The sequence below is a fragment of the Solanum pennellii genome, chromosome 9 (assembly GCF_001406875.1).
Source record: "Solanum pennellii chromosome 9, SPENNV200".
Lineage (NCBI taxonomy): Eukaryota > Viridiplantae > Streptophyta > Magnoliopsida > Solanales > Solanaceae > Solanum > Solanum pennellii.
The window spans coordinates 82,894,730-83,036,008 of NC_028645.1; the positions used below are offsets into that span (position 1 = coordinate 82,894,730).

The 141,279-nt window shown below is 33.1% G+C and overlaps 16 protein-coding genes and 1 long non-coding RNA gene across 24 annotated transcripts in view; 10 read left to right on the forward strand and 7 right to left on the reverse strand.

Moving 5' to 3' along the window:
• Positions 1 to 44, reverse strand: part of LOC107029131 (probable calcium-binding protein CML22) — a 2,383-nt gene extending 2,339 nt beyond the window's left edge. For both annotated transcript variants that reach the window (XM_027911778.1, XM_015230453.2), the window contains exon 1: positions 1 to 44. This exon is cut by the window's left edge and continues 49 nt beyond it. The gene's annotated coding sequence lies outside the window, so the exon portion shown is untranslated.
• A 10,189-nt stretch (positions 45 to 10,233) lies between these two features.
• On the reverse strand, positions 10,234 to 17,087 carry LOC107029205 (UV radiation resistance-associated gene protein). 3 transcript variants are annotated; one of them, XM_015230568.2, is made up of 6 exons: positions 16,512 to 17,087; positions 15,716 to 15,944; positions 14,161 to 14,341; positions 12,950 to 13,092; positions 12,169 to 12,396; positions 10,234 to 10,478 (listed from the first exon to the last, which is right to left on the reverse strand). In XM_015230568.2, exons 1-6 carry the CDS (start codon positions 16,565 to 16,567, stop codon positions 10,356 to 10,358), a joined length of 960 nt encoding a protein of 319 aa, XP_015086054.1. In that variant the 5' UTR covers positions 16,568 to 17,087; the 3' UTR covers positions 10,234 to 10,355. The 3 variants fall into 3 exon arrangements, with proteins under 3 accessions (XP_015086054.1, XP_015086052.1, XP_015086053.1); XM_015230566.2 differs by having other exon boundaries at positions 15,716 to 15,922; positions 16,512 to 17,086; XM_015230567.2 differs by having other exon boundaries at positions 15,716 to 15,956; positions 16,512 to 16,701.
• Positions 17,088 to 18,861: 1,774 nt separating this feature from the next.
• Positions 18,862 to 23,841, forward strand: LOC107030588 (UBX domain-containing protein 1-like). 2 transcript variants are annotated; one of them, XM_015231853.2, is made up of 6 exons: positions 18,862 to 19,062; positions 22,238 to 22,375; positions 22,719 to 22,805; positions 22,895 to 22,966; positions 23,059 to 23,178; positions 23,474 to 23,841. In XM_015231853.2, exons 1-6 carry the CDS (start codon positions 18,889 to 18,891, stop codon positions 23,633 to 23,635), a joined length of 753 nt encoding a protein of 250 aa, XP_015087339.1. In that variant the 5' UTR covers positions 18,862 to 18,888; the 3' UTR covers positions 23,636 to 23,841. The 2 variants fall into 2 exon arrangements, with proteins under 2 accessions (XP_015087339.1, XP_027775364.1); XM_027919563.1 differs by lacking the exon at positions 18,862 to 19,062 and adding an exon at positions 20,303 to 20,496.
• A 545-nt stretch (positions 23,842 to 24,386) lies between these two features.
• Positions 24,387 to 28,689, forward strand: LOC107029733 (pentatricopeptide repeat-containing protein At1g04840). Of its 2 annotated transcripts, none has more exons than XM_015231177.2 (5): positions 24,387 to 25,673; positions 25,766 to 26,602; positions 27,185 to 27,344; positions 27,570 to 27,643; positions 28,102 to 28,689. In XM_015231177.2, the coding sequence occupies exons 1-2, from the start codon at positions 24,425 to 24,427 to the stop codon at positions 26,596 to 26,598; spliced, it is 2,082 nt and encodes a 693-aa protein (XP_015086663.2). In that variant the 5' UTR covers positions 24,387 to 24,424; the 3' UTR covers positions 26,599 to 26,602; positions 27,185 to 27,344; positions 27,570 to 27,643; positions 28,102 to 28,689. The 2 variants fall into 2 exon arrangements, with proteins under 2 accessions (XP_015086663.2, XP_015086664.2); XM_015231178.2 differs by having other exon boundaries at positions 27,192 to 27,344.
• A 4,138-nt stretch (positions 28,690 to 32,827) lies between these two features.
• On the forward strand, positions 32,828 to 40,817 carry LOC107029176 (TBC1 domain family member 13). Its single transcript, XM_015230526.2, has 9 exons — positions 32,828 to 33,486; positions 34,028 to 34,120; positions 34,320 to 34,424; positions 35,284 to 35,436; positions 36,204 to 36,302; positions 36,380 to 36,508; positions 37,890 to 38,069; positions 39,292 to 39,408; positions 40,365 to 40,817. The coding sequence occupies exons 1-9, from the start codon at positions 33,043 to 33,045 to the stop codon at positions 40,524 to 40,526; spliced, it is 1,482 nt and encodes a 493-aa protein (XP_015086012.1). The 5' UTR covers positions 32,828 to 33,042; the 3' UTR covers positions 40,527 to 40,817.
• Positions 40,818 to 41,576: 759 nt separating this feature from the next.
• Positions 41,577 to 44,022, forward strand: LOC107029539 (NHP2-like protein 1). The gene is made up of 5 exons (XM_015230973.2): positions 41,577 to 41,705; positions 41,843 to 41,963; positions 42,244 to 42,347; positions 43,503 to 43,634; positions 43,724 to 44,022. Exons 1-5 carry the CDS (start codon positions 41,703 to 41,705, stop codon positions 43,748 to 43,750), a joined length of 387 nt encoding a protein of 128 aa, XP_015086459.1. The 5' UTR covers positions 41,577 to 41,702; the 3' UTR covers positions 43,751 to 44,022.
• Positions 44,023 to 45,759: 1,737 nt separating this feature from the next.
• On the forward strand, positions 45,760 to 49,133 carry LOC107029467 (50S ribosomal protein L13). The gene is made up of 6 exons (XM_015230885.2): positions 45,760 to 45,858; positions 46,109 to 46,176; positions 47,400 to 47,471; positions 47,989 to 48,155; positions 48,266 to 48,377; positions 48,550 to 49,133. Exons 2-6 carry the CDS (start codon positions 46,141 to 46,143, stop codon positions 48,775 to 48,777), a joined length of 615 nt encoding a protein of 204 aa, XP_015086371.1. The 5' UTR covers positions 45,760 to 45,858; positions 46,109 to 46,140; the 3' UTR covers positions 48,778 to 49,133.
• An 822-nt stretch (positions 49,134 to 49,955) lies between these two features.
• LOC107031540 lies at positions 49,956 to 70,151 on the forward strand. Its single transcript, XM_015232952.2, has 13 exons — positions 49,956 to 50,550; positions 51,132 to 51,469; positions 52,678 to 53,332; positions 55,446 to 55,544; positions 56,267 to 56,438; positions 57,148 to 58,892; positions 59,908 to 60,120; positions 62,123 to 64,369; positions 65,232 to 65,341; positions 65,982 to 66,381; positions 66,630 to 66,947; positions 67,997 to 68,254; positions 68,753 to 70,151. Exons 1-13 carry the CDS (start codon positions 50,002 to 50,004, stop codon positions 69,791 to 69,793), a joined length of 8,145 nt encoding a protein of 2,714 aa, XP_015088438.1. The 5' UTR covers positions 49,956 to 50,001; the 3' UTR covers positions 69,794 to 70,151.
• A 745-nt stretch (positions 70,152 to 70,896) lies between these two features.
• On the forward strand, positions 70,897 to 71,731 carry LOC107029611 (light-regulated protein, chloroplastic). Its single transcript, XM_015231042.2, has 3 exons — positions 70,897 to 71,129; positions 71,272 to 71,427; positions 71,546 to 71,731. The coding sequence occupies exons 1-3, from the start codon at positions 70,972 to 70,974 to the stop codon at positions 71,619 to 71,621; spliced, it is 390 nt and encodes a 129-aa protein (XP_015086528.1). The 5' UTR covers positions 70,897 to 70,971; the 3' UTR covers positions 71,622 to 71,731.
• Positions 71,732 to 73,252: 1,521 nt separating this feature from the next.
• Positions 73,253 to 78,253, reverse strand: LOC107031739 (alkaline ceramidase-like). 2 transcript variants are annotated; one of them, XM_015233200.2, is made up of 3 exons: positions 78,052 to 78,225; positions 75,520 to 75,775; positions 73,253 to 74,112 (listed from the first exon to the last, which is right to left on the reverse strand). In XM_015233200.2, the coding sequence occupies exons 2-3, from the start codon at positions 75,765 to 75,767 to the stop codon at positions 73,599 to 73,601; spliced, it is 762 nt and encodes a 253-aa protein (XP_015088686.1). In that variant the 5' UTR covers positions 75,768 to 75,775; positions 78,052 to 78,225; the 3' UTR covers positions 73,253 to 73,598. The 2 variants fall into 2 exon arrangements, with proteins under 2 accessions (XP_015088686.1, XP_015088687.1); XM_015233201.2 differs by having other exon boundaries at positions 73,599 to 74,112; positions 75,520 to 75,768; positions 78,052 to 78,253.
• A 1,101-nt stretch (positions 78,254 to 79,354) lies between these two features.
• On the reverse strand, positions 79,355 to 87,911 carry LOC107031272 (probable sucrose-phosphate synthase 2). Its single transcript, XM_015232578.2, has 12 exons — positions 87,348 to 87,911; positions 85,348 to 85,580; positions 85,053 to 85,116; positions 84,261 to 84,959; positions 83,209 to 83,340; positions 82,997 to 83,128; positions 82,734 to 82,910; positions 82,597 to 82,650; positions 82,437 to 82,499; positions 81,098 to 82,039; positions 80,874 to 81,001; positions 79,355 to 79,883 (listed from the first exon to the last, which is right to left on the reverse strand). The coding sequence occupies exons 1-12, from the start codon at positions 87,642 to 87,644 to the stop codon at positions 79,610 to 79,612; spliced, it is 3,195 nt and encodes a 1,064-aa protein (XP_015088064.1). The 5' UTR covers positions 87,645 to 87,911; the 3' UTR covers positions 79,355 to 79,609.
• A 15,677-nt stretch (positions 87,912 to 103,588) lies between these two features.
• LOC107031692 (methyltransferase-like protein 13) lies at positions 103,589 to 111,378 on the forward strand. Of its 2 annotated transcripts, XM_015233140.2 has the most exons (16): positions 103,589 to 104,117; positions 105,210 to 105,311; positions 105,454 to 105,520; positions 105,642 to 105,823; positions 105,920 to 106,180; positions 106,857 to 106,940; positions 107,020 to 107,067; positions 107,164 to 107,228; positions 107,791 to 107,839; positions 108,087 to 108,363; positions 108,559 to 108,680; positions 109,214 to 109,294; positions 109,376 to 109,450; positions 109,976 to 110,163; positions 110,271 to 110,421; positions 110,798 to 111,310. In XM_015233140.2, exons 1-16 carry the CDS (start codon positions 103,725 to 103,727, stop codon positions 110,993 to 110,995), a joined length of 2,343 nt encoding a protein of 780 aa, XP_015088626.1. In that variant the 5' UTR covers positions 103,589 to 103,724; the 3' UTR covers positions 110,996 to 111,310. The 2 variants fall into 2 exon arrangements, with proteins under 2 accessions (XP_015088626.1, XP_027767621.1); XM_027911820.1 differs by lacking the exon at positions 103,589 to 104,117 and having other exon boundaries at positions 105,396 to 105,520; positions 110,798 to 111,378.
• Positions 111,379 to 115,040: 3,662 nt separating this feature from the next.
• On the forward strand, positions 115,041 to 117,710 carry LOC107029844 (pentatricopeptide repeat-containing protein At2g20540-like). Its single transcript, XM_015231292.2, has 2 exons — positions 115,041 to 117,225; positions 117,345 to 117,710. Exon 1 carries the CDS (start codon positions 115,363 to 115,365, stop codon positions 116,971 to 116,973), a length of 1,611 nt encoding a protein of 536 aa, XP_015086778.1. The 5' UTR covers positions 115,041 to 115,362; the 3' UTR covers positions 116,974 to 117,225; positions 117,345 to 117,710.
• A 2,667-nt stretch (positions 117,711 to 120,377) lies between these two features.
• LOC114078602 lies at positions 120,378 to 121,502 on the forward strand. Its single transcript, XR_003580231.1, has 2 exons — positions 120,378 to 120,461; positions 121,192 to 121,502. It is a non-coding gene; the product is annotated as an uncharacterized LOC114078602 (long non-coding RNA).
• Positions 121,503 to 122,159: 657 nt separating this feature from the next.
• Positions 122,160 to 123,291, reverse strand: LOC107030852 (putative F-box protein At1g32420). Its single transcript, XM_015232084.2, has one exon. The coding sequence runs from the start codon at positions 123,261 to 123,263 to the stop codon at positions 122,181 to 122,183; it is 1,083 nt and encodes a 360-aa protein (XP_015087570.1). The 5' UTR covers positions 123,264 to 123,291; the 3' UTR covers positions 122,160 to 122,180.
• Positions 123,292 to 123,764: 473 nt separating this feature from the next.
• LOC107031447 (beta-galactosidase 9) lies at positions 123,765 to 138,775 on the reverse strand. Its single transcript, XM_015232833.2, has 19 exons — positions 138,553 to 138,775; positions 137,474 to 137,569; positions 137,166 to 137,278; positions 136,755 to 136,821; positions 135,883 to 135,975; positions 135,409 to 135,552; positions 134,557 to 134,645; positions 133,415 to 133,520; positions 132,721 to 132,808; positions 132,255 to 132,376; positions 130,865 to 131,062; positions 130,073 to 130,305; positions 128,883 to 128,998; positions 128,326 to 128,423; positions 127,779 to 127,889; positions 126,791 to 126,901; positions 125,451 to 125,659; positions 124,954 to 125,299; positions 123,765 to 124,238 (listed from the first exon to the last, which is right to left on the reverse strand). Exons 1-19 carry the CDS (start codon positions 138,748 to 138,750, stop codon positions 124,098 to 124,100), a joined length of 2,679 nt encoding a protein of 892 aa, XP_015088319.1. The 5' UTR covers positions 138,751 to 138,775; the 3' UTR covers positions 123,765 to 124,097.
• A 1,038-nt stretch (positions 138,776 to 139,813) lies between these two features.
• LOC107031450 (cell wall / vacuolar inhibitor of fructosidase 2-like) lies at positions 139,814 to 141,179 on the reverse strand. Its single transcript, XM_015232836.2, has 2 exons — positions 140,855 to 141,179; positions 139,814 to 140,108 (listed from the first exon to the last, which is right to left on the reverse strand). The coding sequence occupies exons 1-2, from the start codon at positions 141,175 to 141,177 to the stop codon at positions 139,862 to 139,864; spliced, it is 570 nt and encodes a 189-aa protein (XP_015088322.1). The 5' UTR covers positions 141,178 to 141,179; the 3' UTR covers positions 139,814 to 139,861.
• Positions 141,180 to 141,279: the final 100 nt, after the last annotated feature.

Consider the following 141,279-nt stretch of genomic DNA (forward strand, 5'->3'; position numbering starts at 1 on the left):
ATGATTTTATATATATAGGTAGAGTGTAAAAAGGGGTGAAGTAGAGAGGAGGGCAATGAGGAAAAAAATGATTCTTGAAAAATTCCATTTAAGACATTGTCTTCCACTACCAGAAAAATTCCATCATTGCCTTTGACTACAAGTCTCCATTGATGCATTTTTCCAGTGTAAAAACATAGTGCTATAATTATGTTTCAATTTCTCGTAGAGTAAACGATCATCGTCTGAAACGACTATTTTTAAAAAAAATATATGTTTATACATTAAGATGTACTCAACATCTATTTATATACTTCGATCAAGTAAACGAAGCTCATAAGAAAAAAAATAAATCTTTTACATAGACCAATCATAAGAAAGTATACATATAATGTTCATAATTTAGAAAATGGATACGTCTTTCGCAAAATACTTACCATACACAATAGTGGCATCAAGATTTTCACAAAAAAACTTAAAATATGAAGAAGTAAATATTCGAAAAAAATAATAGAAATTTAATATATTTTAATCATATATATATTATAATTTTCTGATTAAGAGGATTCAAATCTACATTCACATAACTCCGCCCCTAATAACACAATATAAAGTAATTTAATTCAGGTTTGCTTTCTTCTTTCTTTTTTAAGAAAAAAATATTTTATACTTTTTCCTATAAACTTTACTATTTTATAATAAAGCAAAAATGCAATTATACATCCAATATCAAAAATAATAAATTGAGGCCCCCAATAAAGAAAAGACATTATTATCACATAATTTAAGTTAAAATCACACAATCTTAACATAAGATTTTATTCAAGATATTAATAAAAGAATTATCAATATATTCATTACATCGATTAACTAAGATTTAAAAAAAGAAAATAACAGTTCAATGTATAAAATAACTTTTTTTTTTGTTAGTTAGTCAACATTTTTGAGCTAAACACATACATAACATATAATTGATTCATTTTAACTAGTTTAAAAATATATTTAATCATTTTTCTTTTTATAATTACATAAAAATAAAATCATGCATCCCCTAGTCAAAAAATTGATATTTAAAATAAAGAAAAGACGATTTTATTAACAATCTTAAATTCACATACAAAATTTAAGATTATGTTTGCTTGATCAACTTGGACACATGACATTCTTGTCTTTAGTAATAAAATAAAAGTACATAGCTTCGAAATTAAAATACTAAATAAAAAAAAAGTGCAACATATTCATGTGTGATATGTTGTTCTTTCTTTCGTATTTAGTTTGTGAATCCTCCTCCTAGAACATAGCATCGATCTTATCACCATCTTTTAATCCAAGCTTCGTAACAACAGAAACACAAAAACAAAATTAAAAAAATTATATAATTTTAAAATTAACGATAAATTCGATTAAGTTATATACAAATTAAGGTCTTACTTCATCAACAGACTTTGCTGGTGAAATACGTTTTCCATTCAAGACAAATCGAACTATTTTCCAGTCTATTAGTTTTTCCCTACAGTATATTAGGAACACCCTCTTCATAAGCATATCAGACGATACGCTTAAAATCGTAACTGATCCATCCTATATATATAAAAAAGATTAAGATTAGGAAAATTTAAAAAAAAATTAAAAAAATTATATTAGAAAGAGTGAAATATTGAACCTGAGATTGAACTTGGATATTAAAATTATTTCCTGACATTTTTTGTTATGTTTTATTGAAGAAAATGAGAAATATTATATCAGTTTATATAGGAGATGAAAAGGGAAAAAATAATAAATGAAATGATTTAAAATATTATAACAATTTATGGTTATGTTGTCCTCTTGTGCCAAAAAATATTTATGATATACTTCAATTTAATGAAGTGTTTGACTAATAGAGAATTTAAAAATGAAATGAATGTTTTTTTAATTAATGATGAAAAAAAAATGTCATTAAGAGTAAATAAAATGTTCAAACTAAATTGTTCTTCAAGATTATAAACACTTAAATTATGATAATGAACATAGACTAAATATTCAAAGAATAAATTATATTTTAAGATAGAAATAAGAGTGAAATGGTCAATTATATCTGTTAATTAATATTTTTTTAAAAGGACGCATAACTGAATATTAGAATTTAGAAATTTATGAAACTGTATTTTTACGATCTGAGATAAACCTTTACTAATTCAATCGAAAACATAAGTCATGTGGGACATGTCCTCGAGCTACATTGAAACCAAAGACAATATGAAGGAAAATCTCGTAACCTAAATTAATGGAGTCTCCAAATGAGAAGAACTCACAAACTGCTAACTGAAAATATTGAAACTTTACTAGCCACGAGTCTGAGTACGAATGCCAGAATCTACATCATAATAAAAATGAACCATATAGACTACGTGATTACTAAATAATTCTAGCAATAATAGTGAGAAGAGGAAAGGATGAAGCTAGCCCCTTCTCTCGTACATAAAAAGGGACAACAACAGTTACCTACTAACATTTTAACCTAATCCACGATCTCAAAAATTTTCTATTTAGGATCATGTCCGTATATTCCGAATAAGTATTCTTTAAAAGCTTTTCTTATACATTTAGTTTCATATTTTTCATCAAATTGTTTTCGACTTATATTATTTGAGCCAAGAATCAATATTTTTTTACTCAAAATAATAATTTCCTTCTTTATATTAATTAATTAACCTATACGAATTTGTTTTCCTTTAGAAGTACTAAGAACAGCCCTACACGATTCTTTTCCTTTTTTTTTTTTTTACATTAAAGTAAAACACATTTCATTATTTATAATTTACATTAAAAAAAAACAAAAACTAATACAACCCATTTTGTCCTTAATATAAATAGTTATCATGGAAGCTTATGATATCCTATTTTCCATCATCGTTAGGTTTTCAGTTAAATTTTTGTTATACGTTTAAGTTGTTTCTAAATCATAAAATACTATAATATTTGATAAGGAATTCAGAAAAATTTACATTGAAATCTAAATCGTCAATTCCCAAGTAGTTTTTACTGGTTCAAATGAATACTTCCGCGATTAATCGAGCTGAATTAAAAATGATGAAATTCTCTTTAAGGACATTTAGAAAGAGTGCTAAAATGTTTTTATCACTAGTACTAATCATTAATTAATTTAGTTTCATATTTTCCCTCAAATTGTTTTCCACTTATAATTAATTAATTTAAGCCATGAATCAGTATTTTTTGGAATTCAATATTTTTAGGGCAAATGATATAAATAACATACTTTTAGGGCTAAATGCCCATTTATTCCTTATAAGTTTTACTGGCCAAAATTTTTCAAAAATATACAAAAACACGGATACATAATAGGGCTGATACAATAAAAAGGTGGCGGATACATTATATATTTTTATCAAATTTTTGTATCCGTCTCATTTTTTGTCACATTTTTGTATCTGTCTCATTTTTACATTTTTGTATCTGCCTCATTTTTTGTCACATTTTTGTATCCGCCTTATTTTTTGTCACATTTTTGTATTTGCCTCATTTTTTATCACATTTTTGTATCCGCCTCATTTTTTATCCCATTTTTATATCCGCCTCATAAAACTTAAAAATAAAAAATTTTAAATATTTTTATAACTAATAAGGGATACGGCTAATAAGTGAACTTAATGAACGGATTTTTGTCATTTTTCTTTTAATAGAACATATGAATTAATTAGAAACTCGAAACTCAAATACACCATCTTTCCTTTGAACCAATAAGAACTATTTGAGACTCGATGTTTTGGACTGATCAATGTGATTCGTTTGAATTCTTTGTCGGCATTTTATGAATTAGAAACAGATTGAAATCGTAATAAATTTATTATAGTATTTTATAAATTAAAAATAAATTAAAATCGTAATAAAGATTTAACTGAAAGTCTAATAAAAATGAGAAAAAGAGTATCATAAGCTTCCATTGTGCTTTTTTTTTGTGAGAGAAAAAAAGGGTCTGTATTAGGTTTGTTTTTATGTAAATTATAAATAAAGAAACGTAATTTACTTTAATGTAAAAAAAAATATATCGTGTAGGTTACGTTAGTGCAATTCGTACTCCTAAAGGAATAAAATTCGTATAGGTTAATTAATATAAAAATGGAATTTATTATTGTGAGGAAAAAAAATATCAATAAAAGGGAAAATCACACCACAACGAAAATTAAAACTCTGTATTAGAATTTTTTTAGAAAAAGATACTTTTTTTTATTATTTTCCAAAATTTTATATCACAATAATAATTTCCTTTTTTGCATTAACTAATTTACCTTAGATTATTATTATTTTTTCCCTTTTGGAGCACTAAATACAAACCTACACAAAACCTTTTCCTTTTCTTTTTTACATTGAAATAAAACACGTATACGTTTCTTCATTTATAATTTACATAAAATCCAACCTAATACTAACCTTTTTTTTCCCTCACAAATAAAAAATGTCATGGAAGCCTATGATATCCTATTTTCCATTATCGTTAGGCTTTCAGTTAAATCTTTGTTACGCTTTCGATCTGTTTCCAAGTTATGGAATACTATAATATCCGACAAAGAATTCAGGAAAATTCACGTTGATCAATCAAAAGCATCGAGTACCACAAAGTTCTTATTGGTTCAAACGAATGATGGTTTATTCGAGTTTAGAGATTCGAAAAGTCCCCAAATTGTAATGGGAAAACAAAAGTTCCCTCTAAAGAGATTTCAAAACCCTAACATCATGGGCTCGTGTGATAGTTTGGTACTAATAAAGACATGTCTCGATGATAACGAATACGTTTTATGGAATTCTTATACGAATGAATATCGTATTTTTGTATGTCCATATTCAAAAGGGATGACTCTACATGGTTGTGGATTGTGTTACGATTCTGGTTACGATGAATATAAAGTTATATTGATTTATACGTCTTTTTACGTGGTGCATTATGTAGAGAGGAATAAATGGATAAAGAAAACAAATGTGGTTAGTAAAAGAATAGAAAAAGTTGTTAATGGAGTTACACTCTATCCAAGGTCATTGGAGTGTAGTCTTGGGATTAGTGTTATTTGTGGGGTGTTTTGGTCTTTTAGTAGTTCGGAAATTCTTCACCATTTTGTAAATATATATTCTAAGATTATATATTTTGACGTTAAAACAGACGAAGTGAAAGAGTTTGTAAAACCATACTTTATAAGTGCATATCAATTGTTTCGTTTGACTTCTCTGAACGGTTGTGTTAGTTTATATGGTGGTTTGTATGGTGACATCACATTTGGATTGGATATTTGGATAATGAAACAAGGTGGGTGGACTCTATTGATGAAAATTAATCGTAATAATTCGTATCGTTGTGATCGATCGATAAGCAATATTGTACTTTTGAGTTGCACTAGAAATGGTGAAATTCTCTTTCATATAAGGAGTCTTGGACGTCTTGTTATGTATGATTCTAGACGATGTGAATTCATTCAGACAGTTTGTATATCCAATGATTCAAAACATGATAGTATATCTGAAGATTCAAAACGTGACATAATTTCAATATGTTCGGAGAGTTTCTATTTTCCTATCGAAACCTAATATAAGAACCCTAAAAGGGTTTTACTGCTTTTGTTTAATAATGTATTAACTTCTAATGTAATAGTGTCATAAATTTTTTTTAAGTGTTTGTTACATTTGTCATTTCATTTAATTAACATGGTAATTGATATATGGTTGATTTTTATGTTGTTAAACATGGTTCAACGTCTTTGGTGGTGACTCAGATTGACATTACAACGATAAATATAGTTATTGGTAAGAAATATGCATATTAATAAATAGTTTTAAAGTTTTTATCAGCGTCGTTATTAAATTCGTATCGTAAATGTATACTTTGGGGGCAAGAACCATACAAAGGTATTCTAATAGGTCTTGGATTCTATTTTATCTCTAAAACCTTTTCGATATATTTTTAATCCTTTTTTGCCTTTACCACATTAAAAATTGTGTATATATTTTCTTCACCATAAAAGTGATATATATATATATATATATATATATATATATATATACCGTTGGTTAGAATATTCTTTATTAATACACTTTTTTTTGGTTGCCTCTAACAATATACAACAATGAAAGCCTATGATATCCTCTTTCCCATCACTATTAGGCTCCGAGTTAAATCTTTGTTACGTTTTCAATCTGTTTTTAAGTAATGAAATGTTATAATATCCGACAACAATATGATATGTTTGAGTTACTTATAACCATAAGAAAGATACATAACTTATAACCATAAGGGAAATATTACAAACTTTTGATTAAAAAAAAATGTATATCAATGTATATGTTTGAGTTATTTCTTCTTGTGCATTACATTACTAGGAAAATATAAGCTATCCAAACATGTTTGAGTTCCATAACGAAACACATACTTGGTATGATTCGATATATAAGTTGTTGTATCGAATCGTTGTGTTTTAGGATCGTAGATGGAAAACTCATTATAACTTGGTCCATCAAAGATAAATTTATCATTCCTCGTGCAGCACAATACCGTCAAACAATGGATATAATGACTTATCGACTTATTGATTCTCAATAACAATTTCCAATCATCTTGTTCCATGATCCATATGTTCAATTCATGATTAGCGCGCTTTCCACCATATAAACAAAGGCAATCGTTCAAACTAGACAAATGAAAAGACTCATCTTCTTGCACAAATAATGGTGTTGGAAGATCCTTCAGTTCATTTGACTTCGTATCAAAGTATATAATTGTAGAAGTTTTACGTACAAAAGGCTCGATTTTATTTTTCAAAGCCCAATATACACGTCCTTCAATGCAAACTCCCCCAACACACAAAAATAACCTTAAATTAGGTTGTAATACTAAACTAGAGAGATTTTGCACTAGTATAGGGAGATTTATTTTGATCCTTGACCAAGAACCTTTACTCGTAGAATAGACAACGTAAAACGCACTATAAATCAATATAATCTTATAATCATCGGTGTCAGAATCATAACACAACCCGCAAGCATAAGGAATGTTGTAGCTATAAAGTTTATTATATGGACACTCAATAATACGATGTTGTCTAGACGATGGATTCCATAAAACAAAATTCTTGTACGCCTTAGGTCTCTTTGATAGTACTAAACCATCACATGAGCACAAAATACGAGCACGTTGGAATTTCTTTATAGGAAAATTTATTTTTTCTACGATACGATTTTCCAAGTGTATAAATTCAAATTCACCCATTGCTCTTTGTAACATTATTTTTTGACGTCCCAACGCTTTGGATTGATCGCGTTGAGCTTTCGCGAACATATTGTTATCAGAGATTATAGCATTCCACGACTTAGAAACAGATTTAAAACGTAACAAGGATGGGACAGGTACCTTAATGAGGATGTCGAAAAGGATATCATGTGGAATAACACATGTATCGTTTTCATACATGGTCTTTCGTAATTTTGTCTTCGACATTGTTATTGTTTATTTCATATTTTATAATAATGTGATGAATTTAATTTAATTATATAGAGAAGTAACTTCCATAAATAAGGACAAATTAATAGGGTTTATAATCCTTTTTCGATTTGTATTAGGAAAGACAAATAAACATGATGAATCAATTTTACTACTGTACTGCAACTCATGTTGAAACGTTAATTGAAATCGTATTTATTAGAGGGAATGGTTTAAAATAAATAATCATGATCAGTAAATTTTATATTAATTTATTTAATGTTTGCCTTGTATATAATCTCTGTATAATTTAATACACCGATTTGTATATTATTTTATACCTAGTAGTCCACGTCTCAAATATTGGTCATCCTTGCTAAAAATTATATTATTAAGGAATAAATGTTATTTTAGAAGTTTAAGATGATATTAATTACTATATATTTTTTATTTATTTTATCTTTAGTAATAACTTTAGTAATAACTAGTGAATCAAATAAAGAATTGTGCAAAGATATAAAAATTGGCAAGACTCGAGATATAAATCGTAAAATTAGTCAATTTACTCTCTGTTCGACAACAATTTTATTTTATTTTTAAAAAAAGAGTTTTAGAATGAAACAAAAACTCATCCATTTTTTTAGTAAAATTCAAGACTAGATTTATTATAAGGTTTGTTGTAGAATTTATTCTTTAGGTGACGGTTCTAACATAATTTTTAAATTTAAATTTACATATTGTAGAATTTATTCTTTAGATGATGGTTCTAATATAATTTTTAAATTTAAATTCGCAGATTGTAGAATTTATTCTTTAGGTGATGATTCCAACATAATTTTTTCCATATCTAGATGCTTGATCAAGCGCTGACATGAACAAATTACGGATGATTAAATACTAGCAATAAAAATTTACAACTTAAAAACTATTAAATTAATAGGTAAATTTAGTAATTCGATTGGTTGGCTATTTAAACTTTCACGTTAATATTTACGAAAGAAAGAAAAAAGACTTATGAAAATGCGTGAAATCTCCAAAGTATTAGCCTTATATTAAACCAAAACAAACATATATTTAATTCAACAACATGAATCATATAATTAAGATTACAACATATATTTAATTCGAACAATATGAATCATATAATTAAGATTAAATCAAATAGAGCATATCATCATTAACCATTTAATTTACAGTTTTCTAATCCTTATGTCCAATTTTGTAACCAATTGAAAACGAAACAAAGATTTAACGATAGCTATATCATTAAAAAAAAAAGGACTTATCATCTAAAAAGGCAAGTAATAGACTCTCTTTCTCTTTCTCGTCTTCCCGATTTTGAGACTCGGAAAATATAAACTATCCAAACATGTTGAAATAACGCGAAGGTTCCTAATAGTTGATATTGGAGATTCCGTAAGCAATTGTTGTCTAGGATCATATATAAAGAGTCGTGAAGCTATATATTCTTGAAAGATAAATTCACCATTTTTCGTGCAACACAATAGGGTTGTATCGTTTATAAATGTTTTGCAAATAGTGGGCAAATTGCATACTTTCGTTAACAATTTCCATCCATCTTGTTCCATAATCCATATTTCCAATTCTAGACTATGGGCATTGCCACCATATAAACCAAGACAATCGTTCAAAATAGTCGTTAAACCAAAAAATTCATTATCCTTTACAAAATCTAGGCGTGAAAGCCCCTTTAGTTCATCTGACTTCCCGTCAAAATAGATAATCCCGGAATTACTTTCTCCAATATTGTTGGTGTATGTGTAGATCCAATATACACGACCTCCAATACTAATTCCCTCATTCAAGGAACAACCATTTAGTACATTGTAACTAATTGAACTTATTTTCTTCGTCCAACGATCATTCTTCAAAGAATACATACCATAACTCGACTTATAAATCAATATAATCCTGTAATCATCGACACTAGAATCATAAAAGATCCCACAAGCATTCGGAACTTTGTCTTTATAGTTAAAATAAGGACATGCAAGAGGTTTATATTCTCTAGTAGACGGATTCCACAAAATATAAGTTTTGTATGCCATAGGGTTTTTTAGAAGAAACAAACCATCACACGAACACAATACTTTAGCTTTTCGAAATTTTCTTGGAAGAAAAATTTCTTTTGCAATTATATCTAGTTGTGAAGTTTCTAACTCTCGAAACCCAAATTCATTAGTACTATGTTTGAGTAACAATAATTTCTCACGTCTCAATGCTTTGGATTCATCGTGATGAGTTCTCTTGAATTCATTATCAGAGATCATAACATTCCACGGCTTGCAAACAGATTTGAAACGTAACAAAGATTTAACGATAGGTACCTTGATAAGGATGAGATATAGGATATCTGTTGGAACAATGCAAGTAACTTCATCAAAGTCCAATTTATTTTTTGCCATTATAACGACTTTGTTAAGGTTTATGTCCAAAAAATAAATATGTTCCACCACGTATATACTAACAACTCAAATAAAGAATACTTCTATATTTTATATTTTTAAAGTAGAGTTTTAGAAGGAAACAGATTAACTTAATTTTCACTTTATTTGTTTTCGACAATGATTTAATTTAATATAATTATTTTAGTCATTCTACCCTTCCCTAAAAGAGAGAGAATTATTGAAATATTCTTATGGCTTCCTATCGAATCGTTAATTTGAGATATTTTAATTCTCTTGTATCGGAATTATATTATGATCGCGATCGATGCAATATAAATTAGGAACTTGGAAATTAGATACCAAATGTTATAACAAACAAAGCCATAAAAAAAAATAATTAAAGATTCAATGAAATAAATAGACAAAAGTGTATGTTAATGCAAGGTGCTTTAAGTGAAAATTTAGCACCTGTATAAAAATAACAATGATCTACATTTACATAAATCTCATAATGATGTGTCTATATACTCTGGAGAAAGTATTATTCTAAGAAGCTCTTTCAAATTAGCTAGTACATGTCTTGGCCCTATACTTCTGCCTCCAATATAATTAAGAAGTTGTTCTATATCCTGCACACAGAAGAAGAAGAAGAAGAAAAAGTTAGATTGTTTCGAACTTGGTTTCGATGGAAATGCCAAAACGAAAGAAAAATAACTCAGGGGAGGGGGAGGAGAGAAGAATTAAATCGATAATCAAATGCTAAACATAATCGATAATCATGGCTGAAAGGACAAAGATGTCAATGTCTTTAGTATGAGGGGGGTCAGTCAAGTGGTTCGGCTTTTCAACTTGGAGGGTGCACACCCTCCTTGATAGAAAATATAGACATTACGAGAAGTGTCAATTGGAAAGACACTTCTCGTAATGTCTACTTTGAGTTCTACCCCCCACTACTACAAGTATCACAGCCTATACACCCGTCGAGGGTAACTCAACTCCAACTTGGCAAAATGAGCAAATTCAGTTGGAGGGCATTGGAAGCAGGGTACGTCGTGAGTTGTAGGAAGAGGAAACACATACGTGAAAGCTGACAAGAACAAACTGTAGGAATGGTAGGCTAGTAGTCACTTTTGAAACAAGCAGAGGAAGAGGTGGACGAAAAAATAAACATGATGAGAACGAAGAAGTGTCAATTGAAAGCTAGTAAAAACCCTCAGATGGAGGTAACATTAACAATCAAGTTTTTTAAGTCGTAGCATGTAATGCTTGGTAATCACCTATACGTCAAGAACTATGAACTAAGGCTACATAGTCATATGATCTATCACCCTCTCTCATGGCTAAAGAGGACAAGAATGTTAAGGGGTCGTTTGGTTGGGAAAAAGTTATCCAAGATTAATTATCATGAGATTAACAATCCTGGGATAAGTTATCCTCGGTATAAATGGTGGGATAAGTTATCCCAAACTTGGCGACCAAATAAGACACTAAAATTCTATCCCTAGATTATCTTTTAATTCTGACCCCTTAATAACATAAGCAAATAAATGACGACATAACAATATTTACTATGAAGAAAGTGTACATGAGAGGTTAGTAGCATTTATCAAGAAGAAAGGAGGTATCAACAGTCGAGATTAACCTACAAGGGCATTAAGTATGAGTGGCTGAAAAATCTCATAGACAATTTCAAGCATCTACAAGAAACTTTTGTCCTGGGCAAGTGGATAAATGGATAAAACTAAAGGAAAGAACAGAGTAAATTTTGCAAAAGATTTTAAATATTAAAAGGTTACAATATGAAAACCAATGTACTGAGGAGTGCCCCCGGCTGTCTTTCTAAGTTTCTTTATAACTTGTTATTTCTCGCTATAACAGGAAAACAAAGCTAACTTGGAAGGATCACATAACTTAGTCTTTCCCTTGTGGTGGATAACATACTACAACCCAATGCTTCATTTGTATCATGGAATCACAAAAAAAAGGTCTCCTTGGCGGTGGATAACATACTATGCGTCAATGCTTCCCTACCTCTTCGAATCAAACTGGTCAGTAATAATTGGAAAGGAATAAACTATCTTCAAACCCACTTCTTAAACTTCAAGGCAATTTCCTCAAATGTACCAAGATTAATATTTAGATGGACATTCTAAAAACAGATATCTAGATTTTTAAAAATGCAAGTGGTATCAGAGATCCAATTCCATTGAACATGTTGTATCATAAAGTTGTCTGAATAGATTGTACATGGAGCATGTTTTCTCATAAACTCTTACAAGACCCTAGCTGGATATGCAGAGGTAAGATAAAGAAGCAGACCTTATTCAGCAAGAAAACAGCATACGCCGCTCTTGTTGAGTCTTGGCCTTCTAAAAATAGAGGAAATTCCACGGGCCGTGAATTTGTGGAAACTGCGGAACTAGATGTTAAATCAGATGATGATGGCTCTACTGAAGGAGCATAATCACGGATATATGATCGAGATCCTCCAAACCTCAAGGGATAACGAAGAGGAACTTGTAAATAAGATGCAATAAGTGTGACCACCTGCATGAAGGTAGATAAGCTAGATTAATATACACTAGCAGATTAATGATAGATTACAGCAAAAGATCAACAGAAGAATGACATAAAGGAAACAACACATCACTGGTAATTTCCCTTTTTTTATCAATACAATTATCATTGGTGTATTCCACAAAAAGTAATAGAATGACTTCAATGCAAATGAATACGCACACAGAGAAGACATATGCTGATGAACTACCACAGGATAAGTTCCTGGCTTATTAGCGAACTCTCAAGATTGGATGTCTGCCTTGACTTCCCAATTGTTTTAAGACAAAAACCGACTTTGACACTTCATGATAAAAAAATTAAAACTGAATTTGACACTTCATTAAGTTGTCTGTGGATATCTGTCTGCACATGTTTTCACAATCTTTTTTGTTATGTAGAAATTTGGAACTGCAAAAGTGGAGAACTTAAATTCTACAAGTCATCTAATAATAAGAAGTGAAATATTACATTGATTAAAAACAGCCAAAATGGGAAAAATACAATTTAAACAAAGAGTCTGAAGCAAAGAGAACGAACACACATGTGCAACATATCCCAGAGCAGTTGCAGACCTCTGAACCTCCTTCTTATCAGTAAAGAAACTCATCTTAGTGAACACGGTTAAATGTAGACCCGCAATGGTCAAGGATCCGTGATCTAAAGGTTTTGACCCAGCAGAGTCACCTGAAAAGGCAAAAAGAAAACTGAGATAGGCTTGTCTACTCTTTGTTTCTTCACATTTTTAACAGATGATTTCATGATCTAAACTACAAAAACTATTACTACCAAAATAATCGGTATATTAGGCAGGAAGGCAACAGAAGTTCCAGACTCTTAACCATCAGCTAATCGGTATCATCAGCTATAGAATCCTCAAACATAACCATACTAAGAAACCAAATGAAACAAAACTTCAGGTATTTATTTCAAAGACGACATAGTAAGAAAATTGACTGCTACATTCGATAGGACAAAGCAAGCTTTCTTTTAGGACGTGAAACTAGAATGAATGCCATCCAATGACACAAATTAAGGATTGTTTAAGGCCTATTATGCACCGCTACCCACATCTTTGAAGGATTGAATTCATAAATAGGCCTATTATAACAGTAGTCCACAGTTATAACAGGTATTTTTCATGTTTATACATAACACATTCACCAGAAAAGGTTTTCCTCTCAATTTCCTCCATTAGTTATTTTAATCCCTACTGTAACTTGACTCAAATTTCTATTTATAATAAATGCATGAATAAAAGCTAAGAAGAATGATCCGCACTAATAAGGAGATTCTCAGGAGAAACGACTAGATTCTTCTTGGAGCACTAGCGTGTGTCTTCAATTTTACTTGGCACAATGCATTAAATGCAAAAATCAAGGAGACTCTTGGTCCAACTAATATAGCAACAAAACCAAGTCTACCAGGTACCAGGCAAGAGGAAACCAGAGGACTTTGCCTAGCAATCCATACGTTAGGCATTCAAATTCGCTCTAGTAATGGCCATGTCAGAATGATCTTAAAGCTTGAGACTAAAAGAAGCAGACCAAGCTCTTACACCTTCATCTCCAAGAAGTGTTTCTCGATCACACCTGCAGTCCTATTTCTTACAAGTGAAAGGTGTGGCAATGTAGTATCAAATAGTAGCTAATTCTTTTGATAAACTCTGCATGAAATCAAACCTTTTTCAAAATTTCCATGCAAGACCACACGCGTGAAAATATTGACGAAACAAGTCATCATAAGATCCATTACCTGAGCTGGAACTATTGTTGAAAAATTCAAGTTCTTGCTCAGGTGCCTGTCCAATTGCAACCCTCACAGGATAAAGCATGTGAACTTGAGACACCATATACTGTTGTCTCGTTCTGAATACTCTCTGCAAGGTTCTGAGTTGCCCATAACCCCTTTCTCCAGCTAGGGACCTACTTTCATCCTGTATGGAGAAAATGAGATTTTTCATTATATGAAGTCTCAAAAACCAGATGGAAAACAGAGAACAGTGCAAAACTTTTAGCTTAACAAGAAACTTCGAAAGATAAAAGTATGTGCAATAAAGCATAACAAAACCGACAGTTGTCAGGACAGCGCCGTTCACAGGAGTAAAACATAGGCACAGGCAGAAACTTGCAGCAGTCCAGATGACCAACTGCCCCGTGAAGTACTCAAAGGAGGAGTGATACATCAGAAGAAAAATAATTGAGAAAACTCTATTAACGGCGAATAGAGCAACATCAGAGACGAGGCCAACTAATTACTTTCGACATTAGAGAAAATATAATTCATTTTTCACGGATAATCCTATTTCACCAACAATCACTGCTTACTTAGCTCACAAACAGCCTGGAAGCTGGCCTTGAAGATGATATGGAAAGTGAAAATCCCATTTAAGGTAGCATGCTTCACATGGTTGGTGGATAAACAGGCTACTCTGACTCAAGATAATCTAATGAAAACAGGGCTTCAGTTGTGCTCCAGATGCTTTTTTTGTGGAGTTGAGGCTGAGACAATTAATCATCTTTTCTCAACGCTGTAAAGTAAACTTTGGCAGATTCTCATCAATCCAAGGGGTATCAGGTGGACCATGCCAAGGAACATACATGAAGTCTTAGCTTGTTGGAACAGAGAGGGTAATCAGTCACGCATATGGTGGACTATTTGGAGGGAGAGGAACCAGAGCTATTTTCAAGATAAATCCTGTACTTTCCAGAAACTAAGGATGAACTGTTTAGCTCTTCTATTTTTGGTGGAAGCATGAATATCCTTTAGACGTTGAGGACATTACTTGTGTTCTAGAATGCTTATGACTATATAGGCAGTAGGGTTTGCAGTTTTGACTACTACTGGTAATTACTTGAATACACCTTTTGTGTAGTTCCCTGCTTATAATATATGTGTTACGGTGTTACCTTTCTCAAAACCAAAAAAAAAAAAAGTCATTTCACAAAACCAATAGAAGCATCCGGCTAAAAAGTGCTTAAAGAAGCACATTAGGAATTTGATAGACAACCAGTTGAGCAAAACATTTTAAGTATCTAGAATGCAAGCCACTCAGAAGACGGGCTTTATCAACTGACAAGAATAAATTGGTAGGTGCTCCTCATGCTAATTGCCTCAGTATGTTAAGATTTTATCAAACTTTAAACATATACCACTTTCATGCATCTAAAGTTTTCAATCTCATTATGGGTTGAAAATAACGCAGGCGGGTCTGTAAACAGTCCTTTGAGATGGAACACATGTATAGAAGGTGACATAGATATATGCATATATAGAGGGGGGAACAAACAGATTTTAAATGCTAAGATACCTGCAAGCGCTTGCTAGCTGCAGAAAGAGAAGTCCCTGCAACCAAAAGTGACCTGATGTCATTACTAAGTTGCTCCTCTTGCTTCTTGACTTTCTCTTTGACAACTTTAGAATGCATTGACATGTTTCCCATCACTAATTTTCTAGAATCCAGTTTTTCTTTCATCTCATCAAGCTCATTCAAACGACTTAGTGACTCTGCTTCTACCTGAGAACCATATCGCCACCCGCTAACAAGCGGGCTAATTCATTAAAGCCCAAATTAAAAGGAAAGGAGAGATACTATGAGAACATAGAAATCAAAAGCATTAAAAGAGCACCATATTACTTTGATTTCTCTGGATTTACTCGCACAAAATGGTTAGACAGAACGGGAGATGAGACTACGCCCTAAAAGTATGAGAATTTACTCATTCTTTTACTCTTCATTTCACTTAAGGAATTTACCAACCCAATATTGAGGCCATAGACAAAGAGAAACAAGTTGTACCACTTATTAAGATTAAACAAGAAGAACCACTAATGGCATAACTAAAGCACAGTAAATAACGAGTAACAAAGTGCTACTTTTTTTAATGACCCTGGTTATCGGGCCAGCTTCATGCACCTCGCTTAGTTCCACTGGATACCTATCACCTACCACCAGCAACAAGTACCACTTAACAAAACTCCTATTACTACTGGTTATAAACAGGGAAACAGATACAATGCACTTCAGAAGCAAACAAAACAACGTAAAACAAAAGTGAAATTCTACTAACCAAGACTATTAAAAAGAAGAAAGCTCAAAACTTTACCTGTATAAATGACTGCAGTTTCTGCTGAACCAATTCTTTCTTCTCCTTAGCTTCATTAAGAGCAGATGTAAGACTACACAAACGAACTAATTCCTGTTCATAATCTTCCCACTGTATGATCTTCAAGTTTTTCTCTTTTTTATTCTGAATTTCCCCAGATGAAGCTACTTTCTTCGATTCCATTCACAACTAAACCAGTCGATTTTGATTGAATCTTACAATAACTCAAAATGGGTAGTAGGAAATCATGGTTTTTCTCCCACCACCATATACTTCTCATCATGGTCCTCCTCCAAATCTTGAAAATTAAGGTTCCAAAAACACCATTTTTGAAACTCAATATGCAAAATTTAAGGAGAATTTATGAATTAGGGTTTGAGAATCAAGTAGATTTGAAAAGGGGAAGATGGGTTTTGGAGAAAAAACTATGAAATTGAAGAAATTTTTGGGATTTTTGTGTTTGATTTTCACTTTCTTTGATCAATTTTCTGTAAACGTGATGAGATTTTGCTTTGAACAAGAAAAATGGTAAAGGGTTGGGAATTTCCTTTTTGTGAAAATCTCTTTTTTGACTTTTTTTTTTCTTTCTTTTTTCTATTTTTCAGCTAAAATTATGAAAATATATTTTATTATTATTTACATGGTTAATCGACGAAAATATTCCGAGCCAATTAGAAATAGTTTAAATATGTCTGTCTTTCACTTGTTTAGATCAAATTTATCTTTTTTTATTTATTTATTTAGATAAGAGATCTAACCTCGGAGGCATTATATATTGTATGATTATAGGCATATTGTGCTTAGTGCGTGTGAACAAATCTTACTGAATTCATGATATGGTTATCTTTTTTAAATATACATTCGAGAGTGTAATGAGTTGTTGTTGCTGCGTTTTTCATATGAATGTCTTATAAAAAGAATGTCTCTAGTTGCTCCCAGACTATGGTAACAATGCAAGTAATTGAATAATTTTACATGTATATATACGTGACGTAACTTTATACTATCGATAAATAATTTTAAAGCTTTTCTTGACAATGTTAAGGTCATTACATGCTCTTCACAAGCCACAAGTTCATGTAGTACTAAAAACATGGATACATAATATAGATGTATACTCTTGTTTACATAGCCCAAAAACAAGTATTTGAATATTTTGTCTTGAATTTATCTTTTATTCTATATACGAGCTTAAATTTAAGATCTTATTGTAATATCAGAATAATGATGGACCCAGAATTTTCACGAATTGAAAAAAATAAAATTAAAATGTGGGGGTTAGGACTTGAACTCAAGCAAGCTAGGAAAATTAAGCCCTCTTCACCACTGGATCAAGGGTATTACTTGTATTAGTGGGGTCAAAGTTAATATATACATATAAAATTTTAAAAATTAATCAAATATACATATATATACAGTGTCATTTTTAACAAAGTGGATTCCTATGAACCCACTTGACCCTCTATGGGTCCGCCCCTGCATCAGAACATCTTGCACATTTAGGAATACTTGACCAAATTAGAATTTGATAACAATATATTTTGATTTTGATTAACTATGAAATATCCTTAAGTATTAAAGTTAAGTCTAAAATTGTTCGCATCTTAAGTCCTTACAAAAGTTGAATGTGGAATATTTATTTATTTTAATTTAAATATATATATATATAATGTGTGTTTGCGTGCATGTGAGTGTGCACGTGAGTGTATGCGTGTATGTGCACACGCTTACGCGTACGTGCGTGCGTGGTGTGTGTGAGTACGCCCGTGCGTGGTGCGTGTAAGTGCGCCTGCCCGTGCGAGTGTGTGTGAGAATAACTTAAGATTAACTATACCTTTTTAGTGTAATAATAAAAATTTAGAAACTTTCTTAGTTACCTAGCTTGAATATCAGAAATTTAGTAATTCATCACTTGGTATATTTATGTATGAAATATTTTCTAATCAATCTGCGTAACTATACATGATTATAATTTATAGGTATGTTATGCATAAATTATATGTTTATTTGTAATTTTTAATATTATAATATGAAACTATTAGATTAGATTGTTTTAGCATATAATATAAGAGTCTGTTAAAGCTTAATTTCTCTTTGAATAAAAATAATTTTGTAAAATAAAAATGTTGATCGGCGAATCAAATTAAAATAATTGATAAGCTAAATAAGTCAACAATATTTATTTGCTACGCTAAATAAGTCAACAATATTTAATGAGTTGACAATCCCGATGTACTTGAAGAAATTTGAATTTATTATTCGCACAAATTAATAAATAAAATGGTTAAATGGCTTCTGAAAAACCTACCTATAAAAACAGAAGCTTCATACAAATTTATAAAATAAACTCTTTACAGAAGTAAAAACGGCAAGTGAGATGGCGGCGACAAATATTTTATTGCAGTGTGGCGATTGCGGAACTCTGCTTGGATCTGCTGCAGAAGCTCAGCAACACGCACAGGAGTTTTGTCACACCAACTACTACGAGTCCCAAGAAGCCATTCGCTTTATTGTTTGCTACACTTGCGGTTACAAATGTTCCTGCGAAACCGTAAGTTCAAAATTATTTTCTAAGTTGTAATTAGAATTTTTTTATTTTTAGCCTTATAAACTGCATTGGGTAAGGTATATTTACTGATAATTTTTTCTCGTTTGCCCTAATTTTGATGAATTAAGTTAACTGATATATGTTGTTGGTAGAAGGGAATAGATATCCAATCAATTTAATTAAGATGCACATAAATTAATCTATACACCAACATTTTAAATCCAAAAAAAATAAAATAAAAGGTGTACTCACTGATAATTTTTTCTTATTTGCCCTAATAAAGTTCACTCGTATATATTGCTGGTAGAAAGGGTAGATATACTATCAATTTAATCAAAATGTACATAAATTGATCTATACACCAACATTTTCAATCTAAAAAATTAAAATAAAAAATATATTTACTGTTAATCTTTTCTTATTTGCCCTAATTTTGATAAATAAAGTTAACTGGTATATACTGCTGGTGGAAGGGGTAGATATCCTATCAATTTAATCAAGATGCACATATATTGATCTGTACACCAACATTTTCAATCCAATAAAATAAAATAAAAGTAGTATTTATATGAATTTCATCACGATTTTCTTGAACATAACATGATGCATCACTAAAATAAACAAAAAATTATATTAATCAAAATTAATCTGATCAGTAATCCTGTAATTAAATAACTCAACATTCATTCAAGTATATTACTTAACCCTTCTATATGTCAAAATAGATAATATTGTACCACTTTTAAAAAATGTCCTAAAAATTCAGTTTAAGCAAAAATATTAGAAAATAAATTATGCTTGACCATATACAAATGTCTGAAAAACTTCGAAGTTAGGATAAAAATATTACATCTATAATTATATATATTTATTTGGATATCTAACTTATTTTAAAATCGTTAATCTCAAATTAAGTTTATATATAAGAATAATAAGCTACTAAAAACATCTTACTTTTTAATAAATAATGAATTATAACTTTCTACAAGGTAATTTTTTTTTTAAAACATACTATACAATATTCGAAGCTTAATTTATATCGAGTGAAGTAATTATTCATAGTTAAATAAATCAATAGATTAATCAAAATAAAATAGTTGTCAAGCTAAATTAGTAAACAATATGTTATAAAAACTACTCTAAATTTCTTTTAATTGATTTCAAAACTAAATTTAGCTTTAATCCTAATTCAACTCCAATTATAAATAATAAAAAAAATTCAATTATATATACATAAATCGAAGGAAAAAAAAAGTGAACAACAATATGGTGGAAAAGTTATTATTGCAGTGCGGCGATTGCGGAACTCTGCTTAAATCGGCAGAAAAAGCTGAAGAGCATGCTAAAGAGAATTGGCATACTAATTTTCGTGAGTCTAATGAAGAGTTTGTGTACCTTCTTTGCAAAGTTTGTGGCAAACAATGCGTTTGTAAAACAGTAAGTTATAAATTTTTTTATTATTATTATGAGTTGATTTTTGTGAAATTAGTTGTGGTGCACGTATATGTTGGGTTAGTTGTGGGAGGTGATAGGTATCTCGTGGAATAGTAGTTTAGGTTTGTATACATGTTGTTGGAGGTGATAGGTATCGTGTGGAATAGTAGTTTAGGTTTGTATACATGTTGGTTGTGGTGAGAGGTGATTCGAGCCATAGTTATGGAGAAAATTCTGTTCGGAGCGACATCCAGGAATGGGCTCTGGTGAGTGCGATCCGGATTTAGGGCTCTGCAAACTGGGTGGGAAACAAAAAAAAGGTATCTTTTAGAATTAGTTGTGCTGTGTTGGTCCTGGGTGTGGAGAAAATCCTGTTGGGAGTGAAACCCAGGAATGGGCTCTGGTGAGCGCGATCCGGATTTAGGGCTCCGGAAACTGGGTGAAAAAAAAAAAGATATCTTGTGGAATTAGTTGTGCTGTGTTGGTCCTAGGTATGGGGAAAATTTTGTTGGGAGCGCCACTCTATTGGGAGCGCGATCCGGATTTAGTGGGCTTCGGACACTGTGTGGGAAACAAAAAAAAGTATCTTGTGGAAGTAGTTGTGGTGTGCTGGTGGTGGGATGTGATAGGTAGCATGTGGAATTAGGTATCTCGTGGAGTTAGTAGTGGTGTGCTGGGTGGTGGGAGGTGATAGGTATCCTGTGGAATTAGGTATCTCGTGGAATTAGTTATGTTGTGATGATGGTAGGAGGTGACAGGTATCTTGTCGAGGTAGTCGTGGTGTGCTGGTGTTGGGAGGTGACAGGTATCTTGTCGAGGTAGTCGTGGTGTGCTGGTGTTGGGAGGTGATAGGTATCCTGTGGAATTAGGTTAGTCATGGTGTACAGTGTGCATAACTGTTGTTGGTGGGCGGTGACAGGTATCTCATAGAATTAGTCTAGGTGCTCGTACATGTTGGTGTCAGTAGGAGGTGATAGGTATTTTGTGAAATTACTTGTGGTTTGTGTAACTATAGATGTTGGGAAGTGATATCTAGGTGTATACAAAACTGGCTCGGGCTTCACGATTATTTAACACAAAAAAGAAACATGGGTGTATTTTGTACAGATTTCATTGCGATTTTGTGTTGATGTAGTGTTGTTATTGCTGGAATTACTAGCCTTGATACGTCAAATTTGGTATTATAATTGTAATTGAACTCTACTAGATTGTAATTCAATGGGAGCTAAGCTATTCAACTGTTAATATTGCTTTAGGCGATGTAGTTTACAAGATTATTTTTGGTATTGACTTCTACATTAGTAATTTGTTCGAGGACACAAATTAGGGTAGGAGGTTAGTTAGATATTTTCTCGCTTATTCTCCTATACTATTAGCCGTATTATACGTCATAATATTACTCTTGTAGTTGCTTGTCAAGTTCGATTGTTACAAATGATTTTTTTTATACTTCGATTATGGTTTTATATATAATGAGTATTGCTGTTTAGGATAATTTGTTAGGTTATCTGTAATATTTTGTCGTGATCCTTTGATAGTAAAAATACAAATCCACTAAATAATCCACCGTTAATGGTGCAGTATAATCCGTGTATTGTAATATTTATAAATAGTTTGTCTGCTTATTGAACTAACCCTTAGTTTTGATGAGAGTTCCAATATTTAAATTATGGCATTATGTTCAATTGGTGGTATAGCGTTTTCATGCGGCTCATTGGAACTTTTGGATTTTGATTATTTGAAGGAGAGCGTTATACATTCGAGAAAGTCTGGGCATACTGAATTTTATGATAGGACAGCAGAGGTGGCGGAAGAGGCAGCAAGAAGAAACAGAGCTAACATTCGTCAGATGCTGAGAGTAGCTATTGATCGTTTGGACGAGGTAAGAAATCCTAACGTGTCCTAAAGAATTTGATTTTGCTAAGATTTTGAAGTGTGTGATTTCTTGCAACTACCTCAAGTTAGTATATTATAGTATCTGGTTCTGGAAAATGTTTAGATTTGGTACATCTACGACGATGTAAGGTCTAATGTGGCTCACGTTATCTGATTTTTTCTTGATTCGGATCAATGTATTGATGAACATTCATGCTTTTTATGATCAACTTGGCCAATGTGTTAACGATCACGTTGCACCTCATCCAAAGCAATCGAGTTTCATCTGATAAAGTATAATTCTCGTTTTGTCTTTTCTGAAGTAATAACAAAAACATTTTACTTCACAGGCTGATACTTCAGAGGCAGCAAGAAGGCAGCAGCAGCAGCAGCAGCAGCTTGGTTTGCCTTCGAGACCTGTTTTACAGGAAGGACAGGTAATTCCTGTTGAAATCTGTCGATATGGTTTTGCTCCAATTTGTACATGCTTGTCCGTACTCACGTTGTTTTTTAATTAATTTTGTAGAGTTCATTGCCTCTAGCTGCAAAGGTCGAGCAGATGGCTGAGTGCTTGCGGACTATCCAGCAGAATTCCATGGTAATATTTGAGTCGTTTTAGTTCCAGAATTAAGAAGAATTGTCCTTTCATTCTTTTTTGTTTTAAACTGAGTCTTTGTCAATTTTCACTAGGATGACGCGGCCAAAGTCATGCAAGCTTTCAACTCATTGCGTATGTTTGTTAGGAATATTGCTACGAATCCTGATGAGGAGAAATACCGCAAAATTAGAATCAGCAATACTGCATTCCAGGTGAGAATATGAATTACAAAACGATTGTCCCTTGTTTTTGTTGTTTATTCAATTCTATGTTGTGTTTCTTTCTAACCTTTAAAATTCAGTCGTGAGGAAAGATTATCCATTTTATACCTCGTTAGTACTCAAATTCGTCTGTAATTGGGGTTTACTTGGTTCAAGATGTTTTCACACATGTGTAGGGCAAGTTTTTACCATCCAATGCTTCAACTCGAACATTTTCTATAGATAAAGAGTTTGATATACATTTCAAAACGTGCTCGTTAATTCTGTTTTGACATTTTGATAACAGGCGAGGGTTGGCCACCTACGAGGAGGTATCGAGTTCCTTGAGGTCTGTGGATTCGAAAGAACTACAGGGGGTGAACACTTGTACATGCAGAGAGAAAATGTGGACTTTGATGTGCTTTATTCTGCTGCAAATGTGCTCAACAATGCCATTGGAAATGCATAATATAGAAGTTAAATGTGGTGTTGTTTGTTTAGCAAATCAAGGAGTTGGAAAACATATGCTCTTGTGGAAAACAATTATTTTGTGTTTTGACATTTTGTTATCAACATATAATCTTGTTTTACTTTTATGTGATGTAATTTGATCGTTGATACATGTATTGAAGAGTCTTAAACATGTTATGAGATTTATGAGTCGTACTTGTTAAATACCTGTTTTTAATTTATAGATTTTACTAGTCATGCCTGCCTATTGAGCACATAGTGTTTCTAATCAATAGACTTTTGCGAGTCGTGCTTATTGAACATATATTTTTACTCAATATATCTTTATGAGTCATGCTTATTTTCTTTTAGCTTCTCATGTTTTTTTCTTATTAGAAGAAAAAATTAGCAATAGTATGACATTAAGTAATCGCTCAATCACCTAGTATTTCCTGATTTTATCTTTCGATATTAGAGTTTTTAACCACTTAGTATCTTCTAATTTTATCTTTTGATATTAGATTTCGCCCGATACAAGCATACATGCATAGAAACATACATGTGTACTTGTTACGATTTTCTTTTGGACGGTCAAGCCATATGAATATCGATTAATATTTTAAGATATATATCTTCGTCATATTGCTACGAGAAAAATTATAATTTATAATATTTTTTATATTTATGTTTTTTTGAATATCTGAATTTTGATTTAAAAATATCGAATCAATGTCATCAAATTTAACTTTAAACTCTCGACAACACACAACTATTTTGGAACTGAGAAACTAACTGTAATAACTATTTTATGTGTTTGTTTCTTTCATTAGTAGTGAATCTTTTCAACTTTTTCTTTGCTACAAACCTAAACAATCTTGATTTGTTCAAAATGAAAGTGATTGACAAGCTCAAATTTCCAAAAGAATCTCTCAAAATCATCAATCGTACACCCCATTATGAGAATTTCAATGAATCCCATTTCATATCTCTAATTCATAGTTCCAGAAACATTCTTCAGCTTCAACAAATCCATGGCCAAATCATTCGAAAAAACTTTTCATCCAATAGTAGAATTGTTACTCAGTTGATATCTTCAGCTTCTTTACACAAATCCATTAACTATGGTTTGTCAATTTTTAGTTGTTGTCTTGATAAAAATGTGTTCTTGTTCAATGTTTTGATTAGAGGGTTAAAGGAGAATTCTTTATTTGAGAAGTCCATTTTGTATTTTAGGAAAATGGTTAAAATGGGTGTTAGACCTGATAAGCTTACGTATCCGTTTGTGTTGAAATCAGTGACGGCATTAGGTGAAAAGGGAGTTGGTGGGGGTGTTCATTGTGGGATTTTGAAGATGGGTTTGGAGTATGCTACGTTTGTGAGGGTTTGTTTGGTTGAAATGTATGTAAAAGTTGAGTTGGTGGATTTTGCATTGCAACTGTTTGATGAAAGTTCTGAGAGAAATAAAGTTGAGAGTGTGATTTTGTGGAATGTTGTGATTAATGGGTGTTGTAAGATCGGGCGGGTAAGTAAGGCGTTGGCGTTGTTTGAGGAAATGCCTGAGAGGAATGTGGGTTCTTGGAATACTTTGATTAGTGGGTTGTTGAGGAACGGGGAGGTGGATAAAGCAATGGAGCTTTTTGATGAGATGACGAATGAAAAGAATGTTGTTTCTTGGACATGTATGATTCATGGGTTAATGCTTAATGGATTGCACCAAAAGGCTCTGGATTTGTTTTTTAAGATGGTGGAAGAAGGTGTGAAGCCGAATGGTTTAACTGTTGTATCTGCTCTTTCTGCTTGTGCTAAAACTGGGGCACTAGAGGCAGGGAAAAAGATTCATGATAATATTGTGAACAATGGGCTCCATTTGAATGCAGCAGTTGGTAATGCTTTGCTTGATATGTATGCAAAATGCGGGTATATTGAGTCTGCAAGCCTGGTTTTTAATGGATTGAAGGAGAAGGATATCCGTACGTGGAGTATTATGATATGGGGTTGGGCAATTCATGGACATGTAGATAAAGCTCTTAGGTGTTTTGAACAGATGAGATTGACTGGTACTTTCGATATACTCTTTTTTCCATGGAGTTACTTGGATTCTATAGGAAATTGTTTGTCAAAGTAAAACATTTTTTTCTAATGGTTGCAGGAATCAAACCTGATGGAGTTTCTGTCCTTGCTGTTTTAACCGGATGTTCTCATGCTGGACGGGTGGATCAGGGCCTTCAAATCTTTGATAGCATGCAGCGTCAGTTCTCAATTGAGCCCACTATGAAACATTATGCTGCAGTAGTAGATCTACTTGGCAGGGCTGGCCGATTTGATGAGGCCTTGAAATTTATTGCAAGTATGCCCTTGGAGCCAGATTATGTTATTTGGGGTGCACTTTTTTCTGCTTGCAGAGCTCACAAGAACGTTGAGATGGCAAAAGTTGCATCCGAGAAGCTCCTACAGCTTGAGCCAAAGCATGCTGGGGGCTATGTGTTTCTGTCTAATGTTTATGCAGGAGCAGGGAGATGGGATGACGTAGAAAGAGTTAGAAGTTCAATGAAGAACAAAAATGTTGAAAAGGATCCTGGATGGAGCTCAATGGAGGTGGATGGTCAATTGCATACATTTGTTGCTGGTGATAGTGCTCATACACGTAAGCAGGAAATATACTTGAAATTGGAGGAAATTATTACCGGAGCTAAACAACAAGGTTACATGCCTGAAACTGAGTGGGTGCTTCATAACATTGATGAGGAAGAGAAGGAGGGAGCATTGGGAAGTCATAGTGAAAAGTTAGCACTTGCTTTTGGGCTCATTAGTACTGGTCCTGGTGTGATCATTATGATTGTGAAGAACCTTAGAGTGTGTGGGGACTGCCATTCTCTAATGAAGTATGTCAGCAGGATGAGTCAAAGGGTGATTGTGTTAAGAGATATAAAGAGATTCCACCATTTCAAAGATGGAGTTTGTTCCTGTAAAGATTACTGGTGAACTAGTAAGTGTTGCGCGTCTTACAATGTCTGAAAATTTGCTAGTTCAGCTTGTAACTGTTCATATATGTCATACTAGACTTCTAGCAATTTTTGGAACCGTTGTTTATGACTATTGCCAATTTATTTCGGTTTACTGCTTTCAGTTGAAACCTTTTTTGATAAATATTATTGGCATCTCGAAAAGAAAATTTATCTGTCTTTCTTTTTCTATTTGGTGCTGGATGTTTTTACCATGTGTCCTTTTATGTCCTCGTCTACACAGAGATTTTGAGTTTGGAAAGACTTGCCACTAGTACTACTCATAATTTGTCAGTACTAACATAATAATATCTGCTGGAAGTGGATAAACCTAGTGAAAAATGAGTGTAGTTAAAAGGCAAGCATAAATATTCTTCTCCAATTACAGTTCTAAATGCTTTATCTGCATGTATATGCAGATCCTGGATTTTCTTACTGTTTTGTTGGCATATATTTGAAGGTTTTGTTTCATTTATAGTTTCACTTAGTCTTCAAGATGCCCTGTTCTCTCTATTGACTATGGACTCTTCATTTTCTCTGAATCTTACAAATCCACCATCTTCTAGATAGCAGGAGTCAAGCATCCGATACATATCTTGTGTTCAGTGCCAACACTTATCAAAGATGGAATCTAAAAACAGATGAATTATAGATGAAGTGTCTATCGTGTAGTCCCCTCAGCTCCCATGTGCAAAGACATGATGTTACATCATACTGTTAGCGAAGGTAATTTTATGTCTACATCATTCAGTTAAGCCTTTCATGCTTTGTTAAGTCGGAATTTACAGATCTGGTAAGAAGTTCAGACTTCACCAAGTGATGAATTTTGTTACTCTTTATTATTTCTTATGAGGAAATAGCGTAATTTAACTACATGGTGCTTATCAAAACGAAGGACGGTTTGATTTAAATTACACGGTATTTAACTCTACGTGTTCAAACTGCTTACAGGGTTTGACAAGACTTTTCCTGTTCTCCTCATTGTCAGCATGCTTGCCTACTTCTGTTTACTGGAGAAGCTTTTGGTGAGTAAAGACTACACCTTAATGTCATCATATTCCAGAAAGAAAATCTTAAAGAATGCTTGTTACATGCTATTAGGAAAGGATCATGTCGAATGATTTGCAAGTTTGTCATAATTCTTTTGTTTCTTGTGTGGAAAACAACATGGAGAACTAGATTGTTATTGGCATTGGGTAATGTATTGGCATGTGTCTCTCGTTTGCTTTCTGTTTTGTTGTGAATTGGCTTATGCAATATCTGCTTCTTTCACAAGTATTAGAATGCAATTTAAAAGTGTCATTTCAGAAAACTATGTTGGCTAAGCTCACAGTCACAAAGCAGAGAAATTAAAATGGATTTTGTCAATGCTATTTATTTGGTCACATTTTAATAGGCATTTACATGGTTTATGCTAAATCATCACTCATTTTTCTTCGCTAGTATATGTGACTACTTTCTTGTGACTGGTACATGGTTTCAGTTAGAGGTCATCGCCTTTTCAGCATAGACAAAGCTCAGTTTTTGGCGATTGGGCTGAAGTTAAGAATGTCACTTGTTGCTCCAACTGCTGAAAATTCACATATCCAAGAGAGACAATAGTCGTAACGGATGTGGCATTTGGCATCATTAATGTGTATGGCAACTTGAATAACTACAGTAAGGAGTCTAGTCTTCTGTGCCCTTGTCAAGCAGGAACTGTGTCACCTGTTTAGTAGGACAGGTAACAACGCAAACCCCATACTTGCCCGGGACAATACCACAGTCCGATAATGTGAAGAAATGGACCTCAGCCCTAACTTAACCCCAATAACTAGCTAATGAAGCGAGGATAGTCCAAAACCACTGGCAAATAACCAGGTCTCACAACGACGAGCACACTCAAGGCTGGACAACTGGAGTGTGGACAATATAACAAGAGGATCCGACGTTGGATCAACCAAGATTTGGACATGAGGTAGTGATAATCATGTGCTTAGTGATTTGCAAGTTTGTTACATTTCTCTTGTTTCTTATGTGGAAAAATAGATTCTTATTGGCATTTGGTAAATGTATTGTCATGTCTGTGTCATTTGCTTTATGTTTTGTTGTGAATTGGCTTATGCAATAATATCTACTTCTTTCATAAAAATGAATGTGATTGGAAGTAAATCAATAGTTTCTCATCCTTCGATTTCCCGTACTATCGTATCTTATACTTCGTTTATCGCACTATTTTTCTTAAGGAAAAATGACAAATATATCCCCGAACTATCGTAAATGTTATGCAGATACCTTTCGTCATATTTTTGGGACATTGGTGCCCCTTTCGTCCAAAAACTAGAGCGTATATGCCCTTCAGTCTAACAAAAGATTAGATAGGGACACGTGGCGCAATCTTATCCATCAATTCAATGTCAGGTCGGTGAATAAGATTATCACACGTATCCATCAATTCAATGTCAGGTCGGTGAATAAGATTATCACACGTGTATGTCTGTTAATATAAAGGGTATATATGCTTTAGTTTTTGAACGACAGGGGTACTTATGTCCAAAAAGTATGACGGAGGATATCTGCATACCATTTACGATAGTTTAGTAGTATATTTGTCATTTTTCCCTTTTTCTTATCAATAAATATGATAACATAGAATGTGATAAATAGTAATTTGTTTTTAATTGTATAAAAAATATAATAATGAACAAAACAAAGTAAACAAAAGATCTGCAACTTTATTTATGGATCAGAAAAAAAAATTACAAAAAATTAACTAGTGCATGATTTTTGGAAAATATAAATTATCGAAACCTGTTGGGTATGGATATAAATACGAAAAACCTGTTTTAGAATTGAATTTAAATTCCTTAACAACAATTTTTCCTTGTTTAGGGTTATAAATGGAAATATGAGGACTCGTTGTTCCTCGAAAAATAATTTCATCATTCTCTAAGCAACACAAAATTTTAGTATATTTGTAAAATTTTGGTAATACCTGTGGAATTTTCATTAACAATTTCCATCCATCATCTTCCATGATCCACATGCTCAATTCCAACTCGGTCTTTTTTTTCAGTCTGTATAAGCTGAGACGACCTTTCGAAATAGTTAAATGGAACAAGTACTTCTTACGACTATCACGTATGAAACTCGGTGTTAGAAGCTCCTTGAATTCATCTGATTTCATGTCAAAATATATAACTGTAGAATTTTTATTATAGTCAATCACCTTATACCAATATACACAACCACCGATGGTAATTCCGTCGTATAAATGTGACGACCATGAATTAATACTTAATTGCGGGAGAATTGTTTTTTCCGTCCAGAAGTTTCTAGTAGAGTAGACGAGATAAAACAAATCATAAATCAATATAACCTTACAATCATCTGTCGTAGGATCATAACACAACCCATAACCTTGAGGGTTGGAAATATTCACATGTGGACATGGTTCAAGCTTTACGCATTGTCTAGTCGATGGATTCCATAAACCAAACGTCTTGTTAACGCTATCGTTTTGTAATAATATCAAACCATCATGTGAGCATAAGATATGAGCATAATCAAATCCCTTTAGAGGAAAATTGTTACCTTCTATCGCAATTACTAGATTATTTTTCAAATTAATAAATTTAAATTCATCACTCATATATTTTTGTAATAAAAAACTTACACGTCCCAACGTTTTGGATTGATCGATATAATCTTTCTTAAATTCTCGACTGAAGATTATATCATTCCATGATACTGATACACATCGAAAACGTAACAAAGATTTAACAGGTATTCTAACGAAGATAGAGGATAAAACATCACACGAAAGATTGTTTGGATTCTCCATTGACATTACGTTTGCTATTTAATTATATTTATATGATTTTTTATGTGTAGAAAATAGAATTTCAAGATTCCTTGTTATGAGCAAAAAGGATACTTTTAATAGAAAAAAATAGCAAATCATAGTGTATATATATTTATTTACCTAAAGTTATTATTTTAATTTAGTTCCATAAATATATTTCCATAAATTAATAAGAGTTGGTATATTGTATTATATAGTGAAAGAAAAAAACAAACATATAGTTTGTTTTATTTTTGGCATTTCGTAAAATTGTAAATTGGCTTATGCAATATCATAATACATAAAAATTATAGTTTCTTTGTCTTTTGATTTCTCTTCTTGAAACGATTTATCTTATCTCGTACTTTAATTATTGCATTATTTTATATATATATATTGTTCGTACTTTTACTTTTGTTATTTGATCATTTCGATATTTCCTTGAGCCGAGAGTTTATTAGAATTCGGAAGCAAGCTAGTACATATAATATCCAATCCTTCGCAGATCCTATTTATGAAATTACACTAAATATGTTATTAGTTTAAAAGATCAATGATACTGATTATAACTCTAAAGTAAGATTCAAACTCGAGGCTTCTTAGTTAAGAATACAGAAATCTCAATCATTATATCACAACTTATAAATCTTTTATTTAATGATATAACGTAATAAATATAATGGATAAAACATTGTAACAAAAAGATAAATTTTCAAGTACAACTTTATTTATGAATCAGGAAAAAAAATACAAAAATAAAGGAATTTAATTTGGTTGTTTATCCTAGTGCATGATTTTTGGACAATATTTTATGGATTCCATAAAATAAACGTCTTGTAATAATTATCTTTGTCGTTCTGTTATAGTTTTAAGCCATCATGTGAGCATACGATACGAGAGTATTCAAATCCTTTTAGAGGAACTTGTTGCTCTTCTATGAAAATTACTCGATTTCTATTTAAATTTATAAATTTGAATTCTTCATTAATATGACTCATTGATAAGAAATTTATACATCTCAACGCTTTGGATTGATTGATGTGAGCCTTTTTGAATTCTCTATCGGAAATAATATCACTCCACGAAATAGAAACTGATAAAAAACGTAATAAAGATTTAACGGACAATCTAACCAAAATGAAGAATAACATATCATATGAAACATTAACATCGGACTTATGTGAATTATTTGACATTATCTCTGGGAGAAAAGTGGCTTTCTTTTAGGCATTTTAAAAATTATTTATATGATTTATGTGTATAAAAAAAAATTTAATATTTGTTGTTGTGAACAAAAAGGATTCCTTTTCCTATTAAATAGAGGAAAATAGCTAATTATAGTGTATCTATTTTTTTTAATTTTTTTTATATAATATTATTTTCATTGAATTGCTTGTATTTTTAGGAGTAGAAAAAAATGATGTCAAATAAATATAATATATAGTTATTAGAAATCCAAATTTATATAGTTAAATTTATTAAAAGGAACCTATAGTTAAATTTATTTAAAGATTTAAAACAATAAACTAAAACAAATTATGAACTAAAATAAGCTCATCGAATATTTAAGATAAACAAAAAAGAAACAATCGTGTAAATTAAGACATAAGAGAAAAGTATCATACTACATTATTTATAATAATATACTTTGCATTATCACATAGACAAGGACGTTTATGGTTCGATTTGGATTGGTTATCGATTAAAACCAAAATCAATCTAATTAATTTTTTAATTTTTTAAAACAAACCAAACTAAATGGAAAAGATAATCGTTGGTTTGATTATTGTCGATTTTGTTCAATTTTCTGGCTTATTCAATTTGAAAGTGATCTTTTTTAAGACGTATATATCTCAATAGACACAAACACTTAGTGCATGAACAATCCAAAAAAAGCTATTGTCAATTTAATTAAGCAATACTAGAGTTAACATTACACGAACAACGTGATTTAATTAAGAAAAAATGGATCGATCTATTCTATGTGAAGTATGGTAGGTAAAAATGGAATTTTTTGGTGGTTCCGATGATGAGGGTTTTGGGCAAAAATGATGACGAATAGGTTAAATGATTAGGTGGGCGGATTGGGTTGATTAAAATTGGATAATATAAGTAAAATTGTGTTTGTTGATTTGAGATTTTCCATCTAATTGAACGATACATGTGAGAAGTTTGCAGATGACGAGGATAAGAATAACTTTATTTTAACGATAAGAATATATTGAACTAATAGATCAAAATTGAAAGGTACTCTTTTATATTTTTTTCCGAATTTAAATTAATCGGACTCTAATACGTATTCTTATTGAAATTTGAAACAATAATAGCAAAAGTTCATTTTTCCATGTGACTTTCACGTGACCACTACATATCTACCTGGCAACTTCTCCTTTTTCTTTCTCTCTCCTCTTTTTCTCTCTCTAAAACGCTGATCATCTACGATGTTCCCACGACTTCTCTTCCTCTTACTGCAATGACACCTCGCCGGAGTATCAACACCGCCGGCGGTTCAATCCTACCGTATCTGACGAATTCACTTATTCAGCCACCGTATGCTCCGCCGTTGTTTCAATTCTGTTTTTAAAAAATAAGCCCTACGATATGGTTAACAAACGCGTTCCCGATTGGCTCAACAGCTCACTTTGGTCGTCTCCTGGACCACAACCTTCAGTTCAATCTCCATCTTCATCGCCGACGCCGTTAAATGAGGATGACAACCGGTCTACACGTTCAGCTACTAAATCATCTACTGTTACTGTTAACGCCGTTAAAGCTGGTGCTTCGGCTAATGACGGAGAGTTAACGGTGGAACGGCCTGGTTCAATGACGGCAGCCCCGGCAGTGATTAGAGCGGAGACTAGGCACGTGCCTCCACGCGCTAAAACGGAAATTAGAGATCCTTTGAGTAGTAGTAGTAATTATCACAGTGATGATGAAAATGGAAGTTCCGCTAGTAGTACAACGACGTCTGCATCTGCTGCTGCTGCTGCAGCAGCTATTTCGTCAGCTGAGGATATTTCTCGTCAGGCTCAGCTTTGTCAAGAGGTTAATTCGATGTTTTGCTGTCTATTTGTTGGTTTAGACCTATCTATGGCATCTAAATTGCATGTGATTCTATGTAAATTCGTTTTAATACTGTCTGGAATTAAGATTATCTCGTTGCTTGACTGCTTAAAAAGTCCCCAAATTTATTGAACATTTGAGCAAGACAAGGTTAAGTGGAACAGAATAGATAGTGAGATATCATCTAGTTAATCCAAATTAGCTTGGGATTGAAGCATAGATGTTGTTATTGGTGAACTTGTTTTAGAAAAAAAGAAAAGCAATCGTTTTTGTTTGAAACATATGTGGATATTAGTTGGAAAGGTAATTCTGTCATATGATAACTGAACACTGATTATGATTAATGAAACTGATTTATTTGGAAGTAATGATTAAATTTGAGAAAGAAAAACAAACCAAACTGGCTATAATCCTAATATATGCAGCTCATTTCGGAATATTGAAGTTCCATTGTATGGCGGTTCTCCATTCTTGTTAAATAGAGTATTCATCAGCCTTTTCTCTTTTCATTTTTTGAATTTAGTTGTCAAGAAAGATTATAAACATGGGAGAAGTCAGGAGGCTAGCATCACAAGGGATACCAGATGGAGCTGGCATTCGTGCTACAGTGTGGAAGGTATAAGATTTGCTTGTCGAGACTTATTTTACGCTGACACATATTCCGGACTTAATACTCCTCTGCTCATTTCGGTGGAATGTGTCTGACCGTACAATTGGTGTAACTTCTTATCCAAACGTTTTGTTGATAGGAAAAGGTTTTACCTTGGATGAGTCTCAGTGTGTAGTTTCCTCCTAATTGCATGTACTTTGTGTAGCTGCTATTGGGATATTTGCCGACCGAGAAAGCACTATGGCCAACAGAGTTGGTTAAAAAGAGGTCTCAATACAAGCATTTTAAAGAGGAGCTTTTGGTGAATCCTGTAAGTTCAATATTTGTTGCTAATGCAATGATTACAGTCAAACACGTCAATGTTATTTTTACTAGTTCCTGAAATGTTGTTCTACCATTTGTCGGTATTAAAAAAGATGCTTTGCTAATTGGAACTGTTATAATTCTGTATATCTGAAACTATGGCTGCAAAGTTTATCCTTGGCATGATGTTATTGATGAAAGTCATGTTAATGATCCGTTGATGCTTGCACTTCTTGCAAGTTCTCAGAGTTTTTGGTTCTGTAACAATAAGGGCAAGTTATTTGACATTTTCTTCCATGTTGACACATCCTCTACTTGACTTTATAAATTTTAGATCCTGTGTGAGGAGAGAAAATATCCACATATACTAACTGAATAAAAATTAATGTTCCAGTTGAAACGACATCTTGTTGAATGATTTATTTTAGTGTTTTTGTTTTCTTTTTTTGGGTCTTTGAACCCTTGCAATAGACATGTTAAGACAGATAAGCTTAGCTAGAAAATGTTATGTATCATTTTCTTGTACAGATATCATACTGATCGTGTTAATTGCCCCCATGATATTGTTTGGTAGTCCATACTAGAAAAAACTCCGCCGTGAAATTGACTCAGCGAGTTGGGGTTAAATTGGAAAACATGATAGAAGCTCTCTCATGGATCAAAATCATGTATGCTATTGGGGTGTTAAAGCGTACATTGTATCTTCAGCACTTTCTTGGTTCTTTTGTGAAGGCTTACCTATATTAAAAAAGTGGTGTTATATATCTGGTGGATTTACTTATCAAAATATATGTGGCAAATTACATGAACTTGAGCATTGCTTGTTTTCAAATGTTCGGTGTCTGAATGTTAATATGGCTAGGCAGTCGGAGATTACGAGGAAGTTGGAGAAGTCGGTAATTCTTGATGATGAAGGAACAGTTATAGAGGACAAGGGTGCACTCCCAAGATCAGAGATACCTCAAGGAGAGCATCCTTTAAGTCTTGGGAAGAATAGCATATGGAATCAGTTCTTCCAGGTACAATATTTATTCTTGTTCTTTTCCATCTTTCACCGCAATGTTTACATGGAGTTCCTTTTAGATCATAACTGAGGGCTGTATGTTATCACCAGATGGTTGCGTTTGTGTAATCAAATTTATACATCCTTGTTTTATTTATTCCTGTAGACGTTCTTCCCTAGGTTTTTAACTCTCACTGATTATACAATTCATTATTAGTGTGGTTGTGATGGGCTCAAATGAGGGAAATGGATCAATTGCTTCTGAAAACATCCTTCTCTTTGTTCTATAGAGAATTAGAATTGCGAGTTGATAGTGGGATTGCCTTGGATGCAAAACTGGAACTAGTTGGATGGAGTAGATAAGTTCCTTGTTAAATTAAATAAACAAGTAAATACCCCTCCCTAAGCCGCAAGAGAGAAATCAAAAGTGCCAGATGGGGAACCCTACCCCCCGTCACATGTGGCCAAGAGGCAGACACAGAAACTCAAATAATATATTTGACATGATCTGAAGGAAAAGAGTCCCCCCCTCTCTTCCTTTTCCTTTCCTGCGCTAGGTAACTGTTTATTGAATATCCAAGGCAAGAATGTTCTGCTTTGTGGAGTCAACTCGTGTTCTGCTTTTTGTTTGTCTTGAAGCTGTTGTCAAGTACCGTTCGTACATTACACCGGATGACTGTTAGCATTTATGTATCTTCCAACATGAGGTGTCTACCTCCAATTATCTGACAGTTGTTTAGCATTGAAGTGAGTACTAAATTCTTCTACGTGATTTGCTTCTAGGACACGGAAATAATTGAACAGATAGATCGAGATGTCAAGCGCACACATCCAGACCTGCACTTTTTCTCTGGGGACACACCATTTGCAAAATCTAACCAGGTAAATTCTAGCCTTCTTGACTTGAGAGTTAGTACAAATCTCTGTTGATCACCTAATAGTATATCTTGTGTTATCAGGACTCTCTGAGGAATATACTCATTATTTTTGCCAAACTCAATCCTGGTATAAGATACGTGCAAGGGATGAATGAAGTATTGGCTCCACTATTCTATGTATTCAGGAACGATCCCAATGAGGAAAATGCAGTAAGTGATGCCTTGATGCTGGACTATATTTGCATTAGCTATGTTTTGCAGATCATAACTTTAGAGACATAACAGCTTTGTGACCAAAGATTTCCTGAATATGTTGAGAGCAATGCTCTGAATTCTGTTATGCTCCAGCTTTACCACTGTTGATGTCAACAATCCGTTCTAAGCACATGTCCTCCTTTCTTTTTGTGTGCTTGTCTTCTATTTTCTTCCTCATAAGGGCTTTACTGTAGCAATATTTTGGCTAGTAACACTATTTCCATTGTCAAAACGTATGTTTAGAGACTCATATTAACACATGTCGTTGGAGAGCACATGCCAAAACTACTTTGATATTGATCCATTTCCCTTTATTATGTTATTATTGCATTATTCCCTGATTAAAACCATCCCAATATGTCTTCCCTAACTTGATTAATCCCTAAGAAAATTTGATTGCAAAAGTTATAGCTTTCATCACCTAAATAGTTTCATACTTCAAGATGTGCCTCCCTCGCCACATCAAGAAAATGGAACTATGCATATTAGTGTCTCTTGGGGATGGTTGAGTAGTTGAGGCTAGTTGAGGCATAGAGTAACAATCTGGAGATCTTAGGTTACATCACTTAGTTGGTTTGGTTTGAAAAAATTGAATAGCTGTGTTTGAAACTCAGTTTTTCTATTTTTCGAAGAAGTGTTTGTTTTTTGCTTTTGAGTTTTGCCACAAAAAAAAAAAAGAAAAAAGAGGGAACGAATTATCAATCTTTCAAAAAGTCGAAACACCATCCTTGTGTAATAAACTAATCAAAGTCTTACTCATGTAAATGGTAAGCAAAACACTTTATTTACTCCTTACCTTCTCAGATAAGTTTCTAATGCTTTGTAGTTTGTATTGACTTCTAATTTGTTTATCAACATCTTCTTTTGTGTAAGTGGTGCAAACACACTTTTGCATCCTGCCCTATTTCCTAGGCTAATGCTACAAGATAGCAGTTATTCACTATTAGATCTTGTTTTGAAGCCTTTTTCCTTGATAATAGACCTTCCTACAGAGCCTTGTGCCTAAACTTTGTTGGTACCAACTAATCGTGTGTTTTTCAAACAGTAAAAGTGAATATAGTTTTTGACTGTTTTGAAAGATTTAGCTTAGATATCTTCACTGTACAACATCTTTACGAGCGAAATAAAAATATGAGTATCAAACTCAAGTCATACTTTTTCTGACAAATACTACCTTAATGTAAGCCTGTCTGCTCCCACCTTGTTGGGCGGGCAGATGTTGAGATAAATGATGATTACATCTGTACAAGTTATTCTTTCAACTTTTTTCTGGATTCAAGTGTCAATGTTTACAAGTTCAGCTCTGTTTATCATTTTCGATTTGCAAGCTATGCAGGCATCTGCAGAAGCAGACACTTTCTTCTGCTTCGTGGAGCTATTGAGTGGATTTCGTGATCATTTTTGTCAGCAACTTGACAATAGTGTTGTTGGAATTCGTTCTACAATTACAAAGTTATCACAATTTCTGAAAGAACATGATGAAGAGCTCTGGCGGCATCTTGAAATGACAACCAAAGTAAGATCTCTTTTATGAATGAAAATACTTTCCTTGATCAAAAAAGAAAAGTAAGATCTCTTTTATGCTTAACTTTAGCTAGCTGCATTTGTTACCATGGCTAAAAATGTCAGCGTTATTCCTCTCTGATTGGTAATTATGCAACCTGCAAGTTGACACAACCTAGTGACATATATATAATTTGATTGTTTAGAGGGATGAAATGTCATTCTAACTTATTGTTAGAAGCCTCAATGCCAACAATAAGTGTAATCTCCTTTGATTTGCATCTTCTCGATGCCTTTAGTGACGACTTCTTACTTAAAAAAAAAGGTCTTGCCTACAAAGTAATAATATCAGGTTATACATTCACATTTTAACATTTGAACTTTGATTTGTTAACTATTAAACGAAGATGCAGAAGTTAAGGACTTGTCGACCTAAAGATTACTTGTTTACGGCACCTTAGTTCAATTGAAGATGACTGCTTAAACCTAGGAGAACTCACATTTAAGCTCAATACTTCCATGAACACGTTAACCTTGTTCGCTATGAAATGTTTCCTTTAAAATTTAAATGAACAATTATTCTGCTTCATCGAAGTTTCTTGCACCTTTTAGATATTCTGGGAAACTAACCTGACATGAGAAGAATTGATTCAAATTTATCTTTGTTGTTTGTCTTGTTGATGCATCATGTATTCACTATTGAAGTAACTGGTAACCTTCCGCCTCTATAAATAGGATTTGCTGGCCTAAATGTTGCATGCATGTCTAATTTAAATCTATATATCCTGATAGGCAGGGGCAGAGCCAGTAGGCCCCCTTCGGCCAAAAATTACACTGTTTGTACATGGTTAAAATTATTTTTTATGTATATATTGTAGATGTTGAACTCCCTTCAGCTTTTTCTTGTGTTTACTTCTTCATATTTTGAACCCCTTAGTGAAAATTCTGGCTCTGCCATTGCTGATTGGGCTGTGCTTTTTAGGCAACTGTTTTATGCCCCATAGTTGTGTGCCTGTGCGTGTGACAAGACATCTTTGTTTTTGTGTAGTTCCTTTGGCAATTATTGCTTTTACGATTTTACTTGCATATGAGTGATGAAAAAACTGACTTCTTTATAATTACCAATTTCAAAAATAAATAAAAATAACTGACTTCTCTTGTTTCTGTCTTCACTTGATGATGTCATAGTTCTTTGTTATTAGTGATCTTTATGTGCCTGATGTTGCATGCAACAGGTGAATCCACAGTTCTACGCATTCAGATGGATAACACTTCTGCTAACACAAGAATTCAACTTCCCGGACAGTCTGCTTATATGGGACACACTACTAAGTGATCCTGAAGGACCTCTGGTAAGACATCCTGGAAGTAATGCACTTTTATACTATATAGCTTGGATAAGAACTTTTTTTGCATGAACTATTTGCTTCTTCAATTATCTTCCTTTCAATTAGTTGGGACTAAGATTGAGGCTTAGTCATGTTGCTACCCTTACCTTAGGTCTTCTTGCTGAGTTTGATTATTTTTGGTGTTTGAGACCCATATCTTCTTAAAAGACGAATTATTTAGTGTTGGAATGAAACTGGTCAAACCAAGCAGAGTTGGATATTGAGGATTCCTTCAGCCAGCCTTTATTTTATTCAAAAGAAGGATTCCTACTGCTGACTTCACCTAGTTTGGGATAGAGGGGGAGTTACTGTTGTCTGCTAGTATTTTTTTTGGTTTATTTCCCTTGTGATGTATAGACATGTTATCGGAGAAGAGAGGAATTTGAAAATCCCGGATTTGATGGTATGTCTCAGTTGTCAGACTCAAAACACAAAGAGATGGTCATGCAGCAGTGCGGTTGGGTCCCTATCCACATAGTACAATGCAGGGTGGGGATGTGAGAGTGTTTTTGGGGGCAGTTTAGGGGAATTTTAAATTTTCAACCAGAAGGCTTCAACTTGCACGGAATCTACCTGTCATTGCATTTGTAAAGCTGGCGATTCCACAATCATGGGGCTTTCATATCTGCTGTATGTCATTTGCCATCATGATTTGATCTAAAAGAACTTATGAGTGTCGGACAGAAGTACAAAACCAATACCTTATAGCATCTTGAACATTTACAAGGTTATGTTTCGTGGGTTCAGTGTGGTCAGGTCGACAGAGTGTTTTTGGGGTGGTTTGCGTTGAAATGAAGAGAGAATTGAATAGGGAGGAGGTTATGCAACCCTGAGGCTGCGAGTTTAGAACTGCACCACTAGGGATTTCTCAGTTATTAAAAAGAAAAGTCGGAATACTCAAATTTTTCTTTAACTTGCAGGAAACGCTGCTTCGAGTCTGCTGTGCTATGTTAATTATTGTTCGGAGGCGTCTACTTGCTGGAGATTTCACTTCTAATTTGAAGCTACTCCAAAATTATCCATCCACAAATATCAGTCACCTCCTCTACGTAGCCAACAAACTACGCGTTAAATCAGTCTAAATCTGTCAAGCAGAAAAGAGATTTTGGTTGGTCCAGTCTAATTCTTTGTATTTCTTGGTATTGTGATGTAAATGTCTCGTCAATTCAGAAGTAGGCATCTGCAAACTCCCTCCCCCTCTCTTCCCTTCTCTCCCAATCATTCGTCTTGCATTTTGTTCTCGTGTTTACGGTGATCAGTGAGTGTTAAAAGCTGCTGTTTTTTGGCTTTGGAAATATTTATTGTATTCTCACAAAGGCTTTTGCACAATTTCAACTCTGTTGGTGTTAATTTACACAATTTTCCTCATAGAAGAAGCATTTACTCAGCTGTTTCTTTTTACCAGAATGCTTAACTGGAGCACTAATTGTCCTTTTAATTTTTTTGCCAAATTGGTACACTTTCACTGGTGATCTTAACAAATGTCTAATTTTAACAAAAATCACAAAATGTACATGCAATTTTTTTCAACCAATAAAAGTTTTTTCTTTTTCACTAAACACGTGGTCATCAATAATTTCAACATCATAACTTTGCCACTAAAGAATAATAGTTATTTACGATTACTTGTTATTATCCATGAATGTCATTGCACAACAAAAAGTAATACAAATGCTAAATAAATAGTTCTTTGATACTAGATAAAAGATTATAAAGGAAGAACCTAATAAGTTTGATATTATTCCTTTTTTTTATCTGATGTCTGGTATGCACATTCAGAGGTGGAGCCAGAATTCTCGATGAGGGAATTTAAAATTTGAAGAATAGACATACGAAGTAACTGAAGGGGGTTCGACATTTATTATATATACATAAAAAGTAATTCTAACCATGTAAATATAATATAATTTTCCGCGAGAGGGAGTTCAGAAACCCCTAATGTTAAGGTGGCTTTGCCACTGCACACATTGGACGACTCTGTACTCAAGATGGCTCGAACCCGAGATGTCTTGATTAAAGAAGAAGAAATACTTATCACTTCACCACAGTCGTTTTTGATAAATTTTTCCCTAAACTTTCTTTTTTAAAAAAAAGACATTTGAAAAGAAAAACTATAAAAAAAGAAATATATGTGAACAAATAAAAAAATAGGGATATTTTCTAATTTATAGTCAATTTTTTTCCTCTAAACCCTAATATCTTCACCTAAACCCTAAACTCCTCTTTCTCCTCCACAGTTCTCTCAATCAGCAGCTGCCATGGTGATTTCTCTTTCTTTAATAATTTTGTTTCCGAAGTTGATACATTTGCTTAGTTATTGAAATTCTTCATCTTTTTGTTTGATTTTTCTGTTCTAATACACAGTTAATTCTGATAGTTTTGTTTTCTGTAATTGTAGGCAACAGAAACTGTGAACCCAAAAGCCTATCCTCTTGCTGATTCACAGCTTACAACGACCATAATGGATTTGGTTCAACAAGCTGCTAATTATAAGCAGCTTAAAAAGGGTGCTAATGAAGGTTATTCACTTTTTACACTTCATATTTAGTCTTTAGTTTTGTGGTGGTGGGTAATAAGCCAGAAAGATTGTTACTTGTATTGTTTTGGAGCTTTATTAAGTTACTTTTATGTTGAGTGTTTAACTAAAATGGACAAAATTGGTTTGGTTTCATTTCACCTACTAAAAAAAAATTAGGCATAAAGATTTGATTTTTCCTGCTTTATGAATTGGTAATGTGTTGCTCCTCATTGTACTGCTTAACTGAAAGAGAAAACTGTGTTGTTGTTCTTCTGTTTCAGCTACAAAGACTCTAAACAGAGGAATTTCGGAATTCGTTGTCATGGCTGCAGATACTGAGCCTCTTGAAATCCTTCTTCACCTTCCGCTCCTTGCCGAAGATAAGGTGATTTACATTTTGCCTTTTGCACTTTTCCTCGTAAAGTTTTCTTCTTTACCCTTTTTTGGTGTTGTGGCTCCAATAGAGGTAATGAATACTAAGGGACTCTGGTTATTGACATTTTCAAGGGTTGTGTTTTTTTACTCTTTTGTCTGTATTATGAGGTTATATTGTTCTGATTTCAGACTCTTATGGAAAATGGAATCATGTGTATATTATGCACATCACCCGTTATAAACTCGTCATTTTGAGGAGTTTGTATTAAACAAGAGTCCTGTAGCTGCTTCCTGCTTTATTTCTATGATTTGGCTTGTCATATTTCTGCTTCGCTTGAAAACACAACTAAACCAACAAGACCAAGCCTGACCAAGCATAGTCTTCCAATGTCTTGGCATTTTCTATCGATTCCGTTGCATGGTGTCAAATGCTACCAGTTTTCGATAGTCATGTTTCTTGGTTCTGACTCAAAGATTAGGTAGGTGCTGCAGTTTATCAGACTTTCGTTTTCTGCATATAAAATTCAAAGTTTTTAGGTGTTCTTTAAGGTAAGATCAACAGAAAGAGACTAGTTTTCATTATAATGAGGTAACTTATTGTGATTTGAACTTTGATGTTCGCCTAGCATAATGCATACAACCCATGTGAGTACTTTTTCGGCTGAACCAAATCCATGGGGGCAAGTTTTATGGCATTGTTACTCTGCGAATAAACAAAAGAAATGGATAACATATACAAGCTAATGTACTTTACTTGTGCGTGGGGAATGCTTTGGAAGCTAAAAAGGAAAAATACTTTCCTTTGGAACTTGTTGTCCGGTACCTGCACTGGAATCCCGATTAAAGGGGATAGTGCTACTCAAAGTTATTTATTTGTCGCTTTATGTCTTTTATTGTTTCTTAGTTATAGTTATACCTAGAATTGTCTTCCTTGAACAACGATATGAGAATTCATTCATGTCTTTCAACTTTTGGTACACTTTTCCATCACCAACATTGCCTCTGTTGTGGACTACTGTATCCTCTTTTGTTTGGTGGTGATTATATTAAGATTCTTGTTAAGTTAAATTGTTGCATTCGCACCATAAACCAAGAGATGGACTTCTTGAATTGACATAACAAGGGAGTTTTGATTCTAACTTCTTCATTTTATCAACACTTTCAGAATGTGCCGTATGTCTTTGTCCCTTCAAAACAAGCTCTTGGCCGAGCATGTGGTGTTACCCGTCCTGTGATAGCTTGTTCAGTGACGAGCAATGAGGGAAGCCAGTTGAAATCTCAAATACAGCAACTAAAGGTAACATTCCAAATCTTTTTCGTCTTTGTCATATCAACAACCACTTCCCCTTGCGTAAATACTCAATCGTTGTTTCTCTTCTTATTCAGGATGCCATTGAGAAGCTCCTCATCTAAATGTTGAGCCTTCTACAGCATGATGAGCCTTTTGAGGCTTGGACTGAAGTAGTTGTCGTCCTGTTAGCACCTTTTTTTAAATCCTTGTTTCATTTTTGTTCGTGAATCTTTACAATCACTGTTCTAAGAGTACCGATAAACACATGAAAATTTAATATCAGGTTTACGTTACAGTTAAACTTGAGTTTTATTATATCGTGTATATCTAGGGGTCGTAAATTGTAATGAAGGATCCTCTTTGCTTCATTAAATTTTGATATTCTTGGTCTCTATGCTTTTCTATTCATATGCATTATAAAAGTTAATGAATTCTGTATTATAAAGTTTATACTGAATTGACAAATGTTTTTTTTATAAATTATTTCTTGATAAAAAAAGGACATAAAACTAAAGATAAATTTATGAAGGATAATAAAACCAAATCAAGCTATTTGGACAACAATTAGCATTTGCACATTGGACTAAAGCTATTTCTTTTTTATTTATACATAAGGTGTTTCCCAATTGATGGGACATCTTAGCTAATCAAAGAATTTAAGTCTAAATTATGTATTTAATGTTGTGTAAAATTAAGAAAAAATATTATCTTTTTTCTTAATTCAATAACAAATCAAGATATTTTTTTTAATCGATTTTCGATTTTTGATTTACCCAGTAACAAATCATAATGAATTTCGTTCAACAAGCTGTTTATTATAAGCAACTTACAAAAGGTGCTAATGAAGGTGATTCACTTAATGAAAAATAGAAGATGCTGGAGATTCTTCGTCTTTACCTAATGAAATATCATCGATCCTGCATCCAATCTATGTCCAAAGGCATAGCAAAAGTAGTATCAGTGTAAATCACACGTACTAATAGACATTATTGGTCATTCCCCCGCCTTCTGCATAACACAAGAAATCAACTAGTAAGAATATGTCTTAAATCACTCGCTTCTCCATCTTTACCTCACTTGAATACCTTAGAAATTACATTAGTACCCCTTACTAATAACATCCTCTTCATTCAACCCACTCCTTAGGTTCTTGATCATAGCCTAACCATTTTACGCCTAGAAGAGTACACGAATACAACGACAAGCGTTCCAACTATTCCCCACGAATACCTTAAAAACTTATCTGAGTAATTATTCCACGCACCCTACCTCTACTTCATATCATATACCATTCTGGGGAAATAATAATTATTTGCTCAGTCAATGATAAGTATAAAATGATTTTTTTTTATCTTTTCTTGATACAATAAAAGTAATAAATGAAAAGAAATATATATAGTTTAAAAATAACCATAAAATAAAATTAAACAGAAGGGATAATAAAGTAATTTCAACAACAAATTCGTGGAGACGCAGTTTTACACATAAATCACATTCGACGGATGCATTTTATGCCTTTCATTCTCTGCTCACTCAATGATAAGTATAAAATGAAAAAATAATTATTTTTTCTTGATAGGATAAAAGTAATAAATAAAAAAATATATATAGTTAAAAATAGTCGACAAATAAAATTAGACGGAAGGGGTAATAAAGTAATTTCAACAACAAATAATAAGAGACTGAATTTTACACATAAATTGCATTCGACGATTGTGTTTATGCCTTTCATTTTCTGCTCAGTCAATTGATGAGTATAAAATGGTAAAAAATAATTATCTTTTGTTAATATGATAAAAAAATTAATAAATAAAAGAAATATATAGAGTTTAAAAATAGTTGACAAATAAAATTAAACGAAAGGGTTAATAAAGTATTTATTTTCAACAACAAATATGAAGAGACTGAATTTTACACATAAATCACACTCGGCTAATGCATTTTATGCATTTCATTCTCTGATAAGTCAATGATGAAGATAAAACGATAAAAATAATTTTCAAAACTCAATTACTTAAAAGTTCTAAATTTCGAAAGTTTTCATGTAAAAAAACAGTGGGCTTGTTGAAGCCCAAACATTCATTTTGGGCTCATAACTTAAAACCGGCCCATAAAAAAAGAAACAGAGGCCCAATCATTCTTCTTCTTCCTCTCTCATTGAAGCTCTTACTCCCCAAGTACTCCATAATCTTCTTTTCCAGTTAAACCCTAGCTAACCCTCAGCTCTAAGGTGAATTATTTTTTCCTCCATTTTCTTTGAATTGTTGTAAAAATTGTATTTTTCGGATCCATTTCTATGTTTTCAGTTTTTTTTTTTTTTTTTTGTGAAGAGTATGAATATTTGATCCTGATGAATACTAGATTGTTTTCATAGTATGTTATTTTTGTTTATTTTTTATAGTTGAAGAAATTTTGGATATGAGAAGTTGTGAAATGTGATTTTTTTTTTTTGACAATTGTGAGATTGGTTTGTTTTGTAGTGTGAAAAGAGGAACTGATTATTGGAGTGAAGATGGTGATGGGTCAGCCATTTAGTGGCAACATGAAGGCAAGCTCCTTTTTTAAAATGTATTGTTTGATAGAGCTTTGGTTATTATGTAGCAGGTTTCAGTATTGCAGTTGTTAATAGATTGTTTGTATTATTAAAGTTTTAGAGATATATGTGCATTTACGAAATGTATGGACTGTCGGAAACAGCCGTGTGCACTCTACCCTCGTTAGACCTCACTTGTGGGAGATTACGTTGGGTATGTTGTATGGACTGAGATCAAGCGAATATACTATTTTTATTTGCTAAATTTAGGTTAAGAAAATCGCATCTTTTACTTGTGGAGTGTATTCATGCTGTAGTACTTTGGTTGAAGCTGTTTCGGGACTGGCTTGATCAGAAATGAAGGAAAAGAAAAAAAAGGTTTTTGGGTTCTGTTGAGATTTACTCTTTTGCTATGCTCACACTCCATCCTGATAAGCTGTCCATTGTATTTTATTATTGAGTGATTATTTCTTACACATTAGACCAAAAAGTTCGGGTATGGCAGAAATGTAGTAGCTAAGTTTTCAAATTTACAGGAAGTTACTTAATGCTCTACCTTGGGCCTGTTTTTATACGATATGCATTTGTTATAGTTGAGGTGCAGCGGTGGGGGTAATTTTATTTCCTCAATACTAGGAAAAGAAGGCGCTCGTAAAATTTTAGAACATACCCCTAATTGAAACTGTCTAATTTCTGGATAACCAGAAACTAAACCGTATTATTTCAAATTTCAAATGATGAAATCGATGATGTGGAAGCCAGCTCAGTCTATACTCAAACCACATTTTGAGGTAAAGAAATAATTTCTGAGTTTGGTCAGTCAAGGAAACATATCTAGGATAACTTTGTTAACGCCAATGATCCCTCAGAGAGTTGCATTAATTGACTAGTTTGACATTACGGGAAGTGTTGTTATAAGATGCTTGAAAAGCTTACGTTTCTTTTGCCACCTTGCAAAAGAGGCTGAAGAGGAGGTGGGGAGGCGGGGCGGTAGTGATTGATGTTTGACATTTTATTCACTGTGCTTTCAAAACTTTTTGCAGCTCTTGTCAAGCTCCTAACATAATAGATGTAAGGCACATGTCTCACATGCTCTGTAACTTGTAGACCATTTAATTGTTAAAAAAGTTTCATTTCATCTCATGATTTATTTTCCTTTGGCCCGTTCAGCTATTTAAGATATTTGCTTGATTGCTTCTGTTACATGACTGTTACAATTTATTTTTTTGATGTTGCAGAAAGCTCTTGCTGGCATAAAACGTATCAATTTGGAAGGTCTGAGATGGAGAGTGTTTGATGCCAAAGGCCAGGTTGGAACGCCCTTGACTTTTGTAATTATCAAATTAAAAATAAAAGGAAAACGAATATCTTGGTGAAAAAAGTTAGTTAGACACTGATAAGGAATGGCATGCAAATGTCTATTTCCGTTTCCTTTCCTTTTGAGTTTTGGGTTACTCTATTCTGGGAAGTGAATGTGTTACTGCCTTATTGGGGATGTATATGGAGTTCAAGGATGAGTTTATATAAAATGTCATAAAGTTGAATAATCATAGTTCTTATAATCAAGTTCCATGCTTTGCACTTACCCTGAAAAAAATGAAATTCCAAGGTTTGACATACGGCTCTACATTACTATTCTAGTTGTCGATTGAGGATCTTTCTTTTTTCTTTTCGTTTCTTATCCATCTTCCTCCATTCAATATCTAACAATTAGATAATACTCTTCCTGTGGTCAATATCTTGCTCTAAGATTGTACATGCTATATTTCTTGAAGCATCAATGGAGATCTGTTTTCTATCTATAATAGCAAACTCCCTGATATATAGGTCCTGGGAAGGCTAGCATCACAGATATCAACCGTGATTCAAGGCAAAGATAAACCAACATACGCACCTAACCGCGAAGAAGGTGATATGTGCATTGTGCTCAATGCAAAGGACATTTGTGTCACTGGGAGAAAACTCACGGATAAGTTCTATCGATGGCACACTGGGTAAGTGTTGTTGATGATTATGGTAAAAGTAAAAGTAAATAGCTGAATAAAGACGTACAAGCATAATGTGCAGGACTCTTTGTAATTGTTTTTCTTGAACGACTTTATAGTTACATAGGCCACCTCAAGGAGAGGAGTCTGAAAGACCAGATGGCTAAAGATCCAACAGAAGTTATTCGCAAAGCTGTCCTGCGAATGCTGCCAAGAAATAAGTTGCGTGATGTAAGTGATTTGCTTAGAGAGATGAAATCAAAATACCCTCTCTCGTTTCTCCTTGTAGCAACCGTAATGTTAAAATCAAACAATGAAGTTTACAATTTTTTCTTGTTTAGCAATAAGTTAACTTCTGTCAATTGTTTCCGTCTATATACCAATACTTTTCTTTGTTATATAGGATAGAGATCGGAAATTGAGGATTTTTACCAATGATGAGCACCCTTTTGCTGACAGACCTCTAGAGCCGTATGTGATGCCTCCTAGACAAGTTCGTGAGCTGCGCCCTCGTACAAGACGAGCCATGATTCGAGCTGAAAAGAAAGCTGAACAACAGCAACAAGGTACAAACAATACAAGTAAAAGAAAAAAGAACAAGGATGTGGAAGAAGAAGCAGTGAGCACATGAAACATATGAAATTTCGAGTTTGGGCTCTATTTTCCAGCCATAACGCGATCTTGGCGTGGCTTCCGAGATGATTGAAAATTTTCTAGTACCATATTATGAGCTTGGAATTTTTTTTTCTGGTTAGTTTGTTTACATGTATTTGTCTTTCACTTCTGGCTGATGTTATATTTGCCTGGAAGATGAACCAGGATAGATGATACACTTGAGCATTGTTATTTCCATATGATGCACCAATAATCCCTTCTTTCTAAGCTCTAGTTAGTAGTTAGTTCATATATAACTACTATATAGTTAGTAGAGAATGTTTAAACTAATTATATGTATTCAATATTGACAATTCTTGTTTCCTTAGTCAAGCAAAGCCTTTCTTATTAACTTGCACAACATTAAGTATATTTTTCATCTGGTGTCTGGTACCTAATTGGGTTAGCTAATTCGGACTCACCGGAAAGTCCTACTTTTTTCATCCGGTGTTTGGTACCTAATGTGGGCTTAGCTGATTCGGACTTACTGGAATGTCCTACTTTGTGATTAAGCGCCGTATTGAAGACTATTATAGGTTGTTAATATTGTTTTATTTATATGAATAATTGGTCGTGTTGGATGATTGAAGCGAAAGCAAGAGACTTGCCTTCTGGGTCGAGCTCGCAAGCCTGGTGCGGGTTACCTCTCCTATGTGGTTTGCGAGTTATTGCATAGGAGCGGAGTTTTACCTTGTGCACTCCCAAAAGGGTAGCGGCGGTGAGTTTCCCTTGTCGTCAAAAAAAAAAAACTAATTATTTAGACGTTAGAAGTTTTACTATTCTATTTTGAGTGACATGTCCAATTGTGATTGATTATTGAAGACAATTGTTTATACTTTTTTGTTAAATATATTTCGACGTGTTAGGTACTAGCTTGATATAATTGAGATATTTATTGAAAAATTAAAGTCATAAGTTAAAAACGTATAGCAAAATATCGAATAACTTTTAACAAATCAAGTTATATCAAATCAATTTATTATGATAATTGCAATCATCTAAAGTTTTAAACCAAAATTAGGCAATCGAAATTTTCAATACCATACCTCTACTAATAATACAAAATTAGAAAAATAATAATAATCTTAAATTAAGAAAAACTGAAACCTTATTTATTTTTTTGGCGGGTATATATTAACAGTCGAAACCCTTAAACCCTCTGTTAAACCCTTAGATTGATAATTTTCTAACAACTCTAATAATGTACGGACAGCCACCGCGCAACGGCGGCGGAGGTGGCGGCTGGCGTATTCCTCCTCCACAGTCACAACCGCAGCAACAGATACCATATCTAGGGTTTCAAAATCCTAACTTTGTTCCTTACCCCTTCTTTCCCAATCCCAATTTTCCGATTCAAAACCCTAATTTCGTAAATTATCCCTTCCAACAATTTCAGCAGCCTCCTCCTCAACAGAGTTTTCAATTTCAGCAGCCTCCTCCTCAACAGAGTTTTCCAAGGGGTAATAACCAGGTTGATGGAGCTGCACTTAACTTTGGTGAACATGAAAATGTGCAACAAAATCCTATTTTTCAAGTTCAGCAGCAACCTTCCAATAAGGAGGGTATTGAGAGAATTGATAAAGCTGTAATTAAGGCTCGTAAAGACCTTGTAGAGGCAGGTAAAAATGTGTCAGCTTGGGAAGTTTCACAAGCTGCTTTGGTTATACTTAATGCTGATACTTGGGATTCTTTGGGTTTCAAAGTGCAAGAAGTTCCCTCCCTGCAAAGTCTCATTGTTACCGAAGGGAAGGTACGTTCTTTTGTATAACTATGTATAGTTTTGTAAATTGAGCTTTTCATTACCTAAGACACTTGAATTGTTTTTTGTTTTTGCACTATTGTAAGTAGTTTTTATGGAGATGGTTAAAATGCAGTCCTTTTGCTCAACTTGGTCATTCGCGTGTGTAGAACTTAAACTTAAAACGTATTTTGATTTGTTATCATCATTATTTTTGGTTTTGGAGGCGAGCCGCTAATCGCTATACATTGGGAGTTGTGTTCATTGGTTCCATCTCAACTTATAGATGCACTTGGTTAGCCTTTTGTATTTATTGATGTGCCATTTTCACCCATTGAGCAGCTTCCTATTTCCAACCCCCTTATTTTTAAACGGGGGTACATTATTTTCAAGCTGAAGTGAGGAGGTTACTAAATCCTTCCTCACAAAGTAATGTGAAATGGAGCTAAGATTTGGTGGTGATCAACTTTAATATCATTTTTTGTACTTTGTTGGATAGTTTTTTGTGAATATATATAGGTGTAAAGTTTTTGTTCCAAGCAAAGATATTTCGTGGAATGCTAATTGTTCATATCCCCATCTCTGTTTCTTAGATTAATGCTTTCATTCACTGCTTTGTGGGTGTTCAAAGTATTACCACATTGTGTGATTTGGAAGTAGCAATATGCAAGAATGAGAGGGTTGAGCTGTTTGAAGATCTGGAATTGGGTCCGCTGGTGAAACACCCTCTTATTATCCATTATTTTTCTATCAGTCTTGATGTTTCAGAAGTTTTCAAAATAACTAGCAAGGAGATAATGTTCTTCCTTTCTGAGTTCGTGGATGCTGATAAAAGTAGAAAAATAAGATTAGATGAATTTATGAACTTCATCACCGAGAAGAAATCTGCTGGAAGCAGAGAGAATCTTTGTGTGCGGATTCAGAACTTGAGGTATGTGGCATATTTTAATCATCTAAGATTTTTTTATGCTCAATTAAATATTGTAGAATTGCTTCAAGATGGAAACCTATTATTGTTATAATTTTTAGGTAACCTAATGTGAAGGTTAGTTTATACCATACATGGTGTCTAGCTATGTAAAAAATTCGCCGTGAACAAAAATTTAGAGCCACAATTGTTGTATTTTATGTGCAGCTTGCGTGGTGGGTAAATGGCACTACTTAAACTAGGGTGCATGACCATCAGTGTAGCCACACTATCTCTTGTGTAGGTTTTGTGGAGGGATAGGTAATTGTTAGCGTTTGAAGGAGTTGAGGATAATTATGATACTCTATATGCGAGGAGTAGCCTCTTGTATCTATTTCTTTTTGGTGCATCCATGAGGTCCTCTCTTGTATAAATGAGTGGGCGACTTGTTATAGAAAACTATATATTGGTGTAGGTTTCTCTACATTTCTGGTATACGTGAATTCCCCAACATTAATAAAAATATTTACCTTATTAAAAAAGGGGTCCATGACCATTACTTGATAGGTTGATGTTACCGAGCATACCATCTTGTCTCAGCTAATTTAAGTCATAGTTATTAACATACTTCATAACCAGTTCTTGTACATGGTTACTGAGCATACCATCTTGTATCTACATAGCACTCATAATTCTTAATACATTCTGAGTCATGACTAGCCACGGAGTTCATAGAGCAAGCTCTACAACAATATTGAAACTCTTAAAAGATGAGTAGAACTTGAAACTCTTGGCCTTGATGAGTAAGATTTGGGGCTTACCCTGGAATGTACCTCTGATGTTAATATCAATTGGTAGGAGCTTTGCATTGGAAAGAAAGATGGAAATGGTTGATCGACACAACAAGTGTTAATTATATCCATAATCTTTAGGGTCAATTCAGTTGATAGACATTTGTAAGTGCTGAAAATAATTTAATAAATAAGCATTTACATGCTTGAATAGAAGTGTTGAAACTGATAATAAGCACATTTTCTGTCAAAACCACTTAAATGACCTTAAAATTGAAAATAATTTGATAAATAAGCATTTGCATGAGAAATCATGCTTCTTCTACAGCTATTGCTTGCTGATTTTGGGAGATTTTATGAAATGACTCACATTTTTGTTCTCTTTTCAGTTGAATCTGAAAAGATCATAGTTCCTCATGGGCTCTTCCTATTGCATTTCAGGATGTATGTTACTTTAATCCATGAAGCAAAGCAGTTCGAAATGAGCACTATTAACAAATATATCCATGTGGTGAAAAAAAAATCCAGTAAAAATACCAAGAATCGCCCTCTCCTATCTTCAGAGAAGAAGCAGTTAGATGAGCATTTCAATGCCATGTGTGAGCGTATCAAATCGTTTTCTTCAGCTAAGAAGGAGTTTTGTGGTACACACATAAGGTTTCTATCAAGTTCAGAAAGTGAGAGCAGTGATGATTATCAGGATGGAAGTGCTGCATGCAGCCCAGCTGGAAACATTATTTCGGACATACCCACCACCTGTCCGTACCCATCAGCATCTGAAGAAATGATGCGGCTGGGTTTGAAAGCCGAAGATGACTTTGGCCTACTGACCGCTAGTGGCAGTGATAGATACAGTAAGGATATTCGGCAATCCAAGAGTAAAAGAAAACATGATGATGTTCATAGTTCCATGGCTTTACCCAAAAAAGCATTCAAACGAGATGCAAGTACTCACAGTAATAAAAAGGGATCAAAACTTTCTCAGACGTGGAAAGATGAATCGGATGGTTCAAATGATTTTTCAAATGGTGACGATTCAATCAAAAGTTTCGTGAACACTTGGAAGGAAGCATGTCGTACAAACAACGTAGATGAGGTATCATTTATGCAATTGCTTCTTACGGAGCAGAGAATATTGTCATACATCTCTTTGAAATGATATTGTCTCCAAATAACTTGTCTACTTTTATTAATAACAAAAATAACTAACTGGTCTTCTTTTTATACTGGATTGCTTTTAAAATTTGTCCACTTCCTTGAAAAGATTTATTCAAAAAATTATTCAAAAATCAAAACTTACACGCATATGTATTACTAAAGTGGTGTTAGGGTGTTCACTTTTATACCTAAAAGAAAGTTAAGTTATTTGAAAAGGTAACTTTTTCTATGCATTTGGACCTACTTCCATTTAAGCACTAACAACTTCAACTCTATCTACTGATCTGGCACTTTCTTAGTGCTGTAGGGCTATTTATTGCGCAAAAATAGATCCTGTTGTTAACTTATGGGGATCGTTGACAACGATTTCTCATTCTACATCAATTATAATTACTTCTTTACACCAAAAAGTAAACGAAGTGTATAGCTGTACTTGATCTTCTATATGAAGTTGGCTTCGTCACTAAGTGCAAGAAGTGATTGTGTTCCGTTATTTTTGCTGCCCTTTGGTCATACCTTTCTTGTGGCAGCACCTGAGAAAATGAGAGAAATCTATTGACATTGCCCAATGAAGTGCCCACCATTTTGATAAACAGCCGCATTAGCATACAATGTGGATCAACAACCCACCATCTCCTATCAACTACCTTTTTCTTTTGATCAGGAAACCACTTTTTATTACAAACCAGCACTTACGTAGTACTGAAAATCTTTTTTATAAAAGAAAGTAAGAAAACTAAGAAGCTAGAAAATACATTCCTAACATAAGTGAAGGACTTCTAGGATTGATTCTGCATCGACAAGAAAACTTTTTGTACATCAAAAACAAAATAGCAAAATAGTCTGACTAGATCTTTTGTAGAGTGCTATATCTATTCTCAAAACATCAGAAGTTTCTTTCTTTCTAGATAATCCACTATATTGAAGCTGGAATGATCCTCCCATAGGTTCTATTCCTTGTCCCAATCCCAGCTTCCTCCCAACTAGAAAGAGTGTCAAGAATCTTGCTAGGCAGTGTCCACGATATGCCTCCGAGATTGATAAAATCTTCCATAGCTAATAAGTACTTCTGCAGTGTAAAAACAGAATTTCTATGTCTCAACTGCATCCTATACTAGCAACAGTTTGAAACTTGAGTAATACCTCTCTTTCTCAGGTTTTCATTTGTCAGTTCAACCTCCTTAATTTTCAGATTTGTTTCCATGGCCATTTAGAGATCTGTGGAGCAGTCATGTTCATGATCTTATAGCCTGTGCTCACTTTGTATTGAGCCTTATCGTGCCAAGTCCACCACAAGCAGTCCATTCCATCTTTCGGTCCTTGGAATGCTTCCAGATGCTTACAAAGATCAACTAGCTTAGGTATTTCCCAATCGTTCAACAGTCTTCTAAAAATCAACTTCCAACCTTAAGGAGACACAAAAATATATGATTTCTTCCAACCTGTCTTGGTGGACTTAATGATGGTACATGTAGTTGGGAGATAGCAGGTTTTATGTGAAATTATTCGAGGTGCGCGCTAGCTGGTTTGGATTCCACAGTTGTCAAGAGATGATCCTTTGAAAGGATTACACTCTCTCACAACTCCAACAAGAACCATGGCTGTAATATGCTATTGATTTTACATTTTTCTTAAATCAGTCAATTTTGCATTTGAATTTTTCTTAAGGGGTACCAAATGTGACCAGACAAATACTAAGACTTGCTCGGAGTAGGCTTAAGTTAAACTATTGATTCTTTCTGCAATTAATCAATCAGGTTGGGCTGGGGATCACATCTGATGCTTTGCATTGATGAACAGCTGGCTGTTGTGTTGGGCGAAAATTGAATGTTGCATTCATAGTTTTATACGATTTGGAGTGATAATAAATATATATTTGACTTAGTTATTTTCACATTAACTTTATTTCTTTGCCTGCTTCTCTTACTAAATTCTCAAATGATCATCTAGTGCCTTTTTTCCTATTTTTGGTATTTGGCCAAGCTTCAGGTGTTGACAGTCCACCATTGTAAATGCATTCTGATCTTCAGTCAAATTTCTTTCTATTTCAGGTGTTTCAGAGGATGCTTCAGTTCTACAAGGCAAGGAAGAAAAATAAAGTGACCAAATTGTTTTCATCATATCCATTTTGTGGGTTGCTTCAAGTTGCTGTAAGTTCACTGATCATTTTTGATAAGTATTACTTAGCCAAAGGAGACCTTGGGGAATTCTGCTTCACCTTATGGTTGACATGTATTTCTTCTGTTTAAGCATTCTTATTTTATATCAAGGATCTTTATAATACTCTTTTTTCGAGTAAAGGATCTCTTTAATGCTCTTTTATGATATGATTTCGTGTAGTCACCTTTTTCTTTACCTGTTTTTATTTTTTGATGCATCTGGTTAGAGAGAAATAAGAAATTTTTTGATGGGGAAATAACTTTTTTAGGTCTTTTGAAGGCAAGGTGTATTGCCAATTTGTTTAGTTGGTCCATTTTGTATCCTGTTATTAATGTAGAACATCTGTTGGACTTTATTAGCTAACCAGTTCCGGCTTAGATATTTCTTGTACAGTCAGCCAGTCATTTTTTTTGGAATCGAGAGTCAGCCAGTCATTTTTTGTAAGCTCAAATGCCATATCTTGTTTCTTGCGTCCTGTTGATGCCTTTTGTCAATACCTTTTCATTAAATAGAAAGTAAAGTAAAAGAATATGTTCATGCTTCTTTCATATGCATAATGCAAGTGTGTGATTGATCTTCTCAAGATTTTTTTTAGATTCATGTCCAGCAAATTTATTGTGGGATTACACTGGGTATGCTGTTGTTGTTGTCCAGCAAACTTCATTTCTTTTAAATATTCCAGTGTACTTTTTTGAGTGTAATAAGTTTGCAGGTTGCATCTATTAAACGTGGAATGTGGGACAGTTTATATGATAAGTTCCAAACATTTCAAAACTGCGGAGTGACCAACAGAGGCACTGAAAATTGTGCTGATTCTATATGCATTGAGGTTGAATCACCTGAAAGGAATGCTACCAATCTTATCGAGAAGGTGTGCGAAAGTGGTGAGTTGTACGCCTCAGAGATTTTTGTTTTTCTCGCAAGGTGTTACAATTTATTTAGTTTTCATTTCATATGTAGCTCACACATGCCATTAACCAGCCAATACTTGAAAATAGAGAAGGAAATTAGAAATAGAAGTCTGAGGTGCTCGAAATCTATAAATGGTTAGCCTGCTTCAGTTGGCTGCAGATTAACAGATTTATATAGGATAATGCATTGTTCTCTTTGATTTAGAGAATGTTGGCATCTCCTTGTGTGGTCGTAGCCCTAGGTAATCCTCACCTTATGCGCTAGCTCTTGAAACTGATAAAAAATGATCCATTTTCTTAACGTGGTATCTAAGCAAACTAAGAGGTCTTGGGATCAAATTTCTCAATCACTCGGAAAAACAAAAAAGATTTCACGTGTTCAGCCATGTAAAAGAATCTAGCCGACATATGAGTGCTCATGCTGTCACTTAAATAAAATTATAGAACTAAATAACTAGTGGTATACTCTCTTGAACAGTTCAAGCTTTTAGATGTGAACAAGACTGTTTTTACTACTATCTCTCCTATAAGAAGTATTCAACTTTTCATACTGCTAATTGCAACTCTTTTCCTGATAGCAGGTCACATTTAGTCTCTAAGCTGTGTCTTTTCACAATTACGCTTTTCGGTTTCCCTTTTACACTTCTTCACTAAAGCACTTGCCCTTTTTTGTGTTTACTAGGCGTCACTGTTGAGGACATACTTGGTAAAATTATTACATATTTTGAGGGTGATGATAATGCCATGTCCACTGCAAGTTCATTCCATGAGAAGTTTTTCTTCCTCTTGAATAAGTTTTGCAAGCTTGAATCTTGGTTGACAACGCAGTTCGCTGTGAAGAAATTTGAGTCACTTGGTTATGGGGATATCTGGCATTTCCTGGAGAAAAATATGCATCTGTTTAGTCATACTTTGCCAAGGTGCTTAACAGATGACATGCACGAGAAGCCTCCTCTAGAGCCACCTTCAATGCTTGATTATCAGTTTGATCTGTTGTTATCACAGGCTTCACAATGCTTATGGGATAGTGAAAAAGTAGACAAGCGAAGGATTTCGGAATTACTACTTAGACAATTCCCTTTAGTCTGTTTAAATGTTGCTGGAAATGACTTAATGATAGATATAGAGAATTTTATGAAGGCAAAGAAAGGCAATATGACTTTAAAATCTGTCGTATTCTCTGAAACATTGCTCAAGGGTTCTGCAATAGGTAAGCATAAAGAATCTATATTAAAGGAAACAGGATCGGAGGATGATGTAGGACATAGCGATTGGATACTGATGTCCAAAGATGCCATGAAGGTCTTGGTCAGTGCTCCAATGTTGATAGATCTGAAATTGTGGTCACATTGGGACATGATCTTTGCTCCTTCTCTTGGTTCTCTTGTGCATTGGCTGTTGAAAGATGTCAAAACCGAAGAGTTATTGTGTTTGGTAACCACGTGTGGGAAGGTTGTCCGTGTTGATCATTCAGCCACTGTTGAGTCTTTTGGAAATGTTCTTCTGCAAGGAAGTCCTTTTGAAACAGCTGTCAAACTGATATCCCTGTTGGTCTTGTATGGTGGTGAAAAAAATGTTCCCAATGCACTCTTAAAATGCCATGCACGTCAGGCATTTGAAGTTTTAGTTAAAAATTTTGAGGAGATGAAATCACATGACATTCAAGATTCCCTCAAGCATGCCACATCTCTATGCAGACAGCTCATACATGATGAAACTACATCGGCTATGAACAAGAAATTACTGAGTAGGGATAGAGTTGGTAAAATCGCGCCTTTGACGTCGAGGTTTGTTCTCGACTGTCTGGGTTATTTGCCTGTTGAGTTTTGGCATTTTGCTGCAGATATCTTGCTTGCAGGGGTGCAACCTTTTGTTAAAGATGCTCCTTTAGCTATCATAGGTGAATGTGACCGGATAGAGCAGCGTCTTATGCTTCATCGAGTTGGAATGTCTCTGGGCATAGTGGAATGGGTTGAAGATAAACGCAAATTGAGTGCCTGTTCTGCCACAAACTTGTTAATGTCTTCTGGATCATCATGCTTGAAAGTCGCTGAGCTTGATTGCAGCATAGACTCAACCTTTATGGAAGAAGTATCAAACAAATCTACCTTGTCTGCAAACGAGATTAGCCTCTCCCAAGATCCAATGCGGAAAAATGAAAATCGAGATACCAGTTGCTCTACAGGTGATAAATCTTATATTCCTCCTGATAGTTCGGCTGATAGTGCTAGACAGCACTCATATGAGCTTGAAAGTTCTGCTACCAGAGTTGTTGAATCTATTCAGCAAGATGAATTCGGTCTGCAGCCTGATCTTCCACTAGTTGAAAATGCAATATTGAATAAGCAACATGCTCGCTTGGGGAGAGCACTCCATTGTCTTTCGCAGGAGTTATATTCTCAGGATTCACATTTTATTCTAGAGCTGGTTGGTATACTTATTTTTTGAAGAATCATATTTTATATTTAATGGTCTTATATGTTTATTATTTACCTTATCTTGCCCAATTCATTCATATCTGGCTAATTCTAGTTAAGTACCATTCAATGTGGTATAGAAGGTTTTAGGACATTCGATGCCTCATGTATGTTTTTTGATGAAGCATGCTATGCCTCTAGCATGTAATCAAAGCAGACAACACGACTTTTAGCTGATGGAGGAACTGTGAACATGATGCAACCTTTGTAGCCTAAGCTTCTAGCTGCTCTATATTTTTTTCAAGGGAAAAGGGTCTGATATACCCCTCAACTTTGTCATTTGGAGCTGATATACCACTCGTTATAAAAGTGGCTCATATATACCCCTAAATAATTTTTAAAAAAAATTAGAAGTAATAAATATAAATTTAAAACTAATTTTTTAACTTCCGTTAAATGAAGGGTATATGTGAGCCATTTTGTAACGGCAGGGGGATATGTGAGCCGTTTGTATAACGGTAAGGGCATATATGAGCCACTTTCATAACAAGGGTATATCAGCTCTAAATGACAAAGTTGAGGGGTATATCAGACCCTTTTCCTTTTTTCAATATCAACCAAGGAACTCAAGGCCACATTCTATGCCTTCACCTAGTATGCTGTTAGTCCACTAGAATCTGGAATGGTTCTTTTCAGACGGAAGGAATGATTAATATGACATATATCTGCAACTCTTAGTGGTGCTTGTTAGTAATTGGAGTTAATTTTCCCGAGAGCTTGAATTCCCCTGAATGAGTAGACTGCTTTAGTTCTTTCTCAAAAAAAGAAAGAAAGGTAGACTGCTTTAGATTGCAATGAGTACAAATTTGTGGTTATGTGTTCAGTGTTTTTTTATCACTGGAATTTTTTCTGACAGGAACTGTATAACTTTGTTTCTGCTGCGGAATTTTATTAGATAGAGTGCTTTGTGCCTTGGTTAAAAGGATGTAACTGATTGCTCTCTTTAAAATTGTACATTGATTCAGGTTCAGAATGCTGATGATAATATCTACCCTGAGGATATCGAACCCACTTTGACTTTCATTCTTCAGGATAAAGGCATTATAGTTCTAAACAATGAACGTGGCTTTTCTGCTGATAACATCAGAGCACTCTGTGATGTTGGAAACTCTACTAAGAAAGGACGCAATACTGGATATATCGGGAAGAAGGGCATCGGTTTCAAATCTGTATTTCGGGTAATACACACAAACATGTCTTCTAAATATTAGGTAGTACTTTGTATAAATCAATGGGCTAAATGAATTTGGAAGAAAGTGAGTCACCTAGGTTATATTCATATGAGATGCCGAGAGGACTATGTAACCACTAAAACTGCGCCTATTGTAATTTTGAACAAGGGTGGCTAACACTTACTAGGTATCTAAGTACCCAAATCCAACATATTTATTGTCTAGCTCTGTAGAACATGACATAGGACATGGATGGTGGAATTCGGACAATCTCTTTTTCTTTAAATTCCCCAAGGGAAGTGGCTCGCGGTTCGAAATTTGCTAAATAATGGACTTGTCCTGCTACCTTCCTCCACTTAAATACCAAGCTTTTGTCTGGGGCAGTATGAGAACGTGTGATATGCGCCTGACCCACCCATCATAAGTTGCGCTCTTACCAATAGAACAGAGCCCTCAGGGCTTGGACAATGCCCTTTACTTTCTGGGGACTTGGACAGGCCACTTTAGAAGGTGCTTTAGATCTCCATATTATTTTCCATGGCCTCCGATCTTCTTCTTTAACCCCTTGTCTGTGAACGTTTGGTACTTGTTTTAACAGAAACTTCCCATCTCTCTTACTGTTCCCATCTATGGAATCGTTCCCCAAATTCTCAATCACAAAGTTCACTCATTCCAGCGTCTCAATTGTAAAAATTCCTTCTGAATTGTAAGTTCCACTACCAATTAATTATGCAGTCTGCAAATGTACAATTTTATTAGCAACGCGATTATACACTTTTGGGAAATGCTCTTTCAGTGCAGAATTCTCCAACCATTTGTCTGATCACATTCTAATCTTTTTCCTGGTAATGGATCACTTCTCAACATTCTTGGCCAGAAGAAGAAAGAGAGAAGATGACAGGAGCTACTTGGCTTCTCCTTGTATTTCCTGCTATCAACTATAGTTGAATTTAAAATGAGACACTTCTCCGAGCTTAGAAAGCAAGCATTAATAAGAGTATGCATTTGCTAATAGTGTGTTAGCTTCCTATCATAGAATCAACACTGCCTTTCCACACCATACTGCTAAAAAAGTTCTTCTTTTTGCTTATACCTAATTCAAAAAAATGGAGGTGATCTAGTAAACACGTAATCATAAACAACCCATGCTCATGTATAAACAACTCGATATATTGTGGCTATTAGCTTTATAAACAGTACAAGCAGCTGCAATGTGTGCTCATGAACCTTTTTCTCTTCTCCTGTTTAATCATCTCGAAAGCATGAACATTTGCATTCATGCGTGTATTTCATATTCTTCGCACAAGAACTGCACCAAATCTTTCATAGAAGGGGCAGCACAAAGTAAATCCATAAAATTTCTTTCTTCTAGGGGGGCACTAGCTGATCATAATAATAATTACTATTACGGCAACTCGACACATCAAGATGTAAATCTAAGTTATTTACTATTGCATGATTTGCAATGTTCTCTTCATACCAAACCAAAGGAAAGTTATTACCAGGTAGAGTCCTCTTTTGTGCGTGTCACTTCAGTTCTTTTTTGGTATTTTTAGTCTTTTGTAGGTGTTATAGGATCCTTATGATACTAAGGAATAAGAGATCTTTTTATAGTCCACATTGTAATTAAGTGTTGACTGCATACCATTGTGCAGTTTTCTGATATACTACAGTTGTTACTTTCTCATAAAAAATAAAGAAGAGGTATAGTTTTGTATCGCTGTTCAAAGTGCTCATAAATCAGAAGAATTAATAGTCTGCTGGTGCGTTTGAATGTACTTATTGTTATTATTATTACTTTCCGGATAATAGAGTCTATACCGTCTATGGTGTAGTATGTTATCAACTCTTGATGGAGTTCAATCTTTGCAGTATTTTCACTTTCCAAGCGTTGCTTCCCTTCCTGTGAAGGATCTGAACTCAGTCCACTGGTGGACATCGACTTGCATGTTCCTTAATTTCAGAATCTTTCTTTGGCTGACCTTCTCTTTTGTTTTTGTTTTTACAGGTCACTGATGCCCCAGAAATTCATTCCAATGGCTTCCATATTAAGTTTGATATAACTAATGGCCAGATAGGTTTTGTTTTGCCTACTATTGTTCCTCCTTGTGACATTGACTTCTATACCAGATTGGCCTCTTCAGGTTCTGATTGCAATTATTGGAATACATGCATAGTACTTCCCTTCCGATCAAACCTCTTGGAAAGGTCTGGCGAAGAGAACATTATGTCAATGTTTGCTGATCTTCATCCTTCTTTATTGCTTTTTCTTCATCGACTTCACTGTATCAAATTTCGAAATATGGTTAGCGATTCCATTGTTGTTATGAGGAAAGAAGTTGTGGGAAATGGTATCATTAAGATTTCTTGTGGAGAGGAGAAATTGACTTGTCTTGTGGTATCCCAGAAATTACAGCCTGGCACTATTCGTCCTGATACCCCAACAACAGAAATTTCCGTAGCGTTTACGTTGCAGGAAACACTTGATGGAAGCTATAACCCGCACCTGGACCAACAACCTGTTTTTGCATTCCTTCCGTTGAGAAAGTACGGCCTGAAGTTTATACTTCAGGGTGATTTTGTACTCCCTTCATCCAGGGAAGAAGTTGATGGGGATAGTCCTTGGAACCAGTGGTTGTTGTCAGAGTTCCCTAGCTTGTTTGTTAGTGCGGTGAGGTCATTTTGTGATCTGCCATGTTTTAAGGATAGTCCAGCAAAAGCTGTTTCAGCTTATATGAGCTTTGTTCCCCTCGTGGGGGAGGTTCATGGCTTCTTTTCAAGTCTTCCTTGGATGATTCTTTCTAGATTACGCACGTCAAACTGCTTGATAATAGAAGGTATGGAAAATGAATGGGTTCCTCCGTGCAAAGTCTTGAGAAATTGGACCCAAGAGGCTCGTAACCTTTTACCTGTTAGCTTACTTCGCAAGCATCTTGGTATTGGTTTCTTGCATAAAGATATAGTTCTACCAGATTTATTAGCCAGAGCTCTAGGAATTGAGGAATACGGACTCAAAGTTCTACTTCAGGTTATAACTTCTTTATGCTCTTCAGACGATGGTCTGAAGTCAATGGGTTTGGAATGGTTGTGTGTTTGGTTAAGCGCAGTTTATACAATGTGTTCAAATGGGAATGACTCGGCAGATTTTGGAATTGAATCACATCTCATGAAGGACCTCAAGAATATTCCATTTATTCCCCTTTCAGATGGTAAATATGGATCACTGAATGAAGGGACAATTTGGTTGCATATTGATTCAATGGGAACTGCAACAAATGATGAGTATGCCCTAGAAACTTTCTCAATATTGTATTCTACTCTTCGAACTGTGAGTCCTGCACTACTTTCTGCGGCTGCCACTTTTGGCACATCATGCTCTGAATCATCAACAGTTGATAATGTTACCAGGATGCTGTACAGAGTTGGTGTCCAACGTTTATCGGCACATCAAATAGTAAAAACACACGTTCTACCATTTATCTGCAGAGATCAAAATGGACTAGGACATAGAGAAACAATGACAGAGTATCTTGCATTCTTGATGTTCCACTTACAGTCAAGTTGCCCTGATTGTCAATCTGAGAGGGACCAAATTATCAGAGAAGTGCGTGACAAAGCTTTTATATTAACAAATCATGGTTGCAAATGTCCCAAGGAGTTTCCTATCCATTTCGGCAAAGAATTCCAAAATCCCGTTGATATGAATAAATTACTCCACGCACTAGATTTTGAGTGGCATGAGATCGAGGATATTTATTTAAAGCACCCAATCAACAAATTGTTATCTGAAGCTGTGTTAAAGTGGAGAAAGTTTTTCCAGGAAATTGGGATCACTGATTTTGTACGAGTTCTTCAGGTTGAGAATAGTAGTTCTGATGTGTGCTCTGTTCGCATTAATGCGACATTGGATAAAGATGTTATTTCTAGTGCAATTGCAAAAGATTGGGTGTCCGAAGAGTTTGTCGATTTGCTGTCACGCTTATCTTCAACACGTGACAAGGAAAAAAGCAAGTACCTCTTGGAGGTGCTTGATAGTTTGTGGGATGATAATTTTAGTGATAAGGTTACTGGCTTCTATTTCACTTCCACTGGAGAAAGAAAATCAATTGATTCTTCATTCACCACAATCCTCCGTGATGTTCAATGGATAGCATCGAGTATGGATAATGAGCTGCATTTTCCGAGGGAGTTATTCCATGATTGTGAGGCTGTGCGCTCAATTTTCGGTGACAATGCTCCTTATGCCATTCCAAAGGTTTGTCTGATCTTAACGAAGTTTGATATAGAGATATTGATCACCTTTGTGGTTTTCTGGTGTAACTCCCTCCCTTCCCCTAACAGGGAAAGATCCAAAAAGAGAATGAGAAGAAGTTTGACTTTGTGCATGTTTTTGCCGATGTTAAGATAGTCTAAAACACAGGTGTTTACTCTTGGGTGTTAATTGAAGTAAATTGCTTAACCTGGTAGTTTCATGTTTTATGAACATCTCTATGAAGAGTTTTGACTCTATTAATTTGGCTTGTCAATGATTGTTTGTACAAGAATCTACTGTCAAAGTGTAACCTGTATTAAAATATAATGTGACAAACCTTTTTAACAACCATTCTGGTTGTGAACTAGCTCTTCTTATTTATGCAGTACTTTTATTGTGGTAGGGTATTGACTAAGTGGTCTGCTCAAATCTAATCTGGTTTACTTATTTATATTCTTTTAGTTAGTTTGGCTGAGGAGTTTTCACTATGTTTGCCTTCTTATATGGTTTAAATTTTCCCAAGAAGTGTAAATTTTAGAAGACTTGATTTGACTTTCAGGACAAGCTAGAATTTATTCTGCTTGTAATTTGTATTTTGTCCATTTATGTTGAGTCTTGTTTTTAAATAAGTCGGCATATGCTTGTTGAAAAAAACCTTTTCTTCTTTGTTGGTGCATTCTTTTTCTTTGGATTAGCATTTGTAACGATTTTTATTATTTTTATTTATTCTCTATGAATTTGTGGTGGTAGCTTTCATTATATTATTTAGCTTCTTTCTGGTATAGGGGATTGGCTCATTTTAGCTTGAATATTGGAGTTCCTTTATGACTGTTCTTTAAGAGCTAATGCTTCTGTTTTGAAACAGGTGAGAAGCGAAAAGTTGTTAACAGCTCTTGGTCTGAAAACACAAGTTACAGTTGATGACACTTTAGCAATTCTTAATGTTTGGAGAGCTAAAGTGACTTTGAGTGCTAGGTAATTAATCTTCCTTCTGCAAATTTGTGAAACCTGCAAGATGCTTAATTTTCTCTTGTCTGAAGAAAAATGTGGTTAAATGGTTTCAGCATTTCTTTTCTGGTGGATAGTATTAGAAATTAGTTAAAGCTAGAAGAGACCATGTTGCATCAATTGGTCTCCTGTATTTACATACTGAAGTTGGAGCTGTCTATAAATGTTTGTCAATGTTCATATTGTATAATATTATTTGTTTCGGACTCAACAACAACTGCAACATACCTAGTGTAATTCCACAAGTGGGGTTTGGGAGGATAGTGTGTGTGACGTTACCCCTACCTTTGTTTATTTTGTTTAGGACATCAACCACCAAAGCCATTACAATGGTTGCTTTGCTAGAGTAACGTTTATGTCTTTCCCCATCATTGACTGGTTTTAGTAATTAGTTTCCTGAGTTCATTAAAGATGGACTGTGGATTCTTTTAGATATAAACTGAAACGAAGATCAAACATCGTTAATTGTCAGGTACTGTCTAGCCTTTAACATGTTCCCTTGGATAAAAAGCAGAACTTTTATACGTGTTGGACTTCTTTCATTGTGAGCTCCTCTATTACATCATTCTGAAGTTTCTTGTGCTCATCCGTTGCTCTACTTTTTCAGTTTGTCACAAATGTCAAAGTTCTACACTTTCATCTGGAGTGGAATGAATACTTCAGAAAAGAAACTTGTGGAAGAGTTATGCAACGGACCTTTTGTGTTTGTCCCTTGTAAACTGGTTGCTTCACATGAAGCTGTTGTACCTGGTGTTTTTTTGTCATCTAAAGAAGTCTTTTGGCATGATTCAACTGGTTCGGTCGACCTCCTGAAGATGGTCTGCCCAGAGTTTGACTCACATTCAGTTCAGCACACCTTCACTAAAATGTTATGTAGTGTCTATCCAACCCTTCATGACTTCTTTGTGAAAGAATGTGGAGTGGATGAACATCCTCATTTTCGTGGATACCTTCAAATATTGCTGCAGCTGTCAGCTGCTGTTTTACCTTCACAAGGAGCTAAGAATGTAAGCTATCTTTATGCTAAAATACTTCTATTGTAATCTATGTAGCTCAGAAGCTTCCAAAATGCGGACGGCTGCATGTCAGATCTCCAAAAGGAGTGCATTTTGGAGGATCCGACATGGGTCTGGCAACATTTTTGAAGTGTCCAAGCAACAGAGATTGTACTAGTTGATGAATGATTTGATGATAATGAAACAATGTTTGATGAATACTTTAATTTAAGAATGAATTTGATGCTTTCTTCATTTAGGTATTCCATATATTTCTCAAGTGGATTGACGAGCTAAATTTAGGATCCTTGAGATCTGAAGATATTAGTTTCTTGAAAGAAGGTCTTTTGACGAAGGATTATCTGGTGCTTGCAACTGCAGAAGATAAATGGGTATCTCTGCACCCATCATTTGGGCTCATTTGTTGGTGTGATGATGATAAGTTGAGGAAGGAATTCCAGTATTTTGACAATATTAAGTTTCTCTACTTTGGGCAACTCAATGATGAGGAAAAGGAGATTCTCCAAACAAAATTTCCAATGTTCATGGACAAATTGAATATTCCTTCTATATCAAAGGTAAGCCAAGTTACACTGCTCTCCCTTTTCTTTTGTGTCCACATGCATATAGGAAAAATACTTGCTGTTTCTGAAAGAGGCGGTCTAAGATGCTAACTAGGCTCTCCTATATCTAAGAGTCGGGCTGCTCTAGTGTTCATCGTGTGTGGTTTACGCTTCTGATGTACTCTCTGCCAACTACCTTGTCCTGCTTGCTACTCCCTCTATTTCGATTTAATGTGATGGTTTTTCTATGTTGGGTCATTCCAATGTATGTGACATCATCCACCAATGGAGTGCATTGTTTGTATATTTGTGGAGGATTCTACTGAAAATTGATGTGATTTCAAAAAAAAGTATAAAAAAACTGATGTGATTTCAGAAGTTACTTAGCATATGGTTGATAAGTTAAACAAATAGTTTCAGTAAAATCCTCTCAGAACTAATAGATTAATCGTACTTCTTTTTCTTTCTAGAGGAGATGATTTTATTGAAGTCGGTGATATATCTCAGAAGTAATCTAGCACACGATGGAATAATTAAAGCAAAACTAGTTTAGGACTTACAGAGTATTTAAGTATCAGTCTTCTTTAGTCAAACTAAGATCTATCAAAATAATCGACGCAGTTGTCTTTGCTCATAAGGAATCTGAATTATCCTTTATCCCACGTTGAGTATGCTACTGTACTCCTTTGAGCTTCCTTTTGTCCCACATTGACAATAATAATTCTATTGTATTATTCCAGATGATTTCCACTTTTAAACAATTCTTTACTTTCTTAATATCCTACCAAAGAAAGTTGATTTTTTTGAAAAGTTAACATTCTCTCAAAAAAAAAAATTATCGAGACTTTTTTTTGTTTGTATAGGATGTAGGAGGGGTTTGACTATGCTTCTAGATCTTTCTTTTCTTTTCTTTCCATCAATATGCATTACCTGCCTGTCCAAAATAAAAACTTGACTTCGCCTTAACACTCCTGCCTAGTCAGATGAAGACACTTATATTGTGACAGACATAGAGCAGCATGACTCTCAGATCAATTTAAGACATTTATGTTTGATTTTTTCAGGTTGTAATGCGTGAAGCAATATATGATGGTCCAACAGACTCTAGCTTGGTAGCTTCTTTGATTAACTGGGTTCTACCATTTGCTCAGCGTTATATGTTTAACGTTCATCCAGAAAAGTATTTGCAGCTCAGCCAGTCTGGATTTCAGAACCTGAGATGTCTACAGATTGTTGTTGTTGAAAAGTTGTTCTACAGGAATGTTATAAGAAGTTCCCACATAGCATCGAAGAAACAGTTTGAGTGCAGTTGTCTGCTAGAGGTATTCTAATCATGACATCATCTATGGGTTTTTATATCCATTATTATATTACATATTTACGTACATGAGATGTTTCTGGAAAAGCTGTATGTTATTTGAATCTTCCTCAACTGTTTATGAAAAAAGGATATCTAATCTAATGGACTGGTTGAAATGTATTAAATGTAAGACCTCTTCCTATGCAGACCAAGACTAACACTTCTATATAGCGTTATACTATTGTTGAGTTATGACTCCTTCATGTTCTTTTGCGTGTTCTTCCTTTCAATTTCGGACTTTTTGTCTGAATCATAAATTTGTAAAACATGCCTGGTAGATCTCTTCATTTGTCTTCTCTTTTCCCAGCCTGGTTCATGGAGATCTAACATTATTAATGTATGTAACACTTAATTTTCGGATATGTCTACCTCTAACTGCCCGAATGTTTATTTGTGAAATCTCATTCCTTGTTAAAACGTAAAACAATGTATAGATAATTTATTTTTTCATTCTGTACAGGGAAACATCTTGTATGCCACTCAAGAGTCAGATTCTCACTCAATATTCATGGAGATTTCTCGTTTGTTATCTTCTGGAACTCCCGACTTGCATTTGGCGAACTTTCTTCATATGATCACAACTATGGCAGAATCAGGTTCCAATGAGGAGCAAACTGAGTTTTTCATTTTGAATAGCCAGAAAATGCCCAAGCTTCCTGAAAGTGAATCTGTTTGGTCTCTCGCAAATGTCCCATTGTCAACAGATAGTGAGACAGGGGTGATGAGTTCTTCCAGAACAATTGATGAGAAAAACCCTGAGAAAATCAAGAAGAGACCGGGTATCAGCTCAAGCTGGCCACCTACTGACTGGAAAACTGCTCCTGGTTTTCATCGATCTAGTGTGTGCATCTCAAAAGGAAAGGCAGACAGTGACATCCAATCGGAAAATAATACTGTGGGAGAAAGTGTAATGAAAACATGGGCGCTGACTGCAACTGGGATGACGTGTGTTGAAAATATGGACAACTATCCAGAATCAGCTGCAGTTGTTCTAGGTTCACAAGGTGTTGATCATGTACCTGGTACTATGATGGAAGCATTTGATTCTCTTCATGCCATGACTGAACCACATAACCTGAGTAATAGTTCTTCTGATGTGACTGAAAGAGATCAACTGCATACAGCCACAAATGGCAACAGTGACATTATGATTGAAACTGGCAGACTTGGAGAATATTTTGCTTTCAAATATTTCTTGGAGAAATTCGGTGAGCCTTTTGTGAAATGGGTCAATGAAACCAATGAAACAGGGCTTCCTTATGACCTTGTCGTGGGAGATGATGAATACATAGAGATAAAGACAACTAGATCATCAACAAAGGATTGGTTCCATATTACCGCAAGGGAATGGCAGTTTGCAGTTGAGAAAGGTGAGTCTTTTAGCATTGCCCATGTTTTCTTATCGCCCAATAATACAGGAGTAGTGACAGTATACAAAAATCCATTCAAACTCTATCGACTTGGTAAACTACGGTTAGCTCTCCTAATATCCAAGTCATGAAACTTTATAAGATGTACATAAGGTTGAGTAAACTAGATTCTTCGTTACTTCATACAATCTGGATGAAGTTTTATAGCAGACGATAGAATATGGTACCTGCTGAGCAGCACGTCGTTTTCAAAGTGCTGCATTTGAGATTCATACCACATATTGATCTTACATTTGTTGGAGAAGCTTGAACTGGATTGCAGTTTTGCCTCCAGATTTGATTTCAGCTCTGTGTATACTGTAAGTCTCATTTTAGCAATGACATCAATTATGTATACAAAGATGTTCATTTTTTTACTTTAATATATCATTTACTCAAGCAAATCTGTGAACACATTTAATTTATGGAGAAGATTTAGATTTGCCCCAATGCTCGTTATGCTTTTTTAATATATTTTTACCTGTCGTTCAATTTTCAGATTATATTACTATTAGTCTGTTAAATGCTTCATGTCTCAGATTTATTTTCCTGTGTAGTGTCTACTTGTTCTATGTTTGTCTTTTTTAAATGAAGTTAATGAGAGTTGCAAATGTTTTTTCTATTTTAATTGAATGTTAATGCGGATAAGATGAAATGAAGATCAAGATAAAAAGTTTTATGAAGTAAAAATATGTCATTTTCTTAATTAAGACAAAGGATCGTAAATTATTTGTTTCTTGCACCAAATATATTAGGAAAGACAAATTATCAACAATTATAGTCTATGTTGGGTCAATGGTCTCGACTCTTAGATTTCGAAGTTGAAACTTGATATGTTTAATTTTTGGAATTTAAAATTATATTTGAACATGCATTATATTTTGGATAGAAAAAAGAACTTTTATGATTTGAAATATCAAAAACTAGCTTGAAAATTTAAAAATATATGATATCATCTTTTTAAAATCTAATTAAATTTTATGGTCAAACATATATTCAAAGATACGGATGAAACGGATGAAATCTTATTTCGATAAAATTTTTAAAATCTATGATCGAACGTCGGTTTAATGACATTTCAAATAGTTTCCAATAAAACAAACAAAATCAACCATTAAACCTTATCTAGTTTCAAAAATATCTCTCCACACCTTATCCATTCAATAAACTCACCACAATATAAATTAGAAGTCCTACTCCTCCATCAAACACATCAAACTTCTTAGTACATACATAAATCAAATTGAATTGAATTATATCATATCTCAAAATGCAGGCAGCTTTGTTTTTTACATCTATTCCCCTAGTAAAACCACCCAAGCCCTTAACAACTTCACCTTTGAGATGTGTTTCAACTCATCTCAAAATTACTCAAATTAAAGCAACTCCAATTGACACTTCTACTGTTGACTATAGCTCCATGAACTCGTAAGACTCGATTTCTATTTAATTCATAACTTGTTTAATTTTATAAGAACAAGATAATAGCATCTATAATGTAGTCGTTAAAGAGTTCTGTTTAGACTTTAGAGTTGTCTTTGTCTTATAATATGTTTAATAATATGTTCAGATCAGTGTTTCCTGCGGAAGCTTGTGAGACAATAGGAGGAGAAACTTGTGATGTTGAAATGTATCCTGAAACCAAACCTAAATCTACAGCCTCAAGCAAAAATCTGTCTATGGAGAGTGTAGATAGAGAATATCTTGCCTATAACGAACCTAAAACGTACGTATTCTTTTTGTTTTAATATAATGTGATATCATTCGATTTGACATAAATTGAAATTTCAAAAAATTGATTTGATGTGGAGTGTAGTAATTTTGGTTAAATTTTTTTCGTGCAGTGTATTCTTATCAGAAGCTTGTGATGATCTTGGAGGAGAATTTTGTGAAGCAAAGTATCAGACTGGAGTTTATTAAGAATAAAATATTGTTCATATCTATATGTAGATATATAATTAATTAATAAACATGTGTGAATTTATGCTACTCTATTTGAATAATTATTTCGATTTTCTATCTCGTTTCAATTTATCTGTCCTAGTCACAATTAGTTGAATGTTATAAAACAACACTAATCATATATTATTATAAGCATGAAGCTCTCAACTTAAAAGTTGAATTACTATTTTGTCCTTATTTTATTTCTAAACTAAATAAATATTAATATATAATTAATTTAATATTATAATATTTTTTTATTTAAATTCATGCCTCTAGACACAATGGTTCAAATTCTTTTGGGAAATAGTTACAAGAAGAGGAAAGACCAAAAGTTGTATTTTTCTTAATAAATGTGTATATCAATTCTTCTTTATCAAAATCAATTTAATTTTGGCTTGGGACTGTGTCAGTGATTATTTCTTTTTCACCTTTTGTTGTTAATAGAGAAAAGATATACAAGAAGTAGTATAGACACTAAAGGTAATTTCATTCATATTGAATCTTTATGTTTTTTCTTTTTTATTATTTTATTTATTTAATCTTGATTTTGTTTATTGTATTTTAATATGTTTTCTTTAAGTTTTTGATCTTGTTTTCATCAAATTGTGCTAAGAATCTGTAATACAATTTGTTAATTTTGTGTGATCTTTTTAGTGTTATTTGCTTTTGATTCTTCTTTCTTAATATTAGATTTTGATGTATTCTTTGAATATCAACTTTTTTATTGGTTTTATGGTATTTGATATGCTTAGCCTCATTATGGTTTCAATCTAGACTAGAAGAGGTTTACACAGTTATTATTTTATTTTTGTGTGGTCTTGTTAATATGTTGTATCATTGAATGTTTCTTTATATTTATTTTTTGACTATTTTTAGTAATTTTGAAATGTATTCTCGAGGTATTGCTCAATTTTATACGTTATGTGATAGTTTTCTATTTTTTATCTTGGGATTTCAATTTTTGTTGGTTCTTTGACGAACTTTTTCATCCTTTAAGAAATGTAGTTATTACTGTCAACACATAGTATAGGATCATAGAGACATTAACTTTCAGAAAGTCATCGTAGTAATGCCACTTTTATGGTAACAATTAAAATAATATGGTTGAACCTCACTTTTATGGTACCAATTAAATTGAAAAGTCATGCATATATATAATACAAGTGTATGTAATACAAATGACCAGTGAATAAATATATGGTTCTCATATCTATATTTGATAATAGGGTAATATTACTTGACGTTTCAATTAATTCACAAAATTTGGAGTATACATGTCACCCTTCATTGTTTCAAATTTATGATTATTTTTCTAAAAAATCTATTTTATGCCTCATTTATATATTTTATACTTGTGTCATTTAAAAAAAATGAAATATTAATTAATAGGGTACACGTGCGTTGCACGTGAGCAAAGACTAGTGATTTATAAATTTGATAGACATTTCGATTGGCTTAGGGAAAAAAAATTCAAAAATCACTCTTCAATTCGACTTCACATCATTTGTAGTGTCAACATTGACTGTTGCAAGTGATTCAAATCAACTGATTGGTGACAATAGTATAAAAGAATTTTTACAATGACCATAGGGAGTGAAAAAGCTATATCAGACTGAGCTACATGAACTATACAAACCACCATGTAGCAGCAAAACATATTTGCAAATTTTCAAGAGTAGACAAAAACTTACCAGAAAAAGAATTCAACTAGTTAATCCATGTCATCTTCTGTGGGAGTGTAAAATATGGTACACTGGAAAACCACTAATTGTACAGTCAAAAATTAACCAATATTCGGTCGAGTCAAAACTATTCCAGACTTTCATTTACAATACATTCTGCAAAATGGGAAAAGAGAAAAAAAATTGCTGAGTGCTTGCTTTGTGCTCACCAAAGCCATATCCTGCACATGTTTGGTAGTACAGGCTAAGCTCAAAAGAGAAGTGACTTCTGCTACTGGGTTTTTGGTTTCTCAATCTTCACATAGGGGAAAAAACCAAACAAGTGCTTGATTTTGGGATTCCATTCACGTTGCTGAGCACGGCAATACATCAAGAATGTATTTGCAAAGTACGAGTTGAAGCCCATTAAGACGTGCCAAACTGCATGGCCCTGTGGATTAACGTACCAGCCCTGAATCTGCTTGCAGAATAATCGATCACATAGCCAGCAAGCAGCTCCGACCAACAAAGTTGCCACGTATAACTTTGCGAGGCGCTTAGCCAATGTGTCTTCTGTATGAATGTAATACTTATATGCACGAGGAGCGCAAAGAAGGCACAAAAGTGCATAGTGAACCTTGAAACCAATGCCAAAGCGAAGCTGTGAATGCACAATGGCAAAGAGCGCACCATAAAGGAACAGAAAGGTGGGCATTGTACTCCGATAATGCCAATCTGGTGAATAGAGGATATAGATATACAGAAGCATCTCCCAGACCATTGGTGTCTCATCACCTTGCTGTTGCCTGCCAATTTAATACATAAATCATAGTATAAAACAATAACGGGACACTTAAAAGGCAGTATTTTCAAGGACGATTAGTTTCATCACTGTTGTCTTCTAGCATGCATAGAGAAACCCTTGTTTAAAAGTATGAAGGACTGTCTAACAAAAAGCAAGAGGCACAAGGCATACTGAAGGTAGCACTTGCTATATGATTCACAGTAAGCTTTATGTTGTAATGCTGCCCCATTACAAATATTTTCCATCTGGGAACACGACATTAACAAGACACTTTCACAAAACCAATACTGTCAATATCTTTTACAAGTGAAACATTCCCGTCCAGACTAATTACATCGAAGTCAGAAGTCAGGAGCGGATTTGTTTATGTGGCTGACTGAGATTTTGCTTTATTAGAAATTAGAATTATATAGAAATACAAAGACATTGTTATGGCATATTGACGTAGACTTCCCTTAAACGACACAAATCAGTTGGTCTATCACTATTTCTGTCATGGAGATTATTACTTAATGCACTAGAAACTTCTTGACAGAATCAAACCATGCATCCTTGTGCTCGCTCCTCTTTCCCACTCTCTTTTAGAAAACGAGAATTAGCTTTGGCATTTCTATAGTTTTCAAGAATCAGTAACTAGGAGTTTGGAATATTGAGTTGTGTGGCTTGAACAATAGATAGGATCATCCTACCCATAAAGTCAAAAAATATGCAATTTGTGCTCATCTACAAGAAATATGTCAATCAATTTTTCAAAAGAAAGGTAGTGGCGAAACAGATTAGATGACGTTGTGACTAGAACTCACTCAAACTTCACAAGTCAATACTTAAGATACCAATATACAAGAAAATAAGAAAAATTCCAAATCTTCTACCTGTGTATTCTCTAACAGGTTCAGTCTATAAAAAAAAACATGACCATAGAAAAATCATACAAGAAGGGGGGTGGGGTACGGAAGGCAGCGACATCATTCCAGCAGGAGATTATTGGCTGCTAAGTTGCTCAGACTCTTCAAAATATCAAAAGGTGTGTCTCAGGTCCTTCAGTAGTGCATTTTTGGAGGATCCGACACAGTACGGCAACATTTGTGAAGAGTCTAAGCAACATAGATTGGCTAATAGGTCAAGATACAAGTGGTCATTTGCATGAGGTAGGGGATAGTTGTAATCACATTAGCATGCATGATATAATATCTTCAGTTTAGCATCTTCCTGTTCATATATAGTTCTACAGAGATTTAACAATATAAACATCTCAAAAAATGAGGCTATCGTGCATCCTTTTGAGTCAATTTCCTCATACTTTAGCAAACAAATGATGATTAAGAGAATATATACATACATACATGTCTATTATACACCTAACAAATTTTACAGAGAATCCAACAGAGAGAATGGAGAGAATGCTTACATCTGCCGCAAAGTGGCATGATATGTCATACTCCCCAAGGCAAGTATTATGTTTGACATATGAAGGACACTGAACCTTTTCTCAAACCGTTGTCTAAGGGCGTTCACAAGACCAATTAGAGCCAAGAGAATGCATGGGATATTTGAAATGGTGTTGAAGAATTCTGCAATATAGGATGACTGCACATAATTTGGCTCACACCACTCTTTAGATGTTACAGGGCCCCAAAAGAATATGCCATCTTCCATTCTGCAATCTATCCTGAAAAAGTCAGCTCGTAGGCACTTGCAGTCTACATTGCTCAGACTCTTCAAAAATGTCATCGGGTGTGTGTCAGACCCTCAAAAGTAGTGCATTTTTAAAGGATCCAACACGGGTGCCGCAACATTTTAGGAGAGTCCGAGCAACTTAGCTTGCAGTATTTGATGCAAGTAAATTACTCAAGCATTTTAGCATGTCTCAATAGTTAAAGATCAATTAAAGAGATTCAAATTTTCTAAATATATCCTTAGAAGGATTATAATCAGCAATATTACATGTGTATAAACAAAAAAAAATTGCAACACTACCGATTATAATCTTTGATACAAATACTACGCACAAAAGCAATGATCTAGGATGAATCACAGAATGGACACAACATGAAACTAAAAAAGGAGAAAGAGCAGGGACCGAAGAACTCGAGACCAAAATGAGTCACGTTATCCACATGACACTGGAACACAGGATCTCTGTGTAGAGGTTATACTAGTGTGCATGGCTGTTTAAGTGACACTTCATTAATGTTAACTTCAGGAAATTATCCACAATCCTTAAAATTTTGCCTCAGGTCTAAAAAAGCCGTTAATGCTTGAGTTTGATCTCGAATAACTTCTTGTTCTTTATGTCTAGCTCTTTTATACTCTCTCTATCTCATATTAACTTTACGTGACTTTGGCCATCAAAATTCTGAGATTCAATATCACACACAAAATTGGCTTAAATTGAAACTTATATCCCTAAAGCGGGTCGCAAATGGAGTAAACATGAAGTATGCATACTTTATTTCTCCTTATAAAAAAATGAATTGACAAATCTCTTTCTTTTCCAATGCACATTCTTAACAAAAAATATATCCACTAAAAACTGAAACATATTTGCTCCCATAGAAGGCCGGATGATATAAATTCCAGTGGGAAAATCAAATATATTGCTGAACTATTATACCTACATAGAGGTTGATATTTGCTTGATGTTTTCTCCCAAGAAACACTACCACCACTTTTAAGTAAAATTGCTCAATTTTCAGTTTTAGTACAAATAAAAAGAAAGTCTATCCATTTTCCATATGCACCAGAAGTGGGTACAAACCATTAAGAATAATGTACAATAAAGGACTGATACAATTATAAATTCCATAGTGATCTAGCACCCACTGTACCAACAACAGTAGTAGCAAAAGACATAAAAATGAACCTACCTACAATTTGTTGAAAAACAAAGGGCTTATTCTTTCAATTCTAAGATGAAAAGATCAGCAGGTGCTTATAGTTGAATTGATTGAATGTACAACAAACACCTAAAAACTAATTTAATTAATTATGATACAAAAAAAAGAAAGTCAAGCCAAAAACATGACACAAATACTTCCACTTCGAGGAACTACTTCAACACAACACTTCCTAGACTAACCGTTCCTCAAAGAAAATCTAAGAAGGAAGCTTTGCCACAAATCATTAACTCAAGAAGTTAGATTCAAGAGAACTTATTCGGCTCTTTCACGAATTAATAATGTGTGAAACCTTGAAGTTCCACAAAGTCAAACTCACTTAAATTAATGTGTGAAACCCATCATCAACATTACCATGAGCTACCAAGCATTCCCCCACACACAATATACCAAGCAGTCCTATCTAAAAACCCATCTTCAGCTACAATTTCGAACCTTTCTGTTTTTTTATTTGTTTTTCAATTAAGACTGGTGGGATTATCCAAACTTGCACTCACCTCGACTATCTCTTACAGCACACAACCACAGGTGCAGCAGATAACAACTATACTCTCCTATTGCTTAATCTAAAACCCATCTTTCAGCTACAATCTCAACCTTAATTGTTTTCAATTTTCATTTATACTGCAGTGGTAATCATCCCACCTCACCCCCAGCTCAACTAATCCAAACTGGGCATGTACACCAGATATCATCAATCCTCTCCAACATACACCCCTAAATTCAAAACTCAATCAAATTTCCACCAAACCCACAAATAATTCAACAATCAACAAAACCCAACTCCAAAGATCCGTTTTTTACCCCATTAAACCACCCATAAATCCCTACACTGCTTAATTCAAACTACAATATCACCATTAACACTATTCCCATCTCAAAAAAACACCCTCAAAATGTAAACCAACCTATCACCATTAGATCCCACAAATAAACCAAAATTCTCCATAAAACACAAATTAGCAACATATCAAAAAGCAAAATATACATACGCAATCTTCTATTTTTACTAAGAAAAAATTCAGAAAAATACAAAAACAAACCTTTCAACGTCAGATCCAATTTCCAAATTCCACCTCAAAAAATATTCCCACAGATTTGCTTCTTTGAATATATATATGTGTGTGCATATACATATATAAACACACACAAGATCTCTCTCTCCTCTCTCTCTCTCGCTTTCTCTCTCCTCTCTCTCTCTCGCTTTCTTCTTTGCTAGGGTTTGAATAATGAGAAGTTAAATTATTATTTTTTTTTAGTTAATTTAAAAAAAAAAAAAAAGGAGATTCGTTAATCTAGGAATTTTGGAGGGAATCTTTTTTTTTGACACGAGTGAGTTGGTTCGCACGTGTGAATGATATCAACCGTCAGATTTATATTTGGAATGATGAACGGTTCATGTGAGTTTTAGCTGGTTGGATGACACGTGTAGTGTAGCACCAGGTGGCATAATTTTTAGTTTATTACTATCTTATAGGAGTAGTAATTTTCTACGAAAATATTACGAGGAAAATGAATAAATTTATGAGCTTGGATTAATTAATATGTCATTTGGTTGAATAATTTATTTCGTGTTTATTTAATCGTTAAATTAATTATTGTGTTATGTAACGTTAATTTATTTTTTTGAGATGTGTTTGATAAGTTGAATTGATTGATAAGATAATAGAATTGATTTTGAAAAGTGTTTCGAAGAAGAATGTTAGGTCTAGAATAATAAGGATTTGTTTGAACCTATGTAACTCATAACATATTAAAATTGACCTTGAACGTAGTAATTCAGTTATTATATGAATAAATCGAACTCTGAATTTTTAAGTCAGATTCAAGATATGAAGTTTGGAAATTCTATAGCTTACTATATGCGCATATTTGGCGAATTCCTCAACAATTAGAAATTTTATAGCTTAAAATATGTGCATATTTGACGAATTTCTTAATAAATATATCTGATTTAAATCAAAGTTGCGAGTAATATTATGTTAAACATGCACTTCTCATACTAGCTCTGCCTCCGCAACTATAGCTTATTATATACGCATATTTGGCGAATTCCTCAACAATTAAAATATTTATAGCTTGCTATATGTGTATATTAGACGAATTCCTTAATAAATATATCTGATTTAACCCAAAATTACGAATAATATTATGTTAAACATGCACTTCTCATACTAGCTCTAAAATTATAAATAATATTATGTTAAACATGCACTTCTCATACTAGCTCTGCCTCCGCAACACTCAAATTACAACTAAATTGACTTACACATTTCCAAGCTGCATAACCGTGTCAAATACGTAAACACAAAAAAACATCACGAACAAAATATTAAGTAGAATGAATTCAGTACGAAAAACTTTTAGGGTTGAATACATCAAATTTAAATTATGAATTCGTCTCTGTTCATACAACATAAGAGAGAATGGGATTGGTAATCAAGAAATGCTTGAGATACACATTATTGCATTCCTTACATTTGCCAAAAGTAAAAGTTCAAAAAAAATGGAAGAGAAAGGGGGAAAAAAAGGTTTGTTGTATATAGTATGTTATAATTCCTTCTATAAGGAATGAGTATAAGTATACCATTTTTGTGTGCCTCATCTACACACTTGCCTCAATGCATTGGCAAACTCTTCTACTGTTTCGTTTCCACCGGTGTAGATGATCAGAGGACTCTCTGGTGGAACGACGTCTTCTCTTAGGTAGCTCCCTGATGTTCTTAGCAGATTTTCTGAACCTTCCTCGACAGCACCTTTCAAGATCAGTGTTTTGTGAGTTCCGGATATAAGTTCTTCATAATCCGTGTCTCCAGTTTCACCGAGGATGACACACATGTTTGCAACGTTCAATCTCCAGCGTACAAATAGATACCTACAAAAATGAGATAGTATCAAAAGCATGCTAGCTATGAGCAAGGGAAGTACTCGGAAATCCTGATATTCCAACAAATCTTCCTATATGTAATGACAGATTCTTTAGCTAATGAACATTTCATACAATCAAATAATGACCAGTTTTCGTGTAGCACAGATCTTTTGTTGTATAATCCTTACCTGTTTAAAGCTGTATTCCTAATTAAATATTTGTATAACGGACGTTTTCAAGATGAGATAAGGTTTGGACTCACCAGCAACAGTTTACATGCCTTAAATACCAGAGTTTCTTGTTAGTATAACTGGAATAAAAAGGATACTTTTTACTCTTTTGAGTCATATATAGACTATAGTGCTTCGACTCGTGGATTAATGTCCTATTTAAGCTACCGTCTTCTTAACCTACCTCCCTTTGTTAGTGATGAACATGAACACTAGGATCCAGAAAAATTTGCATGTCTTTGCTAAAAAACTAAATCAAACTAGCTACTTCTCAAAAACTGATTCTTTTTTGCGGAAAGTGAAAACAAACGCCTAAATGAATAAGCAACTAAAGCCCCACCATCGCTTTTCTCTTTTACAATGCTTTGACATCCTAACTTTTGCAAAATGGGCATGTTAAACTGAAAAATCTGGCCTACATGCCAAAAATATGCAGTGAACACCTTTAATACAAGATCGACTGCAATGATATCATATGAGATGGGCAGGCTACCGATTGGCACCCAGAGATTAAACACTGGTGAGTAAGAAATAAGGTACCCCAACATATGAACATGCTTTTACTACTGACTTAGGCCTTTAATTTCAAGCTGGCTATCATCAACAAAAAGATGGAAGCTTCTCGTGAACAACTTAAGATTGGCATTGGCATAAATGAGGATATTGCAAAACAAATCGATGAGGTTATTAATCCAGACCAAGGACATGACAACAATATGTGGAATAATTTTCAGGTTGCTACTAGTTCATCAATCTGGAACAGTACCTGAGTGCCTGTGACCGAGACGCAAGCAGAGGAACAACTTGCATTCTTGTTGAATTCCTGCAATACATCAAATGGCAGCGAAGACCCCTCATCCTAAGCTTCTGTCTCATATCATCTACCTTCTTCGCCTGATGATGAGATTAAACATATATGTGTTACTTGAAATACATTAAACTATTTGATATACTGGTTGAAGTTCTCGATTCAGAGAAAAAAATATCTACCTTACTGCGATCCTTGATCAAGTAGGAAATGCAATGGGAATTGCTTGATTTCACATCTTCCTCAATAGCACAAGTTACAGACTTCTCCTCTTTACCTTCTTGTGTATTCATTAATTTCCAAATTGTTTTCCTTAAACCATCGCCACCCCATCGATATTCAATATGTGATGAATAGTCAGGGTCAGGATAAAGCTTTCCATGTTCTTCAGAACTAGTTCCCGGATAAAACACTTCGCTTCCACTGCTACAGATTAAAGCATCAAATTCGGTTACTTTGATGTTCCCGGATATTAGAAATGCTGCCAATTCGGACATTGACATTGCTGTTGAGATGGCAAATCCTGATACTCTTGCGACCTGTGGATCGAACTTAATGGTCTTAAGAATCTCCTGGATAATCTGAATCATTTTCTTTTGAGGAGCTCCATTTGTGTCATAGCAATCTAGAGCAATTACAATTAATTTACGTCGCCTCCGTAACATAGGATATTTGCTAGGAACATTGTCCTTTTTATCACCCTCAGACTCCTGTTTACTTGTCTCCGGTCTCTTCATTTTGCTTAAAACCCGATTAACTTGGTCTTGTACGGCATCAGCAGTTGCAGATGCATCAAATGATTCATTTAATGATGTCTTTTCTCCATCAACAGATAGTCGCAAGGACATGTCTTGGACGTCTTTGAGTGAATCATTCAAGGACGACTCTTCTGCAGCCAGTTCATCGGATGGATTGTCGGTTTTCCATTGCGGGTGTCTCATTCGACATGCAGCAATTCTAGTTAAGTATGTTCGACAATGTTCGGGCCACGAGAAGAGGTGTATGTTCTTCCAACCATTCTTCCTACACTCGTGCCACAGGTTCTTTTCTGATACTAATTTAAGTAATGCATCAGCAATTGCTTGCTGATCATGTGGGTCCACAAGCAATCCGTTGTTGAGTGCCTGATAAAAAAAGGAAGAAGAATTAACCTACATAGCCATCCACCCAACTGATTAAACTAAAAATAGCCAGCAGATGTATAATATGTGTATGATTGTATATAATGAGTGTGCAATCTATGTATATCGGCTAAAAAAGTGAACAGGAAATCTTCAGCTATTCATGTAAAGATCCCTAGTCAATCGTTTATCGCATTCTTGTTTAGCTAAGAAAAATGTATAAAACGAAAATTATGTTGATCCTCCGAATATATCTTGATGTTTCTTTCCATCAATACCTTTTTGACTACTTTGGAATAGAAATCATGCTTAAATTGCTAATAAACCATAGCAGAAAATTGGATTAGTGATGAATGGGAGGAGTGAAGGTAATTAAAGCATGGAACGCAGGTCATTTTACCCGATGAATATCGACTGGACCACCATTCTTAGTAGCCACCATAGGAAGTCCATGTGCAGAAGCCTAAAGAATTGTACAGATACAATGATGAAATTTTAGGACATAACAATAACAGAAACTTGAAGGACAATGTCGAAAATGGATTAAGTTCAGAACAGACCTCAATTAGAGTCAGTCCAAAGGGTTCAACTAAAGCTGGATTTATGAAGACTCCCTGTGAAGTTTTATATACCATGAGAACCATCGTCGTAAAGAAAAATATTACACAAATTGCAAGGATCAAAGGACTTAAAGAACCTTCGTTTTGCCAGCGAGCCGGTATATCTCTGGAACGTCACTTTGTTTGTGATGTTTTGGGAAAGCAACTTGGCCGTAAAGGTCATACCTATCAACTAACTTCAGAACAGTTGTAAGAACACTAGCATTTCCTGCAGACATCTCATCTATGTCATCTCTATTTCCCATTATAAGTGTCTGCATCCAATATTTTACCATTGTATTAGTATTTAACAATTAAATTCATTCTCAGCAAATTTAGCAACTGTGTCAAACCAATTTACCAGATTAGCGAGCTCCCTCAGCGGGCGACATTCTCCAAAAGCCTTCACAAGAGTGGTTATATTCTTCTTAGGGTCTGGTCTGGACAATGCCAGAATCATTGGCTTATGCGGGTTTGTTAGAAAACGCATGATCTGCAAAAAGGTATGTACATGAGCAGACAATCATTATTCGCACGTGAGCTCTGTGATATTTGTTAAATATTGCTACACACCTCAGACCATATGGTGGGCACTGCTTTAGGAGATTGTCCATCAACATTTGTGAGTGCTGCAAGATCCCCATCAGCATCTGCTGTGTCCTCCTGATCCACAACATTACTGAAGTCCATTCCAGGAGGAATAACCTACAAATTTGTGCCACAAAAAAACTCTCAGAAGCCTCAACCACAAACTTAAATATAGTATTCCCTTCTTTTCAATTCCTTTGCTTGGTTTTGACTTGGCATGAAGTTAAAGAAAGTAGAAAGATTTTTGAATCTTGTGGTTTTAAACTAAAGATATGCAGAATGTACCAAAATGTCATTTAATCTTGTGGTCTAAATATGTCATCTGGAAAGTTGATATTACAGAGTTTCCGTAAAGGGAAAGAGATATTCTTTTCTAAAGGACCAAAAAGGAAAGTCAGACAAACAATTGAAACAAAGGGAGTAATATTTTCTAAATAACAGCAGACAAATGATTTCCCACGATTGTCTCGGACTTCATGCAACTGTTTTAGTTAACGTCCTTGTTATAAAGTAACCAATAATAGACCCAATCAGAGCCAGAGACAGTTGTATGAAAATTTGTTGATGGATGCATTTGTGACTATCTTAGGAACTTATCAAATTAACCTAGTTTCGAAGTCATCAGCCCCTATTAGATGCTTCTTGTCAGATAGAGAATAACGAACACCACCGACATCTATCAGCTTAAAAGGGTATTCTTATTTGAAGTGTTTTCTACAAGCATTTGGACTGCACTGATGGGACAATTTGGAATATGAATTTCTTGAGAACAGCAGTATAAGAACTTAATGCCGTGAAGTTATACCGCAATGTCACATTACTTTCCTCACATGCCCTCAGATACATCTGAACTATGGACCAGCCATATCGATAACCAATTTATGACGACCATGATTACCCGTATCCTTGGCATATGGAAGTCTGGAAATTAGATTTATCATTCTACCAATTAAGGAAAAACTGTGAAAAAGACATTATATATATATATATACATGAGTATATGTCTACATTAAAATTTCATAAAATGGCATTCTTACCGCCATTCTTGGCATGAAGCGACCATGGCAATTGACTCCTCTTCTTGCACGAGCTCTTAAAACTTTCTCAAGTTTTACATCAAATCCATCATATAGTCCCCATTGTTCATCAATCTCCTGTTTGGTGCTTGTGATAACGAGTTCTGCAGCATCCAGCGAGAGCTCCTCACCTTCAATCCTCCTCATGATCCTGTAAGTGGAATTAATATCCTCTTTCGATTGCCTAGCTTGCTTGATAAGCTGTTCTAGCTTGTTTCTACCAAGTGAATGTCCTGTTAGGACCATCGGAACATTTAAAGCGCCTGAAAGGAGAGCAGCACTATCCCCTGCATCTGCATAATGACCATGGATTACATATGGCCAAACAGGTTGGCCTCCACCTATTTGTTCACCCAAAGCCTTTGACATATTAATGATGTGTGCAAGAGCTCCATCTACAAACTCCTGAATATAAGGCCATAGCAATTCTTTCCGGAGGTACTTATCACGAGGACCAAAGGGTATCCTTATGATATAAGCTCCACTGCTTTCTCCGAGATCAGTGTCATCACCATCTTCAGGACCGGTGTTTAACATCTCTGTAGGCTCACCATAGCTCCAATCAACTTCAGTTGACGCAATTTGGCGAGTGAACAGATCAACTCTATATACACCAGGCATCTTAGCAAGTGCTTTAGCAAGCTCCACAACATACTTTATCTGAAAATTGGATACATTCCGGTAAGGATCTTAGTGCAAAGAAGGCAATTTGGAAAGAAGCTATTACCATATCATGAAGGTCATGTAGTTTACCTGACCACCTGTATCAGAATCACGACCAAGCTCCATATTTTCACCTCGGACCAATCCATGCAAACTGGTCAAGAAGATAAGTAATTTAAAATTTATACCCCCCTTTAGTTACTAGCTTAGGCAAACATTTATAGCCCTAAAGGAAGTTCAGATTGAAAGTGTCATCACTTAAAAAATATATATATAACCTGAACTAGGACTAGTCAGTACAAATTCAAAAAGAACAACATTCCGTTACGATATGACGATTCAAATCTGGAAACAAACACTTGAAATCTACTCAAGTTTGCATTACCTAACTAGGATGATATAAAGCTTCTTTTCCTTGTTACTGTCTGACCACACTTCCAAATTGGAAAAGTTCCTCTGAAACCTTTTCCTCGGGCTGTCAAGTGTTGGTGTCTCCCCTAAAACATCACCCTTTTCCCCTTCAGATAAGTCTTCTGACATATCCTCTGTAACATCTTTGCGTCCTAGTTCTCGTTCCAATCTTCTGTTTGCAGACCTCTGGAGGTCTTCCCATTCCAACTATGAAAAGAGTAGAATGTATCAGAAAAAACAATTCCGACATAATGACATATAGTTAATCAAATTGCAAGAGAATAATAGACAGCATTTAATCCAACAATGACTAACTTTCAGCAACTAACAATCGAGGGCTTAGATTTAACACAACCTAAAACTATAAATGATCAAATCTCGAAAAAATCCATATCGTCCATCCCGCGTCCTTTCTTAAGAGATGGAACAATCGTCACTCGACAGCTCAAAACTGACCAGTACAAAACCATGTGATCTGTCCTCGTTTAAAGAAAAAATTGTCCTTGTATATACAGTGTGCTATCCGGGCGAAGGTGGTTTGGATGTATCTCTACAAGTCAAAAAGATCTCGCACACTTCCTATTTCCTTATATTTGAAAAATTTATCAAATTTTATCTATTTTAATTACACTACTAATTGAATGCTTATTCCTATATCTGCAAATGTACTAAAATAACAATCTTATATGCTACATTTTGCAGAAACATACACAACATGTAGGAAAAGATTTCATGAACCCCAGAAGATCACATTTTCCTTCCATAAGAACACAAAAAGTACAGTTACAAATCCCGGCTGAGACCCAAAAGAAAAACAATGAGTATTCCTTCTCCTCCGCCTAAAAAGCTTTGATTGGATCGGTAGAGTTACTCGGTACTTGTGCTTTGTGCTAGTGGGAGGAGGCGAGGATCTACTAACTGCATAAGTCAAAGTGCATGAGAGCTGGTCCGAACACCACCATTAAAAAAACATATGAAAAAACAAATGGACAATGGAACTATGTTGCTCATACTCTCCAAAAATGATGACACATCCGTGTCGGGTCCTTCGAAAATGTACTACTTTTGAAGGATCCGACACGCACTCGCCGACATTTTTGAAGAGATCGAGCAACATAACAAAGGAATATACAAATATCATGCTTGAGAAGTTCCAGAAAACACAAGGCACAACACACAAAGACAAAAACTTTACCAATGCCCCTTTATTCCACAACCCTAAACAAGTCACAAACACACAAAAAGAGCATGGAACATAATCAAAAGTCAAAACCATTTTGACATTCACCTAATTCAAGAAATGAGCAGAGCTATAAAACACAAATAAAAACAACAAAGAAACCCCAGAGTAAACTTCTCCACAATCCACATTTATCCAAAACCTCAAAACTATATAAACACACTACTCCTCCGTCCCAACTTATGTGAAAGTTCAATATACTAGGGTCAAAACACTTGATTCTGACTATGAATTCTTGTATAGCTTCTTGAAAATATTCTAAAATAAAATTTACATATTTAACAACGAAACGAATTCAAAATATTTTGAAAAAGCTATTCGACTCCCCCAAAAGAAACACCACCACATAAAATGGGAGGGAGAGAGTATTTCACTACATCTTTTGCATGGAAAAAGTATCACTAAAACATAGAGCACTCAAGGTTCAATTTCCCGCGAAGACAAAAACACTAAATAATTTCGAATTATCTATCTCAGCCTTGAACGACAGAGTTACCTGTACCAATGGGAGGTTACAAATGCACGTGAAATAAATCGAGACGAGCATAAACTAACCAAGACATCATGATTATAAAAAAAAATTCACTAAAACATAAAGCACTAAGGTTCAATTCCCAACACAAACAATAAAACACCATATAATCATTTCTTCTTATCCATTCAAGCCTCGATAAAAACAATTAACCAATACGAATGACACATAACAAATAAAATTAATCAAGATGCGTGCAAACCTGTTTCTTCTTGCGAGCAAGATGCCAAATGCGCCAACACATATTCTCCAATCTTGAACTTCTCTCCCTTGTATTCCTTGTAGCTACAACTTTTATCCATGTTCTATGAAGATCAGTTTCATCAACCCCTGTAACAACTTCTTCAACAAAATATTTTGTTGGATTAAAATTAGCCCTTTCTGCTAAATTCAAATGTGATGATGTTGTTGTTGATGATGGTGTTTTATCTTCAATAGCTGAAGCTCCACTGCTCAATATAGCTTCTAAATAACCATTTATCCATTCATTACCAGCCATTTTTTTTTTCTATTTCTCACTTACCCACCTCAAAAAAATGAAAAATAAAACAATGGGGTTCACTCAAAGATTGAAAAGATTCAATCTTTACATCAAAGACTGGATTTTTTTTCCAAAAAAATAAAATTCTTGAAATTTTTTGAATTTTTTTTTTGTGTGTGGGTGTTCTTGAAAATGGTGAGATATGAATAAGAGATTTTGTATGAAGAAAGAAAAAAGGTGATGATTACATGGCATTTGAAGGTGGGCCCATGGAGTGACACGTGGAATATAATGACACAAACTTTAAGGTTGTGCGATTCCCAATGCGAAGTAGGCGCCTGCTTTGGATCGGATGAAGAGAGGTTTAAGGAGAATTTTACGACTTTTTTAAGTTTTTTTTTTAAAGAAAATATTAAATAAATATTTTGGTGGAAAAAAAATGACACAGAGATAATGGTCGAAAACATATCGTACCATTTTCCTAAGTTTCTTATATGAATTATTAGATGATTTTGTTTTTTTATCTAAACAATCATTGATTATAAGATATACGTAATTCGACTAATATTCGATGTGATGTATATTATTATTACCTTCTTTGTTTTGGTGCAAGTTCTATAAGTTTCATGTTTATGGTGTTTATCATATGGTATATAATTATGTTCGTTAGTATGATACAATAGAAATTAAATGAAAATGTTGAGAGAAACGGATTATACTTAAAAAATTACAATACGAAAGTAAAATTGAGGATTTCCTATGCTTTTTAGGAGTCTTTTTAACTCGATCAATTATTTATAGAGAAAATTGTATATAATAGCAAACTAATAACCTAAAATAAATGTAGTAGCTAGGGTTTGATTTAATTGTGCTCCATAGCAAATATTTGCAAAAAATTGTCAGGCGTCTCTCTCCCAAATATCTCGCTCGTCACTCTCCTCCAATCTCTCGCTCGCTTTCTCACTTTTTATACAAACACAAGTGTATAAAATTTATTTCTAATTGTATAAAGCAAAGAAAATTGTATAAATACATATTTTTGTTCCCCTCTTGCAGATCTCACTCGCCACTCTCCCAAATCTCGCTCGCCACCCTCGCCTTACTCACTTATATAAACAGAAGTGAAATGTATAAATTGCGTTTCTGTTTGTATAAAGCGTGAAAAAATTGTATATACACATGCAAGTACATATATTTTCGTCCTATACACTTATAATTATACAATAAAAATACCCCCCTGCCCAGTTTCTTTTGTCTTTCTCTCTTTCTCGTTTTATACAATTTTCAAATTGTATCTAATTTCTCTCTTTCTCGTTTTATATAATTCGATTCAATTGTATATTCCTCGTCAAGTCTCTTTTGTCTTTCTCTCTTTCTCATTTTATACAAATTCAAATTGTATATAATCGTTTTATGCACTTATAATAATACAATTCGTTTTATACACTTCATTTTTATACAGTTCTCTGCCCAAGTGTCTTTCTCTTTCTTGTATTATACACTTCATTTTATACAATTAGTTTCAACTGTATATGTATAGCGAATTATACAGTTTCTATGTTTGCTGTGGAGCGCAATTATACAAACTTTGTTATAGCATACAAATATGAATTTTTTATTTGCTATATGTAAAAGTTTCCCATTATATATATGTGAGTATAAAAATATAAAGAATTTCTAGTATTTCTATTTGATATATAAATAAATGTTAGCCTAAGATGAAAAAATGCAAGTAGGGGCGTGCATTCGTTTTCTCGGTTCAATTTTATTTCATTCGGTTTGGTTTTTGGTTTTTAATTTTGAAGATGTGTAACCCAATCCAAACCAAAATAAATTTGGTTTGGTTTGATTTTTCTCTTTTTGGTTTGATTTTTTCGGTTTGGTTAATCGGTTTTGTCAATAATTAAAAACATAACAAAATTATTTGCAATTTATAAAATTATATATATATATAATTTAATTTTTTGGGTTTTCATTTTTCTAAATTCGAAGCCAAACCAAAAAATCAAACAAAGTAAATTATAAATCCAAAACTAAATCAAGAATTCAAAAAATTAATCCAAACTAAAATTTGATTTGATTTAGTTTGATTTTTTGATTTAATCCAAATAGTACACGTCCCTAGACACAAAGTGAGGAGAAAAAACATGTGAAAGGAAAATAAATCAATCAATTATTTGAGAAGTACTACTCAAGAATAATATTAAAGCCAAAAAGGGTGACACATATGCTAAGGTAGGCCAAAATTTGCCATTCACTTTTTCTTTTGTTTTTGTTTGCAAGTATGTTTTCAATAAATGGCAAAAAATACTCAAAAAAAATAATAAAATTGGAAGTTATTTTTAAAATATTGGAAAGCAACTTGTGTGTAAAAGGTTAAAGAGGCTAAAGATGACAATGAGATAGAGTTTGGTTGATGGTGGCTACTACTTGTTGGGATGATGATATGGTTGCCACAAACTTTTGAATCAATAGAATAGATATGTATTATGTCCATCATGTGGCAATAATAACATAAAAAGACAACTCAGTTTCGTACATCTAATCAGCTTGTATCGTTTAACGATTAAATCTAAAAAATTATTTAATCAATACATAAGTATGGTTAAAGTGGATTAGATGTTATGCCTAATGTGTTAGGGCCTTCCCCATATAGACCCTATCGTCAGGGCATAAGCATTCTCTTGTTATACATATGAGAAATGTCAAATATTTTTAACGTATTATAAATACATCAAAAATTTTAACCAACATATTAAAAAATAAACGAGACTTGTTTCACTATATTTATGCAAAGTTAAGCAAACTTAGACAAAATTGAACGACTTTAATTTTTTGTTACAAAACTAAACTGGTTCAAAATATTAGAATAAAAGATGAGATATTATCTATGAAATTAGTTTTGGATAAAAGATCAAATAGGGAATTGATACCACTTTTAACATATTTTAGATTATAAGAAAAAGGAAAAAACTGATGACTGATATTATTTATATTTTTCTTTTTGTTTCTAATTAAATTATAAGATTAAGTGCCGTAATCATGATAAGATATATCAAATATACTATAATATCTTAGTAATTTTGGCTAATTAAAAGTGCAATAAGATGTATATCATACGTAGTACTATGATTATCTTTACAATTTTATATGTGGTCTTCAAAAGTATCACCCACTATATTGTTTTATTAAACAAATAAAAGGTTTATAAAAGAAAAATAGTAAAAGAAAAAGCATTATTTTTAGCCAAAAAGGTCCTATATATTATATTTTATTTTATTTTATTTTATTTTTGGTAAACAAAAAGGTCCTATATATTACTCTTTGACAAGTTTATATATGAATATGCAGCTAATAAAACTTACCTTATGAAAGTTTCTTGGATATTATACTGTATAGTTGAGTTTATCGATCGAAGACGATTTTTTTATTTATAAGATAGAGATAAAAAAAATTATGAAATTATACTAAATGTTATGTTAATGATGTCGATGATGAGAGACGCTTAAAACACAATCCATCAACACTTAGCAAGATTTTGTGTAAGCATCGATATCGCATGCATACTCTACACAAAAAGTAAATAAATTATGAACGACGTTGCTAATCTATTTCTGATTAAATGAGATAACTTTTTACAGTATAGTTTTTGGTTGTGATTTATGGTATATTGGTATGTATATAAAGGCAACACGAGTTAATGGTGAACTACCAAATGTTTTATCAAAGTTTGTTTCTCAAGATTCTTGTGAGAATTTGCTGCACTAATTTAATAGGATTTTACTTTATATGTATTCAATTATTTAAATTCCAATGGGGGCAAAATTACGAGATAATTACTCGATACTTGTGTTAGTGAAAAATATATTACAAATAACTTATGAAATGAACATTTGATAAATAATTATAGTTTGCAATGAAATTTCGAATCATAGGTACATTTATTGTATCACTATATCACAAAACAGTTATATTATGCGGATATTGACGTAATCTCAGCCCATGAACTTACTTAAACCCAACCCCCAGGCCCAGTCCATAACCCAATTATCCAATTAAATATTAAATATTTTAATTAAAAAAATATTTAATTACAAGGTATAAAAAGAATAAAAGTCATTTTTATAGATACTGCTCGAATAATTAGTGATTGACTAACTTAATACAAAATTAAAAATATAGATTATCATAATATGTAAGGATTAATTATTAGTATCCCAATAGTTTTATATATTGACTAACATAATATAAAATTAAAAATATAGATTATCATAATATGTAAGGATTAATTATTCATTAAGTATCCCAATAGTTTTATACATGTATATATATTTATCCAATTTTATTAATTTCTACAACATAAGAAATTGTTCTTTTTTTCTCTAAAAAACATGAGTCATCTTTTGTTCAAAGCAATGTCTGTTTTTCTTCTCTTATCTTTTCATATGTCCTTTCATCAGACAGAAGCAAGTATTTTTCACCATTTCTTAGTGGCGATATTTAATAATCTACCAAATAACGATGTCCCATTAACGATTCATTGTCAATCTCGTGATGACGATCTTGGATATCATAACCTTACTGTTGGTCAAAGTTTTAATTTCACATTTCGTGAAAATATATTTTGGAGAACTGTTTTTTATTGTCATTTTTGGTGGCATCCAAAAGATACTTCATTTGCTGTGTTTAATAAAGGTCAAAGATGTATCAAACATGGACCATATTATTCTCATAATTGCATATGGGTTGCATATTCTGATGTTTTTACTTTGAATGGAGTAAAAAAACATAATTGGTAATCTATAGTTTATAATAATATATGTAATTTCATTTTATTTATAATGATAAATAAAATTTAATTACTTTAATTTACATAATACCAGTTTTCAAATTTGATTTTGTATATTAGATTTAATTTGTATATTTACTCGTTCGGTTACACTATTATGTCAGCAAACAGATCATAACTCAATTTAGTCAAATTTTTATTTGGACTATATAGTAAAATAAAAAAAGTTTAAGATTAATTTTAAGACCTCTACTTCTATTATAAAAATAAATTTGTGCATCAACTCTTTCGTCGTAAATAATTTAATTATGTTGATATCGCAAAATGATTGAAAATTATAATGGAAATATGATTTTTGATAATCATGAGTAATTATTCTTTCATCTTGTTTCATTTATAAAAGTACATATTTCAGATAAGAAGATTTTTTTTTCTTTCGATGTATCTTAGATAAAAAGAAAATAAAAATTAAAAGTGATCCATTAATATTTTTTTTCTTTCTAAATTATAAGATTTAAGTACATAATCATGATAAGATATCACATATACTATAGTACACCAATTTGGCAAATTAAAAGTGCAATGAGATGTATATCACACGTATACTATAATTATCTTTGAAATTTTATATGTGATCTTCAAAGTGTCACCCACTATACTATTGTTTTATTAAGAAAAAAAAAGTTTAATAAAAAATATAAAAGAAGAGCATCACTTTTTAGTTAAAAAGGCCCTCTATATAGTTCACCATATTTTTGGGTGATTCGGAATTTTGACGTAAGTTTTTAAATTTTTTCGTGGACACCGATTAAGACCTTAGTTATGGATCCAGTTGGTCACCACGGCCTAAACGGTCAATTTTCAAGGTCAAACGAGCCCCAGAGCAGGTAAACCCCCTATTTTGCCCATTTTTGTGTGCTATAGTCCATGGATTTGTGGTGATCCGAAATTTCGACATTATTTTTGCCAAAAGTTTTTGGGGACGTCTTAACACCTAAGATATAAAGCCAGTTGATCACCACGGTCAAAACGAAATTTTAAAGGTCAAACGAGCCCAAAGCACGTAAATCCCCCATTTTCCCGATATAGTTCACCATCTTTTTTGGTGATTTGAAATTGCGACGTCATTTTTGTCGAAATTTTTCGTAGACATCCATTAAGACCTTAGCTATGAACCTAGTTGGCTTTGACGGCCAAAACGATCCATTATCAAGGTCAAACAAACTCTGGAGCAGGTAACATCCCCCCCTCCTCCCCAACACACACATTTTGCTGATTTTCGTGTGCTATAGTTCACCTTCTTTCTTGGTGATCCAGAATTTCGACGTCATTTTTTCCAAAAATTTTTGTGGACATATCTTATGACCTTATTTATGGATCCAGTTGGTCACCACGGTCAAAACGATTCATTTTCAAGGTCAAGCGAGCCTCAAAGCAAATAAACCCCTCATTTTGCCGATTTTCATGTTCTATAGTCCACAAATATATGGTGATCTGGGATTTCGATGATATTTTTGCCAAAAATTTTCGTGGATATCCGTTAGATATGGAAGTCAGTTGGTTACCACGATCAAAATGATCCATTTTAAATGTCAAACGATCCCAACGAACGTAAACCCCCCCCCCTCCCCTTTTGCCGATTTTTCTTGTGCTATAGATTACCATATTTTTTGGTGATTCAAAATTTTTTGCTGAAATTTTTCGTCTTTTTTGTTAAGACCTAAGTTATAGATCCAGTTGGCCATGACGACCAAGTTGACCCATTATCAAGGTCACACGAGCCTTAGAGAAGGTATCCCCCAACTTCATTTTACCGATTTTCGTGTGCTATAGTTCACCATCTTTTTTGCTGATGTAACGTCATTTTTTCAAAATTTTTTGTGGACGTTCGTTAAGACCTTAACTATGGATCTAGTTGGTCACCATGGCTAAAACGGCCCATTTTCATGGTCAAACGAGCCCAGAGCAAGTAAACCCCCTATTTTGTCGATTTTCGTGTGCTATAATCCATGGATTTTTGGTGTTCCCAAATTCAGACTTAATTTTTGCCAAAAAATTTTGTGGACGTCTGTTATATGGAGCAAGTTGGTCACCATGACCAAAATGACCCATTTTCAAGGTCAAACGAGCCCAAGAGTGCGTAAACCCCCCATTTTGTCTTTTTCATGTGCTATAGTTCATCATTTTTTTTGGTGATCCAAAATTCCAACGTCATTTTTGCTAAAATTTTTTGTGGACGTCCGTTAAGACCTTAGTTATGGATCCAGTAGGTCGTGACGACCAAAACGACCCATTTTCAAGGTCAAACAAGCCCTAGAGTAGGTAAACCCTCTATTTTACTGATTTTTGTGTACTATCTTTCACCATATTTTTTGGTGATTCGGAATTCCGACATCATTTTTTAAAAAAACTTTCGTGGACCTCCATTAAGACCTTAGTTATGGATCCAGTCGGTCACCACGGCCGAAACGACCCATTTCAATCTCTAACAAGCCCCACAACAGGTAACCCCCATTTGTAGATATTCGTGTGCTATAAACCAAAATTTTTTGGTGATCCGGAACCCCACGTCATTTTTATCAAAAAAATTCGTAAACAACCGTTAAGACCTTATATATGGAGCCAAGTGGTCACCACGGTCAAAACGACTCTTAGACAAACTTACATACGAATATGCAGCTAATAAAACTTACTTTATTGAAGTTTCTTAGATATATATAATTATAACCTTTGATTCTTTTTTGACGGATTTATCAAAGGCAATTTTTCTGTTTATAAATATAGCGACAAAATTTATGTTGTCCTATTAAAATTTAGTTGTGAAATTGTATTAAATATGTTATGTTGTTAATATTGATGATAACAGACGTTTGAAATTTTGTCCATCGAAACTTAACAAAATTTCATGTAAGCATCGATATTTCAATTAAAATTTGATAATTATAGTTTAGAGTGTAGTTTGTCTTCACTGGTTATCCGACATCACAAAATGCTTTGATCCCATTACAAAAATCAAGTATGTCTCTATAGATGTTACTTGATTTGAAAATCAACCCGATTTTCATGACCCAACCAAGAAAACCTTGAGTCATCAACAAGAAGAACCTGAGTCAAGTGATCAGCCGTCTTTTATAATCCCTATGTCATCTGCCCATAGAGAAAACAATGCTACTACTCCTCCAGGGGAAGATGCGGTCAAGACCAATTAGTGGAAGACATACCATAACCCAATTATCCAATTAAATATTTTAATAAGAAAATAATATTTAATTACAAGGTATAAAAAGAGTAAATGATATAGATATTGCTCGAATAATTAGAGGTTGACTAACATAATACAAAATTACAAATATAGATTATTATAATATCTAAGAATTTATTCATTTAATATCCCAGTAGTTCCATATATGTATATATATATAGATCCAATTTTCTTAATTTCTACGAGGTAAAAAATTGTTATTTTTTTTATAAGAAAAAAGAAAATGAGTCATTTCCAGTTTAAAACAATCTTCATTATATTTCTCTTATCTTTTCATCAGTCTTTTCATCAGACAGAAGCAAGTATTTTTCATCGTTTTTTAGTGGCGATATTTAACAATCTACCAAATAACGATATTCCATTAACACTTCATTGTCAATCTGATGACGACGATCTTGGATATCATAATATCACTGTTGGCCAAAGTTTTAATTTCACTTTTCATGAAGATATCATTTGGAAAACTGTTTTCTATTGTCGTTTTTGGTGGCATCCAAAAGAAATTGAGTTTGATGTGTTTAATAATGGTCAAAGATGTATTAAACATGGACCAATTTATTCTCATGATTGCATATGGGGTGTATTTTCTGATGTTTTTACTATAAATGGAGTTAAGAAAAATTATTGGTAATACATAGCTTAAAATAATATATGTATTTTCATTTTTATTTATAATGATAAATTTCAATTACTTTAATTAACATAATATTGATTTTCAAAATTCAATTTCATATATTGGGTAAAACTTGGATATTTACTCGTTTGATTACACTATTAAGTCAACAAACGGATCATAAATCAATTTATCTAAATTCTGTTTAGACAGATTACTGAAATAAATAAATAAATAAAGATTAATTTTATCATCTTTATTTCTAATATAAATAAAATTAAATTCTTGAAAATATATTGAAACTATCTCCTAAAAGAGATCAAAGTCTCGTTAAAAACATGTTTATATATTATGTCAAAAAATATTATAATTTTAATTTTTTAATAAATTAAGATTGATTAACTACTAAGGAACTAACCAATAAATCAGTGTCTACCAAAATAGTAAAAAGTACATAAGTCACAATATTTAACAATTTAAAATTAAGAAATATATATAAAAAATTACGATAAAAATAGATTTACTTAATTTTATATTTTAAAAAATATCATATAAATTAAAATGGAGGAAAGCGTTAAATGAAAGGGGAAAAAGGGAAAGGTGGGCATGAAAGGGAAAATAAATGACAATTTACTATAACATAGTTACTTATATTAATTCATAATATTGTGATTTAAATTAGAATAAGATAATAAACATATAGTTTATAATATTTCTGGCCAATCATGTATTTTAACTCCATTTAAAGAAATCCCATCTACACTTGCCAACCAAATGCATGTGTGTATGAAAAGGTTCATCCTTTATAGAGTTCGAAGCCTAAAAGATACAAAATATTAATAAAATTTTTAAAATGATAATATAAAATTTTATATTGACCAAAACGGCAAAATCACTGGAACAATAACGATTTACTTCACCATAAAAAGCAAAATCGCTGCCGCCGTTTTGAAATTTTTATTAATATTTTGTACCCTTTAGACTCTGGACTCATCCTTTATACATCTCTTTCTTTTAGTAAAAACATCAAAAAAAATCTGCTTTGGATGCCACAAAAAATGACAAAAGAAAAGAGTTCTAAAGAATATTTGTTCTTCAAATTTAAAGTCAAAATTTTGATCGTACGAAAGATCATGATATCCAAGATCATCGTCTTTGAATTAACAATGAATCCTTAATGGAATAGAACTATTTTCCAAATTATTAATAATAGAGACTAAATATGACTTCTCACGAAATTTCGCTTGTATCGAATGAAAAGAAGATAAGAAGAGTGCAACGAAGATTATGACATTGATCAATTGATCATAGTTTGTTTTTTGAGAACACATATTTATTTTTTACTATGTGTAGAAAATATAAAAAGTTGGATCTATATATATAATAAATGTATATAAGTTCTATAAATTATAATAAATGAAGATCAGATTATAACAAATACAGATATTTTCATCAAAATGGGAAAAACATTTAAATTTCTCCCTAAATTTGTAAAAAATGTATTTTATAAATATCTTTAAAAGTTTGATTTCAAGAAAATGTTAGCCCCTACTTATACAATGGTATTTTCAATGAAAAAAAAAGTTCTAGTAAAAAAATACGATAGAAAAAAAAATCTGAAACGTCAACACAATCATGTCATACGTGACGTGACATAGTAATATCTAGTGAAATGATTTACCATAAAAATGTCCTTAAAATTATAGGATATATAGTTTAGAGTTTGAAAGGGTAGCTTTAGTTTATGAATATTCACAAGTTGATTATCTTTTCAATTGTATTCAATTTTTGACATGGGAAAAAAGAATGAAAATTGCTATAGATGTTGCTAGTGTGATTCATCTTCATATTGAATTTCCAATACCAATCATTCATAGAAGTTTAACTTCACATATGTGATTTTGGACCAAAATGGGGTTGTAAAATTGTATAATTTTGAATGTTGTATACCACTCCCAATAGGCAAACTACAAGTACAAGATGATTTAATAGGGACAATAGGTTATTTAGATTCTGAATATGTATGGTCGAGTAAAGTCACGTTAAAGTCTGATGTTTTTAGTTTTGATTTATTTTTACTTATGTTGTTGAGTGGGAAAGAAATTAGGGTAAATCATGAGGGAAAATATTATAGTGAAGATTATGGTTTAATTTCTTAAGAGAATTATGCAAAAATATCTTATGTACCCCTTATTACTTGTTCTCTTATTTTCATGAAATAAAAATACTCTGTTTGATCAAGCTAGTGAAATTAGTTTATTTTGAGAAGTTTTTCTAATTAAAAATGTTTTTTTTTAAATATTTTAGGATATTAGTAGTTTGTGTTTGGTTAAATCATTTGAGAAATACTTTTATTAATAATTTGTGTTTAGCCAATGTTTTTAGAAAAATATTTCAAGTGTCAAATTGCGAAAAAAAGAAGTTATAACTAATTATGACTTGAAAAATGCTCCATTTACTTTTACTTGTTGCTTAATCTTAAAATAGATTTTTATGTTTAGTTTTCACTTTTGATATATCAAATAAATAATTTTTTTTCATGTTTTACTCTGAACATTAAATACTTATTCTTTAAATCATTTTCTAAGACCTAATACTAAATAGTATCACTTAATAGGGGATAATATGGTAAAATACTTATATTAATAATTGCTTTATTAATAAATACATTAAGTTAAATAATAACAAATAAAAATAAACGAAGAAGTATAATTTTAGACATGTGCAATCATGTCCTAGAAATTACTAGAAGTATTTATTTTTGGGAAGTAACCATTTTTCAAGCTTCTCCTTAAAAGTCAAATTTCTATTTAATCAAAAATATTTTTTTCCTACGCCCAAAGTCTGGTCAAATATCTTCATTCTCTATAAATATTTTTTAAAAAACATAAATATTTTTAATATTTAAAAACTTGATCAGACAAATTATGAATAAAGATTTTTTTTTGAATTTTGTTAATATAATCTAACCTTTTTATATAACAATAATCTATTATAGCAGTTACTTTATTAGAATCAATTTTTTATATTATATTATAACAATATGTATTCTTTATAACGATTAAAAAATATTCAAACAAACGATATTATTATAAAAACATTTCATTATATTTTTAAACAAAGATTACAAATATTATCACCAATCATAGTATTTAGTCAAAGCCCATGATGGTGGATTAACACTATAGGCTAAGTAGAATCCATCTAACTTTACCAACCAATAACATGTATCAGTTTGATCACCTTTTGCTTGTTTAGTACATGAAATTGAATCATCAAATACATTAAAAGTTTTATGTTTTCCACTCCACTCAAAATCACAATAAAAAAGAGTAGATCTAATAAAATTCTCACGAAATTCGAAATTCCAATTTTGTCCCGGAAGAAGTTCGTGATTTCCAAGATCATCATCTTTAGATTGACAGTGAAAATTCAGTTTTACACTTGAATTCTCGGGGAGAGCACTAGCAATATACACATGATATGTTCTTTGTGAGAGACTTGTAGCTTTATGAAGAGTGAATGAAAATAAAATTACGAAAAGTAAAATTTTCTTCATAGAGAAACTTATTTCGAGATGTATTTAAAATTGTATTTTGTTTTTAATTAGAGAAGTTGAAGTTTTTATACTTGTATATACTTGAAAGTTGGAAGTTGGAAGTTGAAATTAATACATCTTGACCAGATTTACGAATACAAAGTTATTTTAATGATTTTACCCCTTTTGATGAAAGAAAAAAAAATGCAAAATTATTTTAATGATTTTACCCCTTTTTAATGAAAGAACAAAAATAATTTTATTTATAACGAAGTTAATATTCTAACAAATTTGTAGGCATTATTTAGGAAAATGAAGAATCAAATTAGAATGTAACAAAATCAAATGTTATGAGCTTTCAAAATAAAATGAAACTTTGACAAAAGTTTAAAATAGGGATAATACTCAATTACCCCCCTAGCCTATACCCAAAATTTCTACGACACACCTTATCTTTGATGAGGTCCTATTACCCTCTCCAACTTTTTTTTAAAGTAATTTATTACCCCTTGCGTGCCTACGTGGCAATAATAATCTGCAAGGTCGATTTGTTTGTTGAACACGCGCCGGGACCCACTGTTTCAACTTTCGATAAAGTAACTTTACACTTCCCAAGTTTGAAAAGCTGGCGTTTACTCTTTTCCAAATTAATTTTACCAAAAAGTAGATGAAGTAGAAAGAGGGAAAGTGTTGCATGTGTGGACGGGATCGATTTCAAAGGTTAGAAATTAGATTTCCGGGATTGCGATTTGACCAAGACGTCTGCATTTGCAGTAAGATTCCATGCTTGCATCGCACTTCCGCGTTAAACATTGAATCGTTCTCATCCATACACAACTTATTCAACTCGGATTTTGTCATAACCCTAACTTTATAAACATTGTCAAAAAAAAAAGAATTAATAATCGACATAAAAAGATGTAAAAAATATATTAAATTTTACTTTACCTTTTCAAATCAAGGAGCTATTTAACTTGAATAATAATGGATGGAGCTTCTTAAAAAATGAAGAACCATGAACATGGGGTTATTTTTTGAAAAGAGGAAGAAGATGCTTTTGAGAGAAACAATAAAATTTATTTTTGAATTTTTTTTCAAATTGCTTTGACACGTGGCTAACTTTTATTGGTCATTGTTAGCCAAAATCTGCACTCACTCTGCACTCACGCGCTCTACATGGGTGAAATCACGGTTATTGCCACGTAGGCACGCAAGGGGTAATAAATTACTTTAAAAAAAAAGTTGGAGGGGGTAATAGGACCTCATCAAAAATAAGGTGTGTCGTAGGAATTTTGGGTATAGGCTAGGGGGGTAATTGAGTATTATCCCTTTAAAATATAAACATTTAAGCAATTTAATTCGTCTTTGCTATATCAATTTAACACTCTAATTTACAAAATAATTATTTAAATATTATTTAAATGTACGTGTCATGTGAATATTGAATATCCACTGAACATAATACAAAATAGTTAAAATCTTTAGTTGGTAGTTATGATTAAATTATCGTCTATCAAACATTTACGTCACCAAATCCCAAAGCGAAAAGTGAAAATTAGTAAACTAGTCAAAATAAATAACATATTTAGTAAAAATATCCACACTTTATAAATATTAGCAATAATGTCAAAAATGTCATTATTTTTAAAAATTTATGTGTCCCAATTTTCTTCCTATTTTATCTCTCTTTTTCAATTAATTCTATATATCCTTTTTTTAAAAAAAAAATCATTTTCTCTCATATTTATCTTTTCAAATTGTTAATTCTCTCTCCCATTTAATTTTTTTTCTCTCTCATGGTTATCTTTTCTGATTTTCCTCCAACATTCAAGTTGCAAATATTTTTTTGCCATATATTTTGGTTGTTTTTTTAATCCAAAATTGAATCAACAAGAATCCCTTTGATTAAGGTATCTCTAATCTTTATCCTATTTTCAGATTTCTTTCTAATTTTATTTTTGTTTAAATCTTAAAAAAATGTTGTTTGTATTTCTCAATTTCCGTTATGATTTACTCTCCAATGGCTGAATCCAAGAGGCTTACTAGAGGTATTCATCTTAATCAACCAATTTCTGGTGATTTTTCATCCTTTAATTTATTTATTACGTAACAAATAGTGTATAATGTATAATCCACTGCTAAAATGAGGGAAGAAAGAGGGTAAGAACATTTACAAGACTCATTGGTGTGCAAAACCTTCGTCAAATTCAGAATGCAAATGTAGAATCTTTGTCTACTCGTGAGGATCTTGAAAAAGACGACGAAGATCGGATAGTGTCGAACAATTTTCTATTAGTTTATTTTGTATTTATAGTTCTTTTTTAGAATTTGGTATGCTTTCTTAATTTGTATTCAAATCACTATGTATACTATCAATATTTGTATTTATTAAAAATTTCATGTTGCATGGTTTATGAATCTTGTATTTGTCCCGTATTCATCCAAATGTATGTCAACTAGTTATGTATTTTATTTATAAGAAGAACAACTTTATATTAGTTTATTTGTATTCGAATACAAATACAAATAATAGACATATTGGAATGAATATGACTTAGAAAAGGAAACATGATTTTGAAAATAAAAATAAATACACAGTAAAAAATATATACGAATACAAATGTATTTCTTAAATAGCTACATTTTATTTGACATACATATTGGAATGAATACAAACTAATAAAGGTATGTCAACTGAATTTGACATTTTTTTTCTAATTTGTATTTATTCTAAAGGTATGTCAACTAGTTATGTATTTTATTTAAGAATGAGTACACCAAATATTCAATTATTTCTTTTCAATTTTATATTTCATTCACTTTTTCATCATACTAATTTTTTGTATTTTATATATTATTATACAAAATTCTAAATAAAAACTAGAATAAATAGAAATACAAATAAAATACATATTGAAATGAATACATACAGGATTTTTGAACTATATAGGGAAAAAATATATGAAAATACAAATATATTTCTTAAAGGACTATATAGATAAATTCGGCTTGGAATGAATAAAACTAATAAAAAACTATAATAAATATAAATAGAATATATTGTGGAATGAATATAATTTAAAAAGGTAAAAATTCTGGAGAAAAAAAAACAAAATTTAAATTTTATTTGAAAATGTAACTGATGAAAAAATTAAGGATGCTTGCCTTTTTTTGAAATATTCCCCCTTAATTTTCTCCTTTTTGTTATTAAATAATTATATTCTTTAAACAAAAATAAATAATAAAAACATAAATAAGATACATAACAAACTAAAATGACATTTTTACTAAATATTGAAATTGTTGCTAATGAGTCATCTTAAATGCTAAAATATTGACATTTTGAAAAATTTCCCTTTTTATAACACTTACGAATTAAATTACACTAAGTAAAATAATTTTTTTCTATATCTCTCGTATGTAAAAAATATAAACACATAAATATAAATATATTATTTATTTTGATTTTAGCGATCATCTATGCCCTTCAATTATATGTATATATAAGTAAACACATAACTTATATAAAATTTAACAAATAAAAATATACACATAATCTAACGTAAAAATCTATACTAAAAGCTCCATAAAATGTCGATATGATACATATGTCTAAAATACGTGCACGTAAAATGTCAATAGAATAGGCATGAGGAAACATATGTCTAAAATACACTTAGATCGTAAGATGTCGATAGAATAAATATGTCTAAAAATAAAAGTAGACGATAAAATATCGATAGAATAAATATGTCTAAAATACACGAAGACCGCCAATTAGGATACATATGTCTAAATTACCCTCATATTTCTCATCTTCTTCCCCCAAACACCTTAAACCCTAAAAGAAAAAACCCTCAAAATCTACATTTTTTCTAACACATTTCTCAGCAAAAATGGGGAAAAAGCAGCAAAAAAAGGTCCAAAATCAAGAAGAATTGTTGAAAACATTGGGAGATTTCACAAGCAAAGAGAATTGGGACAGTTTTTTCACTATCAGAGGTTCAGATGATGCTTTTGAATGGTATGCAGAGTGGTCTCAGCTCAAAGAACCACTTCTCTCTAATCTCACAATTCCATCATCAAACGACGCCGTTTCTGCCAAAGAACTGCAAATTCTCGTTCCGGGTTGTGGCAATTCGAAGCTCTCTGAGTATCTTTATGATGAGGGGTTTTGTAATATTACTAATGTTGATTTCTCTAAAGTTGTTATTTCGGATATGTTGAGAAGAAATATTCGGGCTAGACCTGTTATGAAATGGCGTGTCATGGACATGACGAATATGCAGGTACATTGTTATGTTACGTTGGAAATGGTTAAGAGCAGCTCTAATAAAATCGGTGGTCTAAATCGAAAATATCTTGTTATAATTGTTGTTGTAGAACATGGTCGGTGAGGATTCATAGTCTTATTGCAATTGTTATGAGTTTATATTGAGTAACATGTTCAGTGAGGATTCAAATAGCCGATCCTGACCTGTTTGAGACTGAGGCGTTATTGTTATTGTTTGTTATTTTGGTACATTCTAAGAAGTTTGATGCCTTTTGGTAATGTTATTTGATAGCTATCACAAAATTAAAAGATTGAATTTGGATGGTAAGTTTTCTCTATAGAACTAGATGCCGCTTTGAAGTTTTGGAACTTTTGAGTTTGCAAATTCATTTTTTGAGCTTTTGTTAGAAGGTTTATTTGAGTTAAATCTTGAAAAAGGTTACCTTTTTAAAGAAATATCGGAACTCAGGTTTTCAATTTACAAAAAAATGAATCCAAAACTAGTTTTGAATTAACAGTCAAATGGTGCCACATAAATGGGATATAGAAAGTATAGTTTTTAAATACAATAGAATGTATATCATGCATTTTCTGCTGTCAAGAGGTCAAAAATTCGTCATTTTTTAAAACAGGTAATAGTAAATTAGTAATGTATTATAACATGAAGTGTAAATCTGTCACTAAGATGGTACCAGGAGAAAAGATGTTATCTTTAAGCAGTAGATGAAAGAGAAAGGTACCATTTTGTGACAAATTTTAGCTTTCCCGTAAATGTTGGTGGGGCAGAAATTTAAGCATTTGATGGGACGAAAGTTGCGATGATAAAATGGTGTGACTACCAAGTTTAGGATAAAGGTACATTTTCAAGAGAGGTTGAATGTTTTCACTTATCAAAAGAAACCAATAGAAAAGAATTAAAAAAAAAGAACAGTAGTTCTCTATTTGGCTCTGGGGACATAAATAACCTGCCATGTCCTGTTTCTGGTGCAATGTTGCTTACTTGTTGGCTGTTTGTCAAGGATGCTTCTTAATTTGCAAGATGTTTCTCATGTTTCATAGTTTCTTTTTGGACTATATTCTCGTCTGAGCTATTTTTGTTATGATTTAGTTTGCGAAGGAGAGCTTTGGTGCCATTCTCGACAAGGGAGGATTGGATGCTTTAATGGAGCCTGAGCTTGGATCAAAGTTGGGGACTCAGTATTTGTCTGAGGTGTTCTAAAAATAAAACTTGATTCTCATTTTTAATCATTACTCATTTGATGTATGCTCTCAAAATATTATCATTTTCTATTAGGCAAATGATCAAGTCCGCTGTGTTCTGATTCATGCCTAAATGTCCTGAAACTGACCAGGTTAAGAGATTGCTAAAAGTCGGGGGGAGATTTATTTGCCTCACTTTGGCAGAATCTCATGTATTAGGTAATCAAAATCTGTCCTGGCATATTTATGCATTTTGGCTCCTTATGATTCAACCTATACCCGTTACTGTCATACATTGTTCAAGAATGATCATTCTATTGCTTAATCATTCTCTTGTAAGGTTTACTCTTCCCAAAGTTTCGGTATGGGTGGAAGATGGGGATTCATCCCATTGCTCTGAAACCATCTGACAGGTCCAGCCTACAGACTTTTATGGTGGTAGCCGAGAAAGAAAATTCTCCTGCATTGTGCCAAATATTGTCAACTGTTAATCGGTCGTCCTTTGGTGGTCCAAAGAACCAGGTAAAGGGTTTCATCCCCTTCTGATATTTTCAGGTGCTGGCTCTTTAAGAATGCTTATACATTCAACCTTGCGATGCTATTCTTTCTACTTTACAGGTTCATGGACTCTTTCAAGCACTTGAAGATGAAAATAAAATTCGTGCAGATTATTCCAGTGGTTCTGATATCACATATGCACTAGAAGACTTGAAAATCGGAGTTGAGGGAAATCTGGCAGAGCTTCATCCAAGTCGTAGAGTTCAGCTTAGTTTAGGTGAACCTGGGGTTTGCCTTTTCTGTTACAGAGCTGTGCTTCTTGATGCCCAAAGGGACTTTGGACCTTTTGCATATCAATGTGCTGTTTTTCTTGTGCCAAAGGTTTGTTTCCTCCGCTTTCACCAAGTTGCTTGTTAAATCATTATATTTTAGAAGTGTTTAAGCTGACCCCCTCTTTTAAAGTTCCCTTTTTCTTCTGGTAGCTGGTGTGTTGTCTAGGAAGAAAAGATCAAGACTCCCTTTAGTTTCAACATCAATAACCTTATTTGACATGGTTGAACTTTTTAATGAGTCAGCATTGGTACTATGAACACTCTTTGAGAAAGAGATGGAACAGATATTACTCTTTAGATTTTTGTCTAGTTAATTTTCTGACAAGTACAACATTGAGACATCTCTGTAGAGGGATGATAATATTCCGGTTCGGGAAGATGACATAATTTTGTGTTGTGTTATAATATTCCCAGTTTGGCCTATGAGTTTGTATGTTATAATTTGTATTTCAGTAAGTAAATTATTGCCCTATTTTTGTCTATTCATGAACAGTTTCATGTTGGAGGTAATTTTCATTTCTTGCTAATCATGTCCTTGTGGTTTGCCCAACATAGTTGTTTGCGCTGCCAATAGTGTGGGGAAGTCATGTTAAATGGAAATGAAAAAGAAAATTTGGACCGTCGACCTAATTTGATGTTATGTTTTGTGACTCTATGTCCTTACATGATAGTTCATTAGTCTTTTTTTGAGATGGATAAGAATTTAACTGATATTTAGATTTCAGACTCGAGCTCATGAGTGGCTGTTCTCTTCAGAAGAAGGACAATGGGCAGTTGTAGAAAGCTCTAAGGCTGCTCGTTTAATAATGGTACTCATTCATTAAAATGCACTTGTTTTACTATTTTATTATCTTTGTAAAACTCTGATGGAGTGGATTGTGTTCTTAGATTTTGCTGGATTCTAGCCATTCAGACGCCAGTATGGATGAAATTCAGGTGACTTTTGCTAGATTTTGTTGATATTATTGTGTTGTGTCATCAGTTGATGAAAATAGTTCCCATCACCTTAGTTGCATTTTTTTTTAAATCCAGAAAGATCTCTCTCCTCTGATAATGCAATTGGCGCCAGGAGATTTTGACGATGAAGCTCAGATACCGTAAGTTTACTTCTCATGATTTACCTTTAGCTTTAGCCATCTACCTTAATTGATATAGCATAGTTTATCTTTTTTAAGGTAAATTCTTGAATTTAACTTTGTGGATAGCTCCTTTATTATCCATTACCGAAATATGGCTACCCAAATATAAGAGCAGAATGGGTAGAAAGTGGTCTAATGTCTGATCGATCAATTCAACTAGTTCCTAGTGTAGTTTGCACTCCCAAAACTCTTAATATATAGTCAATTCTTTCAAGCTGTAAATGTACGTTTTTAGTGTCTCCATTGTAATGTCCAACACTGTTTTTAGATCCCCTTTTTTTAAAAAAAATAAATGGTGGTCAATGGGTCAGCTGGAGCGCTCCCTCGGTTATTTCACTGAGTACCAGTTACCCCCAGCAGCACTGTTATCAAGTAATATCCAACGCTGTTTTAGTGCTTCTCAAATGGTTTGAATAATAACTTTGCCTACATAGCAATAAGTTCAATACTCATATAGCAACAAATATGTGTTTCTAATATTGGGAAGTTTAGTTACAGTAAGTTTTTGTACTTTTCTCAGTTTTATGGCCGCAAGTGATGGAATCAAACAGCGAAAGATTGTTCAAGAGGTCAGTGAAAATTCTTCAAATCAATTATCAATACTTCATAGCATTCCTATGATTGTTCGTATTGCCCACCCATTTCTTTATCTGTCATTTTACTCTTTTTTTCTTGGGAATAGGTTGAATAGCTATGATTTTGAATTTATCTTAATTGGCGCATAACATATTATATTGTTTAAATGGTTTTGCCTTTATAAAAGAGCATTTCACCTGAATTTCTAACCTATTTTACATCTTCCATTGTCTTTTCTAGATCACATCTCCCTTGACTGGTCCAATAATTGTAGATGATGTGATCTATGAGAAAGTTGATGAAAATATTAGCCGTCTCTTTGCATCCGAGGATGTGATATTTCGTCGCCTTACTTTCCAAAGAACGGAGAGTTTAGTTCAATCTGAGGCTGTGCTATCAAAAGAAGGATCACCGAAGTCTCTAGCTGATATTAATCAGAAGATAGGCCAGTCATCTTCAAAATCCAAGAAAAAAGGAAATCAGAAGAAATATGGGTCTAATGTCTCATCGTCTGATGGTAGCTTTACGATCCTTCATACTCTTACGCCCTCTTTTTTTAATTAAACCTTGCCCTAATTCTAATTTATATGATATGTTTCGAATAGTGGAAAGGAGAACTGAAGCCATTTGAATGTACTTATGAGATTTATGTGAAGGCATCAATTCTACCTTTGAGTCAGTACGATGTGCAATTAAATTAATTCTTTTGCAGGATTGAGCAACGATTTGAAAGTTGACCACAGTTATTTGGCCAGTTCATATCATACTGGAATCATCTCTGGTTTTACATTGATATCTTCTCATTTGGATGGTTTGGCATCTACGGGAGGCATGGTAAGAAGTTAACTTGTATCTTTTTTTCTAAAAAGAAGACTTGCATATACGAATTTTTGTCATTTATATTAACCGAAACATCTCTTACACATTGTGTAAAAACAACTCGACAGATCATTAGGTTAAGCAACACTCTATCATACTAGAGTACGGAACACTAGTTAATTGGTTGCTGATGAAACGTAACATAAAACAACATTTGAAGTCAGAACCACGCTAACCTAAATGGCCACCGAGCAAATTTATTGTACTAAGACTGCACATCCTGCCGTTTTCCATTGCCATTATTGCAAAGCAAAGTTAGTATAAAGAACAATAAGAAGTACTGTAATAGAGTTCTAAATCTGTCCTTTACGCACAAAAATGCATAGTCATCCACCCACCCACATATTTATCCATATTGAGAAGAATACAACATCTATGAACTAGAATATAGCTTCTGTAATTTTATACCAACTTATGTGAAACTTCTAGCCCATCTTGGGAAGTACAGGTGATGCTTTAGCTAAAGCTGCAATTATCGCTTTTTTCAGGTGAGATCAGTAGTAATTGGTCTTGGAGCAGGATTGCTTCCCATGTTTCTATGTAAGCACCTGAGTTTTGCAGAGATTGAGGTAAGTTATGGCTACCTAAATGTGCCACCTTTAAATTATTATTTCTTACCTTGCCAAACTGGCTCATAATGATATTCACAGGTTTTGGAGTTGGATCCTGTGGTTGTAGATCTTGCTAGAGACTATTTTGATTTTAGAGATGATGAACGGTTAAAGGTAATTTACAGTCTTCACTCCACCTCTTACTTCTGTTCCCTCTCCCCTCCTTCCCTCTCTCTTGCTTATTCCTCATTAATAAGTTAATAACTAAATGCAAGTGTAGACAGTATCAACAACATACCCAGTGTGATCGTATAAGTGGGTTCTGGGGAGGGTGGGGTGTATGCAGACCTTAATCCCTATAAGAGGGATCTTGGTTTACAGACTATTTCCCATAGACCCTCGGCTCAAAGCTTAAACCTTAATTTAAAAAAGAAAAGAAAACTAAAGGCGATGCAAGATACAACATCCATTCAAGATCACCCAAGATTTTCAATCTATGTTTGACTATATTCTTGGTGGCAATTTTCTTATGAATAAAAATTCCAAGGTGAATAAAATGAAAAATGTGTTTTAAAAAAACCATATATTACATTGGGTCACCCGTATCTCTTATTAAAATAATAAGAAGTGTAACTCAGAAATCAGATGCCTGTGAAACCTTATAACTGTCGTCTTTTATTAATGTCTTTGGTGTTTCAGGTACATGTGACTGATGGTTTGAAGTACGTCAAGGATGCAGCTCATGGAGTTACCAATGGTTATGAAAATGATGTTTCTGAGGCAAAGGTCCCTTCTTCCAATGGTAATTCCACCCCGTCTAATGCACCACTTAAAAGCACAGAAAAAATTGACATGCTCATTGTTGATGTGGATTCTTCAGACTTGAGGTAAATGGGTCTATTCGCCATGTGTTTCTTTTTACGTATATCTTTCCTTTTTCGCTATATCACCATATTCAGTAGCTAATTGTTGAACTTTTTTCTCTGGTTCTCAGTTCTGGTTTAAGTTGCCCTGCTGCAGACTTTGTTGAAGAGTCTTTTCTTATGGCAGCAAAAGATTCTCTTTCTGATCAAGGTCTATTTGTCATAAATTTGGTATCGAGGTCGCAAGCCATCAAGGATTCCATTTACTCCAAATTGAAGTCGGTGAGTACTAAACTCTTCCTGACACGAGTTTGTGAATTACATAGTAGCTCTTTGTCCTCCAAGGAATGTGCTTACCTATCCGGTAATTATGTTTATCTGACACCAAAATTGCTGCCACACCTTGTCAGATCCTCCAAATATATTAGTAATACTTTTGGAGGATATCCGGCATATGAATCAGTCTGACATTTTTGAAGAGTCCGAGCAACATAGCCTGATAATCTGCTGCCCAACATCCATATATTGGTGCTTTCTGTTTGATAGCACATCATCCATAATGCATTAGTTGACTCACTCGCGCAATTAGATGAAATTAGCTTAAGCTCACATGGCTTTTAGATGCTTAATCTGAATTACGTTATGTGTTTTTCTCCAGGTATTTCCTCACCTCTTCCACCTTCAGCTGGACGAAGATGTCAATGAAGTTATTTTCGCTCTCAAGACAGAGACATGTATCACGGAAGATAAATTTCACGAGGCTTCTCAACGACTTACAAGATTATTAAACCTAGAGAACTCCTCATGGGGCCAAAATATAACAGAAGGCACTAGCAAGATCAAAAGGTTGAGATGATTGATTTACACATTGATGAATGCTATCGAATACTGCAGTCTAGGGGCGAAGCTAGAAGCAGAAGTATGAGTTAATTCAGCCTGGACTATAAACCCTTGAACTTCAAATTCTAGCTCCGCCTCCATCCATGCCTGCTGAGGCTGCCAATAGATCAATGCACTTCTTTTTAAGTACCTCTTCGTCGAACCACTGATTATCCCCGTTCGAGTTTGATGTTTACATTCCTTGAGATTTATAACATATAGTATTGAAAAAATTGCTATGTACATTGGATAAATTTGATATGTTTGTCTAAGTTATGTAATGTGTTTATATGTATCTTGTTATTCAATTTTCTTGTACTCTAGCTTTTGATCAAAAGAGAGTGAAATGTTTTCACAATACAAGAATAGAAGTTATTTTATATGTAGCAAATCCACTTTCTAAATAATCTTAGATGTGATGTGGATGGTAAACTTGGTATTAGTTGATATCATATATTTGTTCTATGTGACAAAAATATGCTCAAAATGTTGTACGTTCAGACTCAGACGTCTTAAAATATATGAACAAAAACAACTAAGTGAGGTCTTAGTTTAATTAGTTTTTTGCTTCAAAAGAAGGGAAATAAGAAATACAACAGTAGATATAGTGTTCCATATTCTTCATATTAATTAATTTGTAATAATGTCATGAGTTAAATCTGATTTTCATCAAGAATTTGCCTGTTATAAATAATCATATCTCTGTTACTTCAATCTCCTTAAATTCTATTATAAAAAGATAAGTGAAGTGACTTTTTTTTTTTCTAATTCATTAAATTAAAAATAATTTTTTCATCAATGGAAAATTTTAGTTCTTCTTTTCATTGTTCCATTGCTTACATTTTGGTATGTATACACCTACCATTGCTATTTTCTCTTCTAATAATTGAGTGTACTTCGTTTCGATAGAATCCAACAATTTTGACCCCGATTTTGTACGTACCTAATTGTGTTATATATGGTCTTTGATATGCGTTATCTGAGTCGGGAGTTTTTTAGAAACAGATCTATATATATTTGATCTTTTTTAGGGTATATTGGTGTAGAAGATTATATGGATGAGAAACTGGTTTTGTTAGGTGTATTGTTTGTACGTTCTTTGATTTATGTTATTTGAGTTGGAAGTCTTTCAAAAACAAATTTGTGTATGTTTTACTTTTCTCAGGGTATGTTAGTGTAGTAGAGTATCTGAATGAGAATTTGGTTTGTTACGTCTATAAATTATATAGTTTTTGACGTACTGAGTTGATGTCTTTCGAAAACAATCATTTTACTTTTAAAAATTAAGGATAAAATCTGTGCCCACTTTTTTTTTTTTTTTTTTAAATCTCATATGAGAAAATTACATTGAGTATATGTGTTGTTATTGTAGATTATATGGATGTGTGTTGTTATAGTAGATTATATGGATGGGAAATTGATTTGGTTATGTCAATTATTTATATGTTTTTAAATATGTATTATTTGAGTCGGGGGTTTTCAAAAGCAATTTCTAAAATAATGTGATTCACATATAATTATGTACTGATTCATCAGAGTTCATCGAGCAATAACATGTGTTAAATATTAATATTAAAGGTGAAAAATGCTTAATTATTTTTTTCTTTTTTCCTATGTATTAATTTCTATTTAGGCATATATAATCAAATTTATAAAATATAAAAAAGTCTAACTTCTCTTTAAGTCAATTTTCCAAAAATAATAGGGGCAAGAAAAAGAAGACTAACTCATAATTATAGATAAGTCAATTTCACCCTTATTCAAATTGTATGTAAAAATACTTTTAACATTTATTATTATTAGACTCCCTCTTAAATTAGAAAAAAAAATAATTCTCCGTTTCAGATTAGTTGTCATATTTTAAAAAAATAAATTTAACTCATTCTCAAAGTTAAATTGAATTAGATCGACTCAATATTTACTATTTAAAATTTAAATATTAAAAACTATATAATAAGTATCGCAAGTAACAACTTTTCTCATTTTAATTTGATTAATAAAATATACTTTTAAAATGCTAGTTCAAGTTCATGTAATTTATTTGTCAAAAAAGTGATTTATGATAACTAATATAGAATCGAGGGAGATAAATATTTCTTACTTATTGCTTTCCATATCCTACATATTTATTATTAATTAAGGGTAATTAATAAACTAATCTAACTTTGATTTTTAATCAATAATTTTCCAATTATAAATTATTAACTCTATTAGTGCATTCTCTATATATTCTAGCATATATAAAAAAGATTAGTGAAGTTCATAGTTTTTATATTCATTAAAATTTCTGCAATGGAAAAAATTAATGCATCTTTTCGTTGTTCCATTTCTCTCATTGCTTATATTTTTGGTACGTATAAAATCTATAATTGCTATTTACTTTATATATCTGTGTATGTTTTCGTATAATTTCAATCGAAATTTATTTTTTTAAAAATTTTCCGATGGTGGATTTGATTTTTTTTTTATACCTTATAGTTATCTTTATCGAAACAACATAAACTCATATACGTATATAACTAATGTTTGAATTGATTGAGAATTTGTTTAACTTGAGTATGAATTATATCTAGACTTGATTTTACTTTGTTTTGGTTAAAATTTTCTTGGATATTTTAATTGGAACATTGTTTTGTTGGCAAAATATATATGATATCTCAAAGGAATGAAAATCATTTTTCTATTTACAACTCCTACAATTAATTTTAATAAAAAAAAATGAGTATGGTCAAAACGTTTCAAGTAAATTCAATTTGGTATTAACCTTAAATTAATCATTGGTCCTTTACCCCGAGAAGATAATTAAATAATAAAAATGTGCTTTTTCTATAGTTTAAAGTTTAAATGATATTGTTACACACTTTAATATGATATTAGAGCAGATGTTAGGTCAAATCTCACTATCGTCCATATCAATGAATTTCTGCGTGCTTTGTCCCCATAAAAAAAAAATCAAACACGTATGTGGGGTGGGGGAAGTTGAGGATATGATCTCTCTGACAACTTAAACTTTTAGATGAAATCACTTCAACATTTTATTGTCTCGTTAATTTCCAAGATAAATTCTTCTTTCCCATATTCTATTGCGTTGAGTTTTTTTTTTTTAAATCTTTGTTAGTTTCTGATTTCTAGTTTACACTAGAAAAATTTATTGAATCTTGATGTATACACCTACATCCGATTAACCTTAAGGACATTATCTTTAACATGCCTCAAACTATAAGAACTTTCGTAATCAAATATTTTTCGTAAGATTTTCAATACACGAATTTGAAAATCGAAAATTCAATTAGAAGTTTCCATACACATATTTTATGTCAAAAATATCGAGTTATTGTTTTTGTGACACTTTTAGTGTATATATCATTTTGCAGGTATTTTCATAATGACTCAAGTTCTTTCAACAAATGCTCAAACTGTATGCCCATATGAAGTTATTGATTTTGCTTGTTCAGATGCAGAATTACCTCATTGTCAATCACTTTGCCATGTTGTATTTGGAGATAATTTTGTTACTTCAGAGTGTGTGCAGAAACTAACAGGACCAGTTTTTTGTACTTGCTTCTACAAATATGACAAGCCAACATGTCCACCACCAAATGTAAAAATAGAAAATTTACATATTTTTCTATGAATATCTTCATAACTAGATTGCATGGATATGAGAAATTTACATGTTTTACTTTTATTTAAAAAGATATATGGATCGCGTTTGTGTTAGTTGATTAAAAACAAGTTATTAGTCAATGAAGCTATATGTTACAATATAAATATAATGTTCTGACTGTTATCCATATTATTCGATAATATAGATTCACAAGTTGCGTTTGAGGTTGAAGTTTTAAATATTTAGGATTTTTTTTTTCGTAATACATTTGTTTTCCTTTCATCCAAGACCTACAGTAACATGAGGATCTTGCTAATTCTATATCGAAACAACTATCAACCAAGCTTAAGTTAACCTTTTAAGTTTGTTTATCTCTATTTTTTGTCTAACCAAATTTGTTGATGTTGACGCGTTGTTGTGGTGCACTAGTAAGAGTATTTCAACCTCAATAAGAAGTTTCGGGTTTGAGCTTGGGATATTGAGAAAATCTTATTGGGAACATCACCCCAAATGGTCATGGTAGAGCGCAATTCAGATATAGTCAGAGCTCTAACATGGGATCCGGACATCGGATGGAAAACCAAAAAAAGTATAAAATTCACATATTATCGAATTTAGTCTAAGCTCCAATGTGGTCTCCGAAGGCAAAATGAGAAACCAAAAATAAAATCCATATACTATTTGATGCTTTGGTGGTCTTACTCTTGAGCCACATACAAACAGGTAGAGAAATCAGAATGAACATGAAATTTGGATTTTTAACTGTCAATGGATTGGAAGATATGTTTATAGCTGTGTTGAAAAACTGCAAGAGCTCAATTTTTTTGAAGAAAATTCATGCCCAAATTGTCAAATTTTCTCTTACACAAAGTAGTTACTTGGTCACCAAAATGGTTGAGATTTGTGACAAAATTGGAGAGATAGAATATGCAAATTTGCTATTCAAACAAGTTGAACATCCAAATAACTATTTATACAACTCAACAATCAGAGCTTATACACATAAACATAGATATATTTCATGTATCAATGTATATAAGCAGATGATGACATGTGCAATTTCTCCCGATGAATATACGTATCCATTTGTTATTAGATCATGTAGTGCAATTTTGCGTGTTGATGTAGGTGAACAGTTTCATGTTCACGTATGCAAATTTGGACTGTATTGTAGTAATGTGATAGCGAATTCGTTATTGGATATGTATGTTAAATGTGATCAAATGAGGGATGCACATATGGTGTTTGATGAAATGTCTGATAGAGATGTGATTTCGTGGAATAGTTTAATTTGTGGACATGTAAGGTTGCGTCAAGTGAGGAAGGCGAGAGCATTGTTTGATGTAATGCCGGATAAGAGTATTGTTTCTTGGACTGCTATGATTTCAGGGTACACGAAAACGGGGTGTTATGGAGATGCTTTGGATGTTTTTAGGAGAATGCAAATGGTTGGTGTGAAACCAGATTGGATTAGTTTGGTTTCGGTTTTGCCTGCTTGTGCGCAACTTGGAGCGCTTGAGTTAGGGAAGTGGATTCATTTCTACGCGGAGAAGTATGGGTATTTGAGGAAGACTTCTGTTTGTAATGCGTTGATGGAAATGTACGCGAAATGTGGAAGTGTAAACGAGGCTTGGCAGTTGTTTAATCAGATGTCTGAAAGAGACGTGATCTCCTGGAGTACGATGATTGGTGGCCTAGCGAATCATGGTAGAGCTCAAGAAGCGTTGAAGTTGTTTCATGAAATGCAGAGGTCTGCTGTTGAACCGAATGAGATCACGTTCGTTGGTCTTCTATGTGCTTGCGCGCATGCTGGTCTTTGTGATGACGGTTTGAGGTACTTTGATTCCATGAAAAATGATTACAACATAGAGCCCGGGATAGAGCATTACGGTTGTTTGGTTGATATTCTTGGGCGTACAGGACGTCTTGAACGAGCTCTTGCAATCATCAAGACCATGCCGGTTAAGCCTGACTCTGCAATATGGGGTTCTCTGTTGAGTTCTTGCAGAACTCATCGCAATCTTGAAATAGCAGTTATTGCAATGGAACATCTGTTAGAGCTCGAACCTGAAGATACAGGGAACTACATTCTACTCGCTAACATTTATGCAGATCTCGGGAAGTGGGATGGTGTATCAAGGATGCGGAAGTTCATTAGAAGTAAAAGCATGAAGAAAACACCGGGCTGCAGTCTGATTGAGATAAACAGTTTGGTCCAAGAATTTCTATCAGGTGATAATTCGAAACCATTCTCAAAAGATATCCATGATGTGCTAGAGCTATTAGCCTTACATCAAAGCAAGGAAAATGATCTAGTTGATACAACGCTCGAGTACTTGAGTCCATGAATATATCGAGAAGAAGTTGTCATTCTGAGTGCACCCGCTCTTTTCTTGTTCAAGTTTTTAGCGCATTCGTTATGTGTGGAAGTTCCAGGAGGAGTAATTCAGATTTTGTGGGATAAGCAAAGACGGGACGATGAACTAGAAAGCACATATGTGAGCCTGGAAGTCTAGGCCAGACACACAACAGAGTTCGATGCCTGAAATGAGATTCTACGAATACAAATTTCACTGATTTCGCTGGCATTGGTGACAAAGGTACATACTGCAATCTTTACGTGTAAACATAGGATTGAACCACTAGTATCCGTATGCAATCGACAAGTAGTAAACAACTCATGACGTGATTTGCTTGTTGCCTTCAAAACAACGACCAGGTCATTGTCGACATGTCTGCTTGCCCCTGTGAATGCATCATCAATCATCTCACCTATTGACCTATCAATGACAATGTGTTGATCTTCTGGTTCTTACTTGTCTATGTTCTATCACTCTGCATGATTTCCGAGCCTCTGATCGATGTTATTCTTATAAAAAAAGGCGATAAGGGCATTTTCGGAAGTGAAATGAAGCTGTTGCCAGAGAAATATAAATCACCATAAGAGGAATCTATATAGGTTGCTGAAGCTTAATCCACAGAAGGTCACTCTAGACTGACTTAGATGCATCCAACATAAGTTTTGTTTTATTGTAAAACAAATTATTACTGTTGTTCCCGTTTATCTGATACTATTTCCGTTTTACTATTTTTTTTTAAAAAAAATATTATACTTATAAATACTTATAATTAGTATTTTCTGTCATTGCGTATAACTTAAATTTTTATTTTATATTGGAATCCTAATATAAATCATTAACTAAAAGGAAAAAAGAAATTCTTTTCCTTCACTACAACAACTTCTTCAAAAAAAATCCTATTTTCCTTAAAAGGATTTTTTTTTTTACCTTAATTAACTTATACGAAAATAAACCCTAATTATAAGCTCTTCCAATATATTTCTATACCACACTTCTCCAATAGCAGCAGATATTAGACATAATGTCAAAAAAGAAATCCACTAATATTAATGTTCCATGTGATCTCCTAGTTTGCATTCTTACTAGACTTCCGATTAAATCTTTGTTACGTTTTCAATCTGTTTCTACGTCATGGAATGCTATAATCTCTACATATGAATTCAAGAAAACGATTCTCGACCAATCCAACGCGTTAGGACGTATAAAGTTATTGTCATCACAAGGATGTAATTGGGACAAATTCAAGTTTATAAACTTAGAATATCCCAACGTTACTATAGAGGGGCAAGAATTTCCACTGAAAGGATTCGAAAATGCTAATGTATTATGCTCATACGATGGATTGGTATTATTAAAAAACCCTAGAGCTTATAAGAAGTTTGTTTTATGGAATCCATCGACTAGACAATGCCAAGAGCTAGCATCATGTTCATATGTGAAGAAATATGTATTTCCTCGTGCTTGTGGGTTGTGTTATGATTCTACTAGCAATGATTACAAGGTTATATTGATTTATAACTCGTTTTATGTTGTTTGCTCGAACATGAATTATTGGAGGAAGCAAACAAATCTCCCTATATTAAATCAAGTTCTTCCTACTATAGAACAAGAAACTAAATTTTGTTCATATGAATGGGCTGAAGGTGTTAATGTTAAGGGTTGTGTATATTGGTCTTTGCATCGAAAACTTTGTAAATTTGACTTGAACGTAAGAAGAAATTCTACTATTATATATTTTGACGTGAAATCAGATGAACTGAAGATACTTTCAAAACCAAATTTCATACGTAGTAATGATGAGTGGTTTCGTTTGAGTAATATGAAAGATTGTCTTAGTTTATATGGTGGCATGACAAGTGGTGACAATTTTGACCTAGATATTTGGACCATGGATGTAGATGGTTGGAAATGGTTAATGAAACTTTTTAATGTACCAACTATATGTTGCAAACATTATTTTATTACACATACTAAGTTTTTGTGTTGCAAAGAGAATGGTGAGTTGATATTTGTTGGACCAGGGCATCAAAATATTTCCATTTATAATCCTAAACAACAACAATTTTTTGTTAAAAAAGAGTATTTATATTGTGATGCTACATGCTTGGATAGCTTATGTTTTCCTAAAATCAATGACATGATGAACAAGAGGAACAAGAGGAACAAGAGGAAGAGGAAGTAGCTCATTCACTTCTACATTCAAGAAGAAAGACAAATTTATCGAAAGGGATGGCGATGGAGCGGGGCAGGGTGAGGTAGGTTAAGTACTCTTCCCTTATTAGGGTTTGTTTCTTCGTGTCTTGTTTCGTTTAAGTTATAGTCATGTCATGTCCTATACTTTTTATTTACATATTTATTGTTTTTGTTGTTATGGTTAAATACTTCTTTCGTCTTTTTTATGTCATTTTCAACACTTTTCTTATTTTTTGCATTTTTAAAAATTTTATTAGTTCTACTTTTAATGTTGATCCATTTTGATTTTGAGGTTACTAATTTTAACTATCATGATTAATCATAGTGTAATATCAATGTGTGTGTATATGTAAAATTTAAATTGGTCACTTGTCAATTGGCATCTTAGTTTTCCAATTAGTATTGATTAAGTGATGAAATTAATTTAATAAAAGTCACTTAGTTTTCCAATTAGTATTGATTTAGTGGTGAAATTAATTTGATAAAAAGTCATTTGATTTGATTCAATATTTAGAATTTATTTGGAAAAAGTGGGCAAGTTGTAACACCAAAGGTCTTTAGTGATAATTTAACTTTAAAATGTTCATTTTATCATCATGAAATGATTTATAACCACACAAATATTGAAAATTTGTCTTTTTTAAATTTTAAATCAAATTAAACTAGAATACATAAATTAAAACGAAAAGAATAAAAATTATGTATTTTAATAAATAATAAATATATTACAAAGTAGTCAATACACAAATAATATGATCTATCAAATTAAAGATCTATAAATCTAATTTTCAAGTCACTAAATTTGCATCATTTGAAATTTAGAGTAAAACATTCAGACCGTTATATAACTCTTATTTATTAGATATAAAAATAAAATATCTCATATTTGCATGAATATAAGATGCTAAATAATTTTGTCTAATCAAATAACTATTCTCATATTTCATATATTGAATTCTATTCAATAAATATATTTTAATAATAAGTTTAATAATATTGTACTAGCATATATACAAATTAAAAAACAGACAAAAATAATTAATATTGATTTAACTAAAAAAATTAAAAAAAGTTTGTCAAGTAAAGTCTCCTCTATTTATATATTGGTCAACATAATGATATTATCACAATTACTGTCATCAAGAAAATTTCTAGTATTAAATATTTCTGTTACTACAAATTTAGTATAAAAACTGATTGAACTGACTATTTTATTCACTAAAAATATTCATCAATGGAAAACTTTGGTGTCTATTCTATTTTTCTCATTACTTTCACTTATGGTATGTATACAATTATTATAATTTTATTTGCTTTTTCAACTTCAACCATAATTATTTTCTCATTTCATGTCTCAAGTTGCTTTTTAATTGCACTTTAAAAAAAAAAAAAACTTTTTTCTTCATTGAGTTTTTCCTTCTTGTGTTTTTTGTATTCTTATACTAATTAAAGGAAAACGATCTATCGTATAAAAAAAACTAGAAAAGATCAAGATCTAAATTCTCGATCAATTGTTTTTGTGTTTCAGTGATATAGACAAAACTTAAATGATAGTCTAAAAAGAGATATGTACGTACTAAATCAGTCGAGATGTTATTGAAATTATTTTAATTTTTTAAAAATAATACTATTATAATTTCTTAATATTATAAATTTTTATTTGCTTTTCTACTTGAACCATCATTATTTTCTCATTTGTATCAAGTTGCTTTTTCATTGCACTAAAAACAAAAAAACTTTTTCTTCATTGAGTTTTTCCTTCTTTGTGATTTTTGTATTCTTATACTAATTAAAGGGATAACGATCGATCGTATAAAAAAATTATAGAAGATTAAGATTGAAATTCTCGATCTATTGTTTTTGTATTTCAGTGCTATTGACAAAACTTAAATGATATTACTCTAAAAAGAGATATGTACATAATAAATCAGTCGAGATGTTGTTGAATTTTTTTAAAAAAATAATATTATTATATTTTCTTAATATTTTTTTTATTTTTTATTTTTTTTGTAGCTACGTTGATAATGACACAAATACCCTCAACAAATGGGGTTGTATGTGAAACAGAACTTCAAGTTTCTTGTAAGGATGGCAATGTATTATATTGTGGCTCTATATGTTATGAAAAATATGGAGAAAATTATATGACAACAGAGTGTGTGGAGAAAGTTGTTGGTAACCCTATTTGTGTGTGTATTTACAAGAGTGAGTATGCTTGTCCACCAAACCAAAAAAAATATTAGAAATTGTATTTTTTTTGCATAAAAAAAATATTATTATATAATATATAAAGAGTTGTTGAGAAAACCTCTTTTTTTTCAGTATTTGAATTGTATTTATAAGTTATGATCCACACTTAATAGTTTTAGTTTTATCATTTGTGATTTCCTATCATGATTTATGAAATATTAGTTTGAACAGATCCAAATATTGTGTAATAATAATAATAATGTATGTTCGATAATATAAATATTAACTCTCAGTTCAAGAAAAATATGAAGAATTCTGAATATTTGTTAAAAGGACTTTGAAACATAAAAATATAGTTCTTGGGATTTAAAATTGCAATCTTAAGGTGAATTTTGAACTCAGTAAATCATTGAGCTGACGATCCTCTAAGTCTTATAACGAGAAGATTCAAAATCTATATATACACATTTTAAAAAATATATCTTATATATACAATATGATCTTTTGTCGAGAGGGATCAGATAAATACCCTGATGCCCTCCTAGAACCGAATCTTTATTACATTTTCAATCCATCGATAGCTATAGACTATAGTATCTAGTCGAGTTTCAACCCGTTTCAATGCCATGGAGAGCTATGATATCCAACGGAGAAATAATCAGATAGTAACACCGTCAAATCAGTCATCATACCTAATAAATCTAACCATCAAAATAAATCGTACGATTCAATATAATAGGCCACAATCATACTATATATAATATATAACTATTATAACAAGGAAACCATAACATGAAATTAAAATAGGAAGTTTACAAGTCCAAATATCTTAAAGTTCTTAAACTTGGTGATGAGAATACACTTTCTGCAAAACAAAAAACATCGTAAATACAACCCTTTTCTGGTAACTGTTGAATTTCCAAATATTTCCAACTATTTTTCCTAATATCATAAATATATAATATCGTAAAATTCCATTTCGATACGATAAATACAATCTCACCATCACAAGAATTGCAAATTTCTTTACTAGTATAATTACCCAACTTGACTTCTCGAGTAAAGCGAATGATATGTCTCCTCCATCGAGAATTTCTTAAAATCCACAAATTCTCTTCACCAAACAACTTTGAATTGTTCACGACTCCTAATTTTCCCTTCACGTCTATCAGATTGTAATCCCCGAAATTATTAAAACCAAAATTCTTCCATAATTTGACAACTCTAAACTTTTCACCTTTAACATCGAAGGCAACAACAGCCTTATTAATCTTGTAATCCAACATATAGATAACTCCGTTGACACAAACTCTTCGATTAAAAGAGGGGACAAAATCAATCATACTTTCAATCTCTCTCCATTCTTTGTCTATACTTAATGTGAGTACCCAATTTTTTGTGGGCCTACTACCTCTCTTAAATTCTTGTGTCATCAAAACTTTATATCTTTTTTCTTCGGGTTCATAACCTAATGAATAGTTATACGTTAGAGGGTGAATTGAGCTTCCACATCTTAGATTGGGAAGACGTATTACTTCTCTTGTACTTGGATTCCAAATTCTAGGTGTCTCCACATTATCTTTCCACATGCAAAATAAACCATTAGCATACATTACATAATCATAACGATTATTAGGGTTCCATTTATAGGTTTTTTCATCTTCGTTTCGTTCAATTGTGTAAAAACCTTCTATTTTTCGTAATAAGAATTTTGTTCCACCATCACGAGTCATAGAACGACGATGATGAATATCTACGAAGTCTGGTTCCAATATAAGAGAATAAATTTTTTTCGAAACGCACCTGAATTGCACCAACGACTTGACAGGAAGCCATGAGAATATTTCGAAAATTATTTCTTCGGGAAAAATAGGGTTTCTTGTATTAGGTTTCATCTCGTATGAGTAGAAGGCAGCTGAATTAGCAATAAACAATCCTGTGTCAATTAAAATACCCTTAACCAATTTTTTTTTAAATTTTTTTTTTTTAATAATATCAAATAAAGAGGATATTAATTTACATAAATCAATTCTTTTTTATTTGGTAATTTAGGTATTATTATTTGGCATCGTTTGTCTACTCCTAGTATAACACATTAAAGGGAATTTTAAAATCCTTTCTTATTTTCCATCTCTTATAGTCTTATACTCCGTCTCTCCGTCTATTTTTACTTAAATTCATGTCTGACTTCACATACGCCGTGAAAAACAATAAATAAATCATTGATTTCACTATATCACTTTTATAATAATAAGTTATCTAAATATTAAAAAATAAATAATATATGTTGACATTTATTTATTTTATGTATCATTGGTGTTGATTAATGCACAAAATTTAAGGAATATTGAACCTTAATAAAGTTAAACAAGTTGGTGGAGATATTTTCAGAAAACTACTAGTAAATATAATCATGTTAACTAACTTTTTAATAAATGGTGTTATTACAATTCATTGACAGACAAAGGAGTTTAATAACGAAAGAAAAATATCTATTTTCATTTGTTACTTTGTCATATAATTTGCAGCTCATATGCATAAGCAACATTATTCCTTTCATTTTACATACAGTAACCAAATATTTACAAGTAAAATCGTCCATGTACGTTTTCTCCGCCTGATTGTAACGATGCAATCTGAGAAATGTAGCAGGGGCTCGGGGGCAGGGGAACGAGTGGACTTTAAGGGAACGTTTCGTTCTAAAAGGTTAACGAGTTACCAGAGTCTCCTCACGAGGAAGCTGAAGTGCTGAGGTCTGGTGGTGGTGAGCATTTTGCTTGAACAGCCAAATTCTTCACAACGTGTCGACATGGATCTCCAAATACACCATTAGAAATGCCAATGCTGCAACTAGTTCTTCCTATGCAAGCCTGTATATAGTGAAAGTTTGATTAAGATACTCGGAGGTAAATCCAGAATTTGAAGCTACCTCAGATGAAAGCTATAATAATTGGGTTCATCGTCAAACAATATAGATATTTGATGGATTTCATAATACGTAAACTTGGTCAGGGCAAAAACTACAGAGTTCACGTGATCCGCCCCTGAAGACAATCTGAGTATTTGACAGATTGACATGATCACCTTCTGCATCAGACTCTATCCAGACCCCATCCTACTTGATATCAAGGTTCATTTCTTTTTATGGTTTATTTTTACTCTGCTGTACAAATATAACAGTGAATTCGAAGTCAAGCAGTAAATATATTGCTCTATTAGACAGGAACATCAAGATTTAACTCTCAATCAAAACAGTCAAGTTTTCATGCATCGTTTAGCCTGACACGTCTCTTGTAATTGAAACATACCAGTAGAGCCTTTACCATGTACATCCACCTGGTATATAGCTATCACTAATTTAAAAAATCATCACGTGTTGATCAAACGAAGGAAACCCTATGCTCTTTGCAGTTCTTAATTATAAAGGTTGATCGACTTGTCAAACTAATTAAAAATCAATCATGAAGTAACTTAGTATCTGCAAGGGATACATTTATCTATTCTTGCAGTCAACATATTGTAACGAAGAGAGGTGAACATAGAACACGATTTTAAGAAATGAAAAAAGGAAACAAATGAACATACCTGAGATACAACAGACAAGGAATTTGCAGCATGGCATTTGCCTCGTGAGAACTTTTGACAGCTGCCATTTGGACTTCCATAGCTTGCAAATTCAATAGAAGAGATTGTATGTCCTTCGTCACACTGCAAGTGCATTTCTGGTGTTTTATCCATCAGAGACAACTTTCTGTCAAACTCCGAATGAGACCACTTATGTAGAGGTGGATAGTGCTTTTCCGATACTTGAGCACAAATGGTTTCAGTAGAACGCGTAGAAATGGAAATATCAAACGGAGTTTTATCTGTTTCTTCAAAGATAACTAGTACATTATTTGATGTCTTTAGCCATGATCTAGGAATATGGTACCTGGTCCAAAAAAAAGTATCTTTATAAGCAACAGAACGTACCAGCTTAGATCCATTTCACTGCACCTATACAGGTGTAGCCTTTTACAATCATGAGCGCCAAATTTCCGAGAATGTAAATTATAATTTCAGCAAGTAAAAGAAGTTCATACCAGGCCTGAGTAATCTCTCCACAGTTTGTCCTACATTTATCAGAGTGGTAAGCACCACGATAATCACAAGTTCTTCCACATCCATTATTTGGTGCAACCAAAGTCCAATATCTTCCTATATGGTGACCATTAACCCATGCCTGACCTTTTCCCATGCTACTAAAATCAAGAGCAACTGGATCTGTCCCGCCTGGGGCATCAAACTTTGTCTGCTCAACCAACGATACAAACCACTTAATATCACTCTTACACCAACGAACAAAAAACAAAAATAAATGTAGCATCGAAAGCACATGTTCCAAGAAATTCTGCAGTAGCATAGGAACAAAGAAATGAAAAGGATTGTAGAGAATTCCTAATCTACAAGCTATTCGGAACCTATTCTCGAGAAGGAATTTTCCTTTTACCTTATAACATCTTATTCTACGATCTATGAATAAGAAATAGGAGTATCTAGCTATGGAGCAATCAATAGGCACAGAAAAGTCAAACAGCGAATATTTCTTTGATCCCCTCTTCAATCAATGATTTCGCCTCCGTCGTAGAGGAAGTAAAGGATCCATATCTGGATTGAATCTTAGTACTTATTATATACATCTTGACTAATCCCAAAAAATGCTTAGTGGTAGTTGTTACACGCACTTACATTTGAACCAATGTTTATTGGAAGTCCTTTTATTCTGGCTATACATTTGTATCCATGTAAAGATTGGAAGATTTTGAGAATCTTCAACGAACTACTAATTTTCTTTACAAGACAAATTATCACGTATTGCAACGAAATGGGCCCCAACAGAACACAGTGGATTCAAAGAAATTCATATAGCTGGCTCCAGTTAATTTGAAGCTGAGGCATGCAAAGTCAATTGATTGGTTAAAGTGAGAATGAAAGGTCCTTGACCCATTGAAAATTTTCCATTTTGTACTCCGAGTTTCTCGTTACATGAAAGAAAACGGTCAAAAAAGTTCTCATCACTCTTACTTGGTATGGAGAAATGAAAGGATATCTTAGATAATAAAAGTTAAATAATAAGAGATTCTTAATAAATGTAGCTGAAAACTTAAAATACTATCACAGAACTTGACCAAACAATACTGAACATTTCTTCTAGGAGTCTTTCTAGTAGTATCGAATGTGGTGACTTGCTTCACCCACAAATAAATGATAGCTTAAGAAGGCAATAAAGGACATAAGAACATACAATAGTCAGAGAATCAATGTCATATATATATATAATCTGAGTGACACTAATAATAGGAAATGATATTTGCCAATAATTAGCAAGTTCTCCCCTATGTTAGTGACAGCTGAATCTGGTATTTGATCTTTGTCGACTTACCTTGTACCACGAAAAGACTGACGGAGTTGCACCACTGGGAAACTCAGTCCATCCTGCACTTTCAGTACTATTGACATCATATACTTCCAGGAATTCGCCTTTAAGCCCCACCTGTTGAACATATAACTAGAAGTCAGGTTTCCTATTTTTCCATTGTATATGAAAAGGCATTAAACAAGTTTAGTCATCTTCAAGTTCACATTAAGATCAATTTTATTTATTCCATGTAGAAGAAATGGTACTTTTTTTGCAAGTTGATTCTGTGTGCATAGCCTGGCTTATATCAAATTTTGTAAATTCACAAGCAGAGAACAGATGGATATAGAAGCCTTGTTTTTTGAAGGTTATATTTTCTATACATATAGGAAGCATTTTAGCTTAACTGAAGGAACACTATGGGTCTACAAATGAGAAGTAATTCCAGATTCACAATCTATTTAAATATGACAGAAACCAGATATTCACTGAGAAAAGATGCATACCCAAAAGCTTTTGGACAGAAACTAATTGGGACTATTTCCGCGTATTATACACGATTCTATCATCAATTTGCTCAGCACCATTAACACTGTTCATATACCACTAATGGGTGACGTAAACCAGCTTCTCTTTCCAGTCTAGTCGATCTAGAGTAGTTTCTCAGGTTTTTTGTTTTCTTTTTGACAAGGTAACTAATGGTCTATAAATCATCAACACGAAGTGTCGGAAGCCAAAATGGACTGTTCACATAAGTGGATTCAGTCCCAAAAAAAAAAAGGTTAGAGAGGAACCACCTAAGCCCTATATTATCTCATAAGGACCCTACAATGTCTATAACAGAAATTGGATCTATACACTCGGATTTGCACCAATAAATCTACCTTTGGACTCATTACAAACTGCAAGTTACCTGAGTAATTATCTGTTAACACCAAATACAATTGAGAAGTTTGATCCTTTTATCATGTGTGACCATCAAGATTCATTTGAGGTGAAAAAAATGAGGTACCTGGTAGGTCCATAAAGATGTTGTGAGATTGATATCCCCGCTTTTGCATCCTGTAAGCTTTATCTGACCTTTAAAACCTGCCCCATCCTTCTCCAAGAAGGCACCATAATTCTGAAAAACGTGGCAAAAAGTCCTTTTCAGCTTTTGAAGTCAGCATGGGATGAAGTTTGAGAGCCTTTTATGAGTCATATTAAACATTTGAAAAACCATAAAGTGAAATGGAAATTAGCCTGTAAAACATGCATCATCGCTGCTTACTCAAGTAAGGAAATAAATAAGAAAGAGAAATTAAGGTTAGAGATTCAAATATGGAGTTTGAACAATGGGAGATCTATGTCGTCTTTCCCCAATTCTGATGAGAGTAAGGTATGATAGAACTTCAGGTTCACTAAAAAATTAATATCACCTCTTTCAAGTTTAAGATAAGATAATACTTCAGGTTTCACCAAAAAAATTAATATCACTTCTTTCAAATTTAAGATAAGATAATACTTCACCATGATTCAAATCTGTCATCCGAGTAATTCTACTTCTAAACTATCTTTACCTGCAATCCCACCGTCTCAGATAATAGCAGTATGTCGTTGTATCCCTGAACCAGCTTAACAGGTTGAACCACCTTGATCCATTTGCCTTTCACACTACCTACACTTACAACAGACATGTCATAGGGTAAAATGGGTGACGAATCAGAGATATGAGGAGAAAAAGGGAAATAAACGACTACGCTAGCTTGACTAACGTTTCAGCCTCATGCACTATAAACACAAGCAAAATAGTGAGATTTTATATTTTTATTTGACAGACATTCTATGGCAATTCATCAGACCATTATGCTCAGAGATGGAAACCAAAATCAACGGGAACATCTTTCTACGACAGTCCATCAGAATGTCCCCATGCTCAGAGACGGAAATTAACATAAATTTGAAAATCATATTCATACACTGTTACCTTTATCAAAAAAAAAATCATATTCATGCAGACCAAGAAAAGTTCAACGTCTGAAGTACAATTCGATAGTACCAGGAGAATTGGATAATGCTATAACACAAAGAAAAGAGATGCATAATAATATAGCACAAAAGAAACCTAACCAAATACCTGCAAGCTGCCCATTAACAAAAACGCGAACAAAATCACGCATGCTATCAATATCAATTGTTGGACTAACATCATTTTCCTCCCAAAATGAGATGTCATCATCAGAAATATATATCCTGCATTCACCAGAGATAGCAGAGCAAGTCATCACTATTTCAGTTTGCAACCAATGATAAATGTCATGAATCTATTTGTAACCAAATCTTTCAGTGTTTTTTTTTTCTGATTGAGAAAGTTAACATTTTATAGACAATAATACACCATTGGTGTATTTCAGTAGTAATTACATCAGGAGTATACAGTAAGCAAAAACCAAAAGATTTATCATTTGTACCCCTCCTAAACTATCTAAAAAAAAGTGAGTAATTTCCTCCACCTCTTTGGGGAGGACACGATTAACCAAGAATAAAGGGTTATAAGACAGTTCAACTTCAAAATCTTCCAGTGTTTTTGTATAGGTGTTGTGTGGTTATTCACTTGTTAAAGTATAAGAAAACATGAGTCAAAGAGAAAGGGAGACAACAGAACATTGAGAGAGAGAATGGCGTTCTTTCTCAACGAAGTTCATATTCCCTTAGTTGAAATTCCAATATTCCTTTTAGTCCTACAATTTGAAATCCTCAGACCACAGGTTAAGTATCACATCTCTCCAGTGATACAGAAGCCAAAGTATATTAGTATAGGGGTTAAAAAGGGAAAAAAACACAGACAAATATACAAAGACAGGCACGCACAGTGGCAATACAGGAAAAGAGAACAGTTCGGTTAAACAGAAGTTTCCTGTCTGTAGCTTTTTAAGTTAGTCTTACGTCTAATGTTAAGTTAGCGAAGAGCAGACAGAGTGGCCAAGTAAGTGTACCCATTTTCTTCAAAAATGTTGTCGCGTACAATACTCTGTAGTGTATGAACATCAAACTCGTTAATTCATGCAGAGTGTTCCACTGGCCATCTTATGTCGAAACATTCAATACTGCTCAATCACATTTTACAAGATTTTGGCTTCTGAGGGTATCTTCTCATGTTCAAAGTCGCTTTAAATTCCAGTACAGATGCCATCTAAGAATGTGGTATAAACGGTGCGGTTTTAAAGCTATATATGGAATTGGAGAAGTCCCATTATCAAGTGGCTCCAAATTAAGGTATTAGTCACTGTTTAGTCTGACCTAACCTCAGTTATAAGTTTGAAATACCTGGTCAGATACCACAGGTAATCAGACTGGTCTTTTGTCGCATTCAGATGCTCCAGTATTCCTTTAGAAGTGAAATTCTTGTCACCCCACACACCAAGTGGCTCCTTCAATGTCATCCAAGATTGTGAAAAACTTTCGAGCTTGCTTTTAGTGATTACTTGTGGAAACAAAGAATTATTCCCAACTGAAACAGAATCTGAGCCCACTGTTTTGATTGAAGTTTGTGCCCCCACCTATTTAAGGAATGCAAAGAGAAAACAATTAAACACATTATTAAAATTAATCACAAAGTACTACTTAGTTTTAGAAGCATTCCGGTGATGAGGTCACTATGTTATACTTGAAAGAGAGTCTAAGTGTCTAAAGTTTAACTTCAGTAACCAGGATATGTTTCTCTTTCAAACAACATGTGCTAGTAACTGAACACCTAAACTGTAGTTAAATTTACAATGCATCGCCAGATCTTATGGTGACAAATCATAATTTCGGATGAACTATTAGCCAAAAGGGTCATAAACATTTTATTCAACCATTTTTTTCAGAAGTTATAGGAGACAACTTGAGTTGCAATGAAAAATCAATCTTAGTAATCTACCGAATACCATCATCTACACAGAAATTGCAATAACTGCAGCCTCAGTTTGTGGAAACCACATATATGATAGCATTATCAATAAAATATAACGAGCTTGGAACAAAAGAAAATAATGAAACAAGTACACATGCAAGCATTGACAGTAATCTTTTGAATTTTAAACTTATACTCTTTCAACTGTGGGAACATCAACAAACCTTAGCTGTGTTGAAAGCTGTATTTCTGCAATCTGGCAGAATACTCACTGACCATGGAGGTAAAGTGAACTCTTGACCGTAAAATTTCACTGTTGCTGATTCATGTTCATCAATATTTGCAATAAATGCTGCGCATATACCTTCATTTAAGGACATATATTGGCCAATGTTGTTGGATGTTCCACGATAGACATGTGCCTGAAGTAACATGACAAGCATCAAATACCAAGTGATGAAATGGTAAAGCGGAGAAGGTATCACATATATGATGATTTACAAGAACAATTTAAGGTAAGCAGGAGAGAGTAATATTATCCTAAAAGCGCAGTGATTCATGCTTGCATAAAATAACGAAGTCCATCTTTTATTCCTTTCTGCCTTTCCTTTATTTTTCAGATAAAGTCCTTTCAGCCTTCCTTAACTTTCACAATCATATTAAGAACCGAGTAGGATTGCCATATGTTGCCAACTGTCCACTGTAACAACATCACAAGTAGCAAAGGATGCAAAGTCTCATTCGTAGTTCACAAACTTCCCCCAGCAGAAGGCTTAGTCATTTGGAAGAAAAAAAAAGAAAAACTCTGTAGAATTGGATTTGGTAGGCCATTAGTTCACGGTAATTAATTTCCTGATCTGAAAGAAAAGACTTTTTTCCTAAACTAACAAACCAAATCAACTAGATTGATCCATTGACCAGATAAATTTCCTTGATTTGAATGCGACATTTTCCTCCCATTTTCCAGCTATATATGGTGTTGTAAATAGCTCGCAATATTCTTTTTTTTAGAGAAAGGTAACTTTATATTCACAAAACAGGCTCATCATCCCAAAAATGATGAGACTGATCAGCTAAAAAACCCTTCTGGGAAATGCAAAAAGCATTAACACTAATTCATGGTTCTTTAAGTTCTCCTATAAAATCCACAAAAGTTTATATCCCCACCATTTCCTGTTTAGACCAAAAATAGCTCGCAATATTCTTATCTGCTCTTCTGCACAAGAATGATAAATGTAGGTGCCGAATATTTTGTGCAGCAAGTAATCTGTAAACGTAGATGATATATTGTTCGTCCTGTTAGCAACAAATGACTGCAACCTTCTCAAAAAGCAAGAATAACAATAACTATGTTCTATCAAAAGCATAAGCATCACAATAATAACTGATGGAATGTTGGAATTATGAGATATCTCAAGGCATTTTATAGCTGTTCCAAAAGAAAAGTAAAAACATGATGCGCCTTTGATAATTCACGAAAAGTAATAAGTACCTCTGCAAAGGTAGTCTGGCTAAAACACATTCATCACAATATATTCAACAGTTGACATTTTATTTTACATTTAATAACATGTGAATTTACAGCAATACCAGGGTTAACTCAAGCTAACTGACCTCCTGTTTTGGTCCCAGTTTAATATACTGAGGTGAATCAGCAGCAACAAGAGCCGGTTCACAAAGCTTTATAGCAGCATGCAGATCCTTCAAATGGCCCCATTTAGGTTGACGTAGTAGTCCTATACAATATAGTAACTGTGAGAACAAGAGAGAAAATATTGATTGTTTGGTGATTATAAGACACTAATTTATAGACATAAGTGGGACAATATCTTTTTAAAGGACTTGACACTTGAAATATTTTAACCATACGGATGATCCTAAAACTAACACTTCAATATTCCTCAGTGACTGCTTAAAATGGACCTTTTTCATGAAGTAAAATAATTATCGAAGTAGTTATTGCAGTCTATTTAATTAATACTTATGAAAAAAAGAGGTTAATATCAATGTACACCTGGCTATCAAATTTTATCTTGACAGTATTGTTTTTATAGAAGAGTACATAAAATTGAAAAGTTACCATATTCATCCAGTGGAGCATCATAATCATAGCTAGTGATTTGAGTTGGGCCACCAGCAGTCCGGCCAAAATTTGTCCCACCAAAATACTGGTATTACAAGATGAAACAGCCAGTCAGCAAGGAAACTATTTTCTGCCTGGAAGGAAGAGGAAAGTGACAGAATCCAAGTTTCCAGCCTCTCTTTTTTGTGTTGAATTACTCTGGTAGTGGTAACACAGTTTCAGGCAAGAAACTATGAGTTATGCAAAAGTGTGGGGAAGTTAAAAGGAAATGGTTTCTTCTTATTTGAACTATCATTAGACTAGAAAGGTTGGTCTCTTCTTATTTAAACTATCATTTTACCATCAAACAAACGCGTGGAAAAAAGTGATCATTTCTGCTTTTACCCAGTAGTAATGAGTAACTTCAAACTTCTCTAGTTTGCATAAACTGGTAATCAATATTTAGCCACACATAAAATGTTTGTTTAAACTCTTCAAAAAACAAATACTGGATATAGAATGAGTCTACTAATCAAGAAAAGAGATGATCATGTGGAACTGGGTAATCTTGACTATCGGTTGACAAGAGAACTTTTAAAATAATTACAAGTAAGGTCAGCTGGAATAGGAGAGAGTTAAATATATTAGGGAAATGCCTTATCTGTACCAGACTGCAAAATAAAATTTAAAGAGCATCAGAGGTATCTAATACCATATAATAGTTCTGTAAGCTGCCCCCACGTTGAAAGAAACGAGCAATTGCAAATGCAATATCCTCGGAAGGTCTATATGGAAGTCTTTCACCCCAATCTGCAAACCTGCAGTAAAGAAAAGAAATAAGATTGTCTCTTTTTCCTTCATCTGTATGTTATTGACTCCTCAACTTAATCCAAAACATAGCTAAGAGTTCCTGCATTCCTTTTTGAGTTGTATACATCAGAGGGAGGCATAAAAAATAAAGAAGAGCATAGTGAAGGGATATGAGCTCAAGTATACCACATTTTCCTGGTTCATAGTTCTTGAGTTAGATTTCAGTATGCAATGTCCATCAAGCTTTACACCCTCACTGAACAACTAATAATACTAACTTAACTAAATGATCATCTGACCAAACTTTTCTCTGAGGAATGGATTTCAACACATTGCTAGAAACATAACAAATCGAGTGTTGATACTTCATACAGTACTGAATTTATTGTTCTAAACTTGTTCATTTCATACGAAGTTCTAAATCCTATTCTAACTTTCCTAACATTTTTTCCTTGATATTATTCTCCTTCGATTAAGAAGTGATGTTCATATATTTACACTAGCTTCAGGACTTAAAATATTATATATGAGAGAGATAAAATGAAGCCCTAACATATGAGAGGGAAAACTCACAGGAACAAACTTTCCTCTCATGTAGATTTTCCATTATCCTAAGCTTTCCTAACAGAGGATATGTGGAAGAATAGAAAGTCAAGGACAAAGGTCAGATTCTGCTGAGAATCTGACCTTTGTACAATTTAGTAGAAACCTTGTGAGAATAATCAAGATTTTCTTTATTTCTAGCGGTGGCTATCCTTCTCTGCAGATAAGGTATAAATGTTGATGTATACAATGTTAACATTTTCAAAAAAAAAAAAAAGGGTCGGATTCTGCCGAGAAAAACTTTTTCTAAATAGGTACTTTATGCAAGCAAAATACGTTGCTCTTTGGTTCATGAGTTATAGAGAAGTCAACTCACATGTTAGAGATCGTACAATCATAACACTACAAGAACCTAAGGTTTCCTGGAATCATGCATATACTGGTTCTGAATTCAAAGACATGACGAAGAAAGGTCTAACAAACAAGAAACAATTATCATACCATCCATTCCAATTCTCAGTCCAAATTTTCGGTTTCTTCTCGGAATTCGGCGTGAACCCATCACAATAGTATGCATTACAAGTATCTATCTGTTAAAAATAAAAAATTCTTTTAACATAACTAGATAAAGAAAAGATAGAATACCCTGGCCCTGAAAAGGAGGACTCATAATAACACAAGAGAGAGAAATAATTAAGAGAGAACTCACTGCTGCTTTCGAATTATAAATTTAATCCAAAAAAAGGTTTAAGAAACCAGGGCTTCTTCATCTCAGATCAGTTTGCCAGAATTCATGTGTTAGGTTAACTTGAAAATTCAATTGACTGCAGTAGTTCTATATGATAAAGAGTTAAATTTGTTTAAATTTTAAAGTAAGGTTCAAATTGATCAGTTTCTACACCGGCTTATCTTTTACAAAAGAAACTCAACAAATATGTGCATGTTCTCATAAAACTACTTAAAAACACTAGTTTTTATGCAACTCGTTCAATGAAATGAATTGCTAAAAATATATCATCTAATGAATACTTTTATCAAAACTATTAGAGATTAAATAGACGAGGGTCTATTGCAAACAACCTCTCTACCCCCACAAAGGTAAGGTCTGGGTACATCCTTCCCTCCCCAAACTCTTCTTGTGGGCTAAGATGCTCGGACTCTCCAAGAATATTACTGCACCGGTGTCAGTCAAAAATACACTATTTTTGGAAGATCCGACACGCACCCGTCAACATTTTAAAAAGAGTTCGAGCAGCATAGCTTGTGGGATTATACTGAGGTAGTTGTTGTAATATTAGACTAAATAGATCAACTAGCTACAACTAGAGAAAATCAGGGAATTAAGTGCATTACGATGTATTCTGGAGCATCAGTTTGCCTGCACATGACCCATGGAACACCAGCACCAAGACCAACAGCCATTTCAGCAGCCCATTTCATATATAACTTCCCCTTGGGACCGAATGAGCTTTCAACATTTCCATATTCATTTTCAATCTGACAAAAGTTTAGCGTCAGACAGAGACACAACTCAAGTTTAAACCTAGGTGCAGAAGCATGCAAGGACATATGCAGAGGGAAAGGGAAGGAGATAGATGAAAGTGCCGAATTTATCAGTGTCTGCAGATAATGTCTCTAAAACTGGACATCCATTAATCATTTCAAGAGGAAATTACTCAGATTCAGTTGTAAGGTGCATTATTCAAGTCAATTATTTCAAGCAGTTGACAGAAAAATTCCTACTTGTCTAACTAATAAAGTGCAGTTATCAGACTTACAGTAATACTGATATTCGAATTAGTGATTCAGGATAAGAAATTTCATAACCTGCAGCAAAATGATAGGACCACCTTGCCACGAAAAGAGCGACTCAGATATCATAAGATCAACTATCTTTTTAACATAGCGCTCCATCTCCTCCTGGGAAAAGTGTTTCAGTTTGTCAAATTTCAATCTTCCAGCAGCCAATTAATGCTCTTAAACTACAACTGCTGCAATTTAACCAACAAAGTATTGGAAAGCCAACTTAATTTTTGCTGATTCAATCAGTCAACCAACTACACCACAATTCCAAATGAATATTAGCTAAACAGAAAAAAAATTACTATAAACAAGGAATGCCTGCCATCAAATGCATGGTATAGATGCTTTATTTGAGAACCAAAGAACAAAAACTACAAGAATCTAATCTTCCAATAGAGAAACAGGTTGACAAAATTTGCCAAGCTATTTGCTCCAGCGAAAAAATCTTGAGGGGTTGAGGAACAGAAGGACGGAACTAATCTTGAAATGCATGTGTGAAGACAAATAAACGAAAGGCAGAGGCTTATTGTTGGACAATAACATAGAGCTGACAAAGCAGTCAATAGAGATGTTGTCATTTGGTTTTCCTCCCACTTTATTGACCACTAGGACATACCCTGAGTATTATGCCTAACAATGTATCTAATATATCTATACGGTTAATTGAATTTAGAATTGACAATGTGACAAATAATTGGTTCAGTTTCAGTGAATCAATTGGACCCTATAATATGTGCAGAAGCCATGAGGCCACAAATCAGGTCCAACAAAAAATAGAGATGGCCAAACAAACAAGTTATCTTCAAAATTTAGAAGGTTCACACTCCAAGGACACCTCAAAAAGGCCTCATACAATTCCACAGAAAAATTACTGTTCCCCTGCTATATTATAATACCTTGAATGGTGCATTATCTGTTCGAAATTCTATTCCAGGTATATCACGAAGCCATATGGGGAAGCCCCTGCAATACAGACAGGAATCACCAAGTGAGATCAATAGAGAAGCTCTCAGTGGTGACACAAATGTGTTAACGCCCTTCTGCTATATTCTGTTGTTGATATCTCTATTTTACTTTTTTTTTCAATATTTCTCGGTGCTAACTTGTCAGCTACTGAATTACTACAGATTCTCTTCTCGATACCGCCCTTCTCTGTTGTTGCTTATCACCTTGTGAGAATGAAAGTAATGCATTTCCTTTTGCTTTATTGAAAAAATAGACTAGATCTTGAAGCATGACAACCCATTTTACATGAACTAATGATAAAGTTAAAACTGAGCAGGGAAATATTGGAAACAGAACGTAACCCGAAGTTCCATTCTGCACAGGCATAAGGACCTATTCGAATAAAGAGGAACAGTCCATGAGATCCGACTAGCTTTGCGAACTTGACAATATCATATCTTCCTTCAAAATTGTACTGAAAAGAGAAGCATCAAAAGAGAAGCAGTTCAGAAAAGGTAAAGGTTACAGAAATTAAATAGTAGGAAATATAAAAAAAAGTCAATTGAAGAACAATACCGACTCGTTTAAATGTTATAACTCTACAAGAATATAGATCGCATTACCTACAGTGCAACAAACACAAAAATGCAGGTTTTTAAGAAATGAATACCTGTCCCCTGGTTGGCTCATGACCATTCCAAAATGTATAAGTCTCGATGACATCTGCACCACCTTCTTTGCTCCTAGCTATCAATTTGGGCCACATCTAGCACATGTGATATGCACAAGGCTTATAAAAACTAAGAATAATTTGTAACATGAGGGTGTAGTGGAAGTTCATACACTATGTTCATCCAGAGAACATGAGCAAAACCACATAGATAAGTTACGTTAGCATAACGCCGCTATTTGATTTTGAATTTCAGAGATTTATGGCACATCAAACTAGTAGTTAGATTCTTTAAATTGCATGAGAGAACTGTTCAAGAAATGCAATAACACTAACAAGATGATATCTTTGTTTAATGTCCATTGAGATATTAAAATTATTTTCTTTTCACTGAAGGATGTGAAGATCAGATATAATTCACTGATTGAAAACTGAAAAGCAACAATTCTAAAAATTGTTGCTTTCCACAAATTCACGAATTAATGTTTCCCTTGAAGCTGCTCCACAGACAAACACTGTAACAAAACTATGTTCTTTGTCTTCTTTTATTTTTGCTACGTAATTCACCGCTAATCCAGAACAATCCTCAAAGCAGCTACCTTTTACTTGATCCTTTATCCAATTCCATGGAATTCTAATTCGTCACTCTTATACAATATACTCCCTCCAAAAAGAAATTCTTTTTAGACTGTTCCAAAAATCATTACCCTCTTTCTCCATTTGGAAATCATTTACTCCACAATATAACATAAATAAACACTCTTATAGAAATTACTACATACTCCCTCCATACCTCCATTCACTTTTACGGAGCTCAACTAAATTAGATTGATTCGATATTTCAAATTTGAAATTTAGTTGTTCGTACACTAGTTGCAATCATTGTCGTATTAATACGATGAAAAAACACATTTTAAAATATTGATCAAACTTCATACAATTTGACTCTCGAAACTGACAATTGTACAGACGGAGTATTAGCTTATGCATCAGTCAAAGAGCAGTAAATTAACAGAAAAAAAAAACAACTTTTACTGATCACATAGACTGAAATTAGCAAAACTGAAAGTTTCACTAACCTCAGGAGTGGCGCGAGGGTAGTGAATTCCGGCGGAGATAAGCATACGGCGTTTACCGCCGATGATGAGAGCTCGGTTATCGTAGGTGACATTGAACGGCTTGAAATACTCGCCGGCGACGATCACAAAGTGGACAGTTAACGCCGTTAGTATTAACGGAAAATTCAGTGTTTTTCTTCTGCTCATAGCTTCTACCATTTTGTCTCAGATGAAAATGGATAAAGTAAAAAAAATAAATAATATATATATATATAGTGTGGGGCCAGGGAAGTAGTTGCGTACGGTGAGGGTGCAACGTTACTATCATGGTATTTTGTATGTATTTATCCAAAATTGATACGTCACATTTTTTTTTTCAAAATCGAGAAACGATCAACTAATAAAAAAAGAATTTTATACTTTATAAAATAAAAAATAATTATAATATTTGAATTAACTTTTGATACATAACTAATTTATGCGATGCTTGTTACTTTTTGGATAAGAAAAATATTTGAGGAAGAATAATTTGAAAGTCAATTGAAAGGTGTTTAAATTTTAATTAATTAATACATTAGAATTATATTTGGGTTGGTATCATGTCCATATCCTCTTTTTAATTGGACCATTATTATGTAAATCTTTAAAGGGAAGAAAAAGAGGTAGACTAAACACATCAAATTTCCAAATTTGCATATACCATAACTAAATTTTAATTACTCGTTCATATTTTTTTTTATATATGTCTCTATTTACTTGTCTATTTTAACAAATTAAGAAAGGATAATAAATTTTTTCTTAATATGCTCTTATTTAATTCTAGAAAATTTCTAGTACTACCAAGTTGTAAATGCATGCTTTTTAAAACTAGAAAATACATTTATTATATTTTGCGAGTTGCATAATCTTTTAAGTTAAGGGTAAAATTATAACTTACCTATGATAATAATTGGTGTCTTAATATATATGTCACTTCTAAAGTAGATAACTAAATAGAGACAGAAAAAGTATCTCATAACTAATTAATATTAGAGCCTAGTATTTCATTATAAAGATATTTAAAAAATAAATAAATAAAATTTTTAAATGTTCCATAGAGTTTCACTATTTGAGTTTCATTTGAATGATTTGAGGTATGAAAGTAGTAATTGGGAATATAAATAAAAATATTATCGCTGAAATTATTAAAGCGTGATTAACATAATATAAAACAACGTCAAAACCAAATCAAACTAATTTTGAAGCATATAGATCTTGATTGCTTCACTTAATTAAGCTAAGATATATTATTTATTGCCATATAAATATTAAAGTAGAACAAACCAAAAGATCAAAATGTGGTATAATTAATTGTTTCTCCAAGAACATTAATAACCACTTTAGCAGATAAACTGAAATACATAACAAGATTATCACCCTTTGAAATTTCATTATCTTGAACATTTCTTGAAGCAAATGCCTCTTCACAATTCTTGGCAAAATCATTAGCTGACTCAACATGATCACTAGCTGATTGAAATTTTTGATGTTGAACATCATCTAAAGCAATCACAAATGCTCCAACAACACCGCCATACCTGTTATCGAGACATAATATAATTAATCAGGTAAAGTATGTAATCTCTAAACTTGAGATGGTCAGACAACTCAACATGATAATAAGTAAGCAAGAGGCTCTTTGAGTTCAAATCTCATAGCCACTTTAAAAGTAAAAATAAATATATTATGTGTTAGAAAATAATCTTATCGAAAAGTTTAATCTTATGTTTATTTCAGATTTCATTTAAAAGCTTATGCTATTAGAAATTAATAATGCCACTTTTCAACTTAAATTATTGATAATTTCTTCTTTTAGTCCTTCTGATATATGCATCAACATAATTCACTTTCTATTAATCTAAAATGTGTGTTTTTGGTTCCTTCATGTAGAAAATATGTTACATGAGTTTGACTATCTATAAAATTATATTATCGTCAAATATAGAGTAACAATACAAACTTAGCATAACATATGAAATATGAGTAATAACGTATTGAGATGATTAATTATTGTGGTAATTTGTGAATATATTAGCAAGCAAAGGGATCAAAAGTGCATAATTCAATAAAATAAAGATTTGATGTGCTTCGACAATAGATCAATTAAATCAAAAGTGTTTTTGGTCCTATTAAAAATGAAACAGTCACATGGTTCAAAATACTAATATGTTTAAATGTCACTGGTACCAAAATAACAAATATTATCATAACACACATTAAAAAAACGATTGAAAAAAAAAAATCCAAATGTATTTGACATATGAAAAAGATTAATCAAACATACCATTTGCTACACACACTCAATGCTGAAGAAACAACAATGCTTGTGCCTCCTTCATGGCTATGCTTTTTATTTATGTAGTCTTGAGTTTTTGATGCATGGGAATTTCCTGCTTGAATAATTGCTATGGCTAAATCAAATGGAGTTTGTGTTGATGAGATTTTTGGATCAGAATTTAAGAGTTTAATGCAGAAATTAAAGTCCCAATTTGGTTTATTAATTGTGCATGCTTTTTCAATAAGATTTGAGTTAAAGTTTGCTTTGGTTTGTGAAGCCAAAAGCAAGAAAAAAATGGAAAAAATAGAAATGTTTCTTATAGAATACATTTTTTGTTTAGCTTCTTTTTGTAGTGGAAGTGACTTTGAAAGACTATATATAAAGACTTTGAACAAAAGTTTTAGTGTACCGTACTGTTTTGTATATAGAGA

Coding starts and splice junctions, on each gene's coding strand:
- LOC107031739 (XM_015233200.2), bottom strand. CDS start 75,767: ATGGAAGATGGCATATTCTTTTGGGGCCCTGTAACATCTAAAGAGTGG. Junction 74,113..75,519: donor CATGCCACTTTGCGGCAGAT/GTAAGCATTCTC, acceptor TTAAATTGGCAG/GCAACAGCAAGGTGATGAGA.
- LOC107029205 (XM_015230566.2), bottom strand. CDS start 16,694: ATGGAATCGAAGAAAGTAGCTTCATCTGGGGAAATTCAGAATAAAAAA. Junction 12,397..12,949: donor CTCTGGGATATGTTGCACAT/GTGTGTTCGTTC, acceptor ACCTTCATGCAG/GTGGTCACACTTATTGCATC. Junction 10,479..12,168: donor CTGTTTTCTTGCTGAATAAG/GTCTGCTTCTTT, acceptor TTCTGTGTGCAG/GATATAGAACAACTTCTTAA.
- LOC107031272 (XM_015232578.2), bottom strand. CDS start 87,644: ATGGCTGGTAATGAATGGATAAATGGTTATTTAGAAGCTATATTGAGC. Junction 85,581..87,347: donor TTGCTCGCAAGAAGAAACAG/GTTTGCACGCAT, acceptor CTCTTTTCATAG/TTGGAATGGGAAGACCTCCA. Junction 83,341..84,260: donor GCTTCATGCCAAGAATGGCG/GTAAGAATGCCA, acceptor ACAAATTTGTAG/GTTATTCCTCCTGGAATGGA.
- LOC107031692 (XM_015233140.2), top strand. CDS start 103,725: ATGGGGAAAAAGCAGCAAAAAAAGGTCCAAAATCAAGAAGAATTGTTG. Junction 104,118..105,209: donor TGGACATGACGAATATGCAG/GTACATTGTTAT, acceptor GTTATGATTTAG/TTTGCGAAGGAGAGCTTTGG. Junction 107,229..107,790: donor GACGATGAAGCTCAGATACC/GTAAGTTTACTT, acceptor TACTTTTCTCAG/TTTTATGGCCGCAAGTGATG.
- LOC107029467 (XM_015230885.2), top strand. CDS start 46,141: ATGGTGATGGGTCAGCCATTTAGTGGCAACATGAAG. Junction 46,177..47,399: donor CATTTAGTGGCAACATGAAG/GCAAGCTCCTTT, acceptor TTGATGTTGCAG/AAAGCTCTTGCTGGCATAAA. Junction 47,472..47,988: donor TGTTTGATGCCAAAGGCCAG/GTTGGAACGCCC, acceptor CCTGATATATAG/GTCCTGGGAAGGCTAGCATC.
- LOC107031450 (XM_015232836.2), bottom strand. CDS start 141,177: ATGTATTCTATAAGAAACATTTCTATTTTTTCCATTTTTTTCTTGCTT. Junction 140,109..140,854: donor TTGAGTGTGTGTAGCAAATG/GTATGTTTGATT, acceptor TCTCGATAACAG/GTATGGCGGTGTTGTTGGAG.
- LOC107031447 (XM_015232833.2), bottom strand. CDS start 138,750: ATGGTAGAAGCTATGAGCAGAAGAAAAACACTGAATTTTCCGTTAATA. Junction 137,279..137,473: donor ATGAGCCAACCAGGGGACAG/GTATTCATTTCT, acceptor TTCTCTTTTCAG/TACAATTTTGAAGGAAGATA. Junction 128,999..130,072: donor TACCTGTGGTATCTGACCAG/GTATTTCAAACT, acceptor TGGTGAATGCAG/GATATATATTTCTGATGATG.
- LOC107029611 (XM_015231042.2), top strand. CDS start 70,972: ATGCAGGCAGCTTTGTTTTTTACATCTATTCCCCTAGTAAAACCACCC. Junction 71,130..71,271: donor GACTATAGCTCCATGAACTC/GTAAGACTCGAT, acceptor TAATATGTTCAG/ATCAGTGTTTCCTGCGGAAG. Junction 71,428..71,545: donor GCCTATAACGAACCTAAAAC/GTACGTATTCTT, acceptor TTTTTCGTGCAG/TGTATTCTTATCAGAAGCTT.
- LOC107029733 (XM_015231177.2), top strand. CDS start 24,425: ATGTGTTTGTTTCTTTCATTAGTAGTGAATCTTTTCAACTTTTTCTTT. Junction 25,674..25,765: donor TGAACAGATGAGATTGACTG/GTACTTTCGATA, acceptor TAATGGTTGCAG/GAATCAAACCTGATGGAGTT.
- LOC107030852 (XM_015232084.2), bottom strand. CDS start 123,263: ATGAAACCTAATACAAGAAACCCTATTTTTCCCGAAGAAATAATTTTC.
- LOC107029176 (XM_015230526.2), top strand. CDS start 33,043: ATGGTTAACAAACGCGTTCCCGATTGGCTCAACAGCTCACTTTGGTCG. Junction 35,437..36,203: donor TATGGAATCAGTTCTTCCAG/GTACAATATTTA, acceptor ATTTGCTTCTAG/GACACGGAAATAATTGAACA. Junction 36,509..37,889: donor ATCCCAATGAGGAAAATGCA/GTAAGTGATGCC, acceptor CAAGCTATGCAG/GCATCTGCAGAAGCAGACAC.
- LOC107030588 (XM_015231853.2), top strand. CDS start 18,889: ATGGCGGCGACAAATATTTTATTGCAGTGTGGCGATTGCGGAACTCTG. Junction 19,063..22,237: donor ACAAATGTTCCTGCGAAACC/GTAAGTTCAAAA, acceptor GATTATTTGAAG/GAGAGCGTTATACATTCGAG. Junction 23,179..23,473: donor TCAGCAATACTGCATTCCAG/GTGAGAATATGA, acceptor TTTTGATAACAG/GCGAGGGTTGGCCACCTACG.
- LOC107029844 (XM_015231292.2), top strand. CDS start 115,363: ATGAACATGAAATTTGGATTTTTAACTGTCAATGGATTGGAAGATATG.
- LOC107029539 (XM_015230973.2), top strand. Junction 42,348..43,502: donor CGCTCCTTGCCGAAGATAAG/GTGATTTACATT, acceptor CAACACTTTCAG/AATGTGCCGTATGTCTTTGT. Junction 43,635..43,723: donor CTCAAATACAGCAACTAAAG/GTAACATTCCAA, acceptor CTTCTTATTCAG/GATGCCATTGAGAAGCTCCT.
- LOC107031540 (XM_015232952.2), top strand. CDS start 50,002: ATGTACGGACAGCCACCGCGCAACGGCGGCGGAGGTGGCGGCTGGCGT. Junction 58,893..59,907: donor CACATTTTATTCTAGAGCTG/GTTGGTATACTT, acceptor ACATTGATTCAG/GTTCAGAATGCTGATGATAA. Junction 66,382..66,629: donor CTTCACAAGGAGCTAAGAAT/GTAAGCTATCTT, acceptor TTCTTCATTTAG/GTATTCCATATATTTCTCAA.